The 126,011-nt window shown below is 44.1% G+C and overlaps 1 long non-coding RNA gene across 2 annotated transcripts; it reads left to right on the top strand.

The window, feature by feature from the left end:
* Window positions 1-7,219: 7,219 nt before the first annotated feature.
* LOC143809667 (uncharacterized) lies at window positions 7,220-106,738 on the top strand. Of its 2 annotated transcripts, XR_013222371.1 has the most exons (4): window positions 7,220-7,331; window positions 25,117-25,228; window positions 103,741-103,889; window positions 106,611-106,738. It is a non-coding gene; the product is annotated as an uncharacterized LOC143809667 (long non-coding RNA). The 2 variants fall into 2 exon arrangements; XR_013222372.1 differs by lacking the exons at window positions 103,741-103,889; window positions 106,611-106,738 and adding an exon at window positions 29,205-29,680.
* Window positions 106,739-126,011: the final 19,273 nt, after the last annotated feature.

Here is a 126,011-nt window from a genome sequence, read left to right as displayed (position 1 = left end):
TCGGGCTCCTCCTTCACCTCGTTCCCGCCGTTGCAAATCAGGGGGCGGTTCTCCTCTGCTGCCGGGCAGGTCGTCCTCTTGCAGCAGGAGTTGGAGGGGGCGGTCGCTACTTCTGGCGCCGCTTTGGTAGTCTCCTCCCATGGCACGCCCTTCTTCTTCCTCTGCGCTCCCTGTGACGCCGCAGTGTCTGTGATACCTGATCAGATGAACTCCTTCAGTGCCATCAGACGCACCATAGCTCCCCATAGTGGCGGAGCCACAGTACTGCAACGACCAGGACTCTGGGGCGCTGCAACTCCCCTTAGTGGCGGAGCGACAGTACTGCAACGACCAGGACTCTGGGGCGCTGCACACACATTTTATAACTTGATATTCCATGATCTTATAACTTCTGGACTGGTTTGGTGACTGAAGTTTTCTGTAAAAAAATCTATTTCAATTGCACAACACATGAACACATATAAATATCATAGAAAAGAAGATAGATCATGATAAAGGTAGTTTGGAGAACTCACCAAAAAAACAATTAGACTCGTAAATAGACCAACTTTTCACTTGTCAGTAGATGCCATTTGCTTTTCGTATAAATGCAATCCCCCTAATTCTCACAATTTGTACTTTCCACCTGAAGACTACAATAAGTAGCAGCTCTGACAGCTTGATTTTCTGGCTGACCAGAGAATTTCATGGATCTCATTTAGGAAGAAAAACAAAAAAAGGATACATGGCAAAGCGTATAGTATTTCCATGTTGTATTATACATGTTATACTAGAGATGTCCAATATTTCTGAACAGGATTGTCTAGTTCATGTATGGAAAAAATAGTGTGCATAGTAAATTCACAATATACCTTAAGAGATGGAATTTTATAACTTAACATTGTTTTTCAATACTTATCAGCAAAATAGGCAGTAGAGAATGTTCAAAAATAAGGAAATAAAAAAATAATTTATTTTAAAAGGCTAGTTTCTCATTGGTAGAAATGAGCGGATCCTTTGAAATTCTAATGTGCCAACTTCACTGAGTCAATGTCAGAGGCTGCAGACCGTTGGAGGGCATCTGTCTGCAGAAGGTCTCAGCAGTCTGCTTTTCAAACTTCTGCCTGGTCTTTCTGACTCTAGAACCCAGTGGCCACCTTCCCTGGCTCTAATGGCCACACCTGGATCTGGGTGTTTATAACTCCCAACTTGCTGTTGGGAGTTGCGGGTGATATTTGCATTTGCATTTCCCTGTTGAGGCTTGGAGCTCTAGCAGTCGGCAATCGTCCTCTTTGGGGTTTGGAGAACTTTGGTGTTTCTCTCTGAGTCTTTTCAAAGTAAGTATTCCCTTGTTTTGTTTGTCTATCCCAGTTGTCTTTTGCGGTGGTGGGGACTGACTAGTGCCATCCTGTCCTTCATGGAGCAGGGCTTATCGCCAGGATCAGGCAGGGATTAGGTATCCTGCTCGGCGATAGGTGCTAAATCTATATAGGGATGATAGGGCAGACAGGGTGACATTAGATCTGTCTAGGGGTCTCCACTCCCCCCTTCCCTAGTTTTAGTTCCATTTCCATTATCCCTTCCTGTTGCACTTAGCCTTTCCTTCACGTTGTGTGGCAATCAATTTGTGTCAAATAAATTCATGCAAATCTTAATACCGCAATTAACACATTTGTCCTAATATACCACTATTACTTACTAAATATGTATGTAATGACCAGGCCAAACATTCCCTGCTATCCACCCCCACAGTGTGTCCGCAGTTGAAGGAATTATGACACACACCGGTCTCGGAGATAACAGTTGCTTTTACTTCAGCAGGAACGGGAATTATAACTTGGAACAAATAAGGAGCAGTCTCTCATGGGTAGTCCACGGTAATTGCAGTTCACACTTAGATGCTGAGATGTGATTGGGGTCTGGAGCTTTGAGAGCACTGATAGTGTCTTTTGGTACTTTACAGAACGAGGTAGACACAGCAATTAGAGGTTACAGACCTGTACTCGGGGTTAACTCCACATTGTGTCACAGCACGTGCACAAGTACTTATAAGGTGAATGTAAAACTGTGGTGATTCCAGTCAGAAAGACTTTAAAATGATGTCACTTATAGGTGAATATAAAAACAGTGGTGAATCCAGTCAGAAAGACTTTAGAATGATGTCTGTACAGGTTAGAGAGGGAAATAAATACCAACTTATATGCTTATTCATCATGGTAACTCATAATATAACAGAAATCTGGACCATCTATGAAAGAGGACCAACGAGACCTATCACCAAGGATAGACAAACAAGGGAAAGAAAGAACGATGACAAATGGTCACAACAAGTTTGTAGAAACACTATAAACTTTATTAATAATATTCAATAGTATTAAAAACCAGGTGCAAGAAGGGAAGATAGTAGCAGCACCAAAACACTGTTGAAAAAGAAAAGGAAGCGTGCCACCAGGACTTACAGTCATCCACACCTGACAAGTTCTTTACAAGTGTATGCCAATAGAAAAAATAAACAAACATAGAAAAAGCATAATGAAAAAACTAAGCAAACACAAAATAATAAATAGATCTTGAAGCTAGGAAAATCCAAGCAGCTGGTAATAATACATACTGTGGGACATAGGAAAATAGGCAATAATTGCTATAATGCCATCACAAAAGTATGCCATAACCTATCAAATAACCATAATCAATAACACCACAGCAGAGTACCCACCGCACAGATGACTGCAGTACTGGAGACGCGCTTCCACCCCAACGCGCGTTTCGGCGATCACACCTTCATCAGGGGGACTATGTCCCACAGTATGTATTATTACCAGCTGCTTGGATTTTCCTAGCTTCAAGATCTATTTATTATTTTGTGTTTGCTTAGTTTTTTCATTATGCTTTTTCTATGTTTGTTTATTTTTTCTATTGGCATACACTTGTAAAGAACTTGTCAGGTCTGTAAGTCCTGGTGGCACGCTTCCTTTTCTTTTTCAACAGTGTTTTGGTGCTGCTACTATCTTCCCTTCTTGCACCTGGTTTTTAATACTATTGAATATTATTAATAAAGTTTATAGTGTTTCTACAAACTTGTTGTGACCATTTGTCATCGTTCTTTCTTTCCCTTTTAGGTTAGAGAGGGAACCCAGGCTCTTAGGCCAGCAGGAGATCTTTTAGTGAAAATAGCCTCCACATGTGTTCTGCTCTCCCTGAAGGCATCCCAGCGGTCACTGGATCCTAAATGTCTTTGTATATTGCAATGATTTTTTATGCATCGGCAAGCACCCTGAATGGTATGCACTGAATATCCCCAGCTGTCCCTGGATCCTGAATGTCTTTATATATTGCAATGATTTTTTATGTGTCGGCCAGCGCCCTGAATGGTAAGCACTGAATATCCCCAGCTCTCCCTGGATCCTGAATGTCTTTGTATATTGCAATGATTTTTTATGTGTCAGCAAGCACCCTGAATGGTAATTTCATGTCAATCAACTCCTTTGCTAGAATTCATCATCAGTTACATGGTTTTCAGTACTCACTGTTGTAGCTCCAGTAGATGTTTATCACAGGAGAGGTGTTTAATATAGAGATGTAATCAGGACTTCATCGTTGATCCACGCCAGGATGTGTTGAGCAGCTGTCCCTAATTTATAATCAACCAGCTCCCATAATCCGGCTGTCCTCTCCATGCACTGGGGGCCTATAAATTTAGATTAATTCTTAGGGGCGCATACATGTGTGGGGTCCCACGCATTCAGCTTAGCATCTCATTAGACAAGCATCAAGTTGAAGGGCAGTTATTCCATGGCAGTTAGTCAGGGCGGGAGTCAGGTAACCCACACTCTGCTCTCCCTTCTATCCATGTGCTTTATTCCTATCCTCCTGTGTTCCCTTGCAATCCACATTCACTGTCCCATTCCCCCTCCATCACGACTCATACACATCAGCTCCTCTCTCCTTCCCTCTCCCATGTACAGCTCCCATGCACTTCTCACCTTCCTGAAAAACATCAGCTCATCTTGCCCAAACACACTGCACAAAAAACTTCTTACAATTCCAAAAACTTGCTTTTTATCTTCCTACTCCTACTGATTTCGGGAGACATCTCCCCAACCCTGGTCCACCATCCCACAACCTCAACCGCTACTCTACCTCACATCAAAACCATTCTAACCTTATTAATATTATTTGCACTTCCTCATCTCCTTCTTTTAATTGTGCCCTGTGGAATCCACGGTCTGTATATAACAAGCTTCCCTTCCTGCACAACTACTTTCTGAACAACTCTGTAAATCTATTCGCCTTCACTGAAACCTGGATCCAGGATTCTGACACTGTCTCCCCTGCTGCCATTTCCCATGGTGGCCTACAATTCTCCAATTCCCCGAGACCCACAAACAGACCTGGTGGTGGAGTCGGCATACTCCTCTCCCCACAATGCACCTTCCAGGTCATCCCCCCAGCTCCATCACTCTCATTCCCTTATTTTGCAGTCCACACCATCAGGCTCTTCCGTCCCCTCTCCCTCAGAGTAGCGGTCATATACCAGCCCCCATGCTCACCCACCCACTTCCTGGACCATTTCTCTGCCTGGCTGCTGCACTTCATGTCTTCAGAACTCCCAACCCTTATCCAGGGAGACTTAACATCCCCATAAACAGCCCCACTTCTACATCTGCATCCCAGCTTCTATCACTAACCACTTCGCTCGGCCTCTCACAGCTCTCAACTTCTGAGACACACAAGGACGGTAACACCCTTGACCTGGTCTTTGTCCGGCTGTGTTCACTCTCCTACCTAAATAGCTCACCGCTTCTCCTCTCTGACCACAACATTCTCTCCTTCACGCTCACAAATCCTCGCCCACCCCAGCACACTCCTATCTACCATTCAGTCAGAAATCTACAAGCCATTAACTCTCATACACTTTCAGACTCCTTACACTCATTACTGTTCCCAATCTCCTCTTTTTCCTGTCCTAATCTGGCAGTACATCACTACAATGACACTCTTAGAAGCACCCTGGACTAGGGTTGAGCGACTTTTATTTTTATAGGATCGGGTCGGGTTTCACGAAACCCGACTTTCTCAAAAGTCGGGTCGAGTGAAATCGGCCGATCCTATAAAAAAGTCGGGGTCGGGGTCGGCCGAAACACGAAACCCAATGCAGTGCAATGGGATACAATGGTTCCCAGGGTCTGAAGGAGAGGAAACTCTCCTTCAGGCCCTGGGATCCATATTAATGTGTAAAATAAAGAGTCAAAATAAAAAATATTGATATACTCACCCTCAGACGCGCCCTGGTTCTAACCGGCAGCCTTTCTTCCTAAGAATGAGCGCGTGAATGGCCTGCGGTGACGTCGCGGCTTGTGATTGGTCGCGTGAGCGAGGGTGAGTATATTCCTATTAGGTATATACTCACCCTCGGACGCGCCCTGCTTCTTTCCGGCAGCCTTCCTTCCTAAGAATGAGTGCGTGAAGCACCTTAGATGACGTCGCGGCTTGTGATTGGTCGCGTGACCGCCCATGTGACCGCTCACGCGACCAATCACAAGCCGCGACGTCACTGCAGGTCATTCACGCGCTCATTCTTAGGAAGGAAGGCTGCCGGTTAGTACCAGGGATAGCAACCACAGCCAATATAGAGTGACCCAGAAACATTACCAAGCAGAGGTAAGATATAGAAATGCCTTTATTATGTTTGATTTGACAGCAAAAAATAAAATAATATAACAATTGTGCGCACAACAGGAACAATATAAATTACAATTAAAATCTAAATCAATATGGGAGATGCTACAGGCTGACCCAATTATGTATTCAAAATATCAGGTTAGTATAACCCCCCAAAAAATGAATAATCTAAAAAAATCTCTATATGTGGGATATAGCATAAATAAGACAGTTACATGTATATATATATATATATATATATATATATATATATATATATATATATATATATATATATATATATACTGTATATATATATATATATATATATATATATATATGTAGGCCCATATATTAACCACTCTAAAGCGTGAGAAAAATATGTGCAAAAAAATATTTTAAGCAATATTACCAAGATTTGTATAGTATATGTGCAAATAATACAATATAAAGTGCTAAATAATAAATATATATAAAAGGTATATTTTAAAACATATATGACCTATATAGAACACCTCATAATGTTATGTGTAATTAATGCAGGGAAGAAAAAGTGCAATGTGCAGTAATTGTGCAAAGAACATGAAGGTTATCACATCTGCACAAAGTGCATAAGTGAAGGAAATACAACTTTTATTACTGGTGCACAACTGCAAAAAAATTTGCAAATAATACCAAATGGGGGAATTAAATACAGATAGCTAGAAGATATTGATCAACAAAGCACCAAAGGTGCCTGGATTATATAGTGACGGAGTGTAGCACTGTGATCCAAACACTGCTAAAATCCCACAACAAGTTTCCAAATGTGCTATGTAAAAGGGGGGAAGATATATACAATATACCTGTATAAGGGGGGTCAGCCAGGTCCCGTAAGGCGCACCCCGACGCGCGTTTCAGATCTCAATCTTTCGTCAGGGGGTGGCCGTTGTATCAATGAAATTGCCTTTTATATGGTCCCCTTGTCGAGCACTGCGGCCCGGGTGTAACCGGCGCATGCGCAGTCGCAACACTCAGGAACTTTCCGCCGCCTGCGCCATGCAGCCGGACGTACGGGGGCAGAGTACCAGACGTCACCAAGGCAACAAGGACGCGATACGGCGGAGCTCCATCGCGGCAACCAGGCATGCGCACAACCAGGCACCGAGTCTCGAATGGTGCAAGGAGGCCATTACCTCTATTGTAACAATATGTAAATTTACTTAGTGTCCTACTTTATAACACAATATAATAATACTCCTAATTAAAAAAGGAGAGAAAATATAAACAAAATGTCAATATAAGGGTAATAATAACTGATATTTTGCATATAGATTATATTAAGGTGGCAAGGGCAAATATATATATATATATATATACCTTTTTACCCCATATATGTTCACATATAAGAGATATTTAAAACGTAGTAAAGTATAATAGTAATAAGGGGTCATATTTGTTCATCAAATGAAGTATAAATCCCACCCATATACATACATAATATAATATATTAATGAACTATGCCTAGATTTCAATAACATATCCCCAATTATACAAATATATATATATATACAAAAAACATGCATAATATTTTTTGCAGCTTGTTCAAGTACGATCCGAAGAAGCTTTCAAGCCCACAACCACGACAGCCAGATCTGATCATCCGTCATTGAAGTGCCGATGGGAAAATCAAGAATAATTAGCATGATAAGGTAAGTAGACACTAAAAAGATAAAAATAAATATAAATAAAAATAAAATATTAATATTAATTTTATATATATAAAATACATAAAATATACAAGAGCCAAATAAAAATATTAAAATATATATATATTGTATGTACTTATATATATTGGTGGTACTCATAAAAGAACAATTAAAAAAATATTTTTTATTTATAAAAAGGAAACAAAACTCAAATTTTCATTTAGTCCCTTAGGCGACACCGTGTCTAAGGTCCAAATCCACTTCGTCTCCATTTTGGCAAGTGGTATTCCAATTTCACCGCCATGTTCGTTCAATATAATGGTATCAATTCCTATAAATTTTAGGCCAGATGGATCACAATTGTGATGGATTCTAAAATGTTTCGGGAGTGTTTTTAGTTCCGATATGTCCTCCACAACTTTTGCAGCCTCTATCCCACGCACGTGTTCTCTAATCCGCACCTTAAATTGTCTGGTTGTCATGCCCACGTATATTAATGAACATGGGCATACTGCGTAATAAATTACAGCCTTTGATGCGCATGTTATGGTATGTTTAATTTTAAACGTGCAGGTCCCACTGGAATTTACAAACGTATCTGTTCTCATTATATTGGGGCAAGCCACACATTTACCGCAGGCTCTGCAGCCAGATGGGCTTTTACCACTATCCAAAAAGGAAGTGATTGTAGGTTCAAATTTATAGTGGCTTTTAATTAGATAGTCACTTAAATTTTTGGATCTACGATACGTTATGTTAGGTCCATCCCCCACATATTGGGACAAAATTGGATCTGCTTTTAAAATGCCCCAAGATTTCAATAATTGGGATCTCATCATTTCGGTCTGTCCATTATATTGTGTGATGAATCTCACCCTCTGACTTGTTTTCTGTGGTTTATTGCCATAAAGTGCCTGGTGCCGAGTAGTCTTCTTTGCTCTGTTATAACCCCTTTTTATTGATCGGCGGCTATAGCCCCTCTCAATGAACCTTTCTTTCAACATTGCCGACTGCTCCTCAAAGTCCCTGTCATCAGAGCATATTCTTCGCAGCCGTAAAAATTGCCCAATTGGAATTGCATTAATCATTGCATGAGGATGGGAGGATGTCGCGTGTAACAAGGAATTAACGGCTGTTGTTTTCCGAAAAATATCAGTGGAGAGACAATCTTCATCATTCCTGTACACGCGCACATCCAAAAATTCCATCTCATTAGGATTAAATTTATATGTTAAATGCAAATTCCGAGAGTTGTCGTTCAGCTGATCCATGAATTCTTGTAAGGAATCTACTGGGCCCTGCCAAATAAAGAATATGTCATCTATGAACCGCACGAACAATGGGATGCGGTCCACTGATGGCATGAGTCCAGACATAAAAAGGTCCCTCTCCCACAGCCCCAAGAATAAATTTGCATATGCTGGCGCAAAAGAAGCACCCATGGCGGTGCCTTGGAGCTGCAGGTAGAGGGACCCTTTAAAAAGAAAAAAAAAATTTGATAAAGAAAATTCGACCAGCTGAACTACAAACTCCCTCATGGGTTCAGGCAAAAAGGATGATTCCAAGAAGTACTTAGCCGCAGAGACACCATCATGATGGTGGATGTTGGTGTATAGACTCTCCACATCACATGATACCAGGAGAGTATCTGCACCAACATGTAAGCCATCAATCTTCCTCAAAAAATCATTCGTGTCCCTTATATATGAGGGGAGTTCTGAAACCATTGGCTGAAGTCTGGAATCTATAAGTTTATTGACCTTTTCCAGATAATTTCCACAGCCTGAAATAATAGGTCTCCCAGGCGGGGTAGTTTGGCTTTTGTGAACCTTGGGTAACAAATATAAGGTTGGTATCACAGGTTCAGGTACATGTAAGGCTGTAAATAGTTCTTTCGTAATTACATCACAATCAAGGGCCATTTAGAGAATTTTTCCAAGCTCACCCTGGAATTTAATCAGCGGATTAAAAGTCATTTTCTTATAACATATTTTATACCCTAGCTGACGAAAGGCCTCACATTCATACAACTGTTTAGGCCATATCACCACATTTCCCCCCTTGTCGGCAGGTTTGAATACCACATCCTGTAAACTCTGTAAATTTTTTAGAGCTTTTTTCTCGTTCCTATTAAGATTTTCCCCAGAAGGAAACTGTGGAATTTTATCAAAATCTCTACTCACAGTTTTCACGAATACATCAATTGTTGGATAAGCCGACAAGGGAGGAAACTTGCGTGACTTAGGCCGGATGGAGGGTGGAACCTTACCTCCTATTGGTTCCATGTGTTCCTGGGCCAGATCATTAAGTACACTTAGTGCCTCCTGCTCTGCCTCTGTGGGAAACAATTGTAATGCACCCTCATTATGAAAATGTTTTTTAAACATCAACTTCCTAGCGAAGAGATGCAAATCTTTGATTGCATTAAATTTGTTGAACTGAGCAGTAGGACAGAACATAAGACCCCTCTGGAGAACATCAATTTCTACATCAGATAATACATAACTGCTCAAATTAATCACCTTAAGGTTAGAGTTCCCTGAGGGGTATCCAAAACTACGTTTAGCAGGTGCATATCGTGGTTCACGTTTCCTTTTAGGTGTTGAAGCAATCGATGTTGCCACAGAGGTGGAACAGGATGCGCCAGAAATGTCACTCACAGCCTGATTGGATGAAATGGAAACACTTCGATCACGGCCCTCATGGTTCGAATTTGGTCTACGCCACCTGTACACCCTTCCGTTGGCAAAGTCCTTTTGGTCTCTGGCTAACTTGTTCGTCTGATTTGTTCGAATGTCTTTGATCCACTGGTCCATAAGTTTCTCCAATTGGCCATCCAGTGTATTCATTTGCTCAGTGGAAAAACAAGATTTGGCCTTAATAAACATTTCGTCCAATAGTCTATCAGTTTATGGATTCCGATACCGATTCCCGATATCGCAAACATATCGGAACTCGGTATCGGAATTCCGATACCAGATTCAGAAGATCGCCGACCTCATGGCCGACCCCACACAGGTTTCATGAAACCCGACTTTGCCAAAAGTCGTCGACTTCTGAAAATGGCCGACCCATTTCGCTCAGCCCTGGCTCACATCGCAAACCCGATTTCTAAAGCGATGCTCTAGAAGTGCTGAACGCTTATGGAGGAAAACTCGCACACCATAAGACTTCATACACTTCAAATTTATGTTAAAACCTTTAACTCTGCCCTTCACCTCGCCAAGCAGACCTACTTCACCACCCTGATCTCTTCACTATCCAACAACCCCAAATAAACTTTTTGACACCTTTCACTCCCTCCTCAGGCCAAAATCACAAGCCCCTATCACAGACATTTGTGCTGATGACCTGGCCTCACACTTTATAGAGAAAATAGACAATATCCGTCAGGAAATCCGCTCCCAATCACGAAGTTCAGTGACTCCCATCCCTCCCTGCATCTCCCCTGGCTCACGCTCCACATTTGATCCCATCACAGAAGAAGTCTCCAGGCTCCTCTCTTCTTCTCGTCGGACTACATGCACTACCGACCCCATTCCCTCTTATCTCCTCCAGTCTCTCTCTTTAGTCGTCACTACTCAGCTAACTACAATCTTTAATCTCTCATCCTCCTCAGGCATTTTCCCGTCCTCCTTCAAACACTCTATCATTACTCCATTACTAAAGAAACCCACCCTCGACCCATCCTGCAAAAATAACTACAGACCAGTCTCCAACCTCCCCTTCATCTCTAAGCTCTTGGAACGCCTAGTCTACTCCCACTGTAATAGAGTGCAGGGTTGCGTATGTCACCACGGAACAGACAGACCAACTGTTGAGGGGAATTTATTAACAGGAGTAGATTCTCCTCGCAGGGAGTAAACAGGGGGTTAATAGAGGTATAATGGTAAACAGTTAAACGGAAACGAAAGGGTTAACGAGTGTTCTTGTAACTTATCAGTCCATGGAGATCCTGACTGGAGGGTCCTTTTACCAACGTGGATACAGTCACCAGCAGGGCTTGAGATTCTGGTCTTTTCTGTGTCTCCTGGAAAGTCCGGGGTTAAGTGTCTGCAGCCTGTTCTTCTCAAAGTGGAACTGGAACCAGGAAATAGCACAGTCTTTCCTTCACTGCTGCAGGAGTCTCCGTAAGTCTGGCAGCTTCTCTGTAATAACGATGTCACACACACTGGACAGTTACTAATCTCACTCAGGGATCTTTGCTTGTCACTGCGGTCACCAGGGCTGCACTGAGTCACTGTCTTGCACTGTCAGGGGAAGAGTCTTCTCAGATTATGGAGGCTTCCAAGTCCCCACTCTCACCCCAGCCTTAGTGCCCTCACGGGGAGCACTCTGTCATGGGGAGCGCGGCGCTGCAGCCTGCTTTCTCTCTGGCACGCTGTCCCCTCTCTGGCGCGCTCTCTCTCCCGCACTTTTTCTGACCACTCCCCTCTCTTTTCCCAGCAGTCACCACGTCCCCTCTGTCCAGGGCAGAAAGTCTTCCCCCCAACAACCCAGCTGTCTGACTAAGTGGTTCCAGGCAAGGAGCAGGGAAAGCAACCTCCTTACATTCCCCCTCTCTTAAAGCCCGCCATTCCACGGGCGAGGACTCTTCGTGCTTCTCTTTGTTCTTTGGAGGGGAGTCAGATACCTGCGATTCTCGCATCTCCTTCTGCCTTTCTTCTTGTACATACTCCCAGACTAAATGGTTTAGGAGCTGCTCATCAGTCAGGTTGAGATATGCTTTCTCTGCTTCATCAACAACTGCTGACTTCTTCTTTTTCTTCTTCTTCTTCTTCTTAGCTTTGCCGCTAGCAGATGTCTGCGTAGAGAATTCATCCTCCTCCTTGTCGTTATCGGAAACTTTAGGGACTTCTTGTTCAGGCTCCTCAGTTTGGGGGCTTAGTACAAGCAATTCTTCTCCATAGCTCCCCCTCTCTTTGACAGGAGCATTCTCGTCAAAGCTTGAGTCAGATGAATTAAGACCATGCAGGCCGGACTCTTTGTCATCTGCGCCGGGCTCTGCGGACATCACTTCCCAGGGCTTCTCAACCACACGCCCTGTCTCACACAGCTGTTCCATTTCCCCTGTCCGATCAGGAACTGGTGAGCTGACAGCCAGCACATTCTTCACCTCAGGGGATGACATCAGTGGTTCCTCCTTCTCATCGGCTCGGACCTTGAAAACGAGTGTCGCAGGAACACTTGGCACTTTCTCTCCTTCTTCAGGACCTCGTGCTGGGCAGGGTAGTAAAGCACTTTGGTGGTCCTCTCGAGTGAACGTCACTTTCTTCCTGCCGGACTGAGTCTCACCAACAAAACCTTCAGACCCAGGCTGTAGATCCACCAGGTTCGCCTTTACGTGTTGGGACAGCGCAGTCATTTCACCAGAGATGCTTGACACCTTCTCCACCTCTCCTTGGCGTCCGACATTGTGGTACTGTCTTGTCCTAGGTGAAACTCTTCTCTTCCTGCCGTACCATTCCCTCCAGGGGCGACGTTCCCTCCAGTTAGCAGGACCCTCAGAGGGGTGAGCGGATCTCTGCCACCGCTCTTCTCGGGTAGGGCAATTTCTGGACATGTGTCCCACCTTTCTGCACGTCCAGCACTCACGTCTGCGTCTGTCTGGAGGGCGCTTCAGTTTGGATCGTCAACCTCGGCAGGGGACATCTCTCATCTGCGGTTGCTCTTCATCCCAGGATACGGAGTTACACTCTGGGGCCGCCACCAAAGCCTTCTTTATGTGGCGCACCTCTCCTATATCTCTTTCTGGTGGCTTCCGCTTGTTACCTCGGGATATGCCGCTGGTCCCCAAAACAGCAGTAAGGGCTTTCCCCAGACTCTCAATCTCCTCCCAGATTCTTCTTATCTTCAGCTGGGAATCCCGGGTCCACATCGCCTCCTCTTCATTTTGACTGGGTGCTCCGCAGTTATAGCATCTAAGCAGTCTTCTTCGCCGAGCGGCACTAGTCTCACTTTGGAGGGCGGTCTCTGCAGCAGGGATCTTCTTATATTCAGCCACCTCCTCACGGACTCGCTTAAGCTCCTTCTTCAAGTCTTCTACCCATTGAGGGGCTGTTACCTCCCTGCTCCATACCTTTCCCACTGGCACTACCACCCCTTGCTCTTGCTCGCATGTGCGTGCCTCACTCCCGACCTCAGAGAAAGTCATATCTAGCTTTACACGCATGCGCTCTCGCAGGGCCTGTTTCATCAATACATCTCGCAAGCCTGTCACCAGTTGGTCTCGCAGTACAACTTCAATTGACCCCACACCTATGCCGTCCTTCCGTATAATGGCAGTATGAAGCTCCTGCAGTGCGTTCATATATTGCGTCACGGTCTCCCCCTCTCTTTGTACCCGCCGGAACAGTCGCATGCGCAGCTCCCCTACGTCAGTGGGGTCCCCATGCGTCTCCTCAAGTATACGTAATACTTTGTCCAGGGTATCTCTCGCCTGGGGGGGTCTTAGCATAACAGAGTCCCGTGCATCCCCCTCTAGGGCCATCACAGCTATTTCCGCCTGCAGAGCCGGTGTCATAGGATGCATCCGCATCATCCCTCGGATGCGCTCCGTCCAACCCCACAACATGACATTACTCCCTGAAAATTTTGGCAGGTTAGCTAACATGGCTCCCAGGGAGATGCTAGACCTGGGGCTTCCCTCAACTGCTTGGTCTGCCCCTTCCGTGCTACCATGTGACATCCTGCCGACTACGCCAAGTGTAATAGAGTGCAGGGTTGCGTATGTCACCACGGAACAGACAGACCAACTGTTGAGGGGAATTTATTAACAGGAGTAGATTCTCCTCGCAGGGAGTAAACAGGGGGTTAATAGAGGTAAAACAATAGTAAACAGTTAAATGGAAACGAAAGGGTTAACGAGTGTTCTTGTAACTTATCAGTCCATGGAGATCCTGACTGGAGGGTCCTTTTACCAACGTGGATACAGTCACCAGCAGGGCTTGAGATTCTGGTCTTTTCTGTGTCTCCTGGAAAGTCCGGGGTTAAGTGTCTGCAGCCTGTTCTTCTCAAAGTGGAACTGGAACCAGGAAATAGCACAGTCTTTCCTTCACTGCTGCAGGAGTCTCCGTAAGTCTGGCAGCTTCTCTGTAATAACGATGTCACACACACTGGACAGTTACTAATCTCACTCAGGGATCTTTGCTTGTCACTGCGGTCACCAGGGCTGCACTGAGTCACTGTCTTGCACTGTCAGGGGAAGAGTCTTCTCAGATTATGGAGGCTTCCAAGTCCCCACTCTCACCCCAGCCTTAGTGCCCTCACGGGGAGCACTCTGTCATGGGGAGCGTGGCGCTGCAGCCTGCTTTCTCTCTGGCACGCTGTCCCCTCTCTGGCGCGCTCTCTCTCCCGCACTTTTTCTGACCACTCCCCTCTCTTTTCCCAGCAGTCACCACGTCCCCTCTGTCCAGGGCAGAAAGTCTTCCCCCCAACAACCCAGCTGTCTGACTAAGTGGTTCCAGGCAAGGAGCAGGGAAAGCAACCTCCTTACACCACCTTACCCGTTACCTCTCCATTCACTCCCTCCTAGACCCTTCACAGTCCGGCTTCCGCCCCCTACACTCGGCAGAAACTGCACTCATCAAAGTGGCCAATGACCTTCTGACAGCAAAATGTAACGGTGACCACTCACTGCTCATTCTTCTCGATCTTTCTGCAGCTTTTGACACTGTTGACCACCCTCTCCTACTCTCTAGGCTCCAGTCACTAGGCATTAAGGACACTGCTCTCTCCTGGTACTCCTCCTATCTTTCTGACTGCTCCTTCAGTGTTCTGTTCTCTGGCTCCACTTCGTCTCCTCTTCCTCTCACTGTCGGGGTACCTCAGGGCTCAGTCCTTGGCCCCCTTCTCTTCTCTCTCTACATGGCCCCAATTGGACAGACCATCAGCACATTTGGCTTTCAGCATCATCTTTATGCCAACGACACACAACTATACACGTCATCCCCTGACCTTACTTCCTCTGTACTACAGAACACCAGTGACTGTCTGTCTGCAATCTCCGACATCATGTCCGCTCTCTATCTGAAACTCAACCTCTCCAAAACTGAACTTCTTCTGCTCCCACCATCTACTAACCTCCCTAAACCTGACGTTTCTCTCTCAGTGGGTGGTACCATAATAACACCTCGGCAGCAGGCGCGCTGTCTGGGTGTTACGTTTCACTCCGATCTCTCCTTCACATCCCATATACAATCTCTTGCCCACTTGTGCCACTTACACCTAAAGAACATCTCTAGAATCTGCCATTTTCTCTCTATGGAAACAACAAAAACCCTCACTGTGACCCTGATCCACTCCCGCCTGGACTACTGTAGCGCTCTATTAATTGGCCTCCCCCTTAATCGACTTTCCCCTCTCCAGTCTATCCTTAATGCAGCTGCCAGGGTTGTCTATCTAGCTAATCGTTACTTGGACGCGTTCGCTCTTCGCCAGTCATTAAACTGGCTGTCCATTCATTATACAATCCAATTCAAAGTACTTGTTCTCACCCACAAAGCTCTTCACAGTGCAGCACCACCTTACATCTCCTCCCTCATTTCTGTCTATCGGCCTAACCGACCTCTGCACTCTGCAAATGACTTTCGACTAACCTCTGCACTCATCTGTACCTCCCACTCCCAACTCCAAGACTTCTCCCGTGCTGCTTCAGTCCTCTGGAATGCTCTACCCCAAGATATTAGGACCAATTACAATTTGCATAGTTTTAGGCGCTCCCTCAAGACATATTTGTTCAGAGTGGCCTATCACGTTCCCTAATCAGTCATTTTATGTTTGTATGTAGTCCATTCACTACTTCCATCTATCCCCCACTCCCTGAAGATGGCTGGACCATCATTGTAAATACATCATTGTAAATACACACCTGTACTTTGTATCTCCCCCACCTCATTGTAGATTGTAAGCTTTCACGAGCAGGGTTGTCTTATTGTGCTTTAATTATTGTATTGTTAACATTGTTACTTATGACTGTTGTTTGAAACTGTTAAGCTGTAAAGCGCTGCGGATTATGTTGGCGCTATATAAATATTTATTATTATTATTATTATTATTATTAAGTCATCCCTCAGACTAAAGAACATTCTAGACTTGCCTGGAAAACAAGCTCCTCCTATTGACCATTTGACTAGGAGCTGGCCAATAGGACACTGAATTCAGATCTCAGATCCTTACAGAACAATAATTATGAGTCATTGTACACTTTCACCATTAGATGACACCAGAACCCAGCAAATGAGAAATGCATTGCATCTAAAATGGAGATGACTAGAAATGGAGAATTACAGCTCACAAATGCAGGAGATAATGTAGAGGGGCTGTTAGAGTGTGAGCTTTACTGTACAGAAGCTACTCACAATCCAGGATTACTTAAAGGGAAGGACACACTCTGGACTGGGTCACTACATGTACAATGCCACATCTAGTATCTAATTTCAGCATCAGATATTAGGAGATTTTCTTTTGTCACGTATATTGCTTCATAATGGATTTGCTCCATATTTTTGTGTGAAAGCTCAGGCTTTCTATTTTTTTTATGGTATATTGTTTAGTATACTTTGTAAATAAAATTAAATATTTTAATATACTTAAGCATATGTCTCTTCTTACCTGTGAGATGTGATTTTCAGGTTGTGGTGCTGTAATTCTCAATACCGCTAAAGGCCTCTTTCACACGTCAGTGTCTCCAGTACGTGTAGTGACAGTTTTCTCACGTGCCAGAGACACTGACACACGTAGACACATTAGAATCTATGTGTTTCTGCACATGTGCGTGTTTTCACACGGACCGTATGTCCGTGTGCAAAACACGTAGACATGTCCATTTTTTTCCGGCAGCACGTACAGCAATACGTCCTGCACATGTGCACACGGAGAACAGTGTGCACTCTCCTCCGTGTGCACGTACCGCCCGCAGGAGAGACAGCGCTACAGTAAGCGCTGTCCCCCCCCCACTGTGGTGCTGAAGGTGGCATTCATCTGTTCTCCCCCGCAGGAGAGAAGAGATGAAAGATCAAGTTTTTGTTATTTTTTGTGAAAAATAAAGTTTGCATGTGACCCCCGCCTCCCACCCCCAGTGCGCCGCCCGGCCCCTTGCAGAAGAAATACTCACCCAGCTCCCGCGATGTCTCCACTCTCCTCTCAGCGCTGGCCCCTTGTCCTGTGTGAGCGGTCACGTGGGACCGCTCATTACAGTGAGGAATATGCGTATATTCCTCACTGTAATGAGCGGTCCCACGTGACCGCTCACACAGGACAGGCTGCCGGCACTGAGAGGAGAGTGGAGACATTGCGGGAGCTGGGTGAGTATTTCTTCTGCAAGGGGCAGGGCGGCGCACTGGGGGTGGGAGGCGGGGGTCACATGCAAACTTTATTTTTCACAAAAAATAACAAAAACTTGATCTTTCATCTCTTCTCTCCTGCGGAGGAGAAGAGATGAAAGCCACCTTCAGCACCACACAGGGGGGACAGCGCTTAGTGTAGTGATGTCTCTCTTGCACGGTCCGTGTGGTCCTCAGGTGGCACATGGGCGGCACACGGATCCCGCACGTGTGCCACACTGATGTGCCACGTGAGCACACGGACACACGTACACGGATAACTCTGGTACCAATTTCTCCGGTACCGGAATTATCTGGACGTGTGAAAGAGGCTTAAGATTGTAATTGCTCTTAAAATACACATAGAGGAATGAAGAAAGAGAGAAGGAACACAGCAAACCATAACAATTTACTCTCTACAGACAAAAGAGAGAAATAACCCAGCAGACCATAAGAACTTACACTTAACAGACAAGAGACAGAAAGATCTAGGACCTTGATGACCATAAAAGCTTACACTCTACAGTCATGGACAAAAATTTTGAGAATGAGACAAATATTAATTTTTCCAAAGTCTACTGCTTCATTTTTTCTAATGGCAATTTGCATATACTCCTGAATGTCAGAGTGATCAGCTTAACAGCAATTACTGTACTTGCAAAGTCAATATTTGCCCAGAAAATGAACTTTAACCCCCAAAACACATTTCAACATCATTGCAGTCCTGCCTTAAAAGGAGCAGCTAACATCGTTTTAGTGATTGATCCATTAACACAGGTGTGGGTGTTGATGAGGACAGGGCTGGCGATCAATCAGTCATGATTAAGTAAGAATGACATCACTGGACACTTTAAAAGGAGGCTGGTGCTTGGTATCATTGTTTCTCTTCAGGTAACCATGGTTATCTCTAAAGAAACACGTGCAGCCATCATTTCACTGCACAAAAATGGCCTAACAGGGAAGAGTATCGCAGCTACAAAGATTGCACCTCAGTCAACAATCTATCGCATCATCAAGAACTTCAAGGAGAGAGCTTCCATTGTTGTCAAAAAGGGTCCAGGGCGCCCAAGAAAGACCAGCAAGCGCCAAGACCGTATGTTAAAACTGTTTCAGCTGTGGGATCAGACTACCAGCACTGCCGAGCTTGCTCAGGAATGGCAGCAGGCTGGTGTGAGTGCTTCTGCACACACTGTGAGGCGGAGACACTTTGAGCAAGGCCTGGTTTCAAGGAGGGCAGCAAAGAAGCCACTTCTCTCCAGAAAAAACATCAGGGACCGACTGATATTCTGCAAAAGGTACAGGGAGTGGACTGCTGAGGACTGGGGCAAAGTCATTTTCTCTGATGAATCCCCTTTTCGATTGTTTGGGACATCTGGAAAACAGCTTATTCGGAGAAGAAGAGGTGAGCGCTACCACCAGTCTTGTCTCATGCCAACTGTAAAGCATCCTGAAACCATTCATGTGTGGGGTTGCTTCTCAGCCAAGGGAATCGGCTCACTCACAGTCTTGCCTAAAAACACAGCCATGAATAAAGAATGGTACCAGAATGTCCTCCAAAAGTAACTTCTCCCAACCGTCCAAGAGCAGTTTGGTGCCCAACAATGTCTTTTCCAGCATGATGGATCACCTTGCCATAAAGCAAAGGTGATAACTAAATGGCTCATGGAACAAAACATAGAGATTTTGGGTCCATGGCCTGGAAACTCCCCAGATCTTAATCCCATTGAGAACTTGTGGTCAATCATCAAGAGACGGGTGGACAAACAAAAACCAACAAATTCTGGCAAAATGCAAGCATTGATTATGCAAAAATGGACTGCTATCAGTCAGGATTTGGTCCAGAAGTTGATTGAGAGCATGCCAGGGAGAATTGCCGACGTCTTGAAGAAGAAGGGTCAACACTGCAAATATTAACTTGCTGCATTAACTCATTCTAACTGTCAATATAACCTATTGGTACTCATAATATGATTGCAATTATATTTCTGTATGTGATATAAACATCAGTTAAACACTAATAAAAACCAGAGGGCAGCAGATCATGTGAAAATATAATTTTGGTGTCATTCTCAAAACTTTTGGCCATGACTGTACAGGTGAGAGAGAATGCCCTAATGACCAAAAGCTTACACTCTACAGGACAGAGAAAGAAAGGACATTGCTGACCTAAATAGTTTACTCTCTAGAGAGAAAGATTTGCCCAGTGACTCTGGAGACGTAAAGCAGGTACTGACCACTACTTTGCAAGGTATGATCCATCCATAAGATGTCATAGATGCAGGATATTATGGGATCTTGCTGACTGCAAGAGCTTATACTCTACAGAAGAGGAAGGACCCCGCTGACCACAAGAGCTGAAACCTTACAGGAGACAGAGTACGCCAATAATCAAAAAAGCTTAAAATCTAAAGGAGAGAGAGAAGACCCCACTGATTATAAAACCTGACATTCTAAGCCTGTGACTCTGGAGATAGAAAAACACTTAGCCAAATAAACTGTGCTCCACTGGAAACTGCTGATCTGTGATGGCCCAGGTACTGCCACCACTGTACAAGGTATGGTACTCCGTAAGATGTCATAGCTGCATGCCATTATGAGGAAGCTTGTGAAACTTCAGTAGTGCGGGAAATAGAGTTACAAGTTTTCATTTGTCATCCACCAGTTGAATCACAAATGTTCGAATTTGTGTGAAACTGCAAATTTCAGGAACTTCAACTCAAACTCGATGCTTAGCAGATTGATACGCTCATCTCTACTCAATAGTAACCATAACTCAAATACCATCATCTGAAAATTTGCCTTTGCTTATTTCATTGCCAATGGATATGTAATGTAGCTTTTTCATGATAGGTTGGGCATATGCATTAAACACCTGCTATTTGCAACATACCAAATGCAATGTTAATTGCCAATTTCCATTGTTTTTCATTATTTAGGTTAAGTTTCCAAGAGGAGTATTTAGTGTGTTAATGATATTGCAGATTTTTTACACCTATTAGCTAAATTAAATTAGTTGGGTTTTTATTGCATTTTTGAGTGTTATTTTTATATGCGTTTTTATGGCCTTTTTCAAGCTGCAGATTTTGTCTTTTTAGCAGGTCTTGTTTCAAATAAAACTGCCTTATTTTGGATATTTCCTGCTAGTAAGTTTTGATAAAGCATTATTATTTTAGTCATGTGTGGATTACATGTGTTTTTAATGCACTTTTGCAGAAATGCACTAAAAATATATGTTTTGTGACAAAGTCACTGGAAAAGTTTTAAGGGGGAGATATGTAACCCTGAGGTTGTTGGCTTCAGTAATATTAACTTAGGAGTCAAGAAGAAAAATACCCACCTTTCTAGAGCATTTGTGTGTGGGTGGGTCTGGAGGTGCAGTTCTGGAGATGTGCTCTTGTGTTATGGAAAGCTGGACATATAGAGATTGTAGATCTCCTTTATTGAATGCCCTATGCTAAAGGACATAGATGCTGGTAAGCCAGCACTATTATACCGCTCGGTATTTTCCACAGCATGTCAATTCTTTGTGCGGATTCTGCAGCGCTTTACACCTGTTCCTGTATAGGAATCCGCTGGTGAAATCCACACACAAACACTGGAAATTCGTGGTAAATCCGCAGGTAAAGCGCAGTGCGTTTTTCCTGCGGATTTTTCAAAAATGGTGTGGAAAAATCAGCACACAAATCCGCAACTTGAGCACATAGCCTTAGGGTTGGAATTAGAGTTAGGGTTGGAATTAGGGTTAGGGTTGGAATTAGGGTTTAGATTAGGGTTAGGGGTGTGTTGGGGTTAGGGTTAGGCTTGTGGTTAGGGTTATGGTTGGGATTAGGGTTAGGGGTGTGTTGGGGTTAGGGTTGTGATTAGGGTCATGGTTAGAGTTGGAATTAGGGTTAGGGATGTGTTGGGGTTAGTGTTGGAGTTAGAATTGAGGGGTTTCCACTGTTTAGGCACATCAGGGGGTCTCCAAACGCGACATGGCGCCACTATTGATTCCAGACAATCTTGCGTTCAAAAAGTCAACTGGTGCTCCCTCCCTTCCCAACCCCGACGTGTGCCCAAACAGTGGCTTACCCCCACATATGGGGTACCAGCATACTCAGGACAAACTCTACAACAACTTTTGGGGTCCAATTTCTCCTGTCACCCTTGTGAAAATAAAAAATTGCGGGCTAAAAAATCATTTTTGAGGAAAGAAAAATTATTTTTTATTTTCACGGCCCTGCATTATAAACTTCTGTGAAGCACTTGGGGGTTCAAAGTGCTCACCACACATCTAGAAAAGTTCCTTGGGGGGTCTAGTTTCCAAAATGGGGTCACTTGTTTGGGGTTTCTACTGTTTAGGCACATCAGGGGCTCTGCAAAAACACAACATGATGCCCGCAGACCATTCCATCAAAGTCTGCATTTCAAAACATCACTACTTCCCTTCCGAGCCCCCACGTGTACCCAAATAGTGGTTTACCCCCCCATATGGGGTATCAGCATACTCAGGACAAACTGGGCAACAATTTTTGTGGTCGAATTTCTCCTGTTACCCTTGTGAAAATAAAAAATTGTAGGCTAAAAAATCATTTTTGAGGAAAGAAAAATGATTTTTTATTTTCACGGCTCTGCGTTATAAACTTCTGTGAAGCACTTGGGGGTTGGAAGTGTTCACCACACATCTATATAAGTTCCTTGGGGGTTCTAGTTTCCAAAATGGGGTCACTTGTGGGGGTTTCTACTGTTTAGGCACATCAGGGGCTCTCCAAACGCAACGTGACGCTCGCAGACCATTCCATCAAAGTCTGCATTTCAAAACGTCACTACTTCCCTTCCGAGCCCCGACATGTGCCCAAATGGTTTACCCCCACATATGGGGTATCAGCGTACTCAAGACAAACTGGAAAACAACTTTTGTGGTCCAATTTCTCCTGTTACAATTGTGAAAATAGATAATTGTGGACTAAAAAATCATTTTTGAGGAAAGAAAAATGACTTTTTATTGTCTTGGCTCGGCGTTATAAACTTCTGTGAAGCACTTGGGGGTTCAAAGTGCTCACCACACACCTAGATAAGTTCCTTGGGGGTCTAGTTTACAACCTTCCCTGTTTGGCTGCCCTGGGGCCACGCTCCAACTGTGGGGAGCGGAACCATCTCAGCTGCATTACCATCGGCTCCAGCGGTCCCTTTAAGCAGCGTCGGCTACCCTTGGCCGAACACCACAGGTGGCACCACAAACAATTTACCCTTATCCCCTACAAACTTTATTTCCCATTTTTCATTATCTATATTTCATCCCTTTAATTGCTCACCCAGGGCCATGGACCGGGTCACTGCTGCCGTGACCACCCCTTAAAGAACTGTGTCAGGCCCGGTACCGAGTATCCCATGGCCCTAGCGAGTGTGGCATAGATACACAAAGGAATTCAACATGAAGGATTCGAACAATGAAAGGTCTGAGGCAAACAGAATTGTATATGGACAGGGAGGTTACATTCCTACAAGCACTATGTCATAAAAGTGTATTATTGTAATCGCACAACAATATACACAGTGCAGTATATAAACTGCTACACATAATTCAGCATAATGTCTGCCCTTGACGCGTGCGGCTCAGGGCATCGCTCCTGGAATCCTTGGTGTGATGCGTGCGGGTCACGGTTGCCATAGAGGCGGCATGTTTACCCCGTGGTTCACATTGGAAGCCAGAGAGTGATGCAACTTCTGGCGCTTACGATGCCCAAATCAAGGAACAGCTGAGGGGTACATATAAAATGGTAAACTCACAAATACTGCCACGGTTCCTTGAGGAAGCCCACACAAAATGTGCATTGGAGCAGTGTGATCTGACAGCTCACAGGGCCTTTTATGGGTAAGGATATTTTCTATGGCACTGTGACGCTTTTTTTATCTAATGTGTTCCCTTTCAAATGCATTGATGTATTAATGGCATTGCGCCTTTATACTAAATTATGTATAAAAAACACTACACAAAGATGATGCTCAGGTCTATTTTTAAATGTAGAAAAATACAAAGCTTTATTATTAAAATACAGTGTATAGGAGGATACGAAAAAAAATAGCTACATTTGGGGCCCCCCAAAGAAGGAAGGTCCGAAACGCGCGTCGGGGCAGACGCGCTGGGCACTGGACCACACTCATCACCCCTTAAATTGCCGGTAAATATCAGGAGCTACTATTAACACCATTACCATGCTAGGGTGTGGGGCAAATATTGGACCACTCCACTACTGACTATTGATTGCAGTTTCTCACTATTAGTGAGGCTTTACCTTGGTTGGGATATGATTCCCTTTGGTAGTGGATTATTGGCTAAAAGCAAGTTCACATCAATAGGATGTTGGCATTATGAGTGGGTATGTATATAGGGTGAAATACTACTTTTACATCTGAGTTATTAGTGATATCCCTATTTTATGGTACCAGGCCCAGGCGTGGCCATTTTTGTTTTCATGTATGTGATCAATTGTATGTAGCTATTTTTTTCGTATCCTCCTATACACTGTATTTTAATAATAAAGCTTTGTATTTTTCTACATTTAAAAATAGACCTGAGCATCATCTTTGTGTAGTGTTTTTCATATGTTTATGATGATGGGTTAAATTAGTCCACTTTTACTGTGCACATGATTGTATGATACTTTAAAATGTGCGGTTGTTACATTAATGTGTACTATTATGTATAGCAGTTCATATACTGCACTGTGTGTATTGTTGTGGGATTACTATAATGCACATTTATGACATAAATTCCGATTCTTTAGAAGGAATGGGAAGCAACTTGATGGCAGTTTAGATCCAAGTTGCCATCTTTTAGTCTGTGATTAGGGTTATCTCTGCTTACACAGAAACCACTAGAAACTGCGGGATCAGAATCTCTAATCTGCACAGGAATCAGCATTGTCAGTTGCAGTTTTTAGCTTTGCCTATTATCCCGAGAGGGTTGCTACACTAGCATAACAACATCTGCAAGGAGTTTGAATGTTCTCCCCGTTTACGTGGGTTTCCTCTGGGTTCTCCAGTTTCCTCCTACGCTCCAAAGACATAGTGATAGGGAAATTAGATTGGGAATACCATTGGGGACTATAATAATGTTTGTAAGGTGCTGTGGAGTATGATAGCGCTATGCATACAAAGCATAATGATAATTATAACAACAATAGGCATGTAGAAGGTAATGATGGGTTACTTTTAAACAAACTTGGGTCTAATATATAAAAATAGAAAACTGGTTGAAGACTCTTGTAAACTTCTCTTCCACTGGGAATCAAAAGAAAGCCCACCTTCCCTGAATGGAGGAGGGATGGTTATTGTGAAGGATTTGCTCCCAGTTTTTGTTTCTCTTATTGGGCCCTTATATAATTGTGGCTGAATATAGAGTGTAGAGTTTGGACAGAGATGTTACTCGACAGTCTAGTATTAGAGAAATGATTCATTTATCTCACTTCATTTTTTCCTGACAGTTCAGCCAGCTCCCATCATGAATGACATTATAGAACAAGAGTGAAACTTCCAGGAAAAATATCTTGCAATAGTCACTATAATGTACCATGGCAACTGTGAGACGAGTTATAGGTAAATTATTTTTTTTCTCCTGAAAATACTGTATCACTATATCAAGAAGAGTGATGATCCTAAAATTGAAATTGTAACTGCATTTTGTAATACTGAGAACATTGAATGGAAGCTTTAAATTAGGTTTCAAATATCAAGTATTTAAAGAAAATGTTAGCAATTTGTTTTAAATATCTGATGTCACCTCGCTGACTGCAGCAAGTAAAGCATATTGGCATATTTCTCCCAAATCCTGCTGAGTCAGCTACCTGGAAGCCAGTTTTCTTCATCATTATTTTGTATCAAAAGTTCTGTGCATTAGACATAGACTGTAAGACAAGATGCAGCCCAGCAAAAACTTCAACAAAAATAAATCTTATTGACATACATTTCATAAGTAGGCTGAGGAAGACATATGCATATTTATGCCTATACAATTGCAGATGACTGCTGCTGATTAGGGATGAGGGAACTTGTTCAGAAAACATTTGCCAATCTCAAATTCGGCACAAACGTAACACATTTGGATTCGTGTTCCGTTTCCCGAGCTTTTCTACTTTACAAGTCGGCAAAATTCGGTCACAGTTCGTGTTTCTACTAATGCTTTTGTTAGGACTTTGCCTAGGATAGTGGTGCTGTATGATGAGCTGGAGGATGGGGGGACATGTTTGATGAGGGGAGGGAGTATGTCTAGGTCAAAGGAGCGGCAAAGTGTTATTTTTTCTTTATTTTTTTTCTTTAATAACTTAATGTGTGTACATTCCGGCTGCAGAAAAGGGCTCCAAAACCATCCGCAACTTCATGACACAAGGTCTTATGTTATTGGCTGCCGAAGTCACATGTCCCTGCTCATATAAAAAGTGAACATCTTGTTTTGCTGGTGCCATTTTCTCAGTGTCACAGTGCAGAGAAGGAGTTCCTGCTAGTGTTGCTGCTGAAAGTGAACTTGTCACTTAGCTAGACAGGATTGTGTCCAGTGTGAAATCGATCTTCCAGCATCTAACTAGATGGTGCTAAAACTGTGTTGCAGTCTCAGGAGGCCCTATTTGCTAATCCAAATCATTTCAGCAAAAACTGTGTTGCAGTGATGAATCAGAAGGCCAGATTTCCTCTAAAAATCATTAGGTCTAATATAAGGGTTCAGCCAGGAGGCAGTATTTGCTAATCCAAATCGTTTGGGATAAAACTGTGTTGCAGTGAGGCAGTGAGGAAGCAGAAGGCCACATTTTTACTTAAAAATCGTTAGGCCTAATATTGGGGTTCAGCCAAGAGGCCCAATTTGCTAATCCAGATCATTTTGATTAAAATGTGCTGCAGTGAAAAATCAGAAGGTCACATTTCCACTTAAAAATCATTAGGTCAAATATTGGGTTTCAGATAGGAGGCGGTATTTCCTAATCCAAATCATTGGTGATAAAACTGTATTGCAGTGAGGAATCATAAGGCCACATTTCCTCTTAAAAATCATTAGGCCAAATACAGGGTTTCAGCCAGAAGGCCACATTTCCTAATCAAAATTGTTTGGGCTAATGATCTGGTGCAGTCACCAGGCATCATTTAATTATCCATATCGTTTGGGATAATAATCTGGTGCATGCATCATACCTCATTCCAAAATACAAATCGTTTGGGATAATAGCCTAGTGCAGGCACCAGACCTCATTTCATAAGCAAAATCTTTTGTGCTAATTCTGTGGTTCTGCCATCAGCCCACATTTCATAATATAAATCCTTTGTGCTAATAATGTGTTCCAGGCACCATGCCTCATTTTATAATCAAAATCATTTGGGATACCAGTCTGGTGCAGGTGTAAGGAGGTGTCAGAGACCTTCAGTGCTCCCTGTCTCCTTCATGCTGGTCGCGTGTACTTTATGCGGTACCCGGATGGTGTACCTGGATGTTAACATGTTAATGTTTTGCTGTTGTTCAATAATGTGTAATGTTAGGTACCACTTATGCCTTAATGTGATACACTGTTAAATGTGCTGTGTCTGCCATGTATGATTGGTGTGCTGTGTTTATTATGGACATGCTGGAGGCAGGGACAGAGGTGGTTAAAGAAGGGGGCTGGAATTGCAGCCTCAAGGGAGCAGGAAACTCCTGCTTTCTGGTCAGAGCCCAGGCAGGACTGCCTAAGGCAGGGTGTGTGTCCCCGCATGGGACAGAGGGAGCCCCCATCTGGGGCACAGGTGTGTCCCTACTTGTGACAAAAGTCTCCCATTCTCCTCCAGCCGCAGTGGAGCCTGCTCAGCAGAGATGTAGGTCCCAGCATCTGGCTCAGGCTGATACTGTGCTCTTGGTTACTGCTGCCTTTCCAGGCTCTGCCTTTGTAGCCAGTACTGATCAGCAGCGAGCAGGCGTTTCAGGGACTAAGTCCTGCTTTTCCCATACTGAGCATGCCCACAGGACGACCTCCAATTGGAGGTCGGGGGTCACATGCTCAGATCCTGTAGCAGCTCCTATTGGACCACTAGGAAGGTCCTTGAGTGCTACAGCTATAAAAGGTTTGCATGGCCGCACGGCCATGCGCTAGTATAAATCAGTATGTGTGTGTGTGGATGTATGCCTGTTCTGGTGAAAGCTCCGAATCATTCTCATCCCTAGAGTTGTTGAATGCTCATGAGTGTTGTAGCTGTCTAGCGCCAGATAGTGCCATCCAGCACCAGGCACAAAATATTCTGTGTCTATCCTGCAGTGACCACCGCTGCGGTACTGTACGCACTCTGTGCGGCTTTCTTTAGCATCTCCTGACAATCCATCAGTGTAGGGTGGGAACTCCCATTTGATCCCAGCATCTGACTGAGGGTGTCCTCAGGCGTAGGCTCAAAAGCCACCGAGGTTCAGAGCGGGATCAACCACCAGCATAGTGGGGGTGAGTTGCAGGGATTCCACTAGTATCCACTTGCTGAGCCCTTTGAATGCTAACAGGGCATAGCGTTATCTTTAATCCCGGCGACTCTGTGAAGCAACAGAGTTCATTCCTATACAGACCGGGTGACGGAACCCGTGTCTATTCTGGCGTAGTGCCGCCATTTACTAGCAGCAGGTTCCACTCCTGCATGGTGGACCCCGAGCTGCGAATGCACCTATACTATCTCTATATTTATTCGGTGCATTCTGCCAGCCCTAACACCTGGGGCTGGAATTAGAACTGTCATTTTATATGCTAGGGGCCGGGTGTGGACTGACTCTACTGCAGTAGAGTCACCCGCAACTACCATCCCATGCCACCTTGTTACACAGGCACCAGGCCTCATTTTATAATCCAAATAATGGATAGTAGAAATTGCTGATAAAAATATCTGTTGTGCTAATCACTCAAAAAATGGAACCATGTTTGCATACGTCTTGAGACAAAAATAAGTAACATATAGGAAAAAACAGTATAAACAAAACTGAGCGATCAATCCTTATGTTTTCCTTAATTAAGATCTCACTGATAATTCATGAAATAAATGTCAGATTAAACCAAGCAAATTGTCTCTTCAGAGAGGAAGGGGACTAGAGCTCTCGTACCACCTATTGGAAGTAGCAATCCTAACAGCCAATGTCGACCCTTTAACGAGCCTTGTCACATGACTTAGGATAAGAGCCAAACCATATCTCAATTTGCAGACACTGTGTTTCGGGGTACTGCTCCTCGTCAGTGCAAAGTGGAGATCTGGTCAGCCAAATTTGATTATTTCCCAGAGGAGCATTGCGGCTTTAAGTCTCTTCACCTCGACATGCTTATCATGTCACTCTCCGCAAGGAGAAACGATACTTCTTGGATCAAGATTAAAACAAGCAAAGACTAAAAATATCACTATAGCTGTTTACATCCTTAGTGAAGGTTGTCACTGTGCTCCTTGCCAGGGACAAATTAAAATGATGCTAACAATTTTTACTACGTAACTGTTTGTATACGTATCACACATCTCTTCATTGGTGGTGCAGCGTTATATTAGCAGTTAGATATACTGTAGTACCTACTATACCTTTAAGCGGCATTGTCAGCAGGTCGTGTGTGGAGGATTGCCATTGAGAAGAAAGCTGTGTCCATGGATACAAGGAGACATGCTACTGCAGGCTGGAGGGGAAGCAGCAAATCAAAGAGAGAAGAAGGAAGCCGTATGTGTAGAGCAAGGGGCGCTCTGGCCGGTAACGTCCCTGGATACCAAAAATCAAAGATGGACGGTGGCACGGCAAAGTCGTGTGATTTCACAAAGCACGGAATTCTGAAGGAGCAAAAAAAGTTACCAATGCGTTTCAGGGAATGCTCAGTTCACCTTCGTCAGGGTCTTCGTTTCTAGTAGTGCAGGAGGGCATTTTATAATCAGGAAAGAGCTGCCTGCCCTCTTTCCAGAATATTCCATAATCCTTCAAAATGTTGCTTGCTATGGGATGTCCTAATGTATCCGTTAGTATATATTTGGCACTATGCAAATAAATGTTGTATAAACATATAGTAACAGAAAATCAATCCTATCCTGTACATGTGCATATATATATATTAATTCTTTAAAAAATTGCAATTTGAATTTTATTACTTAAATAGCATTAAAAATTTCATTTAAAAATAAAAGTGTGTGAAGAATGAAAATAAAAAAGAAGAAAATATATGTAAAAAAAAAGAAAAAAATGTATATATGTTAAAAGATAATAAATGCATGATATAAAATAATTAATTAAGAGAAGATGAAAAATAGAAGAAGGGGGAGGGAAAACGGAAATTAAGACATTTTTGTGCCAAGCTATCTAAAATAAAGATCCATTTTGATTCTGCTCTGGACATGTGGCTGATATCCTCCAATGAGGAGGGATTGTTTGAATGCCAAAAAATTCCAGATCTTTATGAGATTGGTTATGTGTATCTCTATAGTGTCTTGACAATGGATGCCCTTCAAACCACATTTTAATAAATTAATAGACTGTGTCAGTTTTCTTATAGTTCACCCTACATAAATGTTCTTACATGGGCATTTAATGATATACATAACCCCCATGATAGAACATGTAATTTTATTTTTAACCCCTTAACGACCAGAGGTATTTTTTATTTTTGCATTTTCATTTTATGCTCCCCTTCTTCCCAGAGCCATAACTTTTTTATCTTTTGGTCAAAATGGCCATGTGAGGGCTTGTTATTTGCAAGACAAGTTGTACTTTTGAAGGACATCATTGGTTATAACATATTATTTACTGGAAAATGGGGAAAAAATTCCAAGTGCGGTGAAATTGCAAAAAAAAAAGTGCAATACCATTTCTACTATGGGTCATTTGATGCAATTTTTCATGGTGTCTGCTCCTAATTTCAGCTGTTTGGGAATTTTTTTTTATCTCTTAAGGCACTGTATACATTTGGTTTGGCCTCCCATTGATTTTAAAGGGAACCTGTCACTTGAATTTGGCGGGACAGGTTTGTTGTCATATGGGCGGGGTTTTCGGGTGTTTGATTCACCCTCTCCTTACCCGCTGGCTGCATGCTGGCCGCAATATTGGATTAAAGTTCATGCTGTGTCCTCCGTAGTACACACCTGCGCAAGGCAAGATTGCCTTGCGCAGGCATGTACTACGGAGGACAGCGCATGAACTTCAATCCAATATTGCGGCCAGCATGCAGCCAGCGGGTAAGGAAAGGGTGAATCAAACACCCGAAAACCCCGCCCATATGACCGCAAACCTGTCCCGCCAAATTCAGGTGACAGGTTCCCTTTAATGTGGTTTTAGTACGTTCATTGAACTGTTCTGCGCAGGTCTAAACGTTTGGCGAATCGAACCGAATCAAACCTTAAAAGGTTCACTCATGTCTACTACTGATAGACATTCATATTATTCTACATGGTAATTTTTTTTACACTTTTCGATAAAGTTGGGGCCCTGGGATCCTGATGCATACTGAAATTAAATATGCACTGAATGTTTCTGGACTTGTCGATATTTACTGTAAATTGAGAGATTTTCCAATTTATTTGCATGCATATATGTATTTGAATATACATATACACCAAAACAGAATATATGAGATGCATCCACTCAAGATTATAATACCTACAGATGTGATGCACTACTACAACATATATATTAGAACAAATAATTTTATTGTATCATAAAAATATATAACAAGATGCATAATATAGGGGAAAGAACAAAACAGATGAAAATAAAATGAGGGGTGTCACGGGGTTATACAGATGCCTTATTATACATAGTATCGCACAACTAGGATAATTCCAATAAATTAAACTATATAAATATCAAGCATATAAATATAATAGATAATAATAGTTATGTGAACAATAACATGTATACAGTATAGCTCATACGTGGTACCTATATAGTATGATCTCCTGAACCAAAGTATAGGATATAATGTATAAAGTGATAATTATTGACTATAAAATCCCCATACTGAAATAATATATTACAATAAAAGTGCCAAGTAAATATAGTACAGAGTGGATAGTATAGGTCAATAATATCTAATAAATGCACATATATTCAATATAGTACGACATGCTCATATGAAAATATAAAAATAAAGTGTCATAGTGCAGAAAAGTGCAAATAGAGATTGCCCTGTAGTGCTAGTGAAGTCACTACAGTATGTGCATATGTTACCAGTATAAATACCTGGTTTTATAGAAACAAGATGTCATAGTGCCATAGTGCCATAAGGAAAGGAGATCCAATGTAATACTGATCAGTACCAGAGCCCCGTGGCAGCCCGCATCTGCACGACGTGCGTTTCGCCTGAGCTTTGACAAGGGAATGAAATTGGGGAACAAAAGAAGCAGTGTTTAACTAGAAAGGAACCAATCGGTGTTGTTACCGTGATCATTCAAAGGATACAGCTGTGAGCAGAGCGCGTGTAGTATCATGCATGGTATTGCCGGAGGCAGGCTCCTCCCATATGACGCGTCTCACTAGAGCGCACCACGTGGGGGAGGTCGACACCAGCGCGCGCTTCACCCTGGAATGCAAGACTGCAGAGACCCGTGTGTCGTAAACAGTGCCTTTCCCCCTTCCCACCAATCCCGTAATGAAACACAGACAAGCCTGGATGGGTTGAACAGGTCGGTCACAGTTTATTAATTTGATAAGCAGAGAAGGGCAATTACAAGTCATAACGGACTCATCACTGAAGGCCCCGTCAGTGACCGCCAGGCGAGCAAGCCGATGAGCAGTTATAAACATTTACCCCCTCTACACTACCACCACGGAGGATCATGTGTATGACCTACACAGGACTCCGACCCCCAACCAACATCATTAGGGCCTGTTCAACTCCATCCTGCAAACCTGACATAAATATGTAGAGACCAATGTCCAAGAGGTGAATGCCATCCTGTCTCAGCAGAGCTGAGTTATCTCCTTCCTGCTCGTTGTGTTGAACAACGATGCTATCTTTCCCTTTTGTAAATTTTGCCATCCTTGTGTTGATCCATCTTGTTTTCTCGGTGGCTTTTGCCAAATACCATATCCGGTAATAAACAGATAAAACACTCTATGTCTGCTGATATCACTGTACGGAGCTCGGCACCTTTCCGCTTGCTCCGATCATTGCCTCCGGCATGTAACACTAATATCACCGACCGTTTGGCCCTCTTAGCGATGTTGATTATCTCCGGGAACACATGTTGCCATTGGAAACCTCTGATGCCTCTCCAGTTGAACGTTAGTCCTGGGGAGACTAAATCTTTTCCTCCCGGACGAAGTTTGACTCTTGATCGCCCAGTAGACATAAGAATAGTTTAAGGCCCAAACTGCGGGCTTACAGACGCCTGTAAGAGACAAGATGTGTTACACGAGCAAATCAGGTTATATAACTGGTGAAACATGTGGATTTACGGCGGCCCATTGTCTGCACTTCGGTTTCTGATAGCTTCGGCCGCAGCTGCTTTTATTAGGAAAGAAAGTGTCGTCTTACTTTTGTATTGGCGACGGAGGTTTTTTTTTTTTTTTGTGGCACTGTTTGTAAGTTTGCTTGAAATTGATACTTGATAAGGGAACCTGCCTGTATGTGAGAAAAATCTGCTTGTATTTATTATTACTGCGTACCGTTTGACTATTTTTAGCGGGCATGTTGATCCATCGCATGGGTTATCCAGTACCCACATGCCTCTACCAGCGAGATCGCATTTGGGTTTGAGAACGCCAATGCGCAATGAGTTATTGTAAATAACTAAGTCTTCACCAATTAAAGGTAGGGATGCAGAAGACATATTGGTTAAGGTGTTTTATGTTCCCACACTTTTTATTAAAGTTGGATGTCTGTGTTTTTCGACAGAGTACACCATAGCTTCACTGAAGATACTTTGCAAAATTTCTAACAGGGCTGTATCGCGTTCCTAGCTTGCTGTGGTCCATAATTATGGCTAGCTGCCTTTGTGCCCTTGGTTTTTGTAGATTGCTTCCCCCTACCACGAGGTCCTTGCTTGACGCATCTTGTGTTATGACGCAGGTATGGGCATTGTAGGATTGAAGGAAACCATTGTAGGGTTGTAGGAATGTTTTTTTTTTATATACTAGTAAGTCTGTACGGCCCGCCTGGGCGGTGCTCTTTGTTGCCAGTGATAATCAGCAAAGGAAGGCTCTGCCGAACTGCATCATGCTACAAATGTCAGCAAACCCAGTAAGGACTGCTTCTGTTGGAGGGTGACTTTTTTAACTCTATTCCATAAACCAGGAGCTTAACCACTCAGCCATCAGCTTAAATGGCTGTCAGACTTTGCCAGCGAGGCACCGAGCCCAGCTTTGTGTACTAATTCCACTTCCTTGCTGAAAGACGCAAACGTCTCGGAAGCTTCTCTTGCGGGGGGGGGGGTGCGCCGTTAGCCGATGCACCTTAGGGGGTTAGTTGATCTTTTAAGGTTTTTTTTTTTTTTTATTATGCCTAATGGCGAGATTCTTAATATTTCTGAATGGCAACGATTGAAAGGGGGCTCATGCTCTACCTAGTTCGGCCTATTGTTAGATCTGTTGATGTAAAATTTAGGGGAAATCGCCTGCAGATTTTAGATTACCGGATATTTCTAGTATCGGAATGATTTTGCAGGGGATGAAAAAACTTATGTAAAGCCTGAGATTAATTGACTACTTCTATACTCCGGTTAAAATTATGTCAAGCCCATTAATAATCTAATTTTCTCGTCCTCTGAGCTCTTTCCCAGGAACCTGTATTCCTGTCCGATTTGGGAACCCATATTTCGCCGTTCCCTGAGTCCACCTCAGGGCCCTTGTTTCACTGTCTGATGAGCCAGGACCATTGAGTACGCCAGAATGAAAACACTCACCGTTAGTTGGTTTTTGGGAGAGTGACTCCAGTTGATGGAGGAACTCCAGCTCCTGTGTAGCTCGTTCTATTTTGTAGTAAAACCCTCTTAAGCATCATCATTGTTGTAATAACAGCTTCGCTCAGCATCGATTCATTATCAATTTTACACCGCACACCATTGTATGTCGCAGGAGGAGTGACGTCCGATGATGGAGGTACTCCGACTCCTATGTAGCTGGTTCTTAGTAACTACTTCTTTCAGCATTGGTTCCAGTAACTGCCTCGTTCGGCATTAATTCATTGTTGATTTTACACCGCGTTCGTATTCATTATTGAGTTTACACCTCGCAGGAGGAGTGACATCCAAGGATGGAGGAACTCCGACTCCTGTGTAGCTCATTCGCATTCGTTATTGAGTTTACACCTCGCAGGAGGAGTGACATCCAAGGATGGAGGAACTCCGACTCCTGTGTAGCTCGTTCGTATTCGTTATTGAGTTTACACCTCGCAGGAGGAGTGACATCCAAGGATGGAGGAACTCCGACTCCTGTGTAGCTCGTTCGTATTCGTTATTGAGTTTACACCTCGCAGGAGGAGTGACATCCAAGGATGGAGGAACTCCGACTCCTGTGTAGCTCGTTCGTATTCATTATTGAGTTTACACCTCAAAGGAGGAGTGACATCCAATCACTTGCTGATATCACAAACACTTGCCGCTGTCAGACGCAGGCCGAGTGTCTCCCGGGTGGTGGAGGGACTCGAGCTCCCGCCGTAGCGATGGCTTGATGTTGGCAGGAGGCCCGGGGAGATAGTGACCCTGGGAGATATGGATGGGTCTCCCCGGCCAGCAGCCAGTGACGGGGGTTGTCTGAGGTCCCTCTCGTTGTAGAGGTGCTTCAGATATGGCCGGGAGCCAGGGGAGATGAGGGTGAAACTCCCCAGCCGGCAGCGAAAGACAGTGCGCGTGACAGCGAGGGCCTGTCGTGCGCCTAAGCGGTTACCACGGACGGTGTCGCTCCTGCCCTGGTATAATTGGCGACGTCAATGGGTCTTGGGGATCTCAGGGGGTGACCGCCGTCTTCTACGGTACCACCTTTCTTTGCTCTTGGAACCGTTGGACCACAAAGTGCCGAGAATAGCTGCATGGGGTTCGCTTGAGGAGGGTGCATTAAAATGGGCATCAATTTGAGTGTCTAGGGGCGTTGGCGGAGCACCTTTTATTATTGACGTGTTAGTGTGTGCGACCATGCGCGTGTTTGTTTCATACTGTAATGGTTGCAGAGCACACTGGTTGAGTTGGACCAGTCAGTGCGCTCTGCGACCGCGTTGACGGCTGTACGGCCTGACCCCACGGTCCCCCGTGCAGGCATTGCAGCTACGTCTGCATGAGGGACGTTGGGGGTCAGGTTGTGGCTGGCTGGAGGTCTGCGCTGCTGGGGTGGTGGGTGGGTTAGAGGGGGCTGTGACCTACGGGAGCTAGCTGTGGAAGCTAGGGAGCACAGCCTGCGCAGCAAAAGGATGGGTGAGGAGGTGGAGGGAGGAGCACAGGCTCGCGCTGCTCCCTGGGTAGATGCTCTGGCCTGGAGGAGCGGGCTGCGATGACCGGAGGGAAGGGGGGCTCGCCGAAGCCGCTGGTGCGACGAGGTAACGGGCCTGGTGATGGGGCGCCACGCTGCCGATGGGGCCCGAGCTGGAAGCGCTTGTTGCAGTGCAGCGAGAGGAAACTTGTGGCAGTGGATAAAGGCTTCCCTGGCTTGCCCTGTGCTCTGTGCAGCAGGGCAAGTGTTGTGAACTCTATTTTTGGGCTCCCTCTGGTGGTCACAAGCGGTACTGTGTAGTGTTGTCTTTCTGCAGGTTGGCAGCATCATCTGGTTCGTTATCCTTGGTTGGTTTCCTATTTAGCTCACCTGGATACTCAGTTCCTTGCCTGCTCTCAATGTATTCAGTGCTCTTCAGATTCCTTGTGATTACCTTGCTCCCAGTCTCTCCAAGACAAGCTAAGTTTTTGTTTGTTTATTTTTTGATTATCAGCATTCATCATGTTTCTTGTCCAGCTTGCTAAAATGTGATTTCCTCGCTTGCTGGTTGCTCTAGGGGACTGAGTTTCTCCCCCCACACCGTTAGTTGGTGTGGGGGTTCTTGAAATCTCAGTGTGGATATTTTGTAAGGGTTTTTTACTGACCGCACAGACCCCTTTTCTATTTTCTGCTATCTAGTATTAGCGGGCCTCATTTGCTAAATCTGCTTTCACCCCTGTGTATGTGCCTTCCTCTTACCTCACCGTTATTATTTGTTGGGGGCTTCTATATCTTTGGAGATTATTTCTCTGGAGGCAAGTGAGGTCTTTCTTTCTCTCTAGGGGTAGTTAGTTCCTCAGGCTGGCTCGAGACGTCTAGGATTTTAGACACGTTCACCGGCTACCTTTAGTGTGTTGGATAGGTTCAGATTTGCGGTCAGTCCAGTTTGCCACCTCCCTAGAGCTTGTCCTATGTTTTGTTACTTAGCTGGAGTATTTTGTGATCCTCAACCACTAAGGATCATAACAGTAGAGCAGGCCAAAAAGTGTTTAATGCATCGCAGAAGTGGGATAAAAAGAAGACCTGAGTACATTTTTTTTTTTTCCCTCCCACTTTTCCTTTGCTGCAGTCTGTTTAGCTTCTTTCATCCCCTTGAACTCTGGGTGGGGTGGTTTTGAGCTCAGCTGCAGACATGAATGTTCAGACTCTGACTTCTAGTGTGGATCATCTTGCTGCACGGGTGCAAAGTATTCAGGATTTTGTTATTCATAGCCCTATGTCTGAACCAAAAATACCCATTCCTGAGTTGTTTTCTGGAGATAGATCTAGGTTTCTAAATTTTAAGAATAATTGTAAGTTATTTCTATCTCTGAGACCTCGTTCCTCTGGTGATTCCGCTCAGCAAGTTAAAATTGTTATCTCCTTGTTACGTGGCGACCCTCAAGATTGGGCTTTCTCTCTGGCGCCAGGAGATCCTGCATTGCTTAATGTAGATGCATTTTTTCTGGCTCTTGGACTGCTTTATGAGGAGCCTAATCTTGAGAATCAGGCAGAAAAAGCGTTACTGGCTATCTCTCAAGGTTAGGATGAAGCAGAGGTGTATTGTCAAAAATTTCGGAAATGGTCGGTGCTTACTCAATGGAATGAGTGTGCCCTGGCTGCAAATTTCAGAGATGGTCTTTCGGAGGCCGTTAAGAATGTTATGGTGGGGTTTCCCACCCCTACAAGTCTGAGTGATTCTATGGCTTTAGCCATTCAGGTTGATCGGCGTTTGCGGGAGCGCAAATCTGCTCATCCTTTGGCGGTATTTTCTGAACAGAGACCTGAGTCTATGCAATGTGACCGAACTCTGACCAGAATTGAGCGACAAAGTCATAGACGTCAAAATGGGTTGTGCTTTTACTGTGGTGATTCTACTCATGTTATCTCAGCATGCTCTAAACGCTTAAAAAAAATCGCTAAACCTGTCACCATTGGTACTATGCAGCCCAAATTTATTTTGTCTGTTACTTTGATTTGTTCTTTGTCGTCCAACCCGGTTATGGCTTTTGTGGATTCGGGTGCTGCCCTGAATCTGATGGATTTGTCGTTTGCCAGGTGCTGTGGTTTTGTCCTGGAGCCTTTGGAATTTCCCATTCTTCTGAGGGGAATTGATGCTACGCCATTGGCTGAGAATAAGCCTCAGTATTGGACGCAAATGACCATGTGCATGACTCCCGTACATCAGGAGGTGATTCGCTTTCTTGTTCTGCATAATTTGCATGGTGTTGTCGTTTTGGGTCTGCCATGGCTGCAGGCTCATAATCCAGTTTTAGATTGGAAAGCTATGTCTGTGTCAAGTTGGGGTTGTCAGGGAATTCATGGCGATGCTCCGTTGGTGTCTATTGCTTCTTCCACTCCTTCTGAGGTCCCTGAGTTTTTGTCTGACTACCAGGATGTATTTGATGAGCCCAGGTCCAGTGCCCTGCCCCCTCATAGGGATTGTGACTGTGCTATAAATTTAATTCCTGGTAGTAAATTCCCTAAGGGATGACTTTTTAATCTGTCTATACCAGAGCATGCCGCGATGCGGAGTTATATAAAGGAGTCTTTGGAGAAGGGACATATTCGCCCATCCTCTTCCCCTCTTGGTGCAGGATTTTTTTTTGTGGCCAAGAAGGACGGTTCTTTGAGACCTTGTATAGATTATCGTCTTCTGAATAAAATCACAGTCAAATTTCAGTATCCTTTACCACTATTGTCTGATTTGTTTGCTCGGATTAAGGGTGCCAGTTGGTTCACCAAGATAGATCTCCGTGGTGCGTATAACCTTGTGCGCATTAAGCAGGGAGATGAATGGAAAACAGCATTTAATACGCCTGAAGGCCATTTTGAGTACTTGGTGATGCCTTTTGGACTCTCTAATGCTCCTTCTGTGTTTCAGTCCTTCATGCATGACATCTTCCGAGAATATCTGGATAAATTTATGATTGTTTATCTGGATGACATTTTGGTCTTTTCTGATGATTGGGAGTCCCATGTGAAGCAGGTCAGGATGGTGTTTCAGGTCCTGCGTGCTAATGCTTTATTTGTGAAGGGCTCAAAAAGCCTCTTCGGAGTACAGAAGGTCTCCTTTTTGGGTTTTATTTTTTCTCCTTCTACTGTGGAGATGGACCCAGTCAAGGTCCAGGCTATTCATGACTGGACTCAGCCCACGTCTGTTAAGAGTCTTCAGAAGTTCTTGGGTTTTGCTAATTTTTACCGTTGTTTCATCGCTAATTTTTCTAGCGTGGTTAAACCTTTGACGGATTTGACCAAGAAGGGTTCTGATGTTACTAATTGGTCTCCTGCGGCTGTGGAGGCCTTTTGGGAGCTGAAGCACCGGTTTTCTTCAGCTCCAGTCTTATGTCAGCCAGATGTCTCTCTCCCCTTCCAGGTCGAGGTTGATGCTTCTGAGATTGGAGCAGGGGCTGTTTTGTCGCAGAGAAGCTCTGATGGCTCTGTGATGAAGCCATGTGCTTTCTTTTCAAGAAAGTTTTCGCCTGCCGAGCGGAATTATGATGTTGGTAATCGGGAGTTGTTGGCTATGAAGTGGGCATTTGAGGAGTGGCGACATTGGCTCGAAGGAGCTAAACATCGCGTGGTGGTCTTGACTGATCACAAAAATCTGATTTACCTTGAATCTGCCAAGCGCCTGAATCCTAGACAGGCTCGTTGATCGTTGTTTTTCTCCCGTTTCAACTTCGTGGTCTCATACCTGCCTGGTTCGAAGAACGTGAAAGCTGATGCACTTTCTAGGAGTTTTGTGCCTGACTCTCCGGGAGTTTCTGAGCCGGCTGGTATTCTCAGAGAGGGAGTGATTTTGTCTGCCATTTCCCCAGATTTGCGACGAGTGCTGCAGAAATTTCAGGCGGATAGACCTGACCGTTGTCCACCAGAGAGACTGTTTGTCCCGGAGAGATGGACCAGCAGAGTTATTTCCGAGGTTCATTCTTCGGTGTTGGCGGGTCATCCTGGGATTTTTGGTACCAGAGATTTGGTGGCTAGGTCCTTCTGGTGGCCTTCCTTGTCGCGGGATGTGCGTTCCTTTGTGCAGTCTTGTGGGATTTGTGCTCGGGCTAAGCCTTGCTGTTCTCGTGCCAGCGGTTTGCTTTTGCCTTTGCCTATTCCGAAAAGGCCTTGGACGCACATTTCCATGGATTTTATTTCGGATCTTCCAGTATCTCAGAAAATGTCTGTCATCTGGGTGGTGTGTGATCGTTTTTCCAAGATGGTCCATTTGGTGCCCTTGCCTAAGTTGCCTTCTTCCTCCGATTTGGTTCCTCTATTTTTCAGAATGTGGTTCGCTTGCACGGCATTCCTGAAAATATTGTGTCTGATAGAGGATCCCAGTTTGTGTCCAGGTTTTGGCGGACTTTTTGTGCTAAGATGGGCATTGATTTGTCTTTTTCGTCGGCCTTCCATCCTCAGACTAATGGCCAAACCGAGCGAACTAATCAGACGTTGGAAACTTATTTGAGATGTTTTGTTTCTGCTGATCAGGATGATTGGGTGACTTTTTTGCCATTGGCTGAGTTTGCCCTTAATAATCGGGCTAGTTCTGCTACTTTGGTTTCGCCTTTTTTCTGCAATTCTGGTTTCCATCCTCATTTTTCCTCGGGTCAGGTTGAGCCTTCTGACTGTCCTGGGGTGGATTCTGTGGTGGATAGGTTGCAGCAGATTTGGAACCATGTGGTGGACAATTTGAGGTTGTCACAGGAGAAGGTTCAGCGCTTTGCCAACCGCCGCCGCGGTGTGGGTCCCCGACTTCGTGTTGGGGATTTGGTGTGGCTGTCTTCTCGGTCTGTTCCTATGAAGGTCTCCTCTCCTAAATTCAAGCCTCGCTTCATCGGTCCTTATAAGATCTTGGAAATCCTTAATCCGGTGTCTTTTCGTTTGGACCTCCCAGCATCGTTTGCCATTCATAATGTGTTCCATAGGTCTTTGTTGCGGAGGTATGTGGTACCTGTGGTTCCTTCTGTTGAGCCTCCTGCTCCGGTGCTGGTCGAGGGCGAATTGGAGTACGTGGTGGAGAAGATTTTGGATTCTCGTATCTCTAGACGGAGGCTTCAGTATTTGGTTAAGTGGAAGGGCTATGGTCAGGAGGATAATTCCTGGGTTGTCGCCTCTGATGTTCATGCGGCCGATTTGGTTCATGCCTTCCACGCAGCTCATCCTGATCGCCCTGGGGGTCTAGATGAGGGTTCGGTGACCCCTCCTCAAGGGGGGGGTACTGTTGTGAACTCTATTTTTGGGCTCCCTCTGGTGGTCACAAGCGGTACTGTGTAGTGTTGTCTTTCTGCAGGTTGGCAGCATCATCTGGTTCGTTATCCTTGGTTGGTTTCCTATTTAGCTCACCTGGATACTCAGTTCCTTGCCTGCTCTCAATGTATTCAGTGCTCTTCAGATTCCTTGTGATTACCTTGCTCCCAGTCTCTCCAAGACAAGCTAAGTTTTTGTTTGTTTATTTTTTGATTATCAGCATTCATCATGTTTCTTGTCCAGCTTGCTAAAATGTGATTTCCTCGCTTGCTGGTTGCTCTAGGGGACTGAGTTTCTCCCCCCACACCGTTAGTTGGTGTGGGGGTTCTTGAAATCTCAGTGTGGATATTTTGTAAGGGTTTTTTACTGACCGCACAGACCCCTTTTCTATTTTCTGCTATCTAGTATTAGCGGGCCTCATTTGCTAAATCTGCTTTCACCCCTGTGTATGTGCCTTCCTCTTACCTCACCGTTATTATTTGTTGGGGGCTTCTATATCTTTGGAGATTATTTCTCTGGAGGCAAGTGAGGTCTTTCTTTCTCTCTAGGGGTAGTTAGTTCCTCAGGCTGGCTCGAGACGTCTAGGATTTTGGACACGTTCACCGGCTACCTTTAGTGTGTTGGATAGGTTCAGATTTGCGGTCAGTCCAGTTTGCCACCTCCCTAGAGCTTGTCCTATGTTTTGTTACTTAGCTGGAGTATTTTGTGATCCTCAACCACTAAGGATCATAACAGGCAAGCGTGTAAGGCGGAAGTGGGCGTGGCTATGACTGCCTGCGCTGTTTGGGCAGCAGATGAGTGAAGTGGGTGGAGCTTAGCGGTGACGCGCACAAGTGGGTGGAGCTTAGCGGTGACACGCCACAAGTGGGTGGAGCTTAGCGGCGACGTGCTGGAGGTAAGTGGGCCTTGCCAGTTATCAAAGGTGGGCGGAGCCACGCAGGGACACGTGGTAGTGGGCGGAGCCTCACAGGAAGTGATCAGAGACTCATGGGGATGGGAGTGGGGTAGGCCCAAGTCAGGGCCTAAATTTAAATGCCGCCGACCCAGAGCTCCCGTGCGGACCGGCTTCCCCCCCACTCCCCAAGCAGAGGATGATGTAGGGGGTCGAGAAGCAAAGAGCGAGTGGGATCACAGTGGGGGAGGAGGAGCAGGGACCCAGGAATGCCAGGAGGCCGAGTGTACGGCAGGCCATGTCAGGGGCAGAAATCCGGTTAGCAGGGCCGTGGATGATATCAACCGATGGTGGCCCAGGGGGAGAAAGGTCGGTAGACACACGTATGAAGCTGCGGGCAGGGGGTGAGGAGAGGGCACAGGAAGGTGAGCGCTGAGACCGGTAATAAGAGCTTGAAGCCAGTGCTCACCTTCCTGTGCAGCTCTCCGGCACAGGGCCTCGACCATGGGGCTCCAGGGGTCCTCAGGAAACAACAGCTTCCTTTGTCAGCCGGGGAGAAAGAGGAAGGCACTTACCCCAGCACCCTAATTTAACCCTCGAGGGTGTGGCCGGATGCTCCTTCCTCTTTCTTCCCGTTGGTCAGTTGTGTGTCTCAATTTTGGCGTCACCTGGGGTGTACTGGGAGGGGAAATTGGGCACTGCACAGAGTTTACTTCTAGTTTTAACCCTAAGGGCTCCGCAGTCAGAGGCACATTCCTTAATCAGTACCGTGCCTGCCAGATGCACTGGAAGTGACGATCTAAGTGTAAGAAATGTAAGGGGCGTGTTATATACACAGCGCTCAGCAGGAACGCATAGAGGGAATAAAGAGAAAGCAAATGTGTCAATAAAGCTGTGGGATCACAATAGGTATCGCCTATATCCAGCACTCAGTACCTTAAGAAGAGTGAATGATGCAGAAAAATTATAAAGAAAAAGAGAAATAAATAATAAACAATAATAAAAAATAAATGAGGCATGTAATAAACTAGAAAAGAACATCATACAAATAAGTGAAGTGACATTATATAATATAACAACACCAATACATACAAAAGAGCAATGGACTAGTTAAGTACACAAAGACCAAATTAGCAATAGTATTATCAATATGGCGAAAGATCTGAAAAAAATAAGAATAGAGAAAATAAATTAGTAGAGAGTTATTAAAGTGAACAGAATAGATAATGACCATCAGAATAAAAAACATACATATGTGTATGAAGACACACATATTACTATATACACACAAAAGACCAATAATGTGGGTACATATGCACATGTGTGTAACCATACATACAAACACACACACTTATATACATACATACACACACACACCTACACACCCACATGTCACACACCCTGCTATACATGCGTACTAGTACACTCATTCACACATATATACACAACACACAAATTATTCATAAAACAGAAAAAGATTAAAATTAGCAGGATGGGAGAAGGTAACTCAAAGAAAAGGGGCAAAGCTGATGGTCTCATTGAGACCCTTTGGTTAGGGTTGAGCGAAACGGGTCGGCCATTTTCAGAAGTCGCCGACTTTTGGCAAAGTCGGGTTTCATGAAACCCGACCCGACCCCTGTGTGGGGTCGGCCATGAGGTCGGCGATCTTCTGAATCTGGTATCGGAATTCCGATACCGAGTTCCGATATGTTTGCGATATCGGAAATCGGTATCGGAATCCATATTTAAGTGTAAAATATAGAATCAAAATAAAAAATATAGATATACCCACCCTCGGACGCGCCCTTGTACTAACTGGCAGCCTTCCTTCCTAAGAATGAGCGCGTGAATGACCTGCGATGACGTCGCGGCTTGTGATTGGTCGCCTGAGCGGTCACATGGGCGGCCGCGACCAATCACAAGCCGTGACGTCATCTAAGGCCCTTCACAAGCTCATTCTTAAGAAGGAAGGCTGCCGGAAAGAAGTAGGGCGCGTCTGAGGGTGAGTATATGCAGCGCCCCAGAGTCCTGGTCGTTGCAGTACTGTGGCTCCGCCACTAAGGGGAGCTATGGTACGTCTGATGGCACTGAAGGAGTTCATCTGATCAGGTATCACAGACACCAATACATTTCACCGCCGGGCCTCCAGGGGGAGCTAAGGGTTCTATTCATTAGGCCACTCCTCACACACTGGTAAAACTGGGGGTCAGGCAGGAAGTTAGGAAGAAAGCTGACTGGGTTGGAACCAGGCAACACCTTGTGGCAGAGGGTGTTGTGGGGGAAGATACAGTAGGGTCTCTGTCGGGGGTGGGATCCTGACAGAGACTTGGCAACTTGAGCGAACGTAACGGGACCGTGCCTGCTCAGGATAGCGGCGGTGCCCAAGGAAGGATCAGAAGCGAGATAGATTGTGCTGAGTGAGAAACGAGATCAAAGCAATAAGGAGAACACCAGTAGGAGTCGTGCTGTAAGACCGAGGCAACATCCTACTGAGGCGCACAACCGGTGGCCGGAACGCCGAGGGAGTATTACAATATTCAGCTTCAAGCAATACTCTAAACAGCGGCAGGACAGTCAGTCTAAGGTGGGCTGTCTCACTTAAATCACCTATGCAGTCTTGGGGGTCAACTTGTGGAGAGGGGCGACTCTAGGGTCCCGGAAGAGCTCCGAGCCTACCCGTCAAACGGGTGCCGTCCTAACCGTAACATCAGGGAGGGACGTAGGATTAGCAGAACATCATCTAATCGAGTTGTGAGGGAACTTAAGAAACAGACACAACAGTTGTGGGGACTTTCCGTAAGCACAGCAGGGAAGGACCGCAACACCTAGCGCTAGAAGGAAGGCACAGATTTACACCTGCTAAGAGAACTTTGGAGGTGCCATTGGGCCGGCCGGACTTGCGCAGCCTGGTTATCCAGATTCCGGACTGAGGACCCAGAGATCTTCAGTAAAGAGGTAAAGAGACTGCAAACTTGGTGTCCTCGTTATTTACTGCACCGCACCATCTACATCCGTCACATCATTCACTGTGCGCCCCTCGGCAGGGTCACGGATCGGGCCTAGCCACCGTGACAACCCCAGAGCAGAGACTCAGAGGCCCGGTACTGGGTACCCCTCGGCCCTGCGGCAGTGGGGGCGCTGCAAAACTTGGCGTCACGAACAGGATCTACTTAAGCCTGAAGAATCAGGTCATGTGTGCCTTGGAACTGTGATTTACTGTGCTTGGACTGTACTTTATTGCAAGGACTGTTGTGCGCTATTTGCCGCCAAAAGTTCCCGTCAAAAGTCTCTGCCATTGCAGCGTCACAGGGAGCGCAGAGGAAGAAGAAGGGCGTGCCATGGGAGGAGACTACAAAAGCGGCGCCAGAAGTAGCGACCGCCCCCTCCAACTCCTGCTGCGAGAGGACGACCTACCCAGCAGTAGAGGAGAACCGCCCCCTGATTTGCAACGGTGGGAACGGGGTGAAGGAGGAACCCGGCCTCGGAGAAATGGCGGAGCCAGGTGCATGCGTTGCCGCCGAATGTGTTATGACCCCAATGGCAGAGGGTCTCAGAAATAAATTCTAAGTCTGCAAACACAAAAAAAACCAGCTCATAGGGCAGTGGTAACTGGGCTGACCGTATATCTAATCCTAGCACCACAAATAGCAGCAGCCGGGGAACGTGCCTACGTTGGTTCTAGACGTCTCGCGCCAGCCGGAGAACTAACTAACCCTAGAAAGGAAAAGATAGACCTTTCTTGCCTCCAGAGAAAAGACCCCAAAAGTTGGATACAAGCCCCCAACAAATAATAACGGTGAGGTAAGAAGAAAAGACAAACGTAAGAATGAACTAGGTATTTAGCAAAGAGAGGCCCACTGACTAATAGCAGAATATAGTAAGATGACTTATACGGTCAGCAAAAACCCTATCAAAATTTCCACGCTGGATATTCAAGAACCCCCGAACCGTCTAACAGCCCGGGGGGAGAATACCAGCCCCCTAGAGCTTCCAGCAAAATCAGGAATCACATTTAGTACAAGCTGGACAAAAAATAATAGCAATACAAATAACCAAAAAAACAAGGAAGCAGGACTTAGCTTAATTATGCACGAACCAGGACCAGCAGACAGGAGCAAACAGAAAGAACTGATTACAACGATGCCAGGCACCAGACTGAGAATTCAGGAAGTTCATATAGCAACACCCCTGGACTAACGACCCAGGTGGGTGCCAAACTGAGGAAAGACAATCCCAGAGTCATATCACTAGTGACCACAAGAGGGAGCCAAAAAAGTCTAATTCACAACAGTACCCCCCCTTTAAGGAGGGGTCACCGAACCCTCACCAAGACCACCAGGGCGATCAGGATGAGCAGCGTGAAAGGTACGAACTAAATCGGCCGCGTGCACATCAGAGGCAACCACCCAGGAATTATCCTCCTGACCATAGCCCTTCCACTTGACCAGATACTGAAGCCTCCGCCTGGAGAGACGAGAATCCAAGATCTTCTCCACCACATACTCCAACTCGCCCTCAACCAACACCGGAGCAGGAGGCTCAACAGAAGGGACCACAGGTACAACGTACCGCCGCAACAAACACCTATGGAACACGTTGTGAATGGCAAACAACACCGGAAGATCCAAGCGAAAGGACACAGGATTAAGGATTTCCAATATCTTGTAAGGACCGATGAAGCGAGGCTTAAATTTAGGAGAGGAGACCTTCATAGGAACAAATCGAGAAGACAGCCATACCAAATCCCCAACACGAAGTCGGGGACCCACACCGCGGCGGCGGTTGGCAAAACGCTGAGCCTTCTCCTGTGACAACTTTAAGTTGTCCACCACATGATTCCAAATCTGCTGCAACCTATCCACCACAGAATCTACCCCAGGACAGTCAGAAGGCTCCACATGTCCTGAGGAAAAACGAGGATGGAAACCAGAGTTGCAGAAAAATGGCGAAACCAAAGTAGCGGAACTAGCCCGATTATTAAGGGCAAACTCAGCCAACGGCAAGAAGGTCACCCAATCATCCTGATCTGCAGAAACAAAACACCTCAAATAAGCCTCCAGAGTCTGATTAGCTCGCTCCGTTTGTCCATTAGTCTGAGGATCAAAGGCAGACGAAAACGACAAGTCAATGCCCATCTTAGCACAAAAGGATCGCCAGAACCTGGAAACAAACTGGGATCCTCTGTCAGACACGATATTCTCAGGAATGCCGTGTAAACGAACCACATTCTGAAAGAACAGAGGAACCAGATCGGAAGAGGAAGGCAGCTTAGGCAAAGATACCAAATGGACCATCTTGGAAAAGCGATCACATACCACCCAGATGACAGACATGCCCTGAGACACCGGAAGATCTGAAATGAAATCCATGGAAATGTGTGTCCAAGGCCTCTTCGGGACAGGCAAGGGCAAGAGCAACCCGCTGGCACGAGAACAGCAAGGCTTAGCTCGAGCACAAGTCCCACAGGACTGCACAAATGACCGCACATCCCGTGACAAGGAAGGCCACCAAAAGGACCTAGCCACCAAATCTCTGGTGCCAAAAATTCCCGGATGCCCTGCCAACACCGAGGAATGAACCTCGGAAATGACTCTGCTGGTCCACTTATCAGGAACAAACAGTCTGTCAGGTGGACAAGAGTCAGGTCTACCAGCCTGAAATCTCTGCAACACACGTCGCAAATCCGGAGAAATGGCTGACAAGATTACTCCCTCTTTAAGAATACCAACTGGTTCAGCGACTCCAGGAGAGTCAGGCACAAAGCTCCTTGAAAGAGCATCAGCCTTCACATTCTTTGAACCTGGTAAATACGAGACCACAAAGTCAAAACGGGAGAAAAACAATGACCAACGGGCCTGTCTAGGATTCAGGCGTTTAGCAGACTCGAGATACATTAGATTTTTGTGATCAGTCAAGACCACCACACGATGCTTAGCACCCTCGAGCCAATGACGCCACTCCTCAAATGCCCACTTCATGGCCAGCAACTCCCGATTGCCAACATCATAATTCCGCTCAGCAGGCGAAAACTTCCTAGAGAAAAAAGCACATGGTCTCATTACAGAGCAACCAGGGCCTCTCTGCGACAAAACGGCCCCTGCCCCAATCTCAGAAGCATCCACTTCAACCTGAAAGGGAAGTGAGACATCAGGCTGGCACAAAACAGGCGCTGAAGTAAACCGGCGCTTCAACTCTTGGAAAGCTTCCACGGCTGCAGGAGCCCAGTTAGCAACATCAGAACCTTTCTTGGTCATATCCGTCAAAGGTTTAACAACGCTAGAAAAATTAGCGATAAAACGACGGTAGAAGTTAGCAAAACCCAAGAACTTCTGAAGACTCTTAACTGACGTGGGTTGAGTCCAATCATGAATAGCTCGGACCTTGACTGGGTCCATCTCCACCGCAGAGGGGGAAAAAATAAAACCCAAAAAGGGAACCTTCTGTACTCCAAAGAGACACTTTGAGCCCTTAACAAACAAAGCATTCTCACGCAAAACCTGAAACACCATCCTGACCTGCTCTACATGCGAGTCCCAATCATCAGAAAAAAACAGAATATCATCCAGATAAACAATCATAAATTTATCCAGATACTTCCGGAAAATATCATGCATAAAGGACTGAAACACTGAAGGAGCATTAGAGAGCCCAAAAGGCATCACCAAGTACTCAAAATGACCTTCGGGCGTATTAAATGCAGTTTTCCATTCATCTCCTTGCTTAATGCGCACAAGGTTGTACGCACCACGAAGATCTATTTTGGTGAACCACTTGGCACCTTTAATCCGGGCAAACAAGTCCGACAACAGAGGCAAAGGATACTGAAATTTAACAGTGATTTTATTCAGAAGCCGATAGTCAATACAAGGTCTCAAAGATCCGTCTTTCTTGGCCACAAAAAAGAATCCAGCACCAAGAGGGGAAGAGGATGGATGGATATGCCCCTTCTCCAGAGATTCCTTGATATACGAACGCATTGCGGTATGCTCAGGTACAGACAGATTAAATAGTCTTCCCTTAGGAAATTTACTGCCTGGAATCAAATCTATAGCGCAGTCACAGTCCCTATGAGGAGGCAGAGCACTGGACCTGGACTCGCTGAATACATCCTGAAAATCAGACAAATACTCAGGAACTTCCGAAGGAGTAGAGGAAGCAATAGACACCGGCGGGGAATCACCATGAATTCCCTGACAGCCCCAACTTGACACAGACATTGCCTTCCAATCCAAGACTGGATTATGGGTCTGTAACCATGGCAGCCCCAAAACGACCAAATCATGCATTTTATGCAGAACAAGAAAACGAATCACCTCCCGATGTTCAGGAGTCATGCACATGGTTACCTGTGTCCAAAACTGCGGTTTATTTTCCGCCAATGGCGTAGCATCAATACCTCTAAGAGGGATAGGATTTACCAATGACTCAAGAACAAAACCACAGCGCTTGGCAAATGACAGTTCCATAAGACTCAGGGCAGCACCTGAATCCACAAACGCCATAACAGGGTAGGAAGACAATGAGCAAATTAAAGTCACAGACAAAATAAATTTAGGTTGCAAATTACCAATGGCGACAGGACTAACAACCCTTGTTAGGCGTTTAGAGCATGCTGAGATAACATGTGTAGAATCACCACAGTAAAAACACAACCCATTCTGACGTCTATGATTTTTCCGTTCATTTCTAGTCTGAATTCTACCACATTGCATTAAATCAGGTGTTTGTTCAGACAACACCACAAGAGGATTAGCGGCTTTGCGCTCCCGCAAACGCCGGCCAATTTGAATAGCCAGCGCCATGGAATCATTCAGACTTGTAGGAATGGAGAAACCCACCATCACATTCTTAATGGCTTCAGAAAGGCCATTTCTGAAATTTGCGGCCAGAGCACACTCATTCCACTGAGTAAGCACGGACCATTTCTGAAATTTTTGGCAATACACTTCAGCTTCATCCTGGCCCTGAGAAATAGCCAGCAAGGCTTTTTCTGCCTGAATTTCAAGATTGGGTTCCTCGTAAAGCAATCCGAGCGCCAGAAAAAACGCATCAATATTTGCCAATGCCGGATCTCCTGACGCTAGCGAGAAGGCCCAATCCTGAGGGTCACCCCGTAAGAAAGAGATAACAATTTTTACTTGCTGAGCTGAGTCTCCAGATGAACGGGGTCTCAGAGATAGAAACAATTTACAATTATTCCTGAAATTCCTAAACTTAAATCGGTCTCCAGAGAACAGTTCAGGAATAGGTATTTTAGGTTCAGACATAGGACTACTGGTAACAAAATCTTGTATGCCCTGCACACGAGCAGCAAGCTGGTCCACACTTGTAATCAAGGTCTGGACATTCATGTCTGCAGCAAGCTCAAGCCACTCAAACGTAAAGGGGAGGAAGAAAGGAAAAAAAAAAAAAAAAAAACTCAGAATTTCCTTTCTTATAATCCCACTTCTGCAATGCATTAAACATTCAACTTTGGCCTGGCATACTGTTATGACCCCAATGGCAGAGGGTCTCAGAAATAAAATCTAAGTCTGCAAACACAAAAAAAACCAGCTCATAGGGCAGTGGTAACTGGGCTGACCGTATATCTAATCCTAGCACCACAAATAGCAGCAGCCGGGGAACGTGCCTACGTTGGTTCTAGACGTCTCGCGCCAGCCGGAGAACTAACTAACCCTAGAAGGGAAAAGATAGACCTTTCTTGCCTCCAGAGAAAAGACCCCAAAAGTTGGATACAAGCCCCCAACAAATAATAACGGTGAGGTAAGAAGAAAAGACAAACGTAAGAATGAACTAGGTATTTAGCAAAGAGAGGCCCACTGACTAATAGCAGAATATAGTAAGATGACTTATACGGTCAGCAAAAACCCTATCAAAATTTCCACGCTGGATATTCAAGAACCCCCGAACCGTCTAACGGCCCGGGGGGAGAATACCAGCCCCCTAGAGCTTCCAGCAAAATCAGGAATCACATTTAGTACAAGCTGGACAAAAAATAATAGCAATACAAATAACCAAAAAAACAAGGAAGCAGGACTTAGCTTAATTATGCACGAACCAGGACCAGCAGACAGGAGCAAACAGAAAGAACTGATTACAACGATGCCAGGCACCAGACTGAGAATTCAGGAAGTTCATATAGCAACACCCCTGGACTAACGACCCAGGTGGGTGCCAAACTGAGGAAAGACAATCCCAGAGTCATATCACTAGTGACCACAAGAGGGAGCCAAAAAAGTCTAATTCACAACAGTACCCCCCCTTTAAGGAGGGGTCACCGAACCCTCACCAAGACCACCAGGGCGATCAGGATGAGCAGCGTGAAAGGTACGAACTAAATCGGCCGCGTGCACATCAGAGGCAACCACCCAGGAATTATCCTCCTGACCATAGCCCTTCCACTTGACCAGATACTGAAGCCTCCGCCTGGAGAGACGAGAATCCAAGATCTTCTCCACCACATACTCCAACTCGCCCTCAACCAACACCGGAGCAGGAGGCTCAACAGAAGGGACCACAGGTACAACGTACCGCCGCAACAAACACCTATGGAACACGTTGTGAATGGCAAACAACACCGGAAGATCCAAGCGAAAGGACACAGGATTAAGGATTTCCAATATCTTGTAAGGACCGATGAAGCGAGGCTTAAATTTAGGAGAGGAGACCTTCATAGGAACAAATCGAGAAGACAGCCATACCAAATCCCCAACACGAAGTCGGGGACCCACACCGCGGCGGCGGTTGGCAAAACGCTGAGCCTTCTCCTGTGACAACTTTAAGTTGTCCACCACATGATTCCAAATCTGCTGCAACCTATCCACCACAGAATCTACCCCAGGACAGTCAGAAGGCTCCACATGTCCTGAGGAAAAACGAGGATGGAAACCAGAGTTGCAGAAAAATGGCGAAACCAAAGTAGCGGAACTAGCCCGATTATTAAGGGCAAACTCAGCCAACAGCAAGAAGGTCACCCAATCATCCTGATCTGCAGAAACAAAACACCTCAAATAAGCCTCCAGAGTCTGATTAGCTCGCTCCGTTTGTCCATTAGTCTGAGGATCAAAGGCAGACGAAAACGACAAGTCAATGCCCATCTTAGCACAAAAGGATCGCCAGAACCTGGAAACAAACTGGGATCCTCTGTCAGACACGATATTCTCAGGAATGCCGTGTAAACGAACCACATTCTGAAAGAACAGAGGAACCAGATCGGAAGAGGAAGGCAGCTTAGGCAAAGATACCAAATGGACCATCTTGGAAAAGCGATCACATACCACCCAGATGACAGACATGCCCTGAGACACCGGAAGATCTGAAATGAAATCCATGGAAATGTGTGTCCAAGGCCTCTTCGGGACAGGCAAGGGCAAGAGCAACCCGCTGGCACGAGAACAGCAAGGCTTAGCTCGAGCACAAGTCCCACAGGACTGCACAAATGACCGCACATCCCGTGACAAGGAAGGCCACCAAAAGGACCTAGCCACCAAATCTCTGGTGCCAAAAATTCCCGGATGCCCTGCCAACACCGAGGAATGAACCTCGGAAATGACTCTGCTGGTCCACTTATCAGGAACAAACAGTCTGTCAGGTGGACAAGAGTCAGGTCTACCAGCCTGAAATCTCTGCAACACACGTCGCAAATCCGGAGAAATGGCTGACAAGATTACTCCCTCTTTAAGAATACCAACTGGTTCAGCGACTCCAGGAGAGTCAGGCACAAAGCTCCTTGAAAGAGCATCAGCCTTCACATTCTTTGAACCTGGTAAATACGAGACCACAAAGTCAAAACGGGAGAAAAACAATGACCAACGGGCCTGTCTAGGATTCAGGCGTTTAGCAGACTCGAGATACATTAGATTTTTGTGATCAGTCAAGACCACCACACGATGCTTAGCACCCTCGAGCCAATGACGCCACTCCTCAAATGCCCACTTCATGGCCAGCAACTCCCGATTGCCAACATCATAATTCCGCTCAGCAGGCGAAAACTTCCTAGAGAAAAAAGCACATGGTCTCATTACAGAGCAACCAGGGCCTCTCTGCGACAAAACGGCCCCTGCCCCAATCTCAGAAGCATCCACTTCAACCTGAAAGGGAAGTGAGACATCAGGCTGGCACAAAACAGGCGCTGAAGTAAACCGGCGCTTCAACTCTTGGAAAGCTTCCACGGCTGCAGGAGCCCAGTTAGCAACATCAGAACCTTTCTTGTTCATATCCGTCAAAGGTTTAACAACGCTAGAAATATTAGCGATAAAACGACGGTAGAAGTTAGCAAAACCCAAGAACTTCTGAAGACTCTTAACTGACGTGGGTTGAGTCCAATCATGAATAGCTCGGACCTTGACTGGGTCCATCTCCACCGCAGAGGGGGAAAAAATAAAACCCAAAAAGGGAAACCTTCTGTACTCCAAAGAGACACTTTGAGCCCTTAACAAACAAAGCATTCTCACGCAAAACCTGAAACACCATCCTGACCTGCTCTACATGCGAGTCCCAATCATCAGAAAAAAACAGAATATCATCCAGATAAACAATCATAAATTTATCCAGATACTTCCGGAAAATATCATGCATAACGGACTGAAACACTGAAGGAGCATTAGAGAGCCCAAAAGGCATCACCAAGTACTCAAAATGACCTTCGGGCGTATTAAATGCAGTTTTCCATTCATCTCCTTGCTTAATGCGCACAAGGTTGTACGCACCACGAAGATCTATTTTGGTGAACCACTTGGCACCTTTAATCTGGGCAAACAAGTCCGACAACAGAGGCAAAGGATACTGAAATTTAACAGTGATTTTATTCAGAAGCCGATAGTCAATACAAGGTCTCAAAGATCCGTCTTTCTTGGCCACAAAAAAGAATCCAGCACCAAGAGGGGAAGAGGATGGATGGATATGCCCCTTCTCCAGAGATTCCTTGATATACGAACGCATTGCGGTATGCTCAGGTACAGACAGATTAAATAGTCTTCCCTTAGGAAATTTACTGCCTGGAATCAAATCTATAGCGCAGTCACAGTCCCTATGAGGAGGCAGAGCACTGGACCTGGACTCGCTGAATACATCCTGAAAATCAGACAAATACTCAGGAACTTCTGAAGGAGTAGAGGAAGCAATAGACACCGGCGGGGAATCACCATGAATTCCCTGACAGCCCCAACTTGACACAGACATTGCCTTCCAATCCAAGACTGGATTATGGGTCTGTAACCATGGCAGCCCCAAAACGACCAAATCATGCATTTTATGCAGAACAAGAAAACGAATCACCTCCCGATGTTCAGGAGTCATGCACATGGTTACCTGTGTCCAAAACTGCGGTTTATTTTCCGCCAATGGCGTAGCATCAATACCTCTAAGAGGGATAGGATTTACCAATGGCTCAAGAACAAAACCACAGCGCTTGGCAAATGACAGTTCCATAAGACTCAGGGCAGCACCTGAATCCACAAACGCCATAACAGGGTAGGAAGACAATGAGCAAATTAAAGTCACAGACAAAATAAATTTAGGTTGCAAATTACCAATGGCGACAGGACTAACAACCCTTGTTAGGCGTTTAGAGCATGCTGAGATAACATGTGTAGAATCACCACAGTAAAAACACAACCCATTCTGACGTCTATGATTTTTCCGTTCATTTCTAGTCTGAATTCTACCACATTGCATTAAATCAGGTGTTTGTTCAGACAACACCACAAGAGGATTAGCGGCTTTGCGCTCCCGCAAACGCCGGCCAATTTGAATAGCCAGCGCCATGGAATCATTCAGACTTGTAGGAATGGAGAAACCCACCATCACATTCTTAATGGCTTCAGAAAGGCCATTTCTGAAATTTGCGGCCAGAGCACACTCATTCCACTGAGTAAGCACGGACCATTTCTGAAATTTTTGGCAATACACTTCAGCTTCATCCTGGCCCTGAGAAATAGCCAGCAAGGCTTTTTCTGCCTGAATTTCAAGATTGGGTTCCTCGTAAAGCAATCCGAGCGCCAGAAAAAACGCATCAATATTTGCCAATGCCGGATCTCCTGACGCTAGCGAGAAGGCCCAATCCTGAGGGTCACCCCGTAAGAAAGAGATAACAATTTTTACTTGCTGAGCTGAGTCTCCAGATGAACGGGGTCTCAGAGATAGAAACAATTTACAATTATTCCTGAAATTCCTAAACTTAAATCGGTCTCCAGAGAACAGTTCAGGAATAGGTATTTTAGGTTCAGACATAGGACTACTGGTAACAAAATCTTGTATGCCCTGCACACGAGCAGCAAGCTGGTCCACACTTGTAATCAAGGTCTGGACATTCATGTCTGCAGCAAGCTCAAGCCACTCAAACGTAAAGGGGAGGAAGAAAGGAAAAAAAAAAAAAAAAAACTCAGAATTTCCTTTCTTATAATCCCACTTCTGCAATGCATTAAACATTCAACTTTGGCCTGGCATACTGTTATGACCCCAATGGCAGAGGGTCTCAGAAATAAAATCTAAGTCTGCAAACACAAAAAAAACCAGCTCATAGGGCAGTGGTAACTGGGCTGACCGTATATCTAATCCTAGCACCACAAATAGCAGCAGCCGGGGAACGTGCCTACGTTGGTTCTAGACGTCTCGCGCCAGCCGGAGAACTAACTAACCCTAGAAGGGAAAAGATAGACCTTTCTTGCCTCCAGAGAAAAGACCCCAAAAGTTGGATACAAGCCCCCAACAAATAATAACGGTGAGGTAAGAAGAAAAGACAAACGTAAGAATGAACTAGGTATTTAGCAAAGAGAGGCCCACTGACTAATAGCAGAATATAGTAAGATGACTTATACGGTCAGCAAAAACCCTATCAAAATTTCCACGCTGGATATTCAAGAACCCCCGAACCGTCTAACGGCCCGGGGGGAGAATACCAGCCCCCTAGAGCTTCCAGCAAAATCAGGAATCACATTTAGTACAAGCTGGACAAAAAATAATAGCAATACAAATAACCAAAAAAACAAGGAAGCAGGACTTAGCTTAATTATGCACGAACCAGGACCAGCAGACAGGAGCAAACAGAAAGAACTGATTACAACGATGCCAGGCACCAGACTGAGAATTCAGGAAGTTCATATAGCAACACCCCTGGACTAACGACCCAGGTGGGTGCCAAACTGAGGAAAGACAATCCCAGAGTCATATCACTAGTGACCACAAGAGGGAGCCAAAAAAGTCTAATTCACAACAGTACCCCCCCTTTAAGGAGGGGTCACCGAACCCTCACCAAGACCACCAGGGCGATCAGGATGAGCAGCGTGAAAGGTACGAACTAAATCGGCCGCGTGCACATCAGAGGCAACCACCCAGGAATTATCCTCCTGACCATAGCCCTTCCACTTGACCAGATACTGAAGCCTCCGCCTGGAGAGACGAGAATCCAAGATCTTCTCCACCACATACTCCAACTCGCCCTCAACCAACACCGGAGCAGGAGGCTCAACAGAAGGGACCACAGGTACAACGTACCGCCGCAACAAACACCTATGGAACACGTTGTGAATGGCAAACAACACCGGAAGATCCAAGCGAAAGGACACAGGATTAAGGATTTCCAATATCTTGTAAGGACCGATGAAGCGAGGCTTAAATTTAGGAGAGGAGACCTTCATAGGAACAAATCGAGAAGACAGCCATACCAAATCCCCAACACGAAGTCGGGGACCCACACCGCGGCGGCGGTTGGCAAAACGCTGAGCCTTCTCCTGTGACAACTTTAAGTTGTCCACCACATGATTCCAAATCTGCTGCAACCTATCCACCACAGAATCTACCCCAGGACAGTCAGAAGGCTCCACATGTCCTGAGGAAAAACGAGGATGGAAACCAGAGTTGCAGAAAAATGGCGAAACCAAAGTAGCGGAACTAGCCCGATTATTAAGGGCAAACTCAGCCAACAGCAAGAAGGTCACCCAATCATCCTGATCTGCAGAAACAAAACACCTCAAATAAGCCTCCAGAGTCTGATTAGTTCGCTCCGTTTGTCCATTAGTCTGAGGATCAAAGGCAGACGAAAACGACAAGTCAATGCCCATCTTAGCACAAAAGGATCGCCAGAACCTGGAAACAAACTGGGATCCTCTGTCAGACACGATATTCTCAGGAATGCCGTGTAAACGAACCACATTCTGAAAGAACAGAGGAACCAGATCGGAAGAGGAAGGCAGCTTAGGCAAAGATACCAAATGGACCATCTTGGAAAAGCGATCACATACCACCCAGATGACAGACATGCCCTGAGACACCGGAAGATCTGAAATGAAATCCATGGAAATGTGTGTCCAAGGCCTCTTCGGGACAGGCAAGGGCAAGAGCAACCCGCTGGCACGAGAACAGCAAGGCTTAGCTCGAGCACAAGTCCCACAGGACTGCACAAATGACCGCACATCCCGTGACAAGGAAGGCCACCAAAAGGACCTAGCCACCAAATCTCTGGTGCCAAAAATTCCCGGATGCCCTGCCAACACCGAGGAATGAACCTCGGAAATGACTCTGCTGGTCCACTTATCAGGAACAAACAGTCTGTCAGGTGGACAAGAGTCAGGTCTACCAGCCTGAAATCTCTGCAACACACGTCGCAAATCCGGAGAAATGGCTGACAAGATTACTCCCTCTTTAAGAATACCAACTGGTTCAGCGACTCCAGGAGAGTCAGGCACAAAGCTCCTTGAAAGAGCATCAGCCTTCACATTCTTTGAACCTGGTAAATACGAGACCACAAAGTCAAAACGGGAGAAAAACAATGACCAACGGGCCTGTCTAGGATTCAGGCGTTTAGCAGACTCGAGATACATTAGATTTTTGTGATCAGTCAAGACCACCACACGATGCTTAGCACCCTCGAGCCAATGACGCCACTCCTCAAATGCCCACTTCATGGCCAGCAACTCCCGATTGCCAACATCATAATTCCGCTCAGCAGGCGAAAACTTCCTAGAGAAAAAAGCACATGGTCTCATTACAGAGCAACCAGGGCCTCTCTGCGACAAAACGGCCCCTGCCCCAATCTCAGAAGCATCCACTTCAACCTGAAAGGGAAGTGAGACATCAGGCTGGCACAAAACAGGCGCTGAAGTAAACCGGCGCTTCAACTCTTGGAAAGCTTCCACGGCTGCAGGAGCCCAGTTAGCAACATCAGAACCTTTCTTGGTCATATCCGTCAAAGGTTTAACAACGCTAGAAAAATTAGCGATAAAACGACGGTAGAAGTTAGCAAAACCCAAGAACTTCTGAAGACTCTTAACTGACGTGGGTTGAGTCCAATCATGAATAGCTCGGACCTTGACTGGGTCCATCTCCACCGCAGAGGGGGAAAAAATAAAACCCAAAAAGGGAACCTTCTGTACTCCAAAGAGACACTTTGAGCCCTTAACAAACAAAGCATTCTCACGCAAAACCTGAAACACCATCCTGACCTGCTCTACATGCGAGTCCCAATCATCAGAAAAAAACAGAATATCATCCAGATAAACAATCATAAATTTATCCAGATACTTCCGGAAAATATCATGCATAAAGGACTGAAACACTGAAGGAGCATTAGAGAGCCCAAAAGGCATCACCAAGTACTCAAAATGACCTTCGGGCGTATTAAATGCAGTTTTCCATTCATCTCCTTGCTTAATGCGCACAAGGTTGTACGCACCACGAAGATCTATTTTGGTGAACCACTTGGCACCTTTAATCTGGGCAAACAAGTCCGACAACAGAGGCAAAGGATACTGAAATTTAACAGTGATTTTATTCAGAAGCCGATAGTCAATACAAGGTCTCAAAGATCCGTCTTTCTTGGCCACAAAAAAGAATCCAGCACCAAGAGGGGAAGAGGATGGATGGATATGCCCCTTCTCCAGAGATTCCTTGATATACGAACGCATTGCGGTATGCTCAGGTACAGACAGATTAAATAGTCTTCCCTTAGGAAATTTACTGCCTGGAATCAAATCTATAGCGCAGTCACAGTCCCTATGAGGAGGCAGAGCACTGGACCTGGACTCGCTGAATACATCCTGAAAATCAGACAAATACTCAGGAACTTCTGAAGGAGTAGAGGAAGCAATAGACACCGGCGGGGAATCACCATGAATTCCCTGACAGCCCCAACTTGACACAGACATTGCCTTCCAATCCAAGACTGGATTATGGGTCTGTAACCATGGCAGCCCCAAAACGACCAAATCATGCATTTTATGCAGAACAAGAAAACGAATCACCTCCCGATGTTCAGGAGTCATGCACATGGTTACCTGTGTCCAAAACTGCGGTTTATTTTCCGCCAATGGCGTAGCATCAATACCTCTAAGAGGGATAGGATTTACCAATGGCTCAAGAACAAAACCACAGCGCTTGGCAAATGACAGTTCCATAAGACTCAGGGCAGCACCTGAATCCACAAACGCCATAACAGGGTAGGAAGACAATGAGCAAATTAAAGTCACAGACAAAATAAATTTAGGTTGCAAATTACCAATGGCGACAGGACTAACAACCCTTGTTAGGCGTTTAGAGCATGCTGAGATAACATGTGTAGAATCACCACAGTAAAAACACAACCCATTCTGACGTCTATGATTTTTCCGTTCATTTCTAGTCTGAATTCTACCACATTGCATTAAATCAGGTGTTTGTTCAGACAACACCACAAGAGGATTAGCGGCTTTGCGCTCCCGCAAACGCCGGCCAATTTGAATAGCCAGCGCCATGGAATCATTCAGACTTGTAGGAATGGAGAAACCCACCATCACATTCTTAATGGCTTCAGAAAGGCCATTTCTGAAATTTGCGGCCAGAGCACACTCATTCCACTGAGTAAGCACGGACCATTTCTGAAATTTTTGGCAATACACTTCAGCTTCATCCTGGCCCTGAGAAATAGCCAGCAAGGCTTTTTCTGCCTGAATTTCAAGATTGGGTTCCTCGTAAAGCAATCCGAGCGCCAGAAAAAACGCATCAATATTTGCCAATGCCGGATCTCCTGACGCTAGCGAGAAGGCCCAATCCTGAGGGTCACCCCGTAAGAAAGAGATAACAATTTTTACTTGCTGAGCTGAGTCTCCAGATGAACGGGGTCTCAGAGATAGAAACAATTTACAATTATTCCTGAAATTCCTAAACTTAAATCGGTCTCCAGAGAACAGTTCAGGAATAGGTATTTTAGGTTCAGACATAGGACTACTGGTAACAAAATCTTGTATGCCCTGCACACGAGCAGCAAGCTGGTCCACACTTGTAATCAAGGTCTGGACATTCATGTCTGCAGCAAGCTCAAGCCACTCAAACGTAAAGGGGAGGAAGAAAGGAAAAAAAAAAAAAAAAAAACTCAGAATTTCCTTTCTTATAATCCCACTTCTGCAATGCATTAAACATTCAACTTTGGCCTGGCATACTGTTATGACCCCAATGGCAGAGGGTCTCAGAAATAAATTCTAAGTCTGCAAACACAAAAAAAACCAGCTCATAGGGCAGTGGTAACTGGGCTGACCGTATATCTAATCCTAGCACCACAAATAGCAGCAGCCGGGGAACGTGCCTACGTTGGTTCTAGACGTCTCGCGCCAGCCGGAGAACTAACTAACCCTAGAAGGGAAAAGATAGACCTTTCTTGCCTCCAGAGAAAAGACCCCAAAAGTTGGATACAAGCCCCCAACAAATAATAACGGTGAGGTAAGAAGAAAAGACAAACGTAAGAATGAACTAGGTATTTAGCAAAGAGAGGCCCACTGACTAATAGCAGAATATAGTAAGATGACTTATACGGTCAGCAAAAACCCTATCAAAATTTCCACGCTGGATATTCAAGAACCCCCGAACCGTCTAACGGCCCGGGGGGAGAATACCAGCCCCCTAGAGCTTCCAGCAAAATCAGGAATCACATTTAGTACAAGCTGGACAAAAAATAATAGCAATACAAATAACCAAAAAAACAAGGAAGCAGGACTTAGCTTAATTATGCACGAACCAGGACCAGCAGACAGGAGCAAACAGAAAGAACTGATTACAACGATGCCAGGCACCAGACTGAGAATTCAGGAAGTTCATATAGCAACACCCCTGGACTAACGACCCAGGTGGGTGCCAAACTGAGGAAAGACAATCCCAGAGTCATATCACTAGTGACCACAAGAGGGAGCCAAAAAAGTCTAATTCACAACAGTACCCCCCCTTTAAGGAGGGGTCACCGAACCCTCACCAAGACCACCAGGGCGATCAGGATGAGCAGCGTGAAAGGTACGAACTAAATCGGCCGCGTGCACATCAGAGGCAACCACCCAGGAATTATCCTCCTGACCATAGCCCTTCCACTTGACCAGATACTGAAGCCTCCGCCTGGAGAGACGAGAATCCAAGATCTTCTCCACCACATACTCCAACTCGCCCTCAACCAACACCGGAGCAGGAGGCTCAACAGAAGCGACCACAGGTACAACGTACCGCCGCAACAAACACCTATGGAACACGTTGTGAATGGCAAACAACACCGGAAGATCCAAGCGAAAGGACACAGGATTAAGGATTTCCAATATCTTGTAAGGACCGATGAAGCGAGGCTTAAATTTAGGAGAGGAGACCTTCATAGGAACAAATCGAGAAGACAGCCATACCAAATCCCCAACACGAAGTCGGGGACCCACACCGCGGCGGCGGTTGGCAAAACGCTGAGCCTTCTCCTGTGACAACTTTAAGTTGTCCACCACATGATTCCAAATCTGCTGCAACCTATCCACCACAGAATCTACCCCAGGACAGTCAGAAGGCTCCACATGTCCTGAGGAAAAACGAGGATGGAAACCAGAGTTGCAGAAAAATGGCGAAACCAAAGTAGCGGAACTAGCCCGATTATTAAGGGCAAACTCAGCCAACGGCAAGAAGGTCACCCAATCATCCTGATCTGCAGAAACAAAACACCTCAAATAAGCCTCCAGAGTCTGATTAGCTCGCTCCGTTTGTCCATTAGTCTGAGGATCAAAGGCAGACGAAAACGACAAGTCAATGCCCATCTTAGCACAAAAGGATCGCCAGAACCTGGAAACAAACTGGGATCCTCTGTCAGACACGATATTCTCAGGAATGCCGTGTAAACGAACCACATTCTGAAAGAACAGAGGAACCAGATCGGAAGAGGAAGGCAGCTTAGGCAAAGATACCAAATGGACCATCTTGGAAAAGCGATCACATACCACCCAGATGACAGACATGCCCTGAGACACCGGAAGATCTGAAATGAAATCCATGGAAATGTGTGTCCAAGGCCTCTTCGGGACAGGCAAGGGCAAGAGCAACCCGCTGGCACGAGAACAGCAAGGCTTAGCTCGAGCACAAGTCCCACAGGACTGCACAAATGACCGCACATCCCGTGACAAGGAAGGCCACCAAAAGGACCTAGCCACCAAATCTCTGGTGCCAAAAATTCCCGGATGCCCTGCCAACACCGAGGAATGAACCTCGGAAATGACTCTGCTGGTCCACTTATCAGGAACAAACAGTCTGTCAGGTGGACAAGAGTCAGGTCTACCAGCCTGAAATCTCTGCAACACACGTCGCAAATCCGGAGAAATGGCTGACAAGATTACTCCCTCTTTAAGAATACCAACTGGTTCAGCGACTCCAGGAGAGTCAGGCACAAAGCTCCTTGAAAGAGCATCAGCCTTCACATTCTTTGAACCTGGTAAATACGAGACCACAAAGTCAAAACGGGAGAAAAACAATGACCAACGGGCCTGTCTAGGATTCAGGCGTTTAGCAGACTCGAGATACATTAGATTTTTGTGATCAGTCAAGACCACCACACGATGCTTAGCACCCTCGAGCCAATGACGCCACTCCTCAAATGCCCACTTCATGGCCAGCAACTCCCGATTGCCAACATCATAATTCCGCTCAGCAGGCGAAAACTTCCTAGAGAAAAAAGCACATGGTCTCATTACAGAGCAACCAGGGCCTCTCTGCGACAAAACGGCCCCTGCCCCAATCTCAGAAGCATCCACTTCAACCTGAAAGGGAAGTGAGACATCAGGCTGGCACAAAACAGGCGCTGAAGTAAACCGGCGCTTCAACTCTTGGAAAGCTTCCACGGCTGCAGGAGCCCAGTTAGCAACATCAGAACCTTTCTTGGTCATATCCGTCAAAGGTTTAACAACGCTAGAAAAATTAGCGATAAAACGACGGTAGAAGTTAGCAAAACCCAAGAACTTCTGAAGACTCTTAACTGACGTGGGTTGAGTCCAATCATGAATAGCTCGGACCTTGACTGGGTCCATCTCCACCGCAGAGGGGGAAAAAATAAAACCCAAAAAGGGAACCTTCTGTACTCCAAAGAGACACTTTGAGCCCTTAACAAACAAAGCATTCTCACGCAAAACCTGAAACACCATCCTGACCTGCTCTACATGCGAGTCCCAATCATCAGAAAAAAACAGAATATCATCCAGATAAACAATCATAAATTTATCCAGATACTTCCGGAAAATATCATGCATAAAGGACTGAAACACTGAAGGAGCATTAGAGAGCCCAAAAGGCATCACCAAGTACTCAAAATGACCTTCGGGCGTATTAAATGCAGTTTTCCATTCATCTCCTTGCTTAATGCGCACAAGGTTGTACGCACCACGAAGATCTATTTTGGTGAACCACTTGGCACCTTTAATCCGGGCAAACAAGTCCGACAACAGAGGCAAAGGATACTGAAATTTAACAGTGATTTTATTCAGAAGCCGATAGTCAATACAAGGTCTCAAAGATCCGTCTTTCTTGGCCACAAAAAAGAATCCAGCACCAAGAGGGGAAGAGGATGGATGGATATGCCCCTTCTCCAGAGATTCCTTGATATACGAACGCATTGCGGTATGCTCAGGTACAGACAGATTAAATAGTCTTCCCTTAGGAAATTTACTGCCTGGAATCAAATCTATAGCGCAGTCACAGTCCCTATGAGGAGGCAGAGCACTGGACCTGGACTCGCTGAATACATCCTGAAAATCAGACAAATACTCAGGAACTTCCGAAGGAGTAGAGGAAGCAATAGACACCGGCGGGGAATCACCATGAATTCCCTGACAGCCCCAACTTGACACAGACATTGCCTTCCAATCCAAGACTGGATTATGGGTCTGTAACCATGGCAGCCCCAAAACGACCAAATCATGCATTTTATGCAGAACAAGAAAACGAATCACCTCCCGATGTTCAGGAGTCATGCACATGGTTACCTGTGTCCAAAACTGCGGTTTATTTTCCGCCAATGGCGTAGCATCAATACCTCTAAGAGGGATAGGATTTACCAATGGCTCAAGAACAAAACCACAGCGCTTGGCAAATGACAGTTCCATAAGACTCAGGGCAGCACCTGAATCCACAAACGCCATAACAGGGTAGGAAGACAATGAGCAAATTAAAGTCACAGACAAAATAAATTTAGGTTGCAAATTACCAATGGCGACAGGACTAACAACCCTTGTTAGGCGTTTAGAGCATGCTGAGATAACATGTGTAGAATCACCACAGTAAAAACACAACCCATTCTGACGTCTATGATTTTTCCGTTCATTTCTAGTCTGAATTCTACCACATTGCATTAAATCAGGTGTTTGTTCAGACAACACCACAAGAGGATTAGCGGCTTTGCGCTCCCGCAAACGCCGGCCAATTTGAATAGCCAGCGCCATGGAATCATTCAGACTTGTAGGAATGGAGAAACCCACCATCACATTCTTAATGGCTTCAGAAAGGCCATTTCTGAAATTTGCGGCCAGAGCACACTCATTCCACTGAGTAAGCACGGACCATTTCTGAAATTTTTGGCAATACACTTCAGCTTCATCCTGGCCCTGAGAAATAGCCAGCAAGGCTTTTTCTGCCTGAATTTCAAGATTGGGTTCCTCGTAAAGCAATCCGAGCGCCAGAAAAAACGCATCAATATTTGCCAATGCCGGATCTCCTGACGCTAGCGAGAAGGCCCAATCCTGAGGGTCACCCCGTAAGAAAGAGATAACAATTTTTACTTGCTGAGCTGAGTCTCCAGATGAACGGGGTCTCAGAGATAGAAACAATTTACAATTATTCCTGAAATTCCTAAACTTAAATCGGTCTCCAGAGAACAGTTCAGGAATAGGTATTTTAGGTTCAGACATAGGACTACTGGTAACAAAATCTTGTATGCCCTGCACACGAGCAGCAAGCTGGTCCACACTTGTAATCAAGGTCTGGACATTCATGTCTGCAGCAAGCTCAAGCCACTCAAACGTAAAGGGGAGGAAGAAAGGAAAAAAAAAAAAAAAAAAACTCAGAATTTCCTTTCTTATAATCCCACTTCTGCAATGCATTAAACATTCAACTTTGGCCTGGCATACTGTTATGACCCCAATGGCAGAGGGTCTCAGAAATAAAATCTAAGTCTGCAAACACAAAAAAAACCAGCTCATAGGGCAGTGGTAACTGGGCTGACCGTATATCTAATCCTAGCACCACAAATAGCAGCAGCCGGGGAACGTGCCTACGTTGGTTCTAGACGTCTCGCGCCAGCCGGAGAACTAACTAACCCTAGAAGGGAAAAGATAGACCTTTCTTGCCTCCAGAGAAAAGACCCCAAAAGTTGGATACAAGCCCCCAACAAATAATAACGGTGAGGTAAGAAGAAAAGACAAACGTAAGAATGAACTAGGTATTTAGCAAAGAGAGGCCCACTGACTAATAGCAGAATATAGTAAGATGACTTATACGGTCAGCAAAAACCCTATCAAAATTTCCACGCTGGATATTCAAGAACCCCCGAACCGTCTAACGGCCCGGGGGGAGAATACCAGCCCCCTAGAGCTTCCAGCAAAATCAGGAATCACATTTAGTACAAGCTGGACAAAAAATAATAGCAATACAAATAACCAAAAAAACAAGGAAGCAGGACTTAGCTTAATTATGCACGAACCAGGACCAGCAGACAGGAGCAAACAGAAAGAACTGATTACAACGATGCCAGGCACCAGACTGAGAATTCAGGAAGTTCATATAGCAACACCCCTGGACTAACGACCCAGGTGGGTGCCAAACTGAGGAAAGACAATCCCAGAGTCATATCACTAGTGACCACAAGAGGGAGCCAAAAAAGTCTAATTCACAACAGTACCCCCCCTTTAAGGAGGGGTCACCGAACCCTCACCAAGACCACCAGGGCGATCAGGATGAGCAGCGTGAAAGGTACGAACTAAATCGGCCGCGTGCACATCAGAGGCAACCACCCAGGAATTATCCTCCTGACCATAGCCCTTCCACTTGACCAGATACTGAAGCCTCCGCCTGGAGAGACGAGAATCCAAGATCTTCTCCACCACATACTCCAACTCGCCCTCAACCAACACCGGAGCAGGAGGCTCAACAGAAGGGACCACAGGTACAACGTACCGCCGCAACAAACACCTATGGAACACGTTGTGAATGGCAAACAACACCGGAAGATCCAAGCGAAAGGACACAGGATTAAGGATTTCCAATATCTTGTAAGGACCGATGAAGCGAGGCTTAAATTTAGGAGAGGAGACCTTCATAGGAACAAATCGAGAAGACAGCCATACCAAATCCCCAACACGAAGTCGGGGACCCACACCGCGGCGGCGGTTGGCAAAACGCTGAGCCTTCTCCTGTGACAACTTTAAGTTGTCCACCACATGATTCCAAATCTGCTGCAACCTATCCACCACAGAATCTACCCCAGGACAGTCAGAAGGCTCCACATGTCCTGAGGAAAAACGAGGATGGAAACCAGAGTTGCAGAAAAATGGCGAAACCAAAGTAGCGGAACTAGCCCGATTATTAAGGGCAAACTCAGCCAACAGCAAGAAGGTCACCCAATCATCCTGATCTGCAGAAACAAAACACCTCAAATAAGCCTCCAGAGTCTGATTAGCTCGCTCCGTTTGTCCATTAGTCTGAGGATCAAAGGCAGACGAAAACGACAAGTCAATGCCCATCTTAGCACAAAAGGATCGCCAGAACCTGGAAACAAACTGGGATCCTCTGTCAGACACGATATTCTCAGGAATGCCGTGTAAACGAACCACATTCTGAAAGAACAGAGGAACCAGATCGGAAGAGGAAGGCAGCTTAGGCAAAGATACCAAATGGACCATCTTGGAAAAGCGATCACATACCACCCAGATGACAGACATGCCCTGAGACACCGGAAGATCTGAAATGAAATCCATGGAAATGTGTGTCCAAGGCCTCTTCGGGACAGGCAAGGGCAAGAGCAACCCGCTGGCACGAGAACAGCAAGGCTTAGCTCGAGCACAAGTCCCACAGGACTGCACAAATGACCGCACATCCCGTGACAAGGAAGGCCACCAAAAGGACCTAGCCACCAAATCTCTGGTGCCAAAAATTCCCGGATGCCCTGCCAACACCGAGGAATGAACCTCGGAAATGACTCTGCTGGTCCACTTATCAGGAACAAACAGTCTGTCAGGTGGACAAGAGTCAGGTCTACCAGCCTGAAATCTCTGCAACACACGTCGCAAATCCGGAGAAATGGCTGACAAGATTACTCCCTCTTTAAGAATACCAACTGGTTCAGCGACTCCAGGAGAGTCAGGCACAAAGCTCCTTGAAAGAGCATCAGCCTTCACATTCTTTGAACCTGGTAAATACGAGACCACAAAGTCAAAACGGGAGAAAAACAATGACCAACGGGCCTGTCTAGGATTCAGGCGTTTAGCAGACTCGAGATACATTAGATTTTTGTGATCAGTCAAGACCACCACACGATGCTTAGCACCCTCGAGCCAATGACGCCACTCCTCAAATGCCCACTTCATGGCCAGCAACTCCCGATTGCCAACATCATAATTCCGCTCAGCAGGCGAAAACTTCCTAGAGAAAAAAGCACATGGTCTCATTACAGAGCAACCAGGGCCTCTCTGCGACAAAACGGCCCCTGCCCCAATCTCAGAAGCATCCACTTCAACCTGAAAGGGAAGTGAGACATCAGGCTGGCACAAAACAGGCGCTGAAGTAAACCGGCGCTTCAACTCTTGGAAAGCTTCCACGGCTGCAGGAGCCCAGTTAGCAACATCAGAACCTTTCTTGGTCATATCCGTCAAAGGTTTAACAACGCTAGAAAAATTAGCGATAAAACGACGGTAGAAGTTAGCAAAACCCAAGAACTTCTGAAGACTCTTAACTGACGTGGGTTGAGTCCAATCATGAATAGCTCGGACCTTGACTGGGTCCATCTCCACCGCAGAGGGGGAAAAAATAAAACCCAAAAAGGGAACCTTCTGTACTCCAAAGAGACACTTTGAGCCCTTAACAAACAAAGCATTCTCACGCAAAACCTGAAACACCATCCTGACCTGCTCTACATGCGAGTCCCAATCATCAGAAAAAAACAGAATATCATCCAGATAAACAATCATAAATTTATCCAGATACTTCCGGAAAATATCATGCATAAAGGACTGAAACACTGAAGGAGCATTAGAGAGCCCAAAAGGCATCACCAAGTACTCAAAATGACCTTCGGGCGTATTAAATGCAGTTTTCCATTCATCTCCTTGCTTAATGCGCACAAGGTTGTACGCACCACGAAGATCTATTTTGGTGAACCACTTGGCACCTTTAATCCGGGCAAACAAGTCCGACAACAGAGGCAAAGGATACTGAAATTTAACAGTGATTTTATTCAGAAGCCGATAGTCAATACAAGGTCTCAAAGATCCGTCTTTCTTGGCCACAAAAAAGAATCCAGCACCAAGAGGGGAAGAGGATGGATGGATATGCCCCTTCTCCAGAGATTCCTTGATATACGAACGCATTGCGGTATGCTCAGGTACAGACAGATTAAATAGTCTTCCCTTAGGAAATTTACTGCCTGGAATCAAATCTATAGCGCAGTCACAGTCCCTATGAGGAGGCAGAGCACTGGACCTGGACTCGCTGAATACATCCTGAAAATCAGACAAATACTCAGGAACTTCCGAAGGAGTAGAGGAAGCAATAGACACCGGCGGGGAATCACCATGAATTCCCTGACAGCCCCAACTTGACACAGACATTGCCTTCCAATCCAAGACTGGATTATGGGTCTGTAACCATGGCAGCCCCAAAACGACCAAATCATGCATTTTATGCAGAACAAGAAAACGAATCACCTCCCGATGTTCAGGAGTCATGCACATGGTTACCTGTGTCCAAAACTGCGGTTTATTTTCCGCCAATGGCGTAGCATCAATACCTCTAAGAGGGATAGGATTTACCAATGGCTCAAGAACAAAACCACAGCGCTTGGCAAATGACAGTTCCATAAGACTCAGGGCAGCACCTGAATCCACAAACGCCATAACAGGGTAGGAAGACAATGAGCAAATTAAAGTCACAGACAAAATAAATTTAGGTTGCAAATTACCAATGGCGACAGGACTAACAACCCTTGTTAGGCGTTTAGAGCATGCTGAGATAACATGTGTAGAATCACCACAGTAAAAACACAACCCATTCTGACGTCTATGATTTTTCCGTTCATTTCTAGTCTGAATTCTACCACATTGCATTAAATCAGGTGTTTGTTCAGACAACACCACAAGAGGATTAGCGGCTTTGCGCTCCCGCAAACGCCGGCCAATTTGAATAGCCAGCGCCATGGAATCATTCAGACTTGTAGGAATGGAGAAACCCACCATCACATTCTTAATGGCTTCAGAAAGGCCATTTCTGAAATTTGCGGCCAGAGCACACTCATTCCACTGAGTAAGCACGGACCATTTCTGAAATTTTTGGCAATACACTTCAGCTTCATCCTGGCCCTGAGAAATAGCCAGCAAGGCTTTTTCTGCCTGAATTTCAAGATTGGGTTCCTCGTAAAGCAATCCGAGCGCCAGAAAAAACGCATCAATATTTGCCAATGCCGGATCTCCTGACGCTAGCGAGAAGGCCCAATCCTGAGGGTCACCCCGTAAGAAAGAGATAACAATTTTTACTTGCTGAGCTGAGTCTCCAGATGAACGGGGTCTCAGAGATAGAAACAATTTACAATTATTCCTGAAATTCCTAAACTTAAATCGGTCTCCAGAGAACAGTTCAGGAATAGGTATTTTAGGTTCAGACATAGGACTACTGGTAACAAAATCTTGTATGCCCTGCACACGAGCAGCAAGCTGGTCCACACTTGTAATCAAGGTCTGGACATTCATGTCTGCAGCAAGCTCAAGCCACTCAAACGTAAAGGGGAGGAAGAAAGGAAAAAAAAAAAAAAAACTCAGAATTTCCTTTCTTATAATCCCACTTCTGCAATGCATTAAACATTCAACTTTGGCCTGGCATACTGTTATGACCCCAATGGCAGAGGGTCTCGGAAATAAATTCTAAGTCTGCAAACACAAAAAAAACCAGCTCATAGGGCAGTGGTAACTGGGCTGACCGTATATCTAATCCTAGCACCACAAATAGCAGCAGCCGGGGAACGTGCCTACGTTGGTTCTAGACGTCTCGCGCCAGCCGGAGAACTAACTAACCCTAGAAGGGAAAAGATAGACCTTTCTTGCCTCCAGAGAAAAGACCCCAAAAGTTGGATACAAGCCCCCAACAAATAATAACGGTGAGGTAAGAAGAAAAGACAAACGTAAGAATGAACTAGGTATTTAGCAAAGAGAGGCCCACTGACTAATAGCAGAATATAGTAAGATGACTTATACGGTCAGCAAAAACCCTATCAAAATTTCCACGCTGGATATTCAAGAACCCCCGAACCGTCTAACGGCCCGGGGGGAGAATACCAGCCCCCTAGAGCTTCCAGCAAAATCAGGAATCACATTTAGTACAAGCTGGACAAAAAATAATAGCAATACAAATAACCAAAAAAACAAGGAAGCAGGACTTAGCTTAATTATGCACGAACCAGGACCAGCAGACAGGAGCAAACAGAAAGAACTGATTACAACGATGCCAGGCACCAGACTGAGAATTCAGGAAGTTCATATAGCAACACCCCTGGACTAACGACCCAGGTGGGTGCCAAACTGAGGAAAGACAATCCCAGAGTCATATCACTAGTGACCACAAGAGGGAGCCAAAAAAGTCTAATTCACAACAGTACCCCCCCTTTAAGGAGGGGTCACCGAACCCTCACCAAGACCACCAGGGCGATCAGGATGAGCAGCGTGAAAGGTACGAACTAAATCGGCCGCGTGCACATCAGAGGCAACCACCCAGGAATTATCCTCCTGACCATAGCCCTTCCACTTGACCAGATACTGAAGCCTCCGCCTGGAGAGACGAGAATCCAAGATCTTCTCCACCACATACTCCAACTCGCCCTCAACCAACACCGGAGCAGGAGGCTCAACAGAAGGGACCACAGGTACAACGTACCGCCGCAACAAACACCTATGGAACACGTTGTGAATGGCAAACAACACCGGAAGATCCAAGCGAAAGGACACAGGATTAAGGATTTCCAATATCTTGTAAGGACCGATGAAGCGAGGCTTAAATTTAGGAGAGGAGACCTTCATAGGAACAAATCGAGAAGACAGCCATACCAAATCCCCAACACGAAGTCGGGGACCCACACCGCGGCGGCGGTTGGCAAAACGCTGAGCCTTCTCCTGTGACAACTTTAAGTTGTCCACCACATGATTCCAAATCTGCTGCAACCTATCCACCACAGAATCTACCCCAGGACAGTCAGAAGGCTCCACATGTCCTGAGGAAAAACGAGGATGGAAACCAGAGTTGCAGAAAAATGGCGAAACCAAAGTAGCGGAACTAGCCCGATTATTAAGGGCAAACTCAGCCAACGGCAAGAAGGTCACCCAATCATCCTGATCTGCAGAAACAAAACACCTCAAATAAGCCTCCAGAGTCTGATTAGCTCGCTCCGTTTGTCCATTAGTCTGAGGATCAAAGGCAGACGAAAACGACAAGTCAATGCCCATCTTAGCACAAAAGGATCGCCAGAACCTGGAAACAAACTGGGATCCTCTGTCAGACACGATATTCTCAGGAATGCCGTGTAAACGAACCACATTCTGAAAGAACAGAGGAACCAGATCGGAAGAGGAAGGCAGCTTAGGCAAAGATACCAAATGGACCATCTTGGAAAAGCGATCACATACCACCCAGATGACAGACATGCCCTGAGACACCGGAAGATCTGAAATGAAATCCATGGAAATGTGTGTCCAAGGCCTCTTCGGGACAGGCAAGGGCAAGAGCAACCCGCTGGCACGAGAACAGCAAGGCTTAGCTCGAGCACAAGTCCCACAGGACTGCACAAATGACCGCACATCCCGTGACAAGGAAGGCCACCAAAAGGACCTAGCCACCAAATCTCTGGTGCCAAAAATTCCCGGATGCCCTGCCAACACCGAGGAATGAACCTCGGAAATGACTCTGCTGGTCCACTTATCAGGAACAAACAGTCTGTCAGGTGGACAAGAGTCAGGTCTACCAGCCTGAAATCTCTGCAACACACGTCGCAAATCCGGAGAAATGGCTGACAAGATTACTCCCTCTTTAAGAATACCAACTGGTTCAGCGACTCCAGGAGAGTCAGGCACAAAGCTCCTTGAAAGAGCATCAGCCTTCACATTCTTTGAACCTGGTAAATACGAGACCACAAAGTCAAAACGGGAGAAAAACAATGACCAACGGGCCTGTCTAGGATTCAGGCGTTTAGCAGACTCGAGATACATTAGATTTTTGTGATCAGTCAAGACCACCACACGATGCTTAGCACCCTCGAGCCAATGACGCCACTCCTCAAATGCCCACTTCATGGCCAGCAACTCCCGATTGCCAACATCATAATTCCGCTCAGCAGGCAAAAACTTCCTAGAGAAAAAAGCACATGGTCTCATTACAGAGCAACCAGGGCCTCTCTGCGACAAAACGGCCCCTGCCCCAATCTCAGAAGCATCCACTTCAACCTGAAAGGGAAGTGAGACATCAGGCTGGCACAAAACAGGCGCTGAAGTAAACCGGCGCTTCAACTCTTGGAAAGCTTCCACGGCTGCAGGAGCCCAGTTAGCAACATCAGAACCTTTCTTGGTCATATCCGTCAAAGGTTTAACAACGCTAGAAAAATTAGCGATAAAACGACGGTAGAAGTTAGCAAAACCCAAGAACTTCTGAAGACTCTTAACTGACGTGGGTTGAGTCCAATCATGAATAGCTCGGACCTTGACTGGGTCCATCTCCACCGCAGAGGGGGAAAAAATAAAACCCAAAAAGGGAACCTTCTGTACTCCAAAGAGACACTTTGAGCCCTTAACAAACAAAGCATTCTCACGCAAAACCTGAAACACCATCCTGACCTGCTCTACATGCGAGTCCCAATCATCAGAAAAAAACAGAATATCATCCAGATAAACAATCATAAATTTATCCAGATACTTCCGGAAAATATCATGCATAAAGGACTGAAACACTGAAGGAGCATTAGAGAGCCCAAAAGGCATCACCAAGTACTCAAAATGACCTTCGGGCGTATTAAATGCAGTTTTCCATTCATCTCCTTGCTTAATGCGCACAAGGTTGTACGCACCACGAAGATCTATTTTGGTGAACCACTTGGCACCTTTAATCCGGGCAAACAAGTCCGACAACAGAGGCAAAGGATACTGAAATTTAACAGTGATTTTATTCAGAAGCCGATAGTCAATACAAGGTCTCAAAGATCCGTCTTTCTTGGCCACAAAAAAGAATCCAGCACCAAGAGGGGAAGAGGATGGATGGATATGCCCCTTCTCCAGAGATTCCTTGATATACGAACGCATTGCGGTATGCTCAGGTACAGACAGATTAAATAGTCTTCCCTTAGGAAATTTACTGCCTGGAATCAAATCTATAGCGCAGTCACAGTCCCTATGAGGAGGCAGAGCACTGGACCTGGACTCGCTGAATACATCCTGAAAATCAGACAAATACTCAGGAACTTCCGAAGGAGTAGAGGAAGCAATAGACACCGGCGGGGAATCACCATGAATTCCCTGACAGCCCCAACTTGACACAGACATTGCCTTCCAATCCAAGACTGGATTATGGGTCTGTAACCATGGCAGCCCCAAAACGACCAAATCATGCATTTTATGCAGAACAAGAAAACGAATCACCTCCCGATGTTCAGGAGTCATGCACATGGTTACCTGTGTCCAAAACTGCGGTTTATTTTCCGCCAATGGCGTAGCATCAATACCTCTAAGAGGGATAGGATTTACCAATGGCTCAAGAACAAAACCACAGCGCTTGGCAAATGACAGTTCCATAAGACTCAGGGCAGCACCTGAATCCACAAACGCCATAACAGGGTAGGAAGACAATGAGCAAATTAAAGTCACAGACAAAATAAATTTAGGTTGCAAATTACCAATGGCGACAGGACTAACAACCCTTGTTAGGCGTTTAGAGCATGCTGAGATAACATGTGTAGAATCACCACAGTAAAAACACAACCCATTCTGACGTCTATGATTTTTCCGTTCATTTCTAGTCTGAATTCTACCACATTGCATTAAATCAGGTGTTTGTTCAGACAACACCACAAGAGGATTAGCGGCTTTGCGCTCCCGCAAACGCCGGCCAATTTGAATAGCCAGCGCCATGGAATCATTCAGACTTGTAGGAATGGAGAAACCCACCATCACATTCTTAATGGCTTCAGAAAGGCCATTTCTGAAATTTGCGGCCAGAGCACACTCATTCCACTGAGTAAGCACGGACCATTTCTGAAATTTTTGGCAATACACTTCAGCTTCATCCTGGCCCTGAGAAATAGCCAGCAAGGCTTTTTCTGCCTGAATTTCAAGATTGGGTTCCTCGTAAAGCAATCCGAGCGCCAGAAAAAACGCATCAATATTTGCCAATGCCGGATCTCCTGACGCTAGCGAGAAGGCCCAATCCTGAGGGTCACCCCGTAAGAAAGAGATAACAATTTTTACTTGCTGAGCTGAGTCTCCAGATGAACGGGGTCTCAGAGATAGAAACAATTTACAATTATTCCTGAAATTCCTAAACTTAAATCGGTCTCCAGAGAACAGTTCAGGAATAGGTATTTTAGGTTCAGACATAGGACTACTGGTAACAAAATCTTGTATGCCCTGCACACGAGCAGCAAGCTGGTCCACACTTGTAATCAAGGTCTGGACATTCATGTCTGCAGCAAGCTCAAGCCACTCAAACGTAAAGGGGAGGAAGAAAGGAAAAAAAAAAAAAAAAAACTCAGAATTTCCTTTCTTATAATCCCACTTCTGCAATGCATTAAACATTCAACTTTGGCCTGGCATACTGTTATGACCCCAATGGCAGAGGGTCTCAGAAATAAATTCTAAGTCTGCAAACACAAAAAAAACCAGCTCATAGGGCAGTGGTAACTGGGCTGACCGTATATCTAATCCTAGCACCACAAATAGCAGCAGCCGGGGAACGTGCCTACGTTGGTTCTAGACGTCTCGCGCCAGCCGGAGAACTAACTAACCCTAGAAGGGAAAAGATAGACCTTTCTTGCCTCCAGAGAAAAGACCCCAAAAGTTGGATACAAGCCCCCAACAAATAATAACGGTGAGGTAAGAAGAAAAGACAAACGTAAGAATGAACTAGGTATTTAGCAAAGAGAGGCCCACTGACTAATAGCAGAATATAGTAAGATGACTTATACGGTCAGCAAAAACCCTATCAAAATTTCCACGCTGGATATTCAAGAACCCCCGAACCGTCTAACGGCCCGGGGGGAGAATACCAGCCCCCTAGAGCTTCCAGCAAAATCAGGAATCACATTTAGTACAAGCTGGACAAAAAATAATAGCAATACAAATAACCAAAAAAACAAGGAAGCAGGACTTAGCTTAATTATGCACGAACCAGGACCAGCAGACAGGAGCAAACAGAAAGAACTGATTACAACGATGCCAGGCACCAGACTGAGAATTCAGGAAGTTCATATAGCAACACCCCTGGACTAACGACCCAGGTGGGTGCCAAACTGAGGAAAGACAATCCCAGAGTCATATCACTAGTGACCACAAGAGGGAGCCAAAAAAGTCTAATTCACAACACGAATGCCAGACAGCGACGATGAGCAGCAAGTGCCCGAGCAACGGCGAGGTGATCTCGGCTTGCCCTCACCCATCAGAGGCGGACTCGCGTCCACCGCCGGTGAAGGACCTGACCTCCTTGGAGCCGTCAGTGGAGGAGCCGAGCCTACCTATCCCAGCCACGGAACCAGGGAGGGCGGAGCCACATCAAGAGGTGACTCCGGAAGAGCCGCGGTCCGGGCTGCAGCCGATTCCAGTGTCCTTGTCAACGGAACAGATCGACATCGGTGGAATCACATCAGGCGCAGGTATGGACGGCACCCCTACTCCCCCGGCCGATCCTGCTCACCCGACCGATCCGGCTCCCCTGACCAATCCCGCTCCTTTGAGCGCTCCTCACCCCAGCAATAATCGTTTCTTCTCGGTGGAGCGGGTGATCCTCACCTCTAACGCGATGGGGAAGCTAGTGCCTCCGCTACCAACCAAGATGGGAGAACCCATAGATGTGGGCCCAGACGGGGTGATCCTCTGGTGGGACACCCCCTGGACCGGGCCGGATGGAGCCCGGGAGGATGGCCTCACCCTTGCCGTGCTCACTTGGGAGCAATATAAGCAATGTCTAATCCACCACTGGAAGGGTCGAGACGAGGCTGAACCACATGATACACAACGTAGAAAGTCTGCGCACGGCAGGAAAGACGTGGTAAAGCAGGGAACTGTGCTGGCCTACCACCCGAAGAGGGGATGGGGCTCCATACAGGAACCGGGACTGCCAACTGATGTCTTTGTTACTAGTTACAACGTGAAAACCCCCTGCTGTAGTCGAGATGGTGACCCATTACAAAGGGGGGATCAGGTGACCTACACCCGTCATTGGAATGCACAAGGATGGTGCGCCCGGAACGTTCGGCGGTGTGAGCCTGAGAGAGTGCCCCCTGTTGTCCCGATCATGACTGATCCCGATTTGCCAGATCTTGTTACTATCACCACCGTACGCCTTGTAGCGGCTACTGAACTTGCAAGCAGGATTAGCCTTCAAATCCAGACACCGGCTGATCTGGTGGCATCTGAGAGACCAACTACTAGTACAGGTGCTGCATCAGCCGGGGAAAGAAGACCACCCCCCACACTACAAAATGAGTAAGATATTACTACTTCTGAACATGTATATAGTTACTGTTTTACTGTTTTGCTGCTAAACCCGATCAGGGTAACTCTTAAAGGGATCCCTTTGTTGACCCGGGATCCCTATTGTTTTGTTTGTTTTTTCTAAGTTTTTGCACAAGTTTTCAGAACTGCCGCAATCATGAACAGTGCATGATACAAACTTTTTGTAAATAGTTTGCACCTTATTAAAGCTGCTCCCTACTGGTTTTACTTCAAAAAGAACTCTTTGTGAAGATACCACACTGGAACCTTTGATGAATACGGACTGGTAGCTTGAGAAGATATGCTACCTCATAGAGACTTGGTCCCCTCTTAAAGGGGATGTTCATTTGTTGCACTTAAATGGTGATATTGCTTTAAGACAGGTAGCAATAATGTTTTGACGAAAAGAAAGTGATGATAATGTTTGTATGAGAAAGTTATATGTATCCAACTAGTTAATTGTAAAGAAATGCTGATAATGTTCCCTGAAAGAAAGTGAAAGCTAGAAGAAGGATGCAGTGGGCCCGTAGGGGTAGACGTAGTGTCCTGCATACGTTAACGTATACTTATTAACGTTAACGTTAACTTATTATTCAAAAGTTTGCACTAAGTAGAATACCCGGTTGGGTAACAGGAGTTATTTATAGCCTGTAATTTATAATGTTAACCATGTTTGTAACGTTCAAGTGTCCTCACCTCTCATAAAGGGAAGCTTTGGAAGCTTTGTTCAAATATACTTATTGTTATTGCACTCAACAAAACTGTATGTCTTTTTGCTAACTTGTATTGTTGTTTTCTTCCCAGTCCCGGAGTACTGTGTTTAACCAGGGGGGAGTGCAGCGCCCCAGAGTCCTGGTCGTTGCAGTACTGTGGCTCCGCCACTAAGGGGAGCTATGGTACGTCTGATGGCACTGAAGGAGTTCATCTGATCAGGTATCACAGACACCAATACATTTCACCGCCGGGCCTCCAGGGGGAGCTAAGGGTTCTATTCATTAGGCCACTCCTCACACACTGGTAAAACTGGGGGTCAGGCAGGAAGTTAGGAAGAAAGCTGACTGGGTTGGAACCAGGCAACACCTTGTGGCAGAGGGTGTTGTGGGGGAAGATACAGTAGGGTCTCTGTCGGGGGTGGGATCCTGACAGAGACTTGGCGACTTGAGCGAACGTAACGGGACCGTGCCTGCTCAGGATAGCGGCGGTGCCCAAGGAAGGATCAGAAGCGAGATAGATTGTGCTGAGTGAGAAACGAGATCAAAGCAATAAGGAGAACACCAGTAGGAGTCGTGCTGTAAGACCGAGGCAACATCCTACTGAGGCGCACAACCGGTGGCCGGAACGCCGAGGGAGTATTACAATATTCAGCTTCAAGCAATACTCTAAACAGCGGCAGGACAGTCAGTCTAAGGCGGGCTGTCTCACTTAAATCACCTATGCAGTCTTGGGGGGCAACTTGTGGAGAGGGGCGACTCTAGGGTCCCGGAAGAGCTCCGAGCCTACCCGTCAAACGGGTGCCGTCCTAACCGTAACATCAGGGAGGGACGGAGGATTAGCAGAACATCATCTAATCGAGTTGTGAGGGAACTTAAGAAACAGACACAACAGTTGTGGGGACTTTCCGTAAGCACAGCAGGGAAGGACCGCAACACCTAGCGCTAGAAGGAAGGCACAGATTTCCACCTGCTAAGAGAACTCTGGAGGTGCCATTGGGCCGGCCGGACTTGCGCAGCCTGGTTATCCAGATTCCGGACTGAGGACCCAGAGATCTTCAGTAAAGAGGTAAAGAGACTGCAAACTTGGTGTCCTCGTTATTTACTGCACCGCACCATCTACATCCGTCACATCATTCACTGTGCGCCCCTCGGCAGGGTCACGGATCGGGCCTAGCCACCGTGACAACCCCAGAGCAGAGACTCAGAGGCCCGGTACCGGGTACCCCTCGGCCCTGCGGCAGTGGGGGCGCTGCATATATACCTAATAGGAATATACTCACCCTCGGCTTCTTTCCGGCAGCCTTCCTTCCTAAGAATGAGCGCGTGAAGGGCCTTAGATGACGTCATGGCTTGTGATTGGTCGCGGCCGCCCATGTGACCGCTCACGCGACCAATCACAAGCCGTGACGTCACCGCAGGTCATTCACGCGCTCATTCTTAGGAAGGAAGGCTGCCAGTTAGTACCAGGGCGTGTCCGAGGGTGAGTATATCAATATTTTTTATTTTGATTCTTTATTTTACACTTAAATATGGATCCCAGGGCCTGAAGGAGAGTTTCCTCTCCTTCAGACCCTGGGAACCATAGTATCCCATTGCACTGCATTGGGTTTCGTGTTTCGGCCGACCCTGACCCCGACTTTTTTATAGGATCGGCCGATTTCACTCGACCCGACTTTTGAGAAAGTCGGGTTTCGTGAAACCCGACCCGATCCTATAAAAATAAAAGTCGCTCAACCCTACCTTTGGTGCCATCGTATCCAAAATAGTTATCCATCTTGTTTCTTTTTTAGCTAAGAATTTTTTTCCAGTCGCCACCACGATCGTCAATGATGACTCTATCTATACCACTCACCATAAAGGATGAAGGATTACAATTGTGGTGCAGTTTATAGTGCAGAGGAATTGTTTTTAGTTCTGCTATGATGGTAATCTCTGCTGCTGCTTTGATGTCCAAGACGTGTTCTCGAACCCTTCGGCGCAATTCACGTGATGTTAGTCCTATGTATAGTTTATTGCAAGGACATTTATCACTGTAGAGGACACCAGTCGTTTTACAGGAAATATTGTGTGTAATCTTATAGGTCTGAGAATTTGACGAATCAGTGAAATTTTTTGTAGTCTCAATATTTGGGCATGTGACGCATGACCCACAGGATTTACAGCCTCAAGGAGGTCCTTTAGAATTACAAATTATGTATATATGTATTTGGCAAGAACACTATGAAATGTTGTATGCAGTTTAATACCTTCATGAAAATGTTTTGGCAAATTTAAAGGGCACTTCAAGCCATAGATAAACATTTTGAATTGACTGGTGATAAGTGTTTGATAACCATTAAATAGCTGTTGGGTGATCTCCCCCAACTCACCCATACACGGGAATGCTTGGCTCAGCCAAGGATTCCTCTGTTCCCAATGGAAGAGGCTTCCAAAATCTTTTGGTGGTGGCTTATCTCCTAGTCAACAAATCCAACTTGCCAGATCCTAATAATTGGTCTGTACTCAAAATAAAATGGAGGTGCTGGAGGAGTGGTTTGTACTCCAGGTATATAGAAAGGAATTTCCACCACACTCTCAAAGTTGATATATTCAAGATACTGTATTGATTGGTACACGTCAAAAAAACATGGACCAGTTGGAAACAGATTAGCGACAAAACAAAGAAAACCTTTCATCCCATCCTAGGTCTTTATCACAAGGTCACAGAATATCTGAATTGCTGAAATACAGAATACGAAGGCATGAGCTTTGTGTTCAGGAATAATTTAGAAGCATCTATCTGTCTGTGGGATGTGCCTACGTTACCCTCTACAATTACCCAGATGGATGGACTCTTCTAAGTTCTCCTATATAACAGGCTCATGCCTTCATATTCTGTATTTCAGTGATTCAGATATTCTGCGACCTTGTGATAAAGACCCGGGATGGGACAAAACGTCTTACTTATTTTTTCACTAATCTGTTTTCAACTGGTCCATACTTCTTTAATGTGTACCAATCAATAAACTATCTTGAATATATCAACTTTGAGAGTGCAGTGGACATTCCTTTCTAACTAATTAGAAGTGGCACTAGGCTCGCAACAGGCTGGAGGAGGTTGGCAGGGCTCTGGCTCAGTGATCAAACATTACTGACTTGGCTGCTGTATCAGGGTGATGTGAATGTTTTCTTTAGCCATAGGGATAGCCTTCATATTTAACCATTCCATGACATGTCCAAACTGAAATATTGAGACCTCATATCAAAGTTTCTCATCATGATAACCCCTTCATGACCTTGGGAATTTCTGTTTTTATTTTTTGCTCCCTTTCTGCCAGAGCCATGCCTTTTTTCCTTTTTTATCTTTCCGTCAATATGGCTGTGTGAGGGCCTGTTTTTGCGGGACAAGTTGTACTTTTGAGAAACACCATTGATTTTACCGTATAGTGTACCGGAAAATGCGAAAAAAAATCCACATGTGCTGAAATTGCAAAACAAGTTTTATTCCACAATCTTTTTTTTATTTTTTATCTTGTTTATTAAATGCTAAAACTGATCTGCCAATAAGATTCTCCGGGTCTTTAGGAGTTTGTAGATATCAAAAGTGTCTAGCTTCTTTTTCATTTAAGTGGTAAAAAAAAAAAAGTTTGTAAATGAAAAATGTCTCCATTTTTTATGATCTGGGGCTGGGTGTGGGCTTATTTTTTGTACACTAATTTGACGTTTTCACTAATACTATTTTAGGGTAAATACAATGTTTTGATACTCTGTTATTACATTTTATTGCAATGTTGCGGTGACCAAAAAAAACGTAATTCTGGGGTTTCGATTTTTTTTTGTTATGTCGTTTACCGATCGGATTAATTATTTGTATATTTTGATAGCTAGGGTGATTCTGAATGCAGCAATACCAAATAAGTGTTTCTTTACTGTTTTATTTTGAATGGGGTGAATGGAGGGTGATTTGAGCTTTTATATGTTTTTAATATTGTTTATATATTTTTTTAATTTTTGTTATACTATTTCCTGATGTCAATAGTCTCCTTAGGAGACTTGAAGCTGTGATCTTCTGATTACTGTGCTTCATATAGCAGGGCTTCAGAAATAATTATCTGTAATGAACAGCAGCCACAGAGCGGCTCTCATAGCAGGTCTGCAATGGCAAGCATGGGGATCTTCTGCAGACCCCCGGTTTTCATGCTAACCCATTGACATCCTGCGATCATGTGATAGGGGAACTGATGGGTGGGGTTTGTGACGTGCTTCCGGCCCACACATGTTAAATGCCACAGTCAGAGATTGTTAGCTGCATTTAACATGTTAACAGCCACGGGTGGATTGCGATTCCAACTGTGGCTGTTTGGGGCACGTGACAGATGATTAAATCAGCTGACATGTAGCAGGAAAGATGCAGCTCAGCACCAGAGCCTGCATCATATGGGGGGACGCGGCCTATGAAGTATATATACAAATTGATTGTGAAGGGGTTGAACTTTTCGTAAATTTTTTGCTAAAACAATAGAGATATATTGTCAATAATTTGACAGAATAATCACTGCAGTGTAGGATAGAGGATCAAAAATAGCTTATGATCAACTGAACCTGTGAATTTGCATATTAATAGCTTAAAACTCATTCTATTTTTAACATGGGAAAGTTTGCTTAGATGAAGTTTAATTCAGCTACTGGACTCCAATTTGGACAATTCCTGTTTGTTAGAATGGTCCCACTAGGGAATCTTTTCCCATAGCACCATCACTAGGACAATTAATTATTGTACAGTGCCCATTAAAACCAATAGACTTCCTGACATATAGGGCCCATCAAACAGACAGGTTTTTATTTAGCTGCTTTCCACTCAGGGTTATAGATGAGTGTTCTGACACATGAACCTCTGTCTATTATCCCATAACAGGATATTTGTGCATCCAATATATTTCTCCCTTTTGTTTTGACCAACACATAATTATAATATGGATACGCGTCACTCTCAAACAATCAGGATACTCAAGTAGGTTACCAATTCATAGTCCAATTGTAAAAAGACCGTGACTCCAAGTAATGATGAAAATCATTTTAATGTAGCAGTCCAAAATAATATATATGTGATGTTTTGGTCTTATAGCGTAGACTTTCATCAGAGATACGGTTTGCAGGGGAATAAAAAAGAACCGAGCAGAATGTACATACTGAGGGAGTTAATTACAACACACAGTGTGGATGGTGTGACACTTCTCTGCTGGCAAACGGCCAAAAATTCCCCTTAAAAGTTTTGTTCTGGTAATCTATGGTAGAATTTCTGGGCATCTTCTAATGGAGGAGAAATCCATGGCCATGTCTATATTCTTCTTTTTAACTCTTTGTAACCTCTCGTTTAATAATAAAACTTCAGAATAATAAACTTCCTTGTTGCTTCTCTATAGGAGACAGACTTTTTACATGCTTTCCATATCAGAATGGATTAGAAAAGTTCAAAGCAATGGAGTAAAAATGAAAAGCAAAATACATTATAAGGAGATGGTAGACCAGAAAAGAGAACTAAATGATGTTCACACCAAAACACCATCCCTATCATCGGTTAACCTAAAAAGACAGGAACAAACTAATTTTACATTTCATTCATTTGCTTTCCTAGAATTCCCCTTTGTTTACAAAACAAATCAGTTGTTGTATCACAGATGGAGGTATATAACCATATCTGTTGTACCATCCTTCACGTCATATGATTTATACTTTTAATATCGAAATCAATGGGTGATCGAAATGATATGAAATGATATATGTGTCATCAATTTTTCCTAACTGCTGTTTTATTGATTTCCATCTAAAAAAAAAAAATTCCATTAACTTTTATGATGGAGAAATATAAGTATTTCCATTCATGAAAAGTCTGGCTGAATTTTCACAGCAATTGCTTAAGTTTCTATAGTAATTTGTCATCTACTTCCCTTGAAAATAAATAGGAAAATTTGTTTGAAAATGACCTTCAAGGGGAAAACAAAATGAAAAAAAAAATATTTTTTTAGGCCTATTGTGTTAGGTTTACAAATCTAAATTAATATTTTGGGGTGACCTCATTTTCCCACGATGCTTGTGCTGACGATAGAAAGGTGAAGTGAGTTAATTGGCCGTGAACTCGCAGGACCTTGTCTGACGGCACCGCGTGCAGGAGAACTTTCTCAGGCTCGCGATACCGTCAGATAGGTAAAAGGAGTTCACAGAGAGACACTGAGCACACAGTGCTCTCCCATAATGGTAGTTCTGCTTCACGTCACTTGTCTTATCTATTGCATTACTTCTGTGCTGTGTTGTGAATAAATATGTGATTCTTCGGATTTTGCATTAGTCTTTGCCTGAGGAAAAGATCCAGGCAGTCTCAAAAGCTTGCAATTTGTTACCATCTTTTCAGTTAGCCATTAAAAGGTATCAACCACTGAGGACTCTCAATTCTAAATATTTTTCCGGCTTTTCAAAGGACATCGGTGCGTAAAAATAGGACAGCACTTGCATGGTCCAAATGCTGTGCGATTTTTTTTCTTGCACCCTTAGGTTTGCATTGGCGAGTCTCGGCCGAGTCTCGTTGACAATCGCAGCATGCTGTGATTTTACACTCATGCTGAATATGTCCAAGAAAATAAGCGGTGATGTGAGCTGCCCCATGATTTAACACTGGGCCCAGTGCTATGCCATGTTTTCTCGCATAGCACTCACCCGTACTCTGCGGTAGGGTGACGCCGGCCTTACAATAATACTTGGTTGAAGTACCCTTTGAGTTTATGACACCATTCAGTCTTTTTTAGTAGGAATCTATCAGCATAGCACATCTAGGATTGATAACACAGGTCTGCAAAAAAAAATTTTTCAAGAGCTGTTTTGGTTATTTCACGTAATCTTTATGTTTTTAAGTGCACTGAATACGAAAATGACCTCTGTTTTGTCATAGGACATCACGTTTTCTGACAATTTAAGTAACTATGTTAAATAAGACACTACCTCAAAATAAATGAAAATAGACAAATGTTTCATGAAAATCATTTTTTAACTGCAATAAGCTCACTAACACACACTAAAATCAATTCTTCTTCCCTGTGAGGCTTCTCTTGGTACATTTACGCTTGTGAGTAGCATCTAGAATGTCTCTCTGAAGCGTCCAACAGTAGTCTGCCATCATTGTAATGTTCCATCTTTCCTGGTATCTTCTCTCCATCTCTTTAATGTCCTGGTGGAATCGTTCACCTTGATCTTCACTCACAGCTCCCAAATTTTCAGGAAAGTTGTCAAGGTGGGAATGGAGGAAATGCACTTTCAAACTCATCAGGCAACCTAAGGGTATGTGCACACGTCAGGATTTTTTGTGTTTTTTTAGCGTTTTTTCTGCTATAAAACCGCGATAAAAACGTTAAAAAACGCTAACATATGCCTCCTATTATTTACAGTGTATTCCGCATTTTTTGTGCAAATGTTGCTATTTTTTCCGTGAAAAAATCGCATTGCTGAAAAAAAAAGCAACATGTTCATTAAAAATGCGGAATTGCGGGGATTCCGCACACCTAGGAGTCCATTGATCTGCTTACTTCCCGCACGGGGCTGTGCACACCATGCGGGAAGTAAGCAGATTATGTGTGGTTGGTACCCAGGGTGGAGGAGAGGAGACTCTCCTCCACGGACTGAGCACCATATAATTGGTAAAAAAAAAAGAATTAAAATAAAAAATAGTCCTATACTCACCTTCGATGTCCCCCGCAGTGTTCCCGCCTCACCGCTGCATGCTGCCCCTTCGGTTCCTATAGCTGCTGTGCGGTGAAGGACCTGTGATGACGTCACTGTCTTGTGATTGGTCGTGAGCGGTCATGTGACCGCTCACATGACCGCTCACATGACCGCGACGTCATGGAAGGTCCTGCGCGCACACACCAGCTATAGGAAGAGGAACGGACGCCGCTGAGGAGATCGTCAGGGTGAGTATAAGCGTTTTTTTTATTTTTTTATTATTTTTAAACATTCCATGTTTTGCTATTGATGCTGCATAGGCTGCATCTATAGTAAAAAGTTGGTCACACTTGTCAAACACTATGTTTGAAAAGTGTGACCAACCTGTCAGTCAGTTTTCCAAGCGATGCTACAGATCGCTTGGAAAACTTTAGCATTCTGCAAGCTAATTACGCTTGCAGAATGCTAAGAAAAACGCGAAAAAAAAACGAAAAAAAAAACGCAAAAAAAAATGTGGATTTCTTGCAGAAAATTTCCGGTTTTCTTCAGGAAATTTCTGCAAGAAATCCGGACGTGTGCACATACCCTAAAGCTGGAAATGTTTTCAGCATTCGTCCGACGATTTTTTTTGTAGTCAGGGTCTTTGTTATTGCCTAAAAATTTCTCTGCAAACTCTTTAAATGCAAACCACCCTTCTTTTTGAGGATATTCACCACAAATGTAACAGAAACTGTCAGGCAAATTAATACACTTCCGCTGAGCCATAATGCTAATTTTGGGAAACACGGTTGAATATGACGAGCTAACATGAACTGAGATGAAAAAGTGTGAACAGGCGAGAACCAAGATAAAACAATTGAATCAAGCCCAAACATGTCAGAGCCTGCTCCTTCAGCTTGCAACATGTTGATGCTGGTTTCATTAGCTCACTCTGAAAGTTCTTTTATTTGAAAGTTATATTTTTTTGGCATTGTATATCTTCAATGCATTGATGTGAATTAATTAATAGTAATTTTGACTTTTAAAACCCTAAGATTAAAAAAATACCAAAAATTGAGAAAAATATACTAAATTTGAAGATAATTTTGCATTTTGTGGCATATCCTGACATCCAGGATTTTTTTCAATTTTTTTTTCGTTTTCAGCACACCAAAATACATGGAAATTAGAAGAAAATAATCAAACAGCTTTTTAGTCGCAGACCTGTGTAATGTTTGCCCACTCTTCCTTGCAATAGGTAGATTATTAGAGCATCTTCTGTATACTGAACCCTCTTCAGGTTAACTGACATATTTTCAATATTTTTGCATCATTCCCAAGAAGACTCATGGTTGTGCTAGCTCAAAAGGGTGCTTCTATTCAATGCTGAGCAAAGGGTCTGAATACTTATAACCATGTGATATTTCAATTTTTCTTTTTTAATAAATTTGCAAAAATTTCTAAATTTCTGTTTTTTTTCAGTCAAGATGGGGTGCAGAGTGTACATTAATGATAAAAAAAAATACTTTTTTAAGTTCAACAAATGTCTGCAATGAAACAAAAAGTGAAAAATCTAAAAGGGGTCTGAATACTTTCCATACGCACTGTACATCTGACTTTGACACACTCATTGTCAGGATTAAGAGCAAACATCTGTGCCTATTCCTCTCTACCCCCCTTTTTTTCTCTCACCTTTCCCATTTTTGTCACCCGCTTTTATTGATATATTTTGTTCTTATCTATTTTTTAATTCTAACAATTACAAGTCATGTTTTAATATTACATATTATGGCGGATGCTGGAATATTTTCTTCTATTTTGCTCTTTGCCCAGTTGCCGGTCTGGAAGTCCGTGCACTGCAGTTTGTTGATGAAAAGACACAAAGGAGAGTGGAGTACAGGAAAACCATCAAAAGTAAAAAATATAGAAAATTTCATTAGACCAATATTACATACAGATATAAAATGCAATAAACAGCATAGTACAGAAAGGAAGATAATAAAGGAGACAACAGGGAAAAATGGGTCACATATACCCAAGAGTGAACAGGATCAGATATGTAAACAAATGCCGACAATAATAGTGACATGCATAATGAACAGAGAAGGGTGAGCAATCTAAAAGATATCAGTACACAATTAGCACCAAGTTCCTATACCACTGTATATATGGCGAGTAGGAAACGGAAAGAATCAATGAAACACATGTTGCAAATAGGCACAGGCTTTCAGTTAATTTCATACATGTGAACATTTGCATAAAATGGCATAGGTTTTGGCAAAATATAGCCAAGCTTGAATGTTTTTCTTTCTACAGTAAGGTTTCCATTTTGCCACTTTACCCTCAGGCCAGACATACAAAGAATATGCGAAATTGGTGTCACATGCAGTACACAACCAGTTCTGGCCAAAAATTCCTCCAGCACCTTTGATATTGCTTATAGGCCTTTTGGTAGCCTCTGGTACCAATTTTTGTCTTGTCTTTTCAACAAAATTTGAGGGATGTCCTGTTCTAGGTAATGTTACTGCTGGGCCAAATTTAAGCAACTTCTCTTTACCATCTTCACAGTATCCATGGTACATCTAAAACTTGAAATTTTTCTGTACCCTTCTCCTGACTAATACCTTTTAACAATGAGATCCCTTGGCTGTGTTGTAAGCTGTTTACAGACCATCGATTTTGTTGTAAAATGCAACTAAGAAAATGCCAAGCAAATCTGACTAGAACAGCTAAACTTCATATGGGGTTATTCTGAATCGAAGGAAATGATGGCAGCTCTGCACTGTTTACTATAAAACATGAGGGTAAATGTGATTGGCTACATCCCCAATTGCAACCACAATATCTTAGTTTTATTTATTTTTTCCTCCTCAAATTTATCCCAGTTTTTTTCTTTATCGATTTGTACAGGTTATGGCGGACTTTAGAGATAGAAAAAGTTCTGAAATGCTTCTTTTTGTATGATTTTGGGAAAAAAAGATGGCATTTTGTATGGTGTGTACACTTGTCTTATCAACTGTTTATGGATAGCTCAATTTCACAGCAAAATCTGCTCTCACAGATCAGCGCTCCACTTTTACTCATAAAGGGGGTCAACGCAGATGACCCCACTCTATGACTTTCATGTTGGATGAGTGACCCGTTCAGGTCTGGTAAATGGGATCTTTTTGATAGTATTTCACAGAGTAATGTACTATAAAGACAAAACAGTAGCATTCAACAATTCAGTTTCTAGTCAGTCTATAAAAAAACACAGTAAGTCAGATTGAAACTATAGATGAGACTGCAAAAATGTAAAAAAAAGCGAATGGAGTCAAATTTTAAATGATAGAAAATGTTAAACATGTGGATGACTGTAGTAAAATAACTATGGATTTTGGAAGTATAATGGAAACTTAATTCTAGGAAAGTTTATGCATTGCAATACCTGGAGTATTCTTTGCCTTCTACTGAGATCAATAAACTAATAAGAACTGAAGTTCGCTGCTTACTGGGATTTTGTATAAGTTTGTTGCAAAGTAGTTTTAACATTTTTTTCTTTTGTTTAATACAAGGATTAGTAAACACATGGCATGTGGATAAAAAAATGAAAATGTAAAAAAAAAATCAATAAATTAATAACTCTTGATAACATAGGATCATTCAGTAGCTGACAGTCTTACAAAAATAAGTAGCCCGTCAATAATTAAATGAAATGTTCAACGTAATTTTGGCTTCAGTAATTAGATGTAATTATGCATACAGATAATATGTTTGTGCGTATGCTGAGAAAATTCACTGCGACCTAAAACACTTGCATGTGATGCCCATATTCGACTATTGAAACATATGTATACCTGTACTCACCCTTCCTGCCGCCAAAGCCCACTGTCAGGTGCTCCTCTTTAGAGATTTCAGACTGCTCTTCCACGGCCTTGGGTCTTCTTCAAAGATCTTCATTCGATGCTGAGGATTAGTAAGACCCTAAAGTGACATCAAGTAGTGGCTAGGCCTTGGGTGATGAGCATTGTGACGCAATGTCACAACGTGCATCTTGATATCATGACGCACATTAGCCTAGGTGCTGACTAGGCCTTGGGCAACACGTTTTGTGATGTCAGTGATCTCTGAGGTCTACTTGGCAATTTAATTGGGGCAGTATGGTGGCTCAGTTGTTAGCACTATTTCTTTACAGCGCAGGAGTCCTAGGTTCCAATCCCGGCAACGACGACACCTGCAAGGAGTTTATACAGTGTGTTCTCCCCAAGTTTGCATGAATTTACTCCCGGTACTACGGTTTCTTCCCACACTAATAGGGTATTTAGATTGTGAGCTGCAATGGGGACAGCAATGACAAATTCTGTAAAGCACTATGGAACATAACAAATAAGTACTAATAAATGGAAACCCTGGCTGTCTACAGTTCAGCAAAATAGTGGCCAACTGGTTAAAGTTTTCCTGAAAAAAATATTAGATTTAGAAAAATCCCAATTTTGGGGGTCAATTTTGAAATGAACTGAATTCGCCTACAATAGATTGCTAATTGCTGCCTATCTCTTAATCTTTGACTATATTAATTACTTAAGGAAATCCAAAAAGCTAAGGAAATATTGTAGTAGCAAAACTGTGGTCTGTATAATTTTATCGAGCTGTGAATTTTATCTACTTTGCACTGAGCAGGTCTGAGTTACTGACCGTAAAAGGAAGCTGAATGACTCATTACTGTGATCTGCTTGGAAAGAAGCTCTAATAATGTTGCTGACATTACCTTCAAATTAAAAGGAAGAACATCTTTGCACCATTTCTGGGGATTTAGAGTAATTTTCCTATGAAAGTATTGGGTAATTGACATTTAAAAAGAATAGTAAACCATTAAATGGTCTAAGAAATATTTACTGTATAAGAAATGTTATTGAAAAATAGAGAATTAATTATATCACTGTTAATAAACATTTTATGAGTTATGGTAGCTGTGCCAAAGACTAAATACCAGAATCTGCAGATCTATGAATCCTCCTGACAGTCTGTATTTATTAATTAACCTTTACATTGTTTGCACAGAGGACTTAACAAAGCAGGATTGTAAATCGCCGTTGGGAACTGTGCAATGCTCATATCATGGCCATGACTAAAAAGACACAAATTCAGACCGAAATTAGTTCATGCCTTCTTGATCTCCCACTGTTTTTAACGGTAGGTGGTGCAGATCATAACTGTGCAAGACACTTTTTTCCTGCTCCGTAAAAAAATTTAAGGCATTCATGATTTTTTTGAAGCTGAAGAAACTACAGATTATTTGGACTGTAATTCTCATCATTTTACAGTTTACAGTGGATGCAGATAATGTCTTATCAGAATCAGGGGCTGTAGACAAGTATCACTTATAATTATAATGATTTATTATGGTTTTGAATGTGTCCATAAAAAAATATTGTCTCTCTGTGATTTTTTGATAAATTTTTCAGAAAAAAAATTAAACTTCAGCTGGAACCTCGGTCCCGAGATATAGTTTGGGGTTGCAAATACTTCACAGGCGCTCTATGCGGCTTCAGCCACACCCTGACAGCACTTTCTTATAGAACCTCTTTTTTTATAGCACTCTGATGTCACCTAAAAATGCAACATCTAGTGGCAAAAGTTTAAAGTTAATAGCTCAATACATTAATTACATGTATTACAAGGTGAAACACATTGCAATAGTGTAGAGAAAAGAGAAGAATTAGCTGGGTAGAAAGGCAATATGAGCAACTGCAAATACAGAGTGCTATATAATATAATGAATGATATACAGCTCTGGCAAAAATTAAGAGACCACTGCAAAATGATCAGTTTGTCTTCATATTTTTGAGTAAAATGTAAATTGTTCATTTATTCTATAAACTTCTGACAACATGTCTCCGAATTTCCAAGCAATACATTTTGCATTTATTTCTGACAAAGAAAAATGGTCAAAATAAAAAAAGCAGTGCTTTCAGACCTCAAATAATGAAAATAAATCAAGTTCATAAACATTTACAAGCAAGAATACTAATGTTTTAACTCAGGAGGAGTTCAGAAATCAATATTTTGTGGAATAACCATGATTTTTAATCACAGCTTTCATGCGTCTTGGCATGCTTTCCACCAGTCTTTCACACTGCTTCAGGTGCAAAAATGTAAGCAGTCCTTCTTTGTTTGACTCTCCATCATCCTCTTGATTACATTCCAGAGGTTTTCAATGGGGTTCAGGTCTAGAAATTGGGCTGGCCATGACCGTGTTTTGATGTTATGGTCTCTTAATTTTTGACAGAGCTGTATATTAAGAGGATAAAAACTTTGATGAGAGTGCTTCTTTTACCTGGTTCAGGTGCCGGGAAGCTGCCTGAGTATTCAGACATTTGTCATCCCTTATGCTACACTAGTACTATTATCCAGCTCCTCAACTTCTACACTATGTCAGATGAAGAAAAAAGTGGTTTAGTACCACCCTACACAGTATCAATTCATCGTGTGCACCCTCCAGTCTCAATTCATTATCATTTGCACTCTCCTACACCCCACACTCATTCATCACCATTTGTTGTTCTCCACCTCCTAGTCTCAATTTACCATCATTTGTTGTACCCCACCCTTAGTCTCAATTCATAATCATTTGCTTAACTTCACCTCCAAGTCTTAATTTGTAGCGAAGAGCAAAAGGTTAACAATCTTTTGAACTTTTGACTTCCAGGCTCAATATCCCACCATTCACAACTGCTTTGAATGTGTGACTATTAGTCACTATTAGTCACTGACTAACTACCATCATTTTATCTTGGCTACCTCATACATGAATTTGACTTGCAACTATTCAGCATATAATTAGTTTTGTATGCAATAAACCTGTGAGTGGCGCCAAGTACTACAGGGCTAATTATACTGCTGCGAATACAACAATCACCACCTAAGATTGTATTCATCAAAAATTACCAAAAAAAGGATATATGCATATGAATACATGTATCAGTATTCGCGCTGATTTTAGCCCTTATGGGAGAGGACCAGAACAGTGGTAGTATGTGAATTGATATATGATCTAAAAATAAATAAATAAGTAAATCACCACTATAACAGTTCATCAAATAGATTCAGACCTCCCCTTCAGAATCCACCTGGGTTTTCCAATATGTGCTGCACAAGAGGGATCTAGAGAACCATTAGTGTGCTGAACTGCTGATAAGGTTCTTACCCTAATCGGAGGTCCATAAAGATGAAGAAAATCTTGCTGAAAGAAGTAGTCCAAATGTCCAAATGTCAATCGATAGCTGCCCCGGCCGGTGGCAGCATATCGCTCCTCTATACCCACCATCTAGCGGCGTCCAAACAGGCAGACGTCCCACCTGGTGTGAATGGTTAGAACGGCACTTGCGAAGGACCTGCGTGCCGGAGTGAGCAGCGTGACCGCGCACGTGACTAGAGCCAAAGTACGGATGGCAGTAGGGACCAAACAACCAACGCGTTTCGGAGACGTCTGTCTCCTTCCTCAGGGATGGCCCCTACCCCCAAGTAGCAGTCCTTATATCCGCCATCCGCAGAGTAATTCACTGAAAACCAAACAGTTCAATTCCACTGTTCAATCCTCTAGGAATTGTGGTGTCCAATGCAAAAATCCATTTTGTTTCTGCTCTCAACATAGTCTTAATGTAATTCCCTCCTCTCCAATGTGGATGTATTTTCTCAGTGCCTGCAATTTCCATATATTGTTTCATTCCATTATGATGTTCAATAAAATGCTTTGAAAGGGGGTGACCCAAGAACTTGTTCTTAATATTTTGAATATGCTCACTGATTCTTACTCGCAGGGGTCTTTTAGTGCGCCCAACATATACCTTTTTACAAATGACCCCTGTGGTGGAGCAGGTAATGAATTCTTTAATCATAGACTCGGTGTCACCTTTAATGATCTTTATTTGTTTACTAGCTGAAGAGCCCGGCGTTGCCTGGGCATAGTAAATATCTGTGGTTAGTTATAGCACCTCACTTCTCACATTTTCCCATCACGCCTCTCATTTTCCCCCTCACATCTTTCATTTTCCCCTCACATCTCTCATTTTCTCCCTCACACCTCTCATTTTCCCCTTCACTCCTCTCATTTTCCCCCTCACTCCTCTCATTCCCCCCTCACTCCTCTCATTCCCCACTAACACTTGTCATTTCGACCTCACATCTGTCATTTTCCGATCACTCCACTTTTTTCCCTCACTCCTCTCATTTTGCACTCACACCTTTTCATTTTCACCTCACACCTCTCATTTTCACCTCACACTTCTCATTTTCCCCTCAGTATATACATGTTTGTCATCTCCCTTATATATATAGTATACACCTGTGTTGTGATCCGCTTTTTGGCTCCCCTGGTGGTGGCTGGTGGTACTGGAGACTTGTGTGTGCTTTTCTGCCTCAGCTCACCTGCTTCCATCAGTTTTGGGAGTTCCCTATTTAGCCTTGCTCTCCAGTCACTTCCTTGCCGGTCATCATTGTAACCTGAGTCATTCAGTTGCATGTTCCTGCTACTAGTCTGCTGATCAGCTAAGTGGACTCTTGTCCTTATTGTTTTGTTTTTCTTGTCCAGTTTACAGTTTTGTCATTTCCTGTTACTGGAAGCTCTTGTGGACTGAAATTGCCACTCCTGTGTCATGAGTTGACACAGGAGTCTTAAAGTAATTTCAGGATGGGTTTTTTGAAAGGGTTTTTCAGCTGACCGTGAAGTCCTCTTTTGTATCCTTCCTCTATCTAGTAAGTGGACCTCGCTTTGCTAAATCTACCTTCATACTGTGTATGTCTTTTCCTCTGAACTCACCATTAATATACGTGGGGGCTACTATCATCTTTGGGGAATTTCTCTAGAGGTAAGCCAGGTCTGTTCCTTCCTCTTCCAGGCGTAGTTAGTTCTCCGGCTGGCGCATGGCATCTAGGCAGCCGTAGGAATGCTTCCTGGCTACTGTTAGTTGTGTGGTAGATTTAGGTCACGGTCAGCTTGAGTTTCCATCACCCGAGAGCTAGTCTGTTATTTTTGTGTTTCTGATGTTCCCATGCCATTGGGGAATCATGACAGTATGACCGGCTACTGTTAAAGTAATTGGCAGAAGAAAGGAGAGTAAAAGAAGTCTGTAGATTTTTTTTTTTTTTTTTCCTCTCATGTTTGCTACTTAGTTGGCTCAGTTGTATTTCTGCTCTATTTACAGCCTTGCCTTTCTCTCCTTCTAATCCTTGAATGGCTCTGATCTCTCCGGTTTAAGGATGGACCCTCAGAGTTTGGCTGCAGGTTTAAATAATCTTGCTACGAAGGTTCAGAATTTACATGATTATGTTATACGTACTCCTATTTCTGAACCTAAGATTCCTACACCAGAGGTATTTTCCGGAGATAGATCTCGGTTTCTGAATTTCAAATGTAATTGTAAATTATTCCTTTCTCTCAGACCTCACTCCTCTGGAGATCCTGTTCAGCAGGTTAAGATTGTGATTTCTTTGCTGCGAGGTGACCCTCAGAATTGGGCATTTTCATTGACACCAGGGGATCCTGCGTTGCTCAATGTGGATGCGTTTTTTCTGGCTTTAGGGTTGCTGTATGAGGAACCTAATTTGGAGATTCAAGCTGAAAAAGCTGTAATAGCCCTGTCTCAAGGGCAAGATGAAGCTGAGATATATTGCCAAAAATTTCGTAAATGGTCTGTGCTTACTCAGTGGAATGAGTGTGCCCTAGCGGCAAATTTCAGAGAGGGCCTTTCTGATGCCGTTAAGGATGTCATGGTGGGGTTTCCTACGCCCACAGGTCTGAATGAGTCCATGACAATGGCGATTCAGATTGATCGGCGTTTGCGGGAGCGCAAACCCGTGCACCATTTGGCGGTATCTTCTGAAGGGACGCCAGAGAAAATGCAATGTGACAGAATTCTGTCAAGAAGCGAGCGGCAGAATTATAGGCGCAAAAATGGCTTGTGCTTCTACTGTGGTGATTCCGCGCATGTTATATCAGCATACTCTAAACGTACTAGGAAGGTTGACAAGTCTGTTTCTATTGGCACTTTACAGTCTAAATTTCTTCTGTCTGTAACTCTGATTTGTTCATTATCAGTTATTACCGTGGATGCCTATGTGGACTCTGGCGCCGCTCTGAGTCTCATGGATTGGTCCTTCGCCAGGCGCTGTGGGTTTGATTTGGAGCCTCTGGAAGTTCCTATACCTCTGAAGGGTATTGATTCTACACCTCTGGCTTGTAATAGACCGCAGTTCTGGACGCAAGTGACTATGCGTATGACTCCAGACCATCAGGAGATGATTCGCTTCCTCGTGTTGTATAATTTACATGATGTTTTAGTGCTTGGATTACCATGGTTACAATCTCATAACCCAGTACTGGACTGGAAAACTATGTCTGTGTTAAGCTGGGGATGTCGGGGGGCACATGGGGACATACCTTTGGTTCCTATCTCGTCATCTATTCCCTCTGAGATTCCTGCATTTTTGTCGGATTTTGGGGATATTTTTGAAGAGCCTAAAATTGGTTCTCTCCCTCCCCACAGAGAGTGTGATTGCGCCATAGATCTGATTCCAGGCAGTAAATTTCCAAAGGGTCGTTTGTTTAACCTATCTGTACCTGAGCATGCTGCCATGCGAGAATATGTTAAGGAGTCCCTGGAAAAGGGACATATTCGTCCTTCTTCATCACCTTTAGGAGCTGGGTTTTTCTTTGTCTCTAAAAAGGATGGCTCGCTGAGGCCTTGTATTGATTATCGACTCCTGAATAAAATTACTGTCAAATATCAGTATCCGTTGCCGCTGCTTACTGATTTGTTTGCTCGCATAAGAGGGGCTAAGTGGTTCTCCAAGATTGATCTCCGTGGGGCGTATAATTTGGTGCGAATTAAGCAAGGGGATGAGTGGAAAACCGCATTTAATACGCCTGAGGGCCACTTTGAGTATTTAGTAATGCCTTTCGGCCTTTCTAATGCGCCTTCAGTTTTTCAGTCCTTTATGCATGATATTTTCCGTGAATATCTGGATAAATTTATGATTGTGTATTTGGACGATATTTTGATTTTTTCTGAGGACTGGGAGTCTCATGTTCAGCAGGTCAGGAGGGTTTTTCAGGTCTTGCGGGAGAATTCTCTGTGTGTAAAGGGTTCTAAGTGTGTTTTTGGGGTTCAAAAGATTTCCTTTTTGGGGTACATTTTTTCCCCTTCTTCTGTTGAGATGGACCCTGTCAAGGTTCGGGCTATTTGTGACTGGACGCAGCCTACTTCTCTAAAGGGTCTTCAGAAGTTCTTGGGCTTTGCTAATTTTTATCGTCGATTTATAACTGGTTTTTCTGGTGTTGCTAAGCCTCTTACGGATTTGACTAAGAAGGGTGCTGATGTTGCCCATTGGTCCTCTGCCGCTGTGGAGGCCTTTCGGGAACTTAAGCGCCGCTTTTCATCTGCCCCTGTGTTGCGCCAGCCCGATGTCTCTCTCCCCTTTCAGGTTGAGGTCGATGCTTCCGAGATCGGAGCGGGGGCGGTTTTGTCGCAGAAAAGTTCCGATTGCTCAGTGATGAGACCTTGTGCGTTCTTTTCTCGAAAATTTTCTGCCGCCGAAAGAAATTATGATGTCGGTAATCGGGAGCTTTTGGCCATGAAGTGGGCATTTGAGGAGTGGCGTCATTGGCTTGAGGGTGCTAGACATCAGGTGGTGGTTTTGACTGATCACAAGAATCTGATTTATCTTGAGTCTGCCAGGCGCCTGAATCCTAGAGAGGCGCGCTGGTCGTTGTTTTTCTCTCGGTTTAATTTTGTGGTCTCATATCTACCAGGTTCTAAGAATGTGAAGGCGGATGCCCTTTCTAGGAGTTTTGAGCCTGATTCCCCTGGTGATTCGGAACCTACAGGTATCCTTAAGGATGGGGTGATATTATCCGCTATTTCCCCAGATCTGCGACGTGCTTTGCAAGAGTTTCAGGCGGATAGACCTGATCGCTGTCCACCTGGTAGACTGTTTGTTCCTGATGATTGGACCAGTAGAGTCATCTCGGAGGTTCATTCTTCTACGCTGGCGGGTCATCCTGGAATTTTTGGTACCAGGGATTTGGTGGCTAGATCCTTCTGGTGGCCATCTCTGTCTCGTGATGTGCGTGTTTTTGTGCAGTCTTGTGATGTGTGTGCTCGGGCCAAGCCTTGTTGTTCTAGGGCTAGCGGGTTGTTGTTGCCCTTGCCTATTCCGAAGAGGCCTTGGACGCACATCTCGATGGACTTTATTTCTGATCTTCCTGTCTCTCAGAGGATGTCTGTTATCTGGGTGGTGTGTGACCGTTTTTCTAAGATGGTTCATTTGGTGCCATTGCCGAAGTTGCCTTCCTCGTCTGAGTTGGTTCCTTTGTTTTTTCAAAATGTGGTTCGCTTGCATGGTATTCCTGAAAGTATCGTTTCTGATAGGGGTACCCAGTTCGTTTCTAGATTTTGGCGGGCATTCTGTGCCAGGTTGGGCATTGATTTGTCTTTTTCGTCTGCCTTCCATCCTCAGACTAATGGCCAGACGGAGCGAACTAATCAAACTTTGGAGACGTATTTGAGGTGTTTTGTGTCTGCGGATCAGGATGATTGGGTTGCCTTTTTGCCGTTGGCGGAGTTTGCTCTTAATAATCGGGCCAGTTCTGCCACTTTGGTTTCCCCTTTCTTTTGCAATTCGGGGTTTCATCCCCGTTTTTCTTCTGGTCAGGTGGAGTCTTCGGATTGTCCTGGAGTAGATGCTGTGGTGGATCGGTTGTATCGGATTTGGGAACAAGTGGTGGACAATTTGAATTTGTCCCAGGAGAGGACTCAGCGGTTTGCTAACCGCCAGCGTCGGGTTGGTCCTCGCCTTCGGGTTGGGGACTTGGTGTGGTTGTCTTCCCGTTTTGTCCCAATGAGGGTTTCTTCTCCTAAATTTAAGCCTCGGTTCATCGGTCCCTATAGGATTTTGGAGATTATTAACCCTGTTTCCTTTCGTTTGGACCTTCCGGCATTTTTCGCTATCCATAATGTGTTCCATCGGTCGTTGTTGCGGAGATACGAGGTGCCGGTGGTTCCTTCTGCTGGGCCTCCTGCTCCTGTGCTGGTTGAGGGTGAATTGGAGTACGTTATAGAGAAGATCTTGGACTCCCGTATTTCCAGGCGGAGACTCCAGTACCTGGTGAAATGGAAGGGCTATGGTCAGGAAGATAATTCTTGGGTAACTGCCTCTGATGTTCATGCCTCGGATTTGGTTCGTGCCTTTCATAGGGCTCATCCAGGTCGCCCTGGCGGTTCTTGTGAGGGTTCGGTGCCCCCTCCTTAAGGGGGGGTACTGTTGTGATCCGCTTTTTGGCTACCCTGGTGGTGGCTGGTGGTACTGGAGACTTGTGTGTGCTTTTCTGCCTCAGCTCACCTGCTTCCATCAGTTTTGGGAGTTCCCTATTTAGCCTTGCTCTCCAGTCACTTCCTTGCCGGTCATCATTGTAACCTGAGTCATTCAGTTGCATGTTCCTGCTACTAGTCTGCTGATCAGCTAAGTGGACTCTTGTCCTTATTGTTTTGTTTTTCTTGTCCAGTTTACAGTTTTGTCATTTCCTGTTACTGGAAGCTCTTGTGGACTGAAATTGCCACTCCTGTGTCATGAGTTGACACAGGAGTCTTAAAGTAATTTCAGGATGGGTTTTTTGAAAGGGTTTTTCAGCTGACCGTGAAGTCCTCTTTTGTATCCTTCCTCTATCTAGTAAGTGGACCTCGCTTTGCTAAATCTACCTTCATACTGTGTATGTCTTTTCCTCTGAACTCACCGTTAATATACGTGGGGGCTACTATCATCTTTGGGGAATTTCTCTAGAGGTAAGCCAGGTCTGTTCCTTCCTCTTCCAGGCGTAGTTAGTTCTCCGGCTGGCGCATGGCATCTAGGCAGCCGTAGGAATGCTTCCTGGCTACTGTTAGTTGTGTGGTAGATTTAGGTCATGGTCAGCTTGAGTTTCCATCACCCGAGAGCTAGTCTGTTATTTTTGTGTTTCTGATGTTCCCATGCCATTGGGGAATCATGACACACCTGTATGTCATCTCCCCTGTATATAGTATATACCTGCATGTCATCTCCCCTGTAAATAGTATATACCTGCTGTATGTCATCTCCTCCTGTATATTGTATATACCTATGTGTCATCTCCTCCTGTATATAGTATATACCTTTATGTCATCTCTTCTGTATATAGTATATACCTGTATGTCATCTCCTCCTATATATAGTATATACCTGTATGTCATCTCCTGTATATAGTATATACCTGTATGCCATCTCCTGTATATATTACAGTATATACGTGTGTCATCTCCTCCTGTATATAGTATATACCTGTATGTCATCTCCTCCTGTATATAGTATATACCTGTAAGTCATCTCCTCCTGTATATAGTATATACCTGTGAGTCATCTGCTCCTGTATATAGTATACACCTGTGTGTCATCTCCCCTGTATATAGTATGTACCTGTATGTCATCTCCTCCTGTATTAGACCTCGTTCACACATTATTTGGTCAGTATTTTTACCTCAGTAATTGTAAGCTAAATTGGCAGCCTGATAAGTCCCCAGCCTACAGGAAGCCCTCCCCCTGGCAGTATATATTAGCTCACACATACACATAATAGACAGGTCATGTGACTGACAGCTGCCGTATTTCCAATATGGTACATTTATTGCTCTTGTAGTTTGTCTGCTTATTAATCAGATTTTTATTTTTGAAGGATAATACCAGACTTGTGTGTATTTTAGGGCGAGTTTCATGTGTCACGTTGTGTGTGTTGAGTTGTGTGTGGCGACATGCATGTAAAGACTTTTGTGAGATGAGTTTTGTGTGGCGACATGCATGTAGCAACTTTTTGTGTGTCGAGTTGCATGTGACAGGTTAGTGTAGCAAGTTGTGTGTAGCAAGTTGTGTGCAGCAAGTTTTGCGTGTGGCGAATTTTATGTGTGGTGCGTTTTGAGTATGTGCAAGTTTTGTGTGAGGCAACTTTTGCATGTGTAGCAACTTTTGTGCATGTGTCAATTTTTCCGCGTGTGCAAGTTTTGCGTGTGGTGAGTTTTCCATGAGGTGAGTTTTGCACGTGTGACGAGTTTCGCATGAGCCTAGTTTTGCATGTGGCAAGTTTTGCATGTGGTGAATTTTGCGTGTGGTGAGTCTTGAGCGGTGACTTTTGTGTTTTGACCTTTATGTGGTGAGGTTGGTGTATGTGTGGTGAAATGTGTGCTGAGGGTGGTATATGTGTTCAAGCACATGGTAGTGTGTGGCGCATTTTGTGTGTGTTCATATCGGGGCCCCATCTTAGCAACTGTACGGTATATACTCTTTGGCGCCATCGCTCTCACTCTTTAAGTCCCCCTTGTTCACATCTGGCAGCTGTCAATTTGCCTCCAACACTTTTCCTTTCACTTTTTCCCCATTATGTAGATAGGGGCAAAATTGTTTGGTGAATTGATAAGCGCGGGGTTAAAATTTCACCTCACAACATAGCCTATTACGCTATCGGGGTCCAGACGTGTGACTGTGCAAAATTTTGTGGCTGTAGCTGCGACGGTGCAGATGCCAATCCCGGACATACATACACACATACACACACACATTCAGCTTTATATATTAGATGTGTTTGGACTTGTTTACACATATTGCATTTCTGGCACGGAAAAAACCTTTCAAAATATCCTGGGAGAGCGTAGTATGTAAAAGGTTTTTTTTTTTTTCAGTAGGGGCGATTAAATTGCCCAAATTCCCGCATTTTCTATACCCAAAGCGGGGGTGCTCAGACATTTTCTTCCCCAAAACTTTATCATCTTTGAGTACATGCCAGTATTTTTTTACTATTCTACGCAGAATGTTTGAATTTGCATTGAACTGATTAATTATTGGAATACAATCCAAATTGTCCTTTGGTTTAAAAATCGGATTATTGAGCTCCTGGCTGGGTTTGGAGAGGGTGGCTCTCTTAGCTGTCCCCAACATTTCTTCATTATATCCCTTTTCCAAAAATTTGTTGGTTAATACTTCTGCCTCTCTATCCAGATCTTGAGGCCTGGAGCAATTTCTATGAAGTCTTGTGAACTGGCTTTTGGGGATGTTTAACAACCAGTGCGGAAGATGGCAACTATTTAGAGGAATAAAACTGTGTCCGTAGGTTTGTTGAAAGTACATGTTTGGATAGTGCCTTCTTCAATAAAAATATTAAGGTCTAAAAAATTAATTTCACAAATGCTGGTGATTCCATTGAAATTTAAAAAGAATTCATTTTTATTTAAATCAATTAAAAACTGGTTAAGAGATTCCTGGCCACCAGACAAGATAAAAACAACGTCATCAATAAAACGTTGCCAGAGGACCAGGTTCGCGCGCAGGGAACCCTCAGGATAAATGAAGGTTTCTTCCCATTTTCCCATGTACAAATTAGCATAACTTGGTGCAAACCTGGTCCCCATAGCAGTACCCCACTGCTGGGAGTAGTAGTCCTCCTGGTAAATAAAAATAAAATACATTCCCTCCCCTAAAAAGTCATTTTGTTCACTAGGAACCTCAGAGTATTTATTCACGAAGTATTTGGCAGCGTCACATCGTTTAGTGTGGTCAATCACAGTATACAAGAAGCCAATGTCTAAAGTGCCAAATATATAATGGTCCTGCCATTTGATGGTTTGCAAAAGTTTTAAAAAGCGAGCAGTCTTTGAGATACGCTGGTAGATGTGGTACCATCTTCTGAAGGTGGCAGTCCACAAATTTGGACATGTTTGCTGTCAAACATTGGATTCCTGATGCAATGAGTCTCCCCGGTGGATTTCTAGTATCTTTGTGTATCTTTGGTAAATATTAGAACACTGCCAACCTTGGGGGCCCATTGTTAATAAATTTGAATTTGTGCTCATTAATAAATCCCCTATCAAGTCCTCTCTTAGATAAACATTTCATTTCTCTAATAAAATCATCTGTAGGATCTTTCTTCAATTTTTTATATGTTTGAGAGTCGCTAAGTAGATGCATAGCCTCATTATTATATGATTCCTCGTCTAAACCCCCCCTTCCTTATCTGCTGGACGGATCACAAGTTCTTTCTGTTTTTGTAGGGAAACTAGAGCTTGCCTTTCTCTCCACGTTAAATTATATTTGAATTTGTTACATCGATTCTCATTGACTTTGCGTAATTCTTCTATCACATTAATTTGAAAGGTCTCCATCTGTTCTGAATACTCGTTAACCGGGTGAAAATAAGATTTATTCTTAAGGTTGGTATGAACATACGTATTGATAGATGGATGGTCTAAGTTCATACTAATTGGATTTTTGAGAAAGTATCTACGAATAGCTAAACAGTTTTATACCTACGTATGCTTCAAATTAGTTGAATTTGCTTGCAGGAGCATATTTCAGGCCTTTATGTAATAGGGACAATTGGTCATTGTTCAAAGTATATTTACTTAAATTAAAAATAGTCAGTTCTTTAGAATTTGGAACGCTTACTGACCTTTTCTTTTTTTTGGGGCGAGTTTCCCGCCTCTGCACCCTCTTTTATGGATTTTTTGGGGCCTGGTTGACAAAAGGACGTCTAGTTGATTTAGTAGGCATATTTTTGGTGCTTTTTGACGCATCTGATGAAATCCTAGGTTCACCTGTTTTATTACCTTTAGTGGTTATATTCTTTTTTTAGATAGATTTTGTGGAGATACCCACTGGGGTTTGCTTCAAAGCATTTTATTGAACATCATAATGGAATGACACAATATATGGAGATTGCAGGCATTGAGAAAATACATCCACATTGGAGAGGAGGGAATTACATTAAGACTATGTCGAGAGCAGAAACAAAATGGATTTTTACATTTACCACTGTTCTGGTCCTCTCCCATAAAGGGCTAAAATCAGCGCGAATACTGATACATGCATTCATATGCATATATCCTTTTTTTTGGTAATATATAATTAGTTTTGTAGATTTTTGTCACTTCACTGCATTGTTACTTTTTTGCTCCTAAAAATCTAAATTTTAATTTTTATTATTTTTTTAGTATTTTGTAGATCCACATTTGGCTTTCAACACTGATTGAATCCTTCTAGGCATGCTCCTGATCAAATTCAAAGATGTCTAGACTGAAATTTAATTCCAGGTCTCTTCTAAACATTTCTAAAGTTGGGGCATACTGCTTGACTCACTTGGGTATGTATAAAGCTTTTTCATAAACTCTACCGACACATGTTCAATTGGATTGAGGTTCAGGGACTGTGGTGGCCAATACAGCACCTCTACCTCATTGTCATTAAACCATTTCTTTGGCATTAACGACACATACTTTGAGTTGTTGTCCTGTTGGAACACTAAGTCGTCATTTTTATACCCATAGTACTGGAGTGCACAAAGTAAATCGTCTTGTAGAATACCCACATATAGCTCAGCATTGAGACCACCATCATTCCTGATCAAGTATCTAACACCTTTGGCTGTGAAACAACCACCTATCATCAAGCTTTCTTCACTGAACTTAAGAGTTCCTTCAATTTATCGATCCGTTAGACAATTTTTCCCTTGTTTCTTCCAAACCCATTTGTATCTATTAGAGCCTAACCTATTGGAGCTTGTCTCATCGCTCCAAATCACCAGTTTCCAATATTCCACTGTCCAATTTTTGTACTTTTTTGCAAAGTCGAGCTGATGCTTCTTATGGCAGTATTGAAGTCTAGACTTTTCCACCTTTTTTCAGGCCACCTTTCCAGACTTATGTAATATGCATCCCTTAGTGGTTGCATGGACATCAGTGATCTCACTATTAGGAAGCATACGAACCACCTCCACTGTTGTGTTTGTATCACCAGAACTAATAATAAACATTGCGATGAGCCGACTTGTTGACTCTGATATTGTGCCTGGACATCCACCTTTTGGTTGTTGAATAGATGGACGGACTTAATTTAGAATTTTCCAAACTGTCATAGCACTCACATAGTGCAGTTTGACAATTTTTTGGGCTGAGAACGCTATCAATGAGCTGGGTGATGCTGTTTATCTTTTCTTGGGAAATCTTCACGGTTGCTCCTGGATTCAATCCAATGATTTTTCACTTGGGACTCTACTTAACAACATACTGAGCTATTAAGGAATGTGAGAACAGGTTGTATTTTGCAGTATACAGGAAAAAATGATATTTCCATCACCAGGAGCAAAACAGTAACAATGCAGTGACATGACAAGAATCTGCATAACTAATCATATGCTAAATAGTTGCAAGTTAAATTTATGTATGCGATTGCCAAGATGATTGTCTATAAAATCATGGTGGTCTCATGTTAGAACCTATAGTGGATGGTGAGATATGGAGCCAGAAATTCAAAAGATCAGAACTTTGTTACCCTTTTGCTCTTCACTGTATAATAATATGCTGTACCAGTCCCAGTCTCAATTCATAATTATTTGCTGTTCCCTACCCCAAGTTTGAATTTATAATCATTTTCTCTACCCCATCCCTCAGTCTCAATTCATCATTATTTGCTGTTCCCAGTCGAAATTCATAATAATTTGCTGTATCCCTTCCCTCAGTCTCAATTCATAATCATTTGCTGTAACCCATCCCCAGTCTCAATTCCTCTTCTTTTTCCATACCCCATCTCCAGTTTCAATTCATAACATTTTCTGTACCCTAGCCCATCTCAATTCATCATTATTTTCTGTACCCCATACCCCTGTCTCAATTCATAATAATTTGCTGTACCCCATCCCCTAGTCTCAGTTCATAATCATTTGCTGTACCCCATCCCCCAGTCTCAATTCATAATAATTTGCTGTACCTCATCCCCCAGTCTCAGTTCATAATCATTTGCTGTAACCCATCCCCAAGTCTCAATTCATAATAATTTGCTGTACCCCATCCCCCAGTCTCAATTCATAATAATTTGCTGTACCCCATACCCCAGTCTTAATTCATCCTCATTTGTTGCACCCCATCCACACAGTCTAACTTCATTATCATTTACTGCACCCCACTCCTCCAGGCTCAATTCATCCTCATTTGCTCCCCTCTTTTCTATGATCCCCTGCAGTGCCACTTTGGCTGTCCAGCACTAGTATGTGTCAGCGAGATGATGTTATCCCATAAGGCATCATCGCAAAAGAAGCAGAGGGATCTCTGAGCTGCTTGGGCTGCTGTTCTGTTGACAGCTGTGGAGCTCCTGAAAAGTTTGCTTCGCCGACGAGGTGTGCATGGCAACCCACCCCTGCCCCTGGAGCTTGGTGAGCAGAAGCATAAAAGGAGGGTCCCAGACCTCTTTGCTTCTGCTCACCGGGTCCCATACACCAGTAAGGGTAGTAATGTCCGGATGGCGGTCCTGTTGAGCTCTATTACACTGGTCTCAACTAAAACAACTTTAACATTTCAGCTCTGCTTTTTCAGGTCTCTACAGCAACTCTGCTTTTGCAGCTCTGCTACATTTGTTCACCACTTCAATAAATTTTCTGTTACAGTTCTATCACATTAATTCAGCTTCACTGCTACAAGCCACTACATGTCTGAAACCACAGGGGGCGATTAATTTACTCTACCACACCAGCATCACGCTCCATCTTGCTTAAGATCTTGTAGCGTGGCTAAAGGGTGTCTAATCGACGGGAGATATGTGTCACATAGATGGCTTGCCGCTGTGATGTAACCATAGCTACCTATATGTGTGTCAGGACCTGTGGTGATGTCACAACCACATGTCTGATCATGTGATGGGTTCTGGGTGTGGTTAAACCTATAAAAGAAAGCCTAATGCTTAACACAGTAGATATGTGTGGAGGTGCTAGCCTCCAGAGTGTGTTAAGGCTCCAGGACTGAGCCTGAAGGACTGGACACTTGTTTTTTCCCTTTGCCTGAGCTAAAGGCTATTTGTTTTCTGTTTATGATAGTTGGTTTATGGAGCAATAAACCTTTGAACTTTTGTTGGAACCTGCCTCCTAAGTGTCAGCCGTCGCACCTGAGTGAGTGAAACCCCTACAATCTGTTTATTTGGAGCAGGAGCTTTAGCGATACACTTAACCAGGTAACAGATATACGCCACATTATTGATATTACAACACCAAGAATACAAAAGTTGTGGAATTATGGAAATCATAGGATCGAAAGATATAATCAAAGGATGTATTAATGATCAAATTATGAAAAGTGAAAACAATTTCAATCCGATGTTGGCAGCTCCATTTGCCATTTCAGACCAATGTTGTCCCAAATGTGCTTGATCAAAGACAAGTCCAGAAACGCTACAGGCCAAGATAGCAGGTATCACCCCACAGGCTGCTGACAGTTGGAAGACTAACATGCGGTCTGGAATTCTTGTGTTGAAAGATGGTTCTCAGGCCACATTGGAGAAATGTCCATACCAATAGTTCTATGACCAAATAAATGAATAAATGTAATGCAGAGCTATTAGTGTACCTGGATTGATGACTCTGATTTGGCTACCACCATACATTATGCCACCCCACACAGTAATCCAAGGAGTAGGACTTGTGTAACTATCCCTATGGGGCGCCAGAGGTGTGTCTGGATATGAAAGTGCAGTGTCCACGTAGTGCACAGAATATTTCAATTGTACTAGTTAGTTTAAGTGATTCCTTTATTGAAGTTAGCCATTTAACTCAACCCAGTTTTCGTCTCCGGACGAAAACAGAATCGTCATTCTGATGGTAAAATTAAAAATTCAAAACATTATAGCCGTGAGATCACCACATGGTGGTGTCTTCGATTCTTATATGTGTTAAACTGCTCTTAAAGGAATTGCTTAAAGAATCCAGCACAATTGAATAATTCTGTGCAATACGTGGGCAGCACATTGTCATATCCAGACACACCACCAATCCCTCACTTATAATAATCTTTATTTTTATATAATCTTTATATAGCGCTAACATATTTCGCAGTGCTTTACAGTTTTTGCACACATTATCAACACTGTCCCCGATGGGGCTCACAATCTAAATTCCCTATCAGTATGTCTTTTCTTTGAATGTGGGAGGAAACCAGAGTGCCCGGAGGAAACCCACGCAAACATGGAAAGAACATACATCTTTGCAGATGTTGTCCGTGGTGGGGTTTGAACCCAGGACTCCAGCGCTGCAAGGCTGCTGTGCTATCCACTGCACCACCGTGCTTATGAGAGCTAAATCGGTGGTCTCTTCCAGAAGGATAGGTGCAGCAGTCTACATCAAGGTGAGTGTATACTAACACTGTGGAGTTTCTATCGCCGCTGCTAAAATCCACTCTCATTATCACCACTACAACCTTCTCAATCCCTCATTATAGCCTCTTCATGACCTCACGCCACAGCTCCTAATGACTATCATAGATTAAAGCAAGATGGTAATGGAGATTGTTCTATTCTCTTCAACAATAAGTCCTACTTTTGTTTTGGATACAAAGAAAGCTAGAAACTGGTTGTTAGACAGCATGAAGATTTCTACAAAGTGTCCTCGGAGCCATTTTTAACACAAAAATCCAAACAGTACATTGCTCAGACTACTGTGAGCAGCCGCTGCAGTGTCTCTGAACTTGTGTTTCATTGAGCACATATGGGATTCATTGGTCAGCAATTGCAAATGAAGCTGCCAGCAGCAGATCTTGATAATTTACCCAAGAGCATTCAGTGCAGCAGAACATTCCTCAAACAATCATTAATAACATAATTTATAGCAGCCAAAGTGCATAAGTGGGGGATTTATACACATGGCTCATCTTCTAGGTACTGAATGGATCAATATGTTTAGATAATTTTGTTTCCATTGTTTCATCATTTGCAGATCATTAACATGTCTATGGATCTTGAGATTTCAATAATTACTTTTCCTTCCTGAGAGGAAGGAATATGTGAATATTTGCAGGTATTGGTATTTTCCACTACTATCTGACCAATAGAAAGTGACATATTTTAGGTGCAAGAGATACAACCGGATATTTTTTTCCTGCACAAAAAACATGATCACCATAAATGTACACAAATACAAACCGTTATATGCACAGAATGTTCCAGTGAATTATTACTATTTTAGCAATCAGCCACTGTAGAGTAATTGTTGCTTAAAGATATCTGTGAGTGCAACAATATTTGGTTGATTGCTGAAATAGAGGTGAATTACTCCTACATGTTTGTCATTTAGTGATTTGTGTGTATGTGCGTGCAGCTTCTAAAGCTTTCAGTACTTTATTTTTCAGCAGGAAGACTTTTTACTTTGTACAGGAATAGCCAAACATAAAGCCATTATGAAGCCATTATATTGACCTTTAATATTATAGGCTTTACCTGAAATACTCAGTGCCCTGTTCCTCCGTGGTTACATCGTGCTGATCAACACTATAGATGGAAAGCTATTACATTAGTTCATATCGGTAGAACATTTTTTTAACTCCTTAGTATCTTTTATCCTTGAAATGTAATGACCGACCCTCCAGGTACAGAGTTTCAGAAGAACACAAAGTGCCCGATTCACTAAGAGACTGGAGTAACATTTATGGAGTAAAAAAAGCCACCACTATTGATAAATTTTGCGTCTGGGAATTTTCTTGACTTGTATACCCCTACCGTTCCCCAGCTTCGCCTGCTAAAAAATTCTTCTTCTTCTTCTTCTTCTTCTTCTTCTTCTTCTTCCACCATTAATTCCATGGTGCTGTACATTAGACTGGGTTACATCAACATACAAATATCACATACAGTAAACAAAACTAACAATGACAGACTGATACAGAAGGAAGAGGACCCTGCCCTTGCGAGTTTTCATTCTACAGGATTATGGGGAAGGAGAGAGTTGGTCAGGGATTGCAGTAGCTCTGATGGTGTTGAGGTGGCCGTGTGGTCATTACAGGTTGTAAGCTTTTTTGAACAGATGGGTTTTCAGGTTCCTTTTGAAGGAACCAAATGTGGTGGATAACCGGACGTGTTGGGGCACTGAATTCCAGATGAGGGGGGATATTTGGGAGAAGTCTTGGAGGCGATTGGGTGAGGAGAGAATAAGCGTGGAGGTGAGAAGGAGGTCTTGGGAGGACCGGAGATTACGTGAGGGAAGATATTGAGAGATTAGTTCGGAAATATATGGAGGAGAAAGGTTATGGATGGCTTTGTAGGTCACTTTTAGTAGTTTAAACTGGATATGCTGGGAAATTAGGAGCCAGTGAAGGAATTTGCAAAGAGGGGAAGCAGGAGTGTAGCAAGGAGAGAGATTAATTAGTTGGGCAGCAGAGTTAAGGATGGACTGGAGGGTTAATAGAGTGTTAGAAGGTAGGTCACAGAGGAGGATGTTGCAATAGTTGAGGCAGGAGATGATTAGGGCATGCACAAGCATTTTGGTAGAATGAGGGTTGAGAAAAGGAAGGATTTTGGAAATATTTTTGAGCTGGAGGTAACAGGAGGTGGCGAGAGCTTGGATGTGCGGTTTGAAGGACAGGGCAGAGTCAAGGGTTACTCTGAGTTAGCAGTTTACCAGGACAGGGGAAAGTGTGAATTTATTGTAATAAATAGATCAGGTAGGGAGGGTATGCAAGATGGAGGAAAGATGATTAGTTCAGATTTGTCCACATTGAGTTTGAGGAAGCGAGATGAGAAGAAGAAGGATATGGCTAATAGACACTCTAGGATTCTGGAGAGCAGAGAGGTGACATCTGGGCCAGAGAGGTAGATCTGAGTGTCATCAGCATATAGATGGTACTGGAAGCCATAGGACTTTATGAGTTTTCCCTGGCCAAGGGTATAGATTGAAAAGAGAAGGGGTCTTAGGACAGAGCCTTAACGGACACCAACAGACAGGGGGCAAGATGAAGAGGTAGTATGGGAGTAGGAAACGCTAAATGTGCAGTTGGTAAGGTATGAGAAGATCCAGGATTGGGCAAGGTATTTGACATCAAAGGAAGAGAGGATCTGTAGTAGGACGCAGTGGTCAACAGTGTCGAAGGCAGAGAACAGGTCTAGAAGGAGGAGTATAGAGAATTGTCTGTTAGCTTTGGCTGTAAGTAAGTCGTTTGTAAATTTGGTCAGGGCAGTCTCAGTGGAATGTTGGGGACGGAAGCCAGATTGTATGCTGTCGAAGAGCGAGTTTGATGCAAGATGAGAGGAAAGTTCAGTATGGACCTGCTGCTCAAGGAGTTTGGAAGCAAATGGGAGCAAAAATATGGGGCAATAGCTGGACATAGCGCTCAGGTCAAGGGATGTCTTTTTGAGGATAAGTGTGATTGTGGTATGTTTGAAAGCAGAGGAGAAGGTACCAGAAGTTAGTGATAGATTAGTGTAATGTTGAGGTTGGGGAGGAGGTGAGATGGGATGAGGTCAAGTGCACAAGTGGTGAGGTGTGATTTGGAGAGAAGATGAGCAAGCTGTCCTTTAGTGATTTTGGAGAGGGAAGTTATGGGTTTAGGGCATTGGTCTGGCATACAAAGTGGTTGTGGTGATCGGACAACAAAGACTTGCCTTGTTTGGTCTATCTTATTTGTGAAGTACATGGCAAAGTCCTCGGCAGATATTAGGGAAGTCGGAGGGGGCAGTGATGGGCAGAAGAGGGAGTTAAAAGTGTTGAACAACTGTTTGGGGTTGTGGGATAAGGAAGATACAAAGGATGTAAAGTAGGCCTGTTTAGCAGAGGCGAGAACTGATTTGAATGCGAGTGTTGCTTGTTTGAGTGCAGTGAAATAATCTTGCAAATTTATTTTCTTCCAATGCTGCTCTGCAATTCTGGATACTTGCCAAAGCTTTTTAGTGATGTTATTGTGCGAGGGTTGTCTATTGATTCGTCGCACTCTGCTATGCATGACAGGGGTGACCGAGTCAATGGCTGATGCCAGAGTTGCATTGTAGAAACTAGTGGCAGTGTCTGTGTTGTGGATTGAAGCTATGGAGGACAGTGACCGAATAGAGTCAGAGAGTGTGCGAGTGTTTATATGTGTGAGGTTTCTGCGGGGGTGTGCATGCATGTTGCTGGACACAGGTGACAGGTGTGGAGGACAGTGATGAGGAAGTGAGTAGATGGTGGTCAGATAGAGGGAGAGGGGAGGTTGTGAAGTTAGATAGGGAGAAGAAATGGGTGAAGACCAGGTCAAATGTGTGTCCGTCTGTGTGGGTGGCTGAGGAGGACCACTGAGTAAGTCCAAAAGATGAAGTAAGGGACAGGAGTGGAGGCTGCTGACTGGTGGGTGTCAATGGGGATGTTGAAGTTACCCATGATGATGGTGGGAATGTCAGCAGAGAGAAAGTGAAAAAGCCAGGTGGAGAATTGGTCAATAATGGCAGTGGTCGGGTCCGGATGTCCGTATATGACGGCCATTTGGAGGTTGGATGGAGAGTAGATGCGGACTTCAAAAGAGGGGAGGATAAGGGAGGGAAGAGGTGGGATTGGGTTAAAGGTGCAGTTAGAAGAAAGAAGAAGGCCCACTCCTCCACCAAGTCTATTGCCAGGGCGAGGAGTGTGGGTGAAGTAGAGGCCGCCATAACGTAGCGCAGCAGGGGAGCCTGTGTCAGAGGGTGTCAGCCATGTTTCGATGAGGCCCAGGAAGGAAAGATTACAAGTGAGATATAAAGATATAAACAATTTGTTGAATCCTTTGATGAAAGTCTTTTGAAGCTGACTATGGAACAATCACTTTCCAATATAAGCTAAATAAAATGTTTGCAAATTACCTGTCACTTACATTCTTGCTCTCCTGATAGGTCTTTTTTTATTCTTTGATTGTTTGTAGCTGGTTACCAAGAGGGACCGCTATAAAGTGAGTGAAAACCGTAGTCATGAGGGAGCTGCTGTGCAGGGATTGCTCTGGCATTTTGCAGGAAAACAGTGTCCCAGTCCCAATGTGCTGTCAGCCGTGGAGTGCATTACACTCACTTGAAGGCCACAGGCCTCAGCTGTCTCCAGGCCTCTCTCCTCAGGAGCCGCCGCACACAAATCAGGGGAAACCAAGTTCATTGCAACAAGCAAATGTTTACTGGTCAGTTCAACTTCATCAAGTGGTAACATGTGGGACAGGGAGCAGCACTTTGTGTTCCTTACTTTCTTAGCACAATACATCTTCAGCCCTGCCATTTATTCCACCTTTAGCATTGCTTTGCCCACTGGCTCTGTTAGCCCCAAGATTCCCCCTTTCCATTCAGCAGTATACTCAGGATCCATTACTGTCAATCTTGGACGGTCCCTGCCCATCTTCTTCTGTACATCCAAGGATACGATGTGTTCGGCAGCCCCTATGCCAGAACTTGGGCTCTGGGCATGACAGGAGAGTCCTCTTGGGATTCTAGTATGGCGTCCCACTGCCTCGAATGGTAGACACATGCTGACCCTAGCAGCCCACTGAACTTTAACTTGGACTTGTTACTACAGATCTCTATCTCCTGACACTACCAGGATGTGAACACCTTTTATTAACACTAGTCCTCATCCACTGGGCTAGTTCTATCCATTAAATAAAATGGGAATGGTTGGTGATATCAAATTCCTGTTTGTGGCACATTAGTATATGGGAGGGGGGGAACTAAATTCAACTGTCAAATTCAGCGCACCGATCTGGCATCCGTCGAACATCCCTTCGGCGGATATTAGCTACTCACAAATGGCACCCTTACAAAATCCAGCTGCTGCAGGATCTCGACAAGCATGACCCAGATCAGCGTGCTGAATTTGCAGAATGGACAAAACAAAAATTGGAACAGGACCCTCAGTTTACACAGAACATTATGTTCAGTGATGAGGCAAACTTTTTTTGGTGGGCCATTTATATGGATACACCTAAATAACATGGGAATGGTGACATTTTTCTTGCGTAGGTTGTCTGGCATTGAAATCTGCTGCAATGACCTGGGCACTGCGCTCACCAGACATCAACACAATTTCTATCCGCTCCTCAAGTGTTAACTTCTGTGACACGTCAATAGCTGTAAACAAAGATAAAAACTGTAACTAACTCATGAAAGAATAAAGTTATGTGAAAACCAAGCACACCATTGTTTTTCTTGTGAAATTATCAATAAGTTTGATGTGTCACATGACCCTCTTCCCATTGGACAAAATAAAGTTGGATCCAAAATTGCCGACTTCAAAATGGCCGCCATGGTCACCACCCATCTTGAAAAGTTTTCCCTTTCCCATATACTAATGTGACACAAACAGGAAGTTGATATCACCAACCATTCCCATTTTATATCGGTGTATGCATGTACATGGCCCACCCTGTATATGTACTCATACTATCTCAGATGTAGCCCTGTGCTTACCATGTACTATGCATTACTCACATTGTACATTAACACTTTACACTCTTATATGCTGTACATTACCATCATACAATATGGACATCACTATTCACATTAGATACAGAATCCCCATTACATTGTACACATTGTGTAATTGTTGTTTTCAGGAGTAAAAACACAGCAGAACAGTCCATCATAGTTACATAGCAACTGCTGTGGTCTTGGAGCAGAGTTTCTACTAGCTTGTTTTCTGCTAACTATGGTTGGTTTTATGATGGCTAAATTATGCAAAAAGTCAAGTAAAATATATTTTTAAATGAATGTGTCTTTTATTTTTAATTTTGCAATTTCACACTGAAATTTTGAAATGAAAACATTTTGAAATATAATATGGATGTTGATATGGTTAGGGTTGGTGATATGGTATTTTTTTATTCTATTTTGTTCCAGTATTTTAAATAATTGTTTGTATTATTTTCAAACTTTAAACTTTGCATATAAGGGAAAAATAGCATTTTACTGTCGTAAGGGAGCAGCTCTGTCATGGTAACCCCTCAGTTTTACAAACAGCAATCACATCAATGGGACTGATGCATGAAAGTGTCTTTACTACTTGATAAGACAGCCATGTTTTACCAATCTCATACAGCCTCTATGGACACTGTTTGTTTTTTACTGTATTTTGTATGTGTATTTTTGCTAATGAAGGTAAAAAAAAGTTCTATTTCTAGTCATTCATATAGGAAAAGACAGTTTACAATTTTCCTGCAGTTCTTTGGGGTCCACCTGACCAGTCAAGAGAGTATTGGGATATCATGCTGGAAGTTCTATCTCAGTGATTTATGAAGCTCAGCACAAAAGTATAATGCTGAGCTGTCAGACAGTGATATTTGTACATTGACATTGGTATAATACTTGAACGTTTAGTGGCCTGGAAATACTTCTGCTGTCTGAAAATGTCTTGTGTGCTAACAAAGAAAAGGCAGAGATTTGGCAAAAGAACATCTGAATAAGGAAGAAAATTGGAAGTGGAAAGTAAAAAATATATATATATATATAAATATATAATTAGATGGAATCTGTCACTAGATTATTGCCACCTAATTGAGAGCGGCATGATGTATGGACAAACACCCTGATCCCAGCTTTATGGATAATAGGTAAAATGCAATATTCTTACATGAACTTGACATCAAGATGTTTAGGTTTGGTCAGTCTGCTCATTAATATAATATTGGGAAAAATTAGTTTTATTTTCTGCATAAAAATATATATAGTATTACATTCTCTAATTACAAGCTAAGAGTATTGGTATGCATTGTATGCCCCAGCTATGCTCCAAGGTTCTCCCAATTGCAGCCCCTCATTGAACAACACAGCTCAAAATTCCAAAGTTTAAATCTATCCTTTTTCCCAAAGTAAAGCAAAGCCGGGGGGTGAAGTGGGAGGCATCAGAGGCATATGTGGTAGAATCCGGTGAATACACCAATGAGCTGCATTACCTGAGACAGGTTATTAACAGGGTAATCATCTTGCTATAGCTCTGGCCAAAGACTTAAATAGCCAAGCATCTTCTTAATTTAGAATACTTTACAAAGCATTGGTCTATGTTATAAAAATTACCTGGGAAAAAATAAGACCCCCAAAACTAATCTATTCATTTGTATCGCATTGCCAGTTCAGATGTTGCCTTGACAAATTTTAATTCATCTCTCATACTAAACAAGGTTAAGGGGAACCTATCAGGTGAAAAAATGCTATTAACCTGCAGGCATGGAGATAATATGGAGGCTAATAGCATTCTGAACCTGCCCGGCACCAACGGTTAGACCCGCGCTGCCAGAAGAAAATGAACTTTATTCCTTCAGGTAGCATTCAGGTTTCAGTCATGGGTGGCATCGGCGAGGGTTGTCACCTGTCGTGACAATGCAATTGTGAAGAGTGGTGATGTTAGCAAAGTTGCTGCTCTTCACAGTCACCGGGTCTCACTGAGAGAAGTGTGAGCCGATGAATCTGATGAGTGCTGACGCCAGTAACACTACAGCTCTTCACAGTCGCCAGGGAGTGTCATGGGAAGCGCTGCACTACGTCGAACCTGTATGAGAGCTTTTTTTTAAAAAAAAAACAACTTGGTGAACAAGAGACAGTGTCTTGGTTTTATTTGTCTCTGTTTATATTTTTCTGGTTTCCATTTGTGGACTACGGCAGATTTGGTGAACTTTGTTGGACCTGTGTGGGATTTACTTATTTGTAATAAGTTGGTGAACCAGGAAAAGTGTTGGGGATCATTTATTTGAATAAAGCAATTTTTTGGGGTGTGTTTTTTTATTGCTGGGCTATTAATTTGGGTCTCTGTTAGAAAGATCTCCATTATTAAAATCAAGGCTTGATATCAGCTGTGTTTTTGAACAATTCACAACTGATATCAACCCCTAGCATTATTATTCTGATTGCCAAAGGTCCAAAGGCAAAGTGCTAGCTCATCTAATGTGGAGTACAGCTGCGGGTTATTTTAGACTGAGAAGAGTCCAATAGCCATTTGCATTATCAGCCTGATTATATCAGTTCTCTGCTGAGGGGGACCCACAACATTTTTTTTATTCACTTGCTTAATCCACGTACTGGAAACTGCACGCTAGAGATGAGCAAGCACTAAAATGCTTGGATGCTAGTGACTCAAACCAAGCAATTTTTAATTCTCAGCTCCTCATTTTGAGTACCGAGTATAATGAGAGTCAATGAGAAATCTGAGCATTTTTCCGACAGACCCTACACGGAGATCGGGGGGCAGTGAATGTTGAAATGGATGGAAAAAGTGCTAAATGGAAGGAGAACAGCATGTGGAAGACCACTAGAAGCTTTCAGCCTCCCAGATCGCTGCTGAGAACAATGGTGTTACACTTTATTGGAGTTTATAGGGAAAAAAAATTAAGAAACATTTTTCCTGCATAATGACTTGTATATAAAGGCAAAATTAAAAAGGATTTTAAAAAATTATAATTTCAGTAAACAAAAATTTTTTTTTTTTTTTAAAAATTGTAAATTTCAGTGTAATTTATGAATGAAGCAAGAAGTGTCAAAAATTAGGGACTCAAAGGGACTCAGATACACCCTGTATTATGACATAAAGGAGGACCTCACACACATTCTGTTCAGATTGTCATGTAGTGGTATTCCTAAAGTCATATAGACTATACTGAAATGCAAATCCTGACAAGAATTACAAGCAGATTCATCTGTACACCCTTGAAGGCACCAACTGTAGTGTCTCATTCAAATACTGTGAACAACGTGTAGTTGTGGTACTCCTACACTCATAAAAGCTTTGCACACAGTGCAAAGCCCGCTAATAATTACAAGCAGAGTCATCCATACACTCTTGAAGGCACCAACTGGAGTGCCTCATAAAAAAATCGAGAAACTGTAGTTTTGGTACTTGTACACTCATAAAGGCTTTGCACAAAGCCAGGAACAAGTGAGTTATTCAGTGATCCGTAGACCCAACAAGGCAGCAACTGGTGGGCCTCATTCAAATATTGAACATTTAAAACACTTTATTTGCTGCTGACATATGTTGTGTGGAAAAGTTGGGTCTAATCCAGTCTTTGTTCATTTTTAACAGAGTGAGTATGTCAACAATTTCTGTTGACAGGCGAAAGTGCCTCTCTGTTTTGACCGCTCCGGTGGCACTAAAAACATGCTCAGACAAGATGCTAGCAGCAGGGCAGCAAAAGACCTCCAAGTCATAGAGGGACAGCTCATGCCAGGTGTTCAGCTTTGAGACAAAACAACTGAAATTTGCAAAGGAATTAGGGAGTATGCTGGTTTTGCCGGAGATGTATTGCTTGATCATTTTTTAAAGGGAATCTGTCACCTGAATTTGGAGGGAACAATTTTGGATTGAAGTTCATTCTCTGTCCTCCATAGTACACGCCTGCGTAAGGCAAGATTGCCTTGTGCAGGCATGTACTACGGAGGACAGAGAATGAACTTCAATCCAATACTGCAGCCAGCATGCAGCCAGCGGGTAAGGAAAGGGTGAATCAAACACCCGAAAACCCCGCCCATATGACTGAAAATTGTTCCCTCCAAATTCAGGTGACAGAGTCCCTTTAAATCTTTTCTCTCCTTGTGAAAAATACCTGTTCATCGAACCTGGATGCTGGGCTAGTGTAATGAAATTGGCCAAAGCCTTTCACAATGTACCCCTGCTTCTACTGGGTATCTCTCTAGCATCTCCTCCTTGGTTGAGCAAGGAAGCTTGACCCCTGCTGCTAGCATTGTCTGATGTGAATTTTTTCAACATATTTCCCTTAATGGCCTTCTAGTATAACACCATTTTACATGACCTCTGTACCTCAGGAAGAGATGCAATGTTCTGCTTCTAGCGTGGGTTAAGCAGGGTGAATAACCATTACTCTTTTTTGGCTCTCATTCACCTCTTCAGCCCATCCACGTAGGAGAAAGCTCCTGTTGCTCCTCCTCTTCCTCAGCCTCCAACTCCTTATTGTTACCCAATCTGCACTGAGCTGATGAGATGAGGCTTGGCAGTATCTCCCTTTCTCATGTCTTCCTTTGTCTCCACCTGGTTTGCATGCAAAGCTTCATGTTTAATTGTCAGCAGCCACAATTAAAGTAGGTACAGAAGGGGGATCATTGCGCTGATAATGGCTTTATTGCCTTTGTGTTTGTAGAGTCCTAAAAGTGTTGGAGAATAACACAACATTTTGACATTCATGCCAACTATTCAGTTTATCTTGGTGCAATTAACTGGGACGATTGTTATGGTTACCCCAATGACCATGGGAAAAAAATACAAAACGGACTAGCTCTCGGGTGATGGAAACTAAGGTCGACCGTGACCTGAACCTGACCCAACACTTACAGTAGCCGGGGGATGTACCTACGATGCCCTAGACACCACGCGCCAGCCGGAGATCTAACTACCCCTATAAGAGGAATATACAGGCCTGCCTTACCTCCAGTGAGGAACCCCAAAAGATGATAGTAGACCCCCACAGATATTGACGGTGAGTTCAGAGGAAATGACATACGTAGGATGAACAGCAGATTTAGCACAGTGAGGTCCGCTTACTAGATAGCAGAAGGACAGGAAAGAGTTACTTCACGGTCGACCTAAAAATCACTATTCAAAAACACCATCCAGAAATTACTTTAAACTCCAGTGACAACTCATGCCACTGGAGTAGTAATTTTCTGTCCACAAGAGCTTCCAGCACTGAAGAGTCACATTGCAGATAGCTGGACAAAAATAGCAAAACAAGAAACAAAATTCAACTTAGCTGAACTGGAACTTGAGGCAGGTGAATGCAACAGAATGCTACTAGCACATTGTTGGCCGGCATGTGACTAACAGCCAAGCAGCCTTAAATAGGAAACTCCCCTAGAGGGTGGCGACAGGTAATCAGAGATGGAGGAAGGCACATAAGAGACACTACCATAACAGACCACCGGGGGAGCCCACAAACCGAATTCACAACAGTACCCCCCCCTTAAGGAGGGGGCACCGAACCCTCACCAGAACCACCAGGGCGACCTGGATGAGCACTATGAAATGCACGAACCAAATCGGGAGCATGAACATCGGATGCTGTCACCCAAGAATTATCCTCCTGGCCATAACCTTTCCACTTAACCAGATACTGAAGTTTCCGTCTGGAAACACGGGAGTCCAAGATCTTTTCCACCACATACTCCAATTCACCCTCAACCAACACAGGAGCAGGTGGATCAGCAGAAGGAACAACCGGTACCTCATACCTCCGCAATAATGACCGATGGAAAACATTATGGATATTAAAAGATGCTGGGAGGTCCAAACGAAAGGACACAGGATTAAGAACCTCCAGAATCCTATAAGGGCCGATAAACCGAGGCTTAAACTTAGGAGACGAGACCTTCATAGGAACAAATCGAGAAGACAGCCACACCAGGTCCCCAACACAAAGACGAGGACCAATACGCCGATGACGATTAGTGAACTGTTGAGTCTTCTCCTGGGACAACTTCAGATTGTCCACAACCTGTCCCCAAATCCGATGCATCCTATCAACCACAGCATCCACTCCAGGACAATCCGAAGACTCCAATTGACCGGACGAAAACCGAGGGTGAAACCCTGAATTACAAAAAAATGGAGAAACCAAAGTGGCAGAACTAGCCCGATTGTTAAGGGCAAACTCTGCCAATGGCAAAAAGTCAAGCCAATCATCCTGATCAGCGGACACAAAACACCTCAAGTAAGTCTCCAAGGTCTGATTAGTACGCTCAGTCTGGCCATTAGTCTGAGGATGGAATGCAGACGAAAAAGACAAATCGATACCCATCCTGGCACAGAACGTCCGCCAAAATCTAGACACAAACTGAGTACCCCTGTCAGACACTATATTCTCAGGAATACCATGCAAACGCACCACATTCTGAAAAAATAGAGGAACCAACTCAGAGGAGGAGGGCAATTTGGGTAAAGGTACCAAATGAACCATCTTGGAAAAACGGTCACAAATCACCCAGATGACAGACATCCTACGAGAAACCGGAAGGTCAGAAATAAAGTCCATAGAGATGTGCGTCCAAGGCCTCTTAGGAATAGGCAAGGGCAACAACAACCCACTGGCCCTAGAACAGCAGGGCTTGGCCCGAGCACAAACATCACAAGACTGCACAAACATGCGCACATCTCGAGACAAAGAAGGCCACCAGAAGGACCTAGACACCAAATCCCTGGTGCCAAAAATTCCAGGATGACCTGTCAACGCGGAAGAATGAACCTCCGAGATAACTCTACTGGTCCAATCATCAGGGACAAACAGTCTACCAGGCGGACAGCGATCAGGCCTATCCACCTGAAACTCCTGCAAAGAACGCCGCAGGTCTGGGGAGACAGCTGACAATATCACCCCATCCTTCAGGATGCCGGTAGGTTCGGAATCACCAGGCGAGTCAGGCTCAAAACTCCTAGAGAGGGCATCCGCCTTCACATTCTTGGACCCAGGCAGATATGACACCACAAAGTTAAATCGGGAGAAAAACAACGACCAGCGCGCCTGTCTAGGATTCAGACGCCTGGCCGACTCAAGATAAATTAGATTCTTGTGGTCAGTGAGGACCACCACCTGGTGTCTAGCACCCTCAAGCCAATGACGCCACTCCTCAAACGCCCACTTCATGGCCAGAAGTTCCCGATTTCCCACATCATAATTTCGCTCAGCGGGCGAAAACTTTCGGGAGAAAAACGCACATGGTCTCATTACTGAGCAGTCAGGATCTTTCTGCGACAAAACTGCACCTGCTCCGATCTCCGAAGCATCCACCTCAACCTGGAACGGAAGTAACACATCAGGTTGGCGCAACACAGGAGCGGAAGAAAAGCGGCGCTTAAGCTCTTGAAAGGCCTCCACAGCCGCAGAGGACCAATTAGCAACATCAGCACCCTTTTTGGTCAAATCAGTCAAAGGTTTAGCAATGGCAGAAAAACCCGCTATAAATCGGCGATAGAAATTAGCAAAACCCAAGAACTTTTGCAGACTCTTCAAAGAAGTAGGTTGCATCCAATCACAAATAGCCTGGACCTTGACAGGGTCCATCTCCATAGATGAAGGGGAAAAAATATATCCCAAAAAGGAAATTCTCTGAACTCCAAAACTACACTTTGAGCCCTTTACAAAAAGAGAATTAGCTCGCAAAACCTGAAAAACTCTCCTGACCTGTTGAACGTGAGATTCCCAGTCCTCCGAAAAAACAAGAATATCATCCAAATACACAATCATAAACTTATCCAGATATTCACGGAAAATATCGTGCATAAAGGACTGAAAAACGGAAGGGGCATTTGCGAGACCGAAAGGCATTACCAAATACTCAAAATGGCCTTCAGGCGTATTAAATGCGGTCTTCCACTCATCCCCCTGCTTAATCCGCACCAAATTATACGCACCACGTAGATCGATCTTAGTGAACCACTTAGCCCCCTTTATACGAGCAAACAGATCAGTCAGTAAAGGTAACGGGTACTGGTATTTAACTGTAATCTTATTCAGAAGTCGATAGTCGATACAAGGTCTCAATGAACCATCCTTTTTACCCACAAAGAAAAACCCTGCCCCTAGTGGAGACAACGAGGGGCGAATATGACCCTTTTCCAAGGATTCTCTGATATACTCCCGCATAGCAGTATGTTCAGGTACAGACAAATTAAACAAGCGACCCTTAGGAAACTTACTACCGGGGATCAATTCAATAGCGCAGTCACACTCTCTGTGGGGAGGGAGAGAATCAACTTTAGGCTCTTGAAAGACATCATAAAAATCTGACAGAAATGCTGGGATCTCAGAGGGAGTAGATGAAGAAATAGGAACCAAAGGTGCATCCCCATGAATACCCCGACATCCCCAGCTCAACACAGACATAGATTTCCAGTCTAAGACGGGATTATGAATCTGTAACCATGGTAATCCAAGCACTAAGACATCATGTAGGTTATATAATACAAGGAAACGAATAATCTCCTGATGGTCTGGGGTAAGACGCATAGTCACTTGTGTCCAATATTGTGGTTTATTGCTAGCCAAAGGTGTAGAATCAATACCCTTCAGGGGAATAGAAACTTCCAACGGCTCCAAATCAAACCCACAACGCTTGGCAAAGGACCAATCCATGAGACTCAGAGCGGCGCCAGAATCCACATAAGCATTCACAGTCACAGATGATAAGGTACAAATCAATGTCACGGACAAAAGAAATTTTGACTGCAAGGTACCTGTAGAAAAAGATTTATCAACCTTTTTATCAACCTTATTTATACGTTTAGAGCATGCTGATATAACATGAGCTGGATCTCCACAGTAGAAGCACAATCCATTTTTGCGCCTGTAATTTTGACGTTCGCCTCTAGACAAAACACGATCGCATTGCATATGCTCTAATGCCTTTTCAGAGGTCACCGCCAAATGGTGCACAGGTCTTTGCTCAGAAGACACCGCCATATGGTGCACAGGTTTTTGCTCAGAAGATACCGCCATATGGTGCACAGATTTTTCCTCAGAAGACCCCGCCATATGGTGCACAGATTTGCGCTCCCGCAAACGCCGATCAATCTGGATAGCCAATTTCATGGCATCATTCAGACCTGTAGGCACAGGGAACCCCACCATGACATCCTTCACGGCATCAGAGAGACCTTCTCTGAAATTAGCTGCTAAAGCGCACTCATTCCATCTAGTAAGCACCGACCATTTACGGAATTTCTGGCAGTATATCTCAGCTTCATCTTGCCCTTGGGAAAGAGCTATCAAGGCTTTCTCAGCCAAAATCTCCAAATTAGGTTCTTCATAAAGCAACCCCAAAGCCTGAAAAAACGCATCTACATTTAACAACGCAGGATCCCCTGGCGATAATGCAAATGCCCAACTTTGTGGGTCGCCGCGCAGTAGAGAGATAACAATTTTAACTTGTTGAGTCTGATCACCAGCAGAGTGAGATCTCAGAGACAAAAACAATTTGCAATTTTCTCTGAAACTCAAAAACCGGGATCTGTCTCCGGTAAAGTATTCAGGCAGAGGAATCTTAGGTTCAGACATTGGAGCACGTATAACAAAATCTTGTAGGTTCTGTACTTTTGTCGCAAGGTTATTCAAACCTGCAACTAAACTCTGTGGATCCATGTTTCAAATGGGTGTAACCCAAGCATTCAGAGGTTAAGAGGAGAGGAGAAAAAAAAAAGGCTGAAGACTGCAGTTTAAGCAAGGAATACAAATGATCAAACTAAGGTGCACTTTCAAACACAGAAAAAAAAACCTTTTCTTCTCCTTCCTACTTTAGTGCATATTTTAACACATAGATTTTTTATGGCCGGCCAAACTGTTATGGTTACCCCAATGACCATGGGAAAAAAATACAAAACGGACTAGCTCTCGGGTGATGGAAACTAAGGTCGACCGTGACCTGAACCTGACCCAACACTTACAGTAGCCGGGGGATGTACCTACGATGCCCTAGACACCACGCGCCAGCCGGAGATCTAACTACCCCTATAAGAGGAATATACAGGCCTGCCTTACCTCCAGTGAGGAACCCCAAAAGATGATAGTAGACCCCCACAGATATTGACGGTGAGTTCAGAGGAAATGACATACGTAGGATGAACAGCAGATTTAGCACAGTGAGGTCCGCTTACTAGATAGCAGAAGGACAGGAAAGAGTTACTTCACGGTCGACCTAAAAATCACTATTCAAAAACACCATCCAGAAATTACTTTAAACTCCAGTGACAACTCATGCCACTGGAGTAGTAATTTTCTGTCCACAAGAGCTTCCAGCACTGAAGAGTCACATTGCAGATAGCTGGACAAAAATAGCAAAACAAGAAACAAAATTCAACTTAGCTGAACTGGAACTTGAGGCAGGTGAATGCAACAGAATGCTACTAGCACATTGTTGGCCGGCATGTGACTAACAGCCAAGCAGCCTTAAATAGGAAACTCCCCTAGAGGGTGGCGACAGGTAATCAGAGATGGAGGAAGGCACATAAGAGACACTACCATAACAGACCACCGGGGGAGCCCACAAACCGAATTCACAACAGACGATATCCTGAGACATAAAAATACACAAAGAAAATGGGAGACGTTTATTAGCATCCTGGATAGGACCTGTGCACAGTATATACTGTATGGGAATAAACATACTAGAAATAGGAGGGAACCAATATGGCTAAATAGAGGTGTAAGGGGCGCAATAAGTGAAAAAAGAAAGCATTTAGAGAATTAAAAGAAGTAGGTAGTGATGAGGCATTAAATATAGAAAATTAAATACATTCTGTAAAAAGCAAATCAAGGCAGCAAAAATTGAGACAGAGAGACTCATTGCCAGAGAGAGTAAAAATAATCCCAAAATATTCTTTAACTACATAAATAGTAAGAAACTTAAAAATAGTCTGGGTGAAATGGTGGATGAGGATGAGGAAAAAGCCAATATGCTAAATGACTTTTTTTCATCAGTATTTACACAAGAAAATCCCATGGCAGACAATATGATCAGTGATAACAAAAATTCCACATTAAATGTCACCTGCTTAACCCAGCAGGAAATACGGCGGCGTCTAAAAATCACTAAAATTGACAAATCTCCGGGCCCGGATGGGATACTCCCCCGAGTACTGCAGGAACTAAGTACAGTCATTGATAGACCATTATTTTTAATCTTTAAAGACTCCATGATAACAGGGTCTGTACCACAGGACTGGCGTATAGCAAATGTGGTGCCAATAAGGGGACAAAATCTGAACTCGGAAATTATAGGCCAGAAAATTTTTTTCAACATAAATATTTTGAAAGTGTAGTTGTACTCTTACACTCATAAACACTTTGCAGAAAGTGCAAAGACAAAACAAAATTATAAGGAGGGTAAAACAGTAATCCTCTTCAGGTGTCTGCTTATTTTTCTCCTTCCTTGCGTGGCTGGAGGGACTGCCTTCACCTACTTCTTGGAGCCCGATTCCCAGGTGCCTGGGCTGTAAGTGACCCAGCTTAGGAAAGTGCCGGAGACCCAGACACGTAAAAATGATTGACAGCCTCGTGTCACCTGCACCATCGCCTGCTCCTGCATAGGAGGTGGGGAATCCCAGTAACACTAACATCTCTCGGGGGTTGTAGTCCCTTCTCAAGTTACCTCAAGGAGCCTATCCCAGGCCCGTTCCTTTCTCAAGAAGGTTTCTTACTGATTTGTTCTTGCTTGGATCGCACCCATAGCATCCCAGCAATGTTGACCCTCCATTTTGAGGAAAGTGACCCTGGTTCAAGCGATCAGTTCTTGTAGCCTTTCAGGCAAGTTTTGTGTCTCTACTGTTTGCTGGTTGGCCAAGATATGATAACAGGTCCTAAACTCTTCTATAGACCCCATCTACACTACCCATTATCCAAAATGACCTTGCCCCGTGATGCCAACTGTTGGTACCTTGCGGCTAGTGGGCCCAATAGCATTTCTCCAGCCATGGTCCTGATTTGCCTTCTTGTTTCTTCCAACCAGCTCAGGCCCAGTTCCTGAATCTTGGCTTTCCCATACATAGTCCGCAAGA

This window comes from Ranitomeya variabilis, chromosome 2, assembly GCF_051348905.1.
Source record: "Ranitomeya variabilis isolate aRanVar5 chromosome 2, aRanVar5.hap1, whole genome shotgun sequence".
Classification (NCBI taxonomy): Eukaryota; Metazoa; Chordata; class Amphibia; order Anura; family Dendrobatidae; genus Ranitomeya; species Ranitomeya variabilis.
The sequence above is the reverse complement of the archived record's forward strand: the minus strand, read 5'-3'. Positions and strand labels throughout refer to the sequence as shown.